The 141,951-nt window shown below is 49.3% G+C and overlaps 4 protein-coding genes, 1 long non-coding RNA gene and 2 other non-coding genes across 13 annotated transcripts in view; 4 read left to right on the plus strand and 3 right to left on the minus strand.

Moving 5' to 3' along the window:
* The window catches only part of BRPF3 (bromodomain and PHD finger containing 3), a 23,579-nt gene extending 14,257 nt beyond the window's left edge, over positions 1–9,322 (plus strand). For both annotated transcript variants that reach the window (XM_029069094.1, XM_029069095.1), the window contains exons 9-13: positions 535–628; positions 2,436–2,533; positions 5,840–5,937; positions 6,498–6,652; positions 7,246–9,322. In XM_029069094.1, coding sequence (XP_028924927.1) covers positions 535–628; positions 2,436–2,533; positions 5,840–5,937; positions 6,498–6,652; positions 7,246–7,429 — 629 coding nt within the window. In that variant the 3' untranslated portion in view covers positions 7,430–9,322. The remainder of the gene's footprint in view (positions 1–534; positions 629–2,435; positions 2,534–5,839; positions 5,938–6,497; positions 6,653–7,245) is intronic.
* Positions 9,323–15,554: 6,232 nt separating this feature from the next.
* Positions 15,555–65,566, minus strand: TBC1D22B (TBC1 domain family member 22B). Of its 4 annotated transcripts, none has more exons than XM_029069399.1 (14): positions 65,517–65,566; positions 40,113–40,169; positions 38,229–38,536; positions 34,399–34,578; positions 33,805–33,875; positions 33,335–33,463; positions 32,871–32,936; positions 29,669–29,783; positions 22,681–22,787; positions 19,977–20,052; positions 19,494–19,621; positions 18,618–18,713; positions 17,303–17,427; positions 15,555–15,987 (listed from the first exon to the last, which is right to left on the minus strand). In XM_029069399.1, exons 1-14 carry the CDS (start codon positions 65,549–65,551, stop codon positions 15,756–15,758), a joined length of 1,725 nt encoding a protein of 574 aa, XP_028925232.1. In that variant the 5' UTR covers positions 65,552–65,566; the 3' UTR covers positions 15,555–15,755. The 4 variants fall into 4 exon arrangements, with proteins under 4 accessions (XP_028925232.1, XP_028925231.1, XP_028925234.1 ...); XM_029069398.2 differs by lacking the exon at positions 65,517–65,566 and adding an exon at positions 53,156–53,294; XM_029069401.2 differs by lacking the exons at positions 15,555–15,987; positions 65,517–65,566 and adding an exon at positions 53,156–53,292 and having other exon boundaries at positions 17,181–17,427.
* Positions 36,145–38,834, plus strand: LOC120638495. Its single transcript, XR_005660188.1, has 2 exons — positions 36,145–36,265; positions 38,675–38,834. It is a non-coding gene; the product is annotated as an uncharacterized LOC120638495 (long non-coding RNA).
* On the plus strand, positions 65,440–78,322 carry TMEM217 (transmembrane protein 217). 3 transcript variants are annotated; one of them, XM_029069404.2, is made up of 3 exons: positions 65,440–65,528; positions 69,868–70,244; positions 77,320–78,322. In XM_029069404.2, the coding sequence occupies exons 2-3, from the start codon at positions 69,879–69,881 to the stop codon at positions 77,884–77,886; spliced, it is 933 nt and encodes a 310-aa protein (XP_028925237.1). In that variant the 5' UTR covers positions 65,440–65,528; positions 69,868–69,878; the 3' UTR covers positions 77,887–78,322. The 3 variants fall into 3 exon arrangements, with proteins under 3 accessions (XP_028925237.1, XP_039768489.1, XP_028925238.1); XM_039912555.1 differs by having other exon boundaries at positions 77,431–78,322; XM_029069405.2 differs by lacking the exon at positions 65,440–65,528 and adding an exon at positions 65,571–65,702.
* Positions 78,323–85,273: 6,951 nt separating this feature from the next.
* Positions 85,274–85,362, minus strand: TRNAY-GUA. The gene is given in 2 exon segments: positions 85,274–85,309; positions 85,326–85,362. It is a non-coding gene; the product is annotated as a tRNA-Tyr (tRNA).
* Positions 85,363–85,459: 97 nt separating this feature from the next.
* On the plus strand, positions 85,460–85,597 carry LOC114813403. Its single transcript, XR_003761124.1, has one exon. It is a non-coding gene; the product is annotated as a small nucleolar RNA SNORA7 (small nucleolar RNA).
* Positions 85,598–106,284: 20,687 nt separating this feature from the next.
* Positions 106,285–111,775, minus strand: PIM1 (Pim-1 proto-oncogene, serine/threonine kinase). Its single transcript, XM_029069847.2, has 6 exons — positions 111,489–111,775; positions 111,191–111,297; positions 110,987–111,037; positions 110,492–110,858; positions 108,583–108,759; positions 106,285–107,732 (listed from the first exon to the last, which is right to left on the minus strand). Exons 1-6 carry the CDS (start codon positions 111,568–111,570, stop codon positions 107,575–107,577), a joined length of 942 nt encoding a protein of 313 aa, XP_028925680.1. The 5' UTR covers positions 111,571–111,775; the 3' UTR covers positions 106,285–107,574.
* Between the last annotated feature and the right edge of the window lie 30,176 nt (positions 111,776–141,951).

The raw sequence follows: 141,951 nt of genomic DNA on the forward strand, positions 1-141,951 counted from the left end.
TCCCCTTCTCCTCCACAGTACCTATCCAGGCCTTGTGAGATCCTGAATGGTCTCTGCTCAGTGCCTGACCCAGGGAGCGAAGGGATTTCCCCCATTCCCGGGGGCGCCCTGCAGATGTCTCGTCGCTTCAGAGGCAGTATGGCATAGTGGACAGAGCACGGGCTCGGGAGTCAGAAGGTCATGGGTTTTAATTCCAGCTCTGCCACTTGTCTGCTGTGACCTTGGGCAAGTCGCTTCATTTCTCTGGGCCTCATCTGTAAAATGGGGATCGAGACTGTGAGCCCCATGTGGGACAGGGACTGTATCCAACCCGATTTGCTTGTATCCACACCCCAGCACTTAGTACAGTGCCTGGCACATAGTAAGGGCTTAACAAATACCATCCTTATTATCACTGACCCCTGGCCAGGAGGTGGGTGAGACGTATGTATGAGGGTCCCGTGAGCGGGTGCCATAGTTTCGTTGGGAAGGGTGGTCCCCACCCCTGGGCTCAGTCCATGTCCATATGTGTGTGTATGTGTCTGTCTTTGGCAGGAGTGACCAACGGCTTTGGAAAGCACACAGAAAGTGGGTCCGACTCGGAGTGCAGTTCCGGCCTCAGCAGCGGTCTGGCGTTTGAAGCCTGCGGGTGAGACCCCCTTCCCTCCCAGAGAAGACGACCCTCGGTCTCCTCTGCCTACTCTCACTCCCCTCAGCTCCAACCGCGCTTCTCCACTTTCCTTTCTCACTGGGCCTGAGTGTGAGTCGGGCTTCTCAAGCATCTCAGGGGTCTCCAGCAACCTGTTTGGCCAGTGGGCCTGGGGCAGGACAGAGTTGAAAGAGAAGGCCTCCAGAGCATGAGGAGCGGGGAGGGGGGCTGAGAGCAGAGGAGCAGCTCTCGTTCGAATGCTGAAAACCAGAGTCAGTGATGGGTGTGGGTCTCCTCCTCCTCCTTCCCTCTGTCATCCACCTCCTCCTCTTCCTTCTGTATCTCCTCTTCCTTCTCCTCCTCCTCTTCCTTCTCCTCCTCCTCTTCTTTTTCCTCCTCCTCTTCTTTTTCCTCCTCCTCTTCTTTTTCCTCCTCCTCTTCTTTTTCCTCCTCTTCTTTTTCCTCCTCCTCTTCTTTTTCCTCCTCTTCTTTTTCCTCCTCCTCCTTTTTCCTCCTCCTCCTCTTCTCCCCGTCTTCTTTTCCCCCTCCCTCTCCTCCTCCTTTTGTCCACTGCCCTGCCATTTCCTTCTGTCCCTCCTAACCCCAGGAAGAGGGAATATTCTCTGTTTTACAGAGGAGGGATCTGAGGCCCAATGAGACGAGAGGGAATCTGGTGGGATTTAAAGGACACCTGACCACCTGTCGGGCAGGCCTTGAGCCCAGAGTCGAGGGTAGAGCCAAGCATATTCCACCCCTGAGCAGAGCCAAGTGTCCTGGATGGTCTCCTAGGACCCTGGGTATAGCGAGGCGGCCACCCCCTGGATTTTGGCCCAGCTTGGCCGGGTCCCCCAGCCCCACTGGCCAACCGTGGGTTTGGGTCCTGGGCCTTCTCCTGACACATCTCCGGGGAATTTGGTGGATCGGGAGGGGGCAGGATAGCGGGACAGCCCTCTGGGGTTCCTGCTCGTGCCTTGATGGGCTGTGGTGGGCATGGGGATCCTCCCCCCCACAGAGCTGAAAGTACAGTGGTAGGTGGCACAGTGAGATTTGTCCATCAGAGTAACTGGCTCCTAGAAGTGTAAAAGCACCCCATTCTCACTGCAGGCTGGTTCCCGGGCAGCTGGGAGGGGTCTAGTGTCAGCAGTGAGCCCTGGCAGGGTCTGCTGGGGTCTAACGGGGATCTGAGAAGGGAAGGGTGGCTTGAGCAGGGACCCTCTGGGTCTGTAGTGGTCTGGTTGAGCAGATCTAAGCATCTCCCTCAGAGCTGCTTGCTGGGGAGGCAACCCTGCCTTCCAGTCTTGGGGCTGGGGGCTGCCTTCCTTCCCACCTTCGCAGCCCCCACCATTCCCCTTTCCCAGATGTATACCCCCCTTCCTTCCCACCAGATCCGCTTTCCCGCCGGTGTCCAGTGTGGTTTAAGGCAAAGGGCTGAAGCTGGGACTGGGGCGGGGTGGACCGAGGTTCCAAGGGAGGCTCAGGAGGCTGCAGTCCTGGAAGCTGCTGACCTTAGGACCATTCTCTAAATGAGAGACTCTTAGCTGTGTAGCCTGGGCGAAGCCAGGCCTTGCACGCAGAATGGCAGTGGCAGGGACAAGCTCACCCCTCAAGGTCCCTTCCAGGCCGAGGATACCAGGAGGACGGCTAAGGCCATCCTGAAGGTAGGTTTCCCGGGGTCCCCGTGAATTGCTGGGCTTGGGGCCCTGGACACGGTTGGCTTCTCTGCCAGTTCCAGCGACGGAGTGGAGTTCTCTGAGTTGTTTTGGAAGTGCCATCTGACCCCCTTCTCCCCTTCTCTCTCTGTCCCCAGTGACCTGGTGCCCCCCAAGCGCAGCCGGGGGAAGCCGGCCCTCTCTCGAGTCCCCTTCCTGGAGGGGGTGAATGGAGACTCTGACTTTGGAAGCTCAGGTGAGGCGGGCTGACTGGCACAGAGGTGTCCGTCACGGGGCCGCTGAGCAACGGGGTTTGGGCGGCTCAGGGTCCCGCGGCTGCCACGGGGGAAGGGGTTTCTCTCTGGCCCTTCCCCCTGTGGGTGGCAGCTACCCAAGCCCCGCTCCCAGTTTGCGCTGAGTCCGGCCAGCTTCCCTCTTGGGCCTGGGGGGTAGGAAATCAATTAAATCAACCAATGAAGCACCTACTGTGAAAGAGCTTCACTAAGCACTTGGGTCAGGGCAAGGGCAATAGAAGATACAATGCCTGCCCTCAGGGAGCTTACCATTTTGGCCAGCAGTTTTTCCACCTCCCTTCAACAAGGAGGTAGGTGGCCCAATTAGACTTTCCCAACAAGGAGGTAGGTGGCCCAATTAGACTTTCCCATCAATCAGTGAGTTCAGGGCACTATACTAAGCACTTGGGAGAGGACAATACTACATAGTTGATAATGATAATGATTATGATATTTGTTAAACAACTTGCTGTGTTCCGGGCACTCTATTAAGCACTGGGATGGGTACAAGCAAATTGGGTTGGACACAGTCCCTGTCCCACGTGGAGCTCACAGTCTCAGCCCCCATTTTACAGATGAGGTAACTGAGACCCAGAGAAGTGAAGTGACTTGCCCAAGGTTACACAACAGACAAGTGGCAGAGCCTAGTCCTCCTGGTAGACACATCAATTATTTATATAAATTATTTGTTTTTATTGATGTCCGTCTTCCCCGCCAGACTGTAACTTCTTGTGGGCAGGGAACATGTCTGCCAACTTGGTTGTTCGTATTATTTTTCCAAGCAGTTAGTACAGTGCTCTGCACGTAGTAAGTGCTCAGTAAATACCATTGATGATGATGGTGATTGCATGCCAACAAGGAGCTTACAGTCTACAGGGAGAGACAATAGAATAAATTTGAGACATGTACATTAAGTGCTGTGGGACTGAGGGTGGAGTGAAAAGCAAGTGCTTAAAGGGTGCAGATCCAAGGGCATAGGTGAAGCAGAAGGGAGAAGAAATAGGGGAAATAAGGACTTAGGAAAGGCCTCTTGAAGGAGATGTGATTTTAGTAGGACTTTGAAATGGGGAGAATCGAAGGGGTCTGCCAGAGAAGAAGGGGGGAGGGAGTTCCAGGCCAGAGGGTGGTCGTGGGCAAGGGGGCGAGAGATGTGAGACCCAAGTGCAGTGAGTAAGTCGGCAGCAGAGGAGCAAAATGCACGAGCTGGTAGTGGGAAATTAGCAAGGTAAGATAGGAAGGGGGTGAGCTGATTGAGTGCTTAAAGCCACCAGTAAAAAGGAGTTTCTGTTCGATGAAGAAGTTGATGAGCATCCACTGGAGGTTCTTGAGGATGGGGAAATATGGATGGAATAGTTTTGTAGAAGAATGATCTGGGCAGCAGAGAGAAGCATGGACTGGAGTAGGGAGTAACAGGAGGAAGGGAAGTCAGCAAGGCGGGATGTGGATCAGCATAGTAGCAGTTTGGGCAGAGACCCTCAAATTCTTCATCAGCGTCATCTATCGAGCACCTGTTGAGGCTGGGCCCTCCAAGGACAGACCAAAGAGGTTATCTCTGCCCTCCAGGGGCTTAGTACCAAGGGGGAGGGTCCTCCACAGGCCAAAAATCCCACCGGACACAATGAGCGAGCGTTGACCTTGTCTGGCCTCGGTCCGGCCCACCTGCTCGAGGAACTCCTCTATCCCTTCCTTCCCCTTTGAATAATAAAAATGACTGTAGTATCTGTCAAGTGCCCACTATATGCCAAGCACAGTACTGAGTGCTGGGGTAGATAAAGATGATCAGGTCAGACACAGTCGCCATCCCAAGTGGGCCTCACAATCTAAGGGGGAGGGAGAACAGGTATTGAATCCCTATTTTCCAGATAAGGAAACTGAGGCTCAGAGAAGGGAAATGGCTTAATAATAATAATGATGGTATTTGTTAAGCGCTTACTATTTGTGGCACCATACTAAGTGCTGGGGTAGACAAGCTAATCAGGTCGGACCCAGTGCTAAGCTGATATTTTTTAAAAAGTGCTCAGTAAGTGGTGTTGACTGATTGATTGTTTAATGATTGAATAGTTCCCTCCTTCAGGCATTCCAGAATGGGATATGAGCGGCGGCCGGGGGAGGAAAAGTGGTCCCTCCCCACTCATACCCTGTAACCCGGATCAAGGAGTGGGGCTGGTGGATTGGGTGAACCAGACACCAAACCTGCCCTAAGCGAGGATCGTCCCCCCTCCCCAATTCCTGGAAGGGAGACCCTGGCCCATTCGGACCTGGGTGCTTTGATTCCCAGGGCACACTGGGCCTGGAGGTGGGGGGAGGTGGCTACTGCTGGGCTCTCCTGGGCTCCCAGGCAATGACACTCTCCCTCCCCGCTAGCCCTTGCAGACTGATGCGCCCCGATGGTCTTAAGTACTGACCGTGGAGTCCTCATTGGAAGGGAAGCAGTATGGCCTGGGATCAGAAGGTCATGGGTTCTAATCCTGGTTCCATCACTTGTGTGCTGGGTGACCTTGGGCAAGTCACTTCACTTCTCTGTGCCTCAGTAGTGGAAGAAGCCAGGGCTTGGGAGTCAGAAGTCGCGGGTTCTAATTCCCACTCCGCCACTTGTCAGCTGTGTGACTTTGGGCAAGTCACTTAACTTTTCTCTTTGCCTCAGTTACCTCATCTGTAAAATGGGGATTAAGACTGTGAGCCTCATGTGGGACAACTTAATTACCCTGTATCTACTCCAGTGCTTAGAACAGTGCTTGGCACAGAGTAAACACTTAACAAAGACCAGAATTATTACTATTATTATTAAAATGGGGTTGGAGACTGCGAGTCCCACAGTACAGGGATTGTGTCCAACCTGATTTGCTTGTATCCACCCCAGCGCTTAGTACAGTGCCTGGCACATAGTAAGCACTTAACAAATACCATTATCATTATTATTATTATTGATTGATCAATTTGTTAGGTGGAGAGAACAGGGAGGGGAGGGGTCAGGGTTTGCTTGGAGCCACCTGACTGGAGAACTAAACTGGGCCTCCCTCACGGCCCTGAGATTGCCCTGCCCTTCCCCATCCCACCCTGCTGTGCCCGGTCACCGCCGGGACCACACCAGTCCAGCTCTGCCCTAGCTACCCGTCACGTTGGGATGAGAGGACCAGATGGCCGACCGGCGCTTGTGTTTTCCCCACCTCCCACCTCTTCCTGGCCCCCTGGGGTCACCTGAGGCTCCAGGCTGCCCCTCAGCCTCGCGTCAAATCTGCCGACTCCGTGTCCCCCACCACCCACCTCAGGTAGAAGCCTCCTGATGCCTTTTGAGGACCTCGCCGAACTAGAACCTTTGGAGCTGGTGTGGGCCAAGTGCCGCGGCTACCCCTCCTACCCTGCCCTGGTGAGTGTCCGCTCCTTCCCCGGGGAGTGGGGAGCATAACCTCTGCGGCCCCACCCTGGTCAGGGTCTGTCTGTACCAGGTGATTCCTGCCTGTGGAAGTTTTTCTAATCAGGGCCAGGGGGAGGGGGGGATGCAGGGAGAACAATAAGGGCGGTTCCTTGGAGGGGACCCACCCTCCGTCTTCGGTTCTGTGCCTTTCCTGGGGGAGGCAGAGGCTTTTCTAGTGGCCAGAAGCTAGAGGGAGAAACTGTGAAGAAGAGGGTGGTCAGGGCTCAGTGGCCCAATAGGCTGAGTATTCACCTGCTGCGCGACACAAGAAATGGGCTCAAGTCCCGGCGGATTAGTGTGGTGGCCATGTTTAAACCCAGGGAAAAGGCGACCCATTGGTTTCTCCACCCGTTGCTCCTCTACACCCTTCCCCCTTCCCCAGAGCAGCCAGGGGCTTGAGGGGTGGCGGGGGCTAAGGCTGGCCAGGGGCTGGCTGGAGTCGAGCTCTATCGGGTTATGTGTACGTGACATACACATACGTACACGTCTGAGGCGGCCTCATGCCCCCTCAGATCATTGACCCCAAGATGCCCCGAGAAGGCCTCCTGCACAACGGTGTCCCCATCCCCGTGCCACCCCTGGATGTGCTGAAGCTGGGCGAGCAGAGGCAGGCCGAGGCGGGAGAGAAGCTCTTCCTCGTCCTGTTCTTCGACAACAAGAGGACGTGGTGAGTAGGCGGATCGGGGCCAGGCAGCTCGGGGCCGGCCTTTCTCCACGGAGCCGGTCCCTTTAGAGTCGAAGCAAGGCGGGAGGGGCTGGTGTGATAGGCAGACTGCGGCTCGCTAGGGGGTCAGAAAGACCGAGTTTGGGGTGTGCGAGGCCGGAGTCCAGCCCTAACAGGCCGGGGAGAAACCGTCAGCTTGCTTGGCGTCACTGGGCCTTCACCCCCCCGTTGGGCGGCAGGGGCCTGGGATCCTGGCATTTTCCGGCCTTCTGTCTGACTGATGGCTTTCCCACCCCTGAGGCCTCCCTAGAGGCCAGTGGGAGGAGTGGGCTCAATCAGTCCATCACTCGTATTTATTGAGCGCTTACTGGGTGCAGAGCACTGTCATAAGCGCTCGGGAGAGTATAGTACAACAGAGTTGGTAGACATGTTCCCTACCCACAGCGAGCTCACAGTCTAGACGGGGAGAGCCCGGAGGACGAAAAAGCTCGGCCCACACAGCGTCCCAGGGAGCCGGAAGCCACCCCGGCGCCCCCTCCCCGCCCCCATGGCGGCCACCCCGTGGTCAGTGGGGCTGGTCCTCCCTCGGCTTGCAGGCAGTGGCTGCCCCGAGACAAGGTGCTCCCTCTGGGCGTGGATGACACGGTGGACAAGCTGAAGATGATGGAGGGCCGCAAGACCAGCATCCGCAAGTCCGTGCAGGTGGCCTACGACCGTGCCATGATCCACCTGAGCCGGGTCCGGGGGGACCACCCTTTCGTCACCTCCAACTACCTGTAACCCCCTCCCCTGCCCGACCGTAGAGCCAGCGGGCCCCCCGCCAGGAGCGGACACCCCTGCCGCCGGCCCCCGAGCTGCCAGAAGCCGCCCGGCCAGCATCTCTCCCAGAGCGGGGCGGGGAGGAGCCGGGGAGAGCGGAGGGTCTGGCGGGGATGGGGGTGCTGGACCTAGGTCAGGGCAGGGGGCCCAGCCCATCCCCTCGGAGCTGAGGTCCCTCCCCCTCAGCAAGAGCCTCCAGCCCTCATCACCCTGATGCCTGACAGCTGGCCACCTGCCAGGGCTCCTAGGGGCCCTCAGGCAGCATTTCCTGCCATCTCCTCGCCCAGTTGGGGCATGTGGGCAGCTGCCCTCTCCCCACTCTGCCCCTTCCGTGCTCCGTCTCTCTTGCTCTTGTGCCAAATTTATAGAAACCAACCCTCGCTTCCCCCCCACCATTTGCTGTAAATCTGGGGTGGGGCAGAAGGGGTGGAGGCCTCTACTGTACTCTTGTTGGGTACACCACCGCCCCCTCTCCTTCTCCTCCTTCCTACCTGCCGACAGTCAGGGTCTCGCAGGCTCATGTCATTGCTTTGGACCCGGTGCCTGGATGGGGATTCGGATGGGTCCCTTAGGCAGGGGCACGGCGTGGGTGGCGGGTGGCCAGCAGACAGCCCGATCCCAGCCACTGGCAAAGGGGAACCAGTGAGGTGGGGAGCAGCTCCTTGTCCTCTCCCAGGGGCCAGAAGGCTTGGCTTCTGTTCTTCTATGTCACACCCTGCTGCCTTCAAGCCTCCTTCTGGGCAGGGAGCCTGGGGTTCCAGGCTGGCACTCCTCCTCCTCACCCCCACCAGGCCCTGCCCAACCTAGCTCGGGCTTGCTGGTGCCAGAAGTGGGAAAACCGCCGCAGGATCGCTCACCCCTTGCCCCTGGGGTGACCCCGTATCCCAGCCCCGCTGGCACGGGGAGGCCGGCAGCCATCCGTCCGTCCCTCGGTCCCATCCTTCCAGCTGCAGGGCCCATCTAGTTCCCAATTTCTCCTTGACTCTTCGCACCAAAGCCGCAGAGCGCCTGACGATCACCATGACGCTTTTTAAACTTTTTTTTTTTTAAATTGCTTTAAAATTTTCACGGGGATGACGTAGGGGAGAATTTTTTTTTCCCCCCGCCCTGGGAAAACTACTGCCATTTTTACTTGGTTGACTTTTTAAAAAAAACAAAAAACAAACCACCAAGCAGGACATGAGCCAGAGTTTAAGGAGAAAACAAACCTGTAGCATAAGGACGTTTTGGATTTTGTATTTAAAAATAGAAAAGAAAAAAAAAAGGTTCAGCGTGGGGCTAGGGAAGGACAGACGTGATGTACATAGTTGTAAAATACCGTTTTAAATTATTCAGGTCTCTTGTCCCGTCTTGACGTCCTCCATTGTGGGTCTGGGTATTTTGTACGCACACGATGCCATTTGGCGGACAGAGCTGCTCCCCTGCCCAGGTAGCAGCTTAGCCGTGGACTGCGTGGCCTCTGCCTAACCTGTGTTTAAAGAGCTGGGGCAGGGGGATGGGCGGTGGGGGGGAGGAGGGTCCCGTTCCCTCCTCCCCGCCCCTTCCCCTTGGTTTGTCCGTTGGTTTTTCCCAAATGGCCCACGGAGAAGGCGGAAAGGAGAGGTGGGAGAGGTGGGCTCCGGCGGCTCTCACGCACCGTCGCGTCTGCCGTGAAGCACACACACAGCGCTCTATTTATTGTAGAAAGTGACTGTTTGCTTTCTAGAATTGTTTATATCAGATGGTATAAGAGAGGTAATAAAGAAGAACAATCTATGCTTGTAAAGTGGAAAGAAGTTAATTTTACCTACTAGCGTCTGACTGTCTGAAACTATTTTCCTTCCGAGAAATAAACGTTCTGAAGGACAACAGGAACGGTGCGGTGTGGTGCTTGGTGCAGGACTGAGGTCTGTGACGCCCCCGTCAGCTTGGCCCAAGAAGTGGGCCCTACCACGAGGGCCTGGGCACCTTCACCCTCTCTCCTTGCCAGGGTGGGGTACAGCCTAGGGGAGTGAAGGGGGGCACGGGCCTGGCTCCCCCCACCCAGGGAGTCTGGCTTTGGCCCAGAGAAAGAGCTGGGTTCTGATTCCCTCCACTCCTTTGTCTACTGATTTTCCCCTGGCCCAGAGCTACGCTTCGTAGCCGGCAGGAGCCATGGCCCAGAGGGCCCGACCCCTGGGGCGGAGCAGCATGGCTTAGAGATGCAGCGTGGCTTAGTGGTAAGAGCCCGGGCTTGGGAGTCAGAGGTCATGGGTTCTGATCCCAGCTCCCTCACGTCAGCTGTGTGACTTTGGGCAAGTCACTTCACTTCTCTGTGCCTCAGTTATCTCATCTGTAAAATGGGGATTAAGATTGTGAGCCCCACACGGGACAACCTGATTATCTTGCTATCTACCCCAGTGCTTAGAACAGTGCTCGGCACATAGTAAGCACTTAACAAATACCAACATTATTATTATTGGGGAATCGAACCCCGGTCTCCAGTGCCCCCGTTCCCATTTTCCCCTCTGCTTCTGTACCTTGGGCCCGGTTGGACTCCCTGAGAGGAAACAAGCATCTGGAACTTGACTTCTCTGTTCTCAGGAGCCCCTACTCAGTCCAGCGAGGAAGCAGGCCTAGGCCATCTACTCCAGCTTCCAGGGGAGGTGGAAGTCGAGCCATCGGTGGGGCTGGATTAGTCAATCAATGTTTATTGAGAGCTTACTATGTGCAGAGCACTGCAGTGCTTGGGAGAGCACAGTATAATGATTTAAGGGCTGGTAGACAGAGGCCCTGCCCACAAGCTTATAGTCTAGGGAGGTGGGAGGGATGCCAACGATGCCAACTCTCACCTCCTGATGCTGAATGCCCTGGCCAGGGGCTCTCCCAAGGGTGCCCACTAACGAGGCCCCCAAGACCCGGCACACGTGACAAGCAGGGTGCCACCCTCCTGGCAGTCGCCCGGGGTGGAGAGAAGAGCGGAGTCATAATAATAATAATAATAATAATGTTGGTATTTGTTAAGCGCTTACTATGTGCCGAGCACTGTTCTAAGCGCTGGGGTAGACATAGGGGAATCAGGTTGTCCCACGTGGGGCTCACAGTCTTAATTCCCATTTTACAGATGAGGGAACTGAGGCACAGAGAAGTTAAGTGACTTGCCCACAGTCACACAGCCGACAAGTGGCAGAGCTGGGATTCGAACTCATGAGCCCTGACTCCAAAGCCCATGCTCTTTCCACTGAGCCACGTTGCTTCTCGTGACAAACCGCACCTCACTCCCACTGGAGACTCCTCCTTCTGACAGTCTGGTACTGACCCCAGGGCCTACTACAGTGCTTGGTGCCTAGGAAGCCTTGAATGAACACCATTATTGGTATTTTCTCTTTGATGAGTGGGTAGATGGTCAATTCCCCCATCAGAGAGGGTGCAGGGGTGGGAGAAAGGACATATGTAGGGGTGAGGGGTGCTAGGGGGGAGAAGAGGGTCTGAGCCAGAGTTCTCATTCTTTCTGCTTTTTAAGGGGCTGCCTGGCTCAGAAAACTCCTGAAGCTCCCCATTAATAATAATAATTGAATTTGTTAAGTGCTTACTGTGTGTCAAATACTGTTCTAAGAACTGACGTAGATACAAACTAATCAGGTTGGACAGTCCCTATCCCACATGGGGTTTTCAGTCAATCTCCATTTTAGAGGAGGTTACTGAGGCCCAGAGAAGTTAAGTGACTTCTCCAAAGTCACACAGCAGACAAGTGGCGGAGTTGGGATTAGAACCCAGGTCCTTCTGGCTCCCAGGCCTGTGCTCTATCCACTAAGTCATACTGGTTCCCTAGGATTCCCCTCCTCCCAGTCAACGTGGCTGGTGCAGGGGAGGGTCTGGGGCCTCGGAATGGCTGAGGGAGAGGTTGCAGACATGCCACCCCTCTCCCACTCCCGCAGTTGAGCCTCCTGCCATAGGGCAACCAGCCGAAACTGTGGCTCCTCAGCTAGGCTGAAGGTCCATTCATTTAACTGTATTTATTGAGTGCTTATGGCGTGCAAAGCACTGTACTAAGCGCTTGAGAGAGTACGATATTAAAAAAAAACACATTCCTGCCCACAACAAGCTCACAGTAGAGGGGGAGGCAGACATCAGATAAATAGAAAAGAAAAACAAATAAATTACAGATATATAGAGAGAAGAGGCTCAAGTAACCTTGGGTCGGGGCCAGCCACCCATCCCGGCCCTGCTGGGGCCCCGCAACCCACGGGGGCCGAGGCCCGCCGGGAGCCCTGTGGGTCCCACCTGATTATCTTGTATCTACTCCAGTGCCTAGTACAGTGCTTGGCACATATCAGTGCTCGACAAATACCACAATTATTACTGGAATGGAAGCCCGAGGTAGGGGTTGACAGCTCCCTCCCCTGACTTCTGCAGGACCTAATGAGATTCCAAAAGCAGCATGGGCTTAACTTTTGTGAAGACAGCCCCTCCCCAACTCGCCGGGGCCAACAACTCCTCTAGTCTGGCGGCGTGAGGAGTGAGGGACCCTTACTTAGTTCCTTTTCTCTGTAACCCCCGGGCTGAGTTTTTGGATGGATATTCAAGGCTGCTGTAGCCCACCCCGACTATCCCACCTCTCAGTCCTAGCCTCCTATCCTTCCCCCTCCTCCCTGCCCAGCCCCCAACTCGGGAGGCAAAGCCGAGCCGGGAGTGGGCTTCAAAGCCCACCCTCTCACAGAGACTTGGGTGCCAGCCTTTAAGGGAAACAGAGCAGTGTCCTTGTGGGGTAGACAGGCAAGCTCCACTCTTGTTCCTTGGCTTAGCCTTACAGAGTCCAGTAAAAAAATAAATTGTATTTGTTAAGCGCTTACTATGTACAAAGCACTGTTCTAAGCGCCGGGGGATACAAGGTGATCAGGTTGTCCCACGTGGGGCTCACAGTTTTAATCCCCATTTGACAGATGAGGTAACTGAGGCACAGAGAAGTTAAGTGACTTGTCTAAGTTCACACAGCTGGCTAGCGGCAGAGCCGCAGTGTGACAAAGTGTAAAGAGCCGGATTTGGATTCTTGTCCAACCTCAGCCACTGTGCGGCCTTGGGTAAGTCCCTTAATGTCTTGGTTCCTCGATTTCCTCTTCTGTAAAATGGGATAAGACATTTACACTACCTTTCTCTTAAGACTATGGGACGGAGACTGTGCCAGATCTGTTTATTTTGTATCTACCCTAGGGCTTAGCAACAAGTATGCACTTAATACCAATACTGATCAATCAATACCTGTTTTCCCTCCCCCTTGGGCTCTGAGCCCTAGGTGGACAGGAACTGTGTCCAGCCTGATTGACTTGTATATACCTTAATGCTTAGAACAGTGCTTGACACATAGTAAGCTCTTAACAAATACTATTATTACCACACATACATTTCCCCTGAAAACGCCAGACATCTAGCCTCTCTATCTCCAAACCTCATTTCTTTCTTCCGAAGACCTTCAGATGAATAGCCTTCTTTCAGTTGGCCATTCAGGACAACATTAAACTCCTTGGGATGGAGGGATTTCCTTAAGTCATCTAGTACATCCCTTGTCTCCAGGGAGAAGTGCTCCAATTCTTGTCGAGGAAGAGATTTGTCTCTTTTGGGTTTAAAAAAAAAATGGGCAGGAGACGCCCCCACACATGCAACTTCCTGAAAAACATACTTCAGTGCCTCCTTCGTTCATTCGATCGCATTTATTAAGCACATGGAAAGAGCCCGGGCTTAGGAGTCAGAGGTCATGGGTTCGAATCCCGGCTCTGCCGCTTGTCAGCTGTATGACTGTGGGCAAGTCACTTAACTTCTCTGTGCCTCAGTTACCTCATCTGTAAAATGGGGATTAACTGTGAGCCTCATGTGGGACAACCTGATTACCCTGTATCTACCCCAGTGCTTAGAACAGTGTTCTGCACATAGTAAGCGCTTAACAAATACCAACATTATTATACTGTGTGCAGAGCACTGTACTAAGCCCTTGGGAAAGTACAATACAACCCTCTCAAGCCCTCGCCAAGAGAAAGAGCTTGGAGATCCCTTCAGGACTGAGGGGATCCACTTACAACCCACTGGACAGTATGCGCCTTGAAGGCAGTGATTTTGTTTACCATCTCTATTGTTTTGTAGTTTCCCCAGTGCTTAGCGCACAACTCTACACAAAGCAAGGGCTCAATCAATGGTGCTTATTGACCACTTACTATGTGCAGAGCACGCTACCAAGTGCTTGGGAGAGTACAATATAACAGAGTTGATAGACACGCTCAATAAATACCATTGATTGACTGATGGTCAAGGGACTCCACACCAGGCATGGGACTTCCTGGAGAAGCTTTGGGGCCAGGGGGCATTCCCACTGGTTGAAAAGGCCACCCAGGGGTCAAAATCCGGAGTCCTGACAGCATTCCTGAAACCTGGCCTGTCATCAGCAGGGCGCATGAAAGCCTGCCCCGGGATTGTGCTTCAGCCAAGATCAAGCGTGGGGGAGGCTCATTCAGTTCAATCGACAGTATTTACTAGGCACTTACTGTGTGCAGAGTACATAGCTAAGTGCTTCGTAAATTACAGTTCACAGGGTAGACATGATCTCTGCCCCAAGGAGCTTACAGTCTAGAGGGGGAAACAAATTCCATCCCCTTCACTTCAAAAACCAGCCTCTCAAAGGTCACCGATCTCCTCCTCGCCAAATCCAACGACCTCTACTCCATCCTAATCCTCCTCGACCACTCAGCTGCCTTTGACACTGTCGACCATTCTCTTCTCCTGGAAACATTTTCCAACCTCGGCTTCAATGACACTCCTCTACTGGTTCTCCTATCTCCTTGGTGGCTCAGTCTCTTTCGCGGGCTCCTCCTCTGTGTCCCACTCCTCTAACTGTGGGGGTCCCTCAAGATTCATTTCTGGATCCCATTTTCTCTATCTACACCCATTCCCTTGGAAAACTCATTCACTTACACAACTTCAACTATCACCTCAATGCTAATGACACCCATATCCACATCTCTAGCCACTCTCTCCCCCTTTCTGCAGTCTCGCATTTCCTCCGCCTTCAAGATAGCTCTACTTGAATGTCCTCCAGTCACCTCAAACTTCTTATGGATAAAACTGAACTTATTTTCCCACCCAAACGCTGTCCTCCCGCTCACTCTCCCATCTCTGTTGATGGTATCACCATCCTTCCTGTCTCACGAGCCCGGAACTTTGGCATTATCCTTGACTCCTCTCTCTCATTCCACCCACATATTCAAGCCATCACTAAATCCTGTCAGTTCTACCTTCACACATCGCCAAAATCTCCATCCAAACTACCACACTAATGCAAGCACTTATCCTATCCCGTCTTGATTATTGTATCAGCCTCCCTGACCTCCCTGCCTCCTGTCTCTCCTCACTCTGATCCATACTCCATTCTACTGCCTGAATCATTTTCCTTCAAAAACAATCAGACGTTTCCCCACTCCTCAAGAAACTCCAGTGGTTGCCCATCCAACTACGCATCAATCAAAAACTCCTCGCCGTCGGCTTTAAAGCACTTAATCACCTTGCCCTCTCCTACCTCACACCTTGCTATTCTCCCACTACAACCCAGCCCGCACATCTCATTCCAGATTCCTGATTGCATTAGATCTATCCCAGCATTTTGCACAGTGCTTGATGCACAGTTAATGCTTAATAAACACCAACATTAATTAATAGATGCAGTTACAGTCTATGCCATTTGAAACACTTTACGAAGGAATGGCCATGTACTTACCTGAAGAAGAGGAGCGAAAATAGGTTTTGCTCTGCGTTGAGCTGGGGTTTTTTTTGAATGGTTTGAGATCCTGGATAATCTTGGTTCTCCAGGCTCCCGTAAGCCGCCTGGTGAGTCCGTATGGAGGCGGTGGGAGTCCGGGAGGGGGACCCATTTCCCCCAGAAATGAGCCCCCACTCCCATCCTCCCTCTCTCCCCGATCTCTTGCCTATGCAAAGTGCTGGATGATTTCTCCGTGACTCGGACGGTCCCCGATCGGGGATCGCTCCCGCAAGATCGCCGTCCCCACCAGCCTAGAAGAGAAGCACCACCCCCAACCCCACCCTCTAACCCTCCACAGTCCCAGAGCCATGGAAGGCCGAGCCAGGCGGTGGAGGAGGAAACGGTTTATTCACAGCGCTACCACTTTGTTTGGAGTTCACACTTGCCCGTACAAACATAAAAACCAAAAAAATAAAGCCACCGTTTGGGAACGTGAAGTGTCTTTAATCAGGCAGGAGGAGCCGGGCCACCTGCCCCCTTGCTTTCCGAAGGAAACTGCCAAGGCACGGCGAGAGGGGAAGGACAGAGTCAGGGGGTGCCTGAGAAACGACTCCAGACGGGCAACGCGACACGCCAGACAGTGGGTGGGGTCACTGGGGGACGGCGCCTGGGGTCCCGCGCCACGGGCCGGGGCCGCGGCTGCCGTCCTGCGAGTCGGGCCGACGCCGCCGACGATGGGAAGACCACAAAAAACTCCACCAGGTGGCTTGTGATGTGACCTTGGGGGAGGGGCGCGGCGAGCGGGGGAGGGACGCTATCCCTGAAACAAGGAAGAGGCCGGAAACCGGGGGCCAAGTCACCCCCGGGGGGCAAACCGCTCACTCACCTTGGCACTACCACGCTGTGGTTCCCACCGGGAATAAAACACATTCAAATGTAAAAACACAGCCTCGTCCCCGGCCCCCTCTTCCAAGGGGGAGGCAGGACATCAGCAGCAAAGACAGGGTTTCCTCCACCCTCCTCTCCAGGAAGTCGTCCCCAGGAGGGTGGCGAGAGGCACATTTCCGCGGGAGGAGGGGGCCGGGGACTGCAGGGGCGGGTCGGTGCTGCGGCTGTCTGCGGGCCGGGGTTCGCGGGAAGGGACCCTGAGCCCACAGCTAGCTCGGGGACCCGCACCCGCAAACCCCTCCGAACTCGGCCGCTGGCTCCCCTCGGCCGCTGGCTCCGGGAAGCGTCTCCGTAAGAGCTAATACCTGCGCACCAACTGTTTGGGCCAGCGGGGCTCCGTCCCGGAGGCTGGCGGCACGGCCCCCGGACTGGCCCGGCGCCCCTCCCGACACGGGTGCCCCTTAGAAACATAAAATCACGTCCGCTACCAACAGAGAACACGTATTGTACGTCGGCAGCCGGATACACAAGGACACACTACACACAGGATGCCTTGGAGTGTCTCGGTGGGGGTGAGGGGGTGTCTAGAGGCTCCTTCCTTCCCTCTCCGTTCCAGGTCCTGCTGCAGGGCCTAGAGCCCGAGCCGGGGCTCCCCTCTCACCTGGTTAGGTGACGAGCGATCACTCCCGCACGGACTCTGTGGGGGCCGCCCGAATCGGGGGTCGGGGGAAGAGGAGGCTTCCGACTTCTGCCTCGGCCCGGGCTCGGCAGGGAGTGGGCCTGATCCTTCTTCCCCTCCCCTGGCCGCTCCAGATTCGGGGAGGGGTCTCGGCGGGGGTGGGGGAGGGGGTCAGGGAGCGGGACGTCAGAATAAGGCATTTCCACTCGTGACCAGATCAGACTTGGGACCGTAGAGTGGCCAAGACCGCATCGGGGCCGGGAGTTGCCCTCTGGACCGTTTCCCTCTCGGCAGCGAATGATCCAGAACCCCTTCTCTCCCGTCTCCTCTCCCGTCTCCACCCCGTCCGCGCTCCCAACCTCGAACCGGCCTTCCCGCCCTTCGGGCGCCGCGGACGGGGAGCGGTGGGCAGGAGGGCGGGCACCCCAAGGAGTTAAGACAGAGGCTGATGGGAGCTTTTTTACAGCAGGTCGAGCTCCTGGCCCGGGGTGTCGGGACGATTGCCACAGTGATTGGATTGCCGTCGGCGATGTGGGGAGGCGGGTCCCGGGCCGGGGGCAACCCCTACCGGCGGTAATGGTTGGGGGCGTCTGCAAACATGTACTTCAGTCTGTACGCTTCCGCCAACAGGAGCCCGATCTCCTCGTTGCCCCAGTGTATCGTGGGGAGGTTTTGCAACAACATGAGGAGGCCCTGAAAAAAACAGGGGAAGGGGCTTTCACGGGAAGCTCCAGGCCTTGGTGGGGGTAAGGAGAGGTGGGGCAGGAGAAGCAGAGCGGCCAACGGACCCTTGGCTATAGCTTGGCCATTTCCGAGCCTTTGCCTGGGCTTGGGGCAAGAAGCCACCTCCCCTCCTTCTGCCCATTCCCCCTCCCCGCCTCCATCCATCCCTCACCCCCACATTCATTCAACTGTATTTATTGAGTACTTAGTGCGTACAAAGCACTGTACTAAGCACTTGGGACAGTACACTATAAAAGACACATTTCCTGCCCGCAATGAGCTGAAACTGGCCCGTTCCCTCCTGTGCCTACATTTCCTAACGCATGGAATTACGGTGAGGCTCACGGGCCGGACTAGAGAGGATCCTACCCCGTGGCTCTAAGCCACGTGACTCCCTGGTAGCCTGGAGGCGACAAGGCGGGCCGGAGGGGCCGGGGCCCCTGAGAAGGAAGGAGCCGAGCCCACTGAACCTTGAAACTGGCAGCACCTGGGGGAAAGCGAGTTCTGGGCGCCCGAGAGTGGGATCCAACAGGCCCCAACTGTCCAAGGCATGAGAGAAAACCAGAGGTCCCACTCCAGACTGTGGTCCTCGGTCCACAGCTGCACACCTCTGAGAGGTGCGCCCTTCACGACCGGCAACCGGTCAGTCTTGACGAATCGGCCCCCTCGCTGCACCCACCGGCCCGGTTCCCTCTTGGAAGCCGGGAGGACAGGTGAACCAGAAGAAGGGCAGATGGGCTGAGATGTGGATGTGGGGGCTGATTTTCCTACCCCAGGTCCCCAGCTCTCCCCACTCCCCTCTGAAGCCCTGTCATTTTGCGTTGCCTCCCACCCCCACGGGGACATTCGTGGGACAAAGAGAGGAAGCTCAAATGCGCCGTTTTGCTGCTGGCCCCCAGCTCTAGTCAAAGGCTGGTTGGCAAAAAGTCGAAACCTAAAATAGGAATTCTGGATTATCTGTGGATTTTAATTATCTCTGCCGGCCCGACCCCCCATGCCCCGGACCTCTTGGGCGTTAGCCGAATATGATATTGCCTTTCCGCCCACCCTCTGGCCCTCAGGCCCTGGTGCTACAGCAGGGCGGGTGTGCCAGGACCTCCGCGGATGGCAGCGACTCACCCCAACAGGGCCACTGCCGCCCGGGGCCGGCAGGCTCTCACCTGAAAGTCCTCCTCGTCCAAGATCTCCTTCCGCCATTTGATTAAGAAGGCTGCACACACATAGAGGTGGAAGTGGGAGAATCCTTCTGGCTCAGACTGCAAGAGACCAACCCCTCATGAGCAAAGCCTGGGCCGGGTGGATCGGGTCCCCTGGCTATCTGACTTCAGACACTCCTGGAAGGGACGGGGGAGGGTCCAGCAGGAGGTAAAGGGTAGAAGCAAGGTATAGGGGAAAGACCTGGGGAAGGGGTCACGAAACCTGACTTCTCCTCCAGCAGGAGGCATGTCGTAGTGGGTAGAGCCCGGGCCTGGGAGTCAGAAGGACCTGGGTTCTAATCCTGGCTCCCCGACTTGTCTGCTGTGACCTTGAGCAAATCACTTCGCTTTTCTGTGCCTCAGTGACCTCATCTGTAAAATGGGGATTGAAACTGTGAGCCCCACATGGGACAGGGACTGTGTTCCAACTCCACTTGCCTGTCTCCACCCCAGTGCTTAGTACAGTGCCTGGCACATAGTAAGCACTTAACAAACACCACAATCATTATTATTCTTACTAGCCTGCTGAGTGACCACAGGACAAGTCACCTAGCCTCTCTAGGCTTCAGTCTCCACATCCGTAAAATGGGGATAAGATCTCCCACTCTCTCCACTTGAAGGCCTGGAGCTTCACGTGGGAACTGGGACTGTGGCCGATCTGATGATATCGGGCCCACCCCAGCGCCTAGCAGAGTGGTTGGCACCTAGCAAGCTTTTGCCACATATGCTGTCACTAAAGTAGGCAGGGAATTTCCCCAAGGGTCTCAGGGGCAGGGGAGGAGGGAGGTTGGGGTATCGGGCGGCCCAGACTCCGGAGAGCCCCAGGGTGCGGCTCGGTACCTGGTAGGTGTCCCACAGCCGTATGGTGCAGCGGAGGGGCAGTTCCCTCATCAGCAGATTGTTCATCCAGCGAAAAGCAAACTGCAGGTATTCCACCTCGTACCTCCTGAAGTGATTGTGTACCTGCTCTGGAACGGGAAACGCCATGGGCCCGGCCGGACCGCCCGCGGGCGTCTCTCTCCGCCCGGGAAAAAGCTCCCACACCCCACTCCCGTCCCAGAAGTCAGAGAGGGACAACCTGCTCCCAAGCCTTTGAACCTCCCTGCCCTCCCTCCCACCAGCCGTCCTCTAGAGCCTCCTGACACGGTCGCCAGATAACTGCCCGGAACACTCGCGGGGGAGGAGCTCGGCTGGCATAGGGCGGGCAGACGGTTGGATTCCTGGTGCCCAAAGTGACTCGCCCCATCGGCCACCCCACTATCTGAGGACCCCATAGCCCCTGTCACTGCTCGGCGGTTGGGGGGCGGCCCGCACCCCACCTACCGTCAATCCGGCTGACGAGCTCTTCCAGTGCTTTGACTTTCTTCTGGATGCCGGGCTGCGCAAAGGTATAGTTGTCCTGCAGGGGAGAGCCAGGTTGCGATTAAAGGGGACCGGGGGATGGTGATGCTACGAGAGCTGTACCAGGGTCACCCGCCCGCTTGGCCCCACCAGAGCAGCATCCAGATGACTAATTGCAGTGCGGCGCTCAGTACAGTGCTCTGCCCCTGGAAAACGCTAAGTACTACTGACCGATTGATTGTGCAGAGCCCTGAGAAGGAGGATGACCTAGTGAGAAGCAGGATGGCCTAGTGAGAAGCAGTGTGGACTAGTGAGAAGCAGTGTGGCCTATTAGAAAGAATATGGGCCTGAGAGTCAGAGGACCTGGGTTCTAATGCTGGTTTCCCATTTGTCTGCTTGTAGGACCCTTGGGAAATCACTTCTCTTTGCCTCAGTTACCTCATCTGTAAAGTGAAGATTCAGTACCTGTTCTCCCTTCATTTTAGACTGTGAGAGGCACATGGGACAGGGCCTGTGTCCAACCTGATTATCTTGAATCTACCCCAGTACTTAGTACAATGTCTGGCTTATAGGAAATCCTTAACTAATACCATTTAAAAAGAGAAAAAAACTAGGCACTTAGGGACCAGATGGGAGATTGATTCCTGCCCTCTAGGGAGCATATGATCTCGTGGTGAAGGGAAACAGCTATCCATGACAAGAACACATCTGTGAAAAGGGGGGAGGGTACACACAATACAGGTGGACAAATAAACCGAAGTAGCACAGCGCAGTGGATCAAGTGTGGGCCAGGGAGTCAGAAAGACCTGGGTTAATAATAATGTTGGTATTTGTTAAGCGCTTACTATGTGCCAAGCACTGTTCTAAGCGCTGGGGTAGACACAGGGGAATCAGGTTGTCCCACGTGGGGCTCACAGTCTTAATCCCCATTTTACAGATGAGGGAACTGAGGCACCGAGAAGTTAAGTGACTTGCCCAAAGTCACACAGCTGGCAAGTGGCAGAGCTGGGGTTCGAACCCATGACCTCTGACTCCAAAGCCCGTGCTCTTTCCAGTGAGCCACGAAGGCGCACCATTCTAATCCTGACTCTGCCACTTGTTTGCTGGGTGACCTTGGGCAAGTCACTTCACTTCTCTGTACCTCAGTTACCTCATCTGTAAAACGGGGATTAAGACTGTGAGCCCCATGTGGGACAGGGACTGTGTCCAACCTGATTAACTTCTATCTAGCCCAGTGCTTAGGACAGTGCTCGACGCAGAGTAAGCGCTTAACAAATACCATCATTATTATTATAAAATGGGCCAATTGTGAGGAGGACGATGATGGAGCCTCCAGTCCTAAACAACAGACAAGGTTCGGTCCAGTCCCGGAGACCTGGGCACCAAGAGCCCACGCCAAGGAACAGACTCTATTGGGAGCACCTTACACTCTCTCATCCCCATCAGTTGGGTTCCCGCTGGGGTGGCAAGCAAACACCCAATCAGTCAGTCAAATGTATTTATTAAGCACTGTATTAAGCACCTGGGAGAGCACAATATAACATTCACAACCCTTGTCCAGACTTTTAAACTGTGAGCCTGCTGTTGGGTAGGGATTATCTCTATTTGTTGCCAAACTGCACTTTCCAAGCACTTAGTACAGTGCTCTGCACACAGTAAGCGCTCAATAAATACGACTGAATGAACTGAATGTGCACAACGAGCTTACAATCTAGAGGGGGAAATCAGGAATCAGACAGGTTATAGTGTTGGGTTGTACTCTCCCAAGTGTTTAGTACTTCACTTCTCTGTGCCTCAGTTACCTCAAGTCTAAAACGGGATTAAGACCACGAGCCCCATATAGGACAGGGACTGCGTCCAACCTGATTCACTTGTAATAATAATAATGGTGGTATTTGTTAGGCATTTACTATGTGCAAAGCACTGTTCTAAGCGCTGGGGGATACAAGGTGATCAGGTTGTCCCGCGTGGGGCTCACTGTTTTTAATCCCCATTTGACAGATGAAGTAACTGAGTCACAAAGTTAAGTGACTTGCCCAAAGTCACACAGCTGGCAAGCGGCAGGGCATAATTTTGGTATATGTCAAGCGCTTACTATGTGCCAGGCACTGTACTAAGCCCTGGAGTGGATACAAGCAAATCAGTGCCTGGCATATAGTAAGCGCTTAACAAATACCATTAAAAAAAAAGAAAAAGGGCTCAGCGACGTAGGGAAAAGCGTACTGACAAAGCAGTCATCTCCCCTGCCCAGGGCCTGTTTCCATTATTCTTGGGTCACCCTCACCCCATCCCTGAAGCGGTGGGAAGCCGGGGCGGGGGCAGTGATTACGTGGCCACTTTACATCTGGGGAACCAGGTCCAAAGAGACTCATTCCCAAAAGTCACCCAAGTAGCCCATGTTGGAGGCAGGACTTGAAACCAAGCCCCCCGACCAGCTACCCTCTTGCGTCTGCTAATGTCAGAGCTGGGTCAAGGGCTACCTAGGGGTCAGATTTCTAGGCTCTAAAAAGGACGGCTAGGGATGAAAGGTAGGGTAGGCTACCTCTCTTTCCCAGCAGCCAATTCAGGTGAAGAGGTAAGACGGAGTGTGGGCTGGGTAAAGGGAGAATAGAAGGGGCAGCAGCAAGGAAGGCAGAAGACGGGAAGGGGACCACCAGCACTGGACTGGCCCGGGCCACGGGCTCACCTGGATCCCATCCAGCAGCTTGCTCATGCACCAGAAGCTGTCTGCTTCGATGCTCCGCAGCACATCCTGAGACAAGTTTGTCACGTCGAAGTTCTCCACGTCCTCTTCTGAAACACAAAATGCCAAGATGGTCTGGGAGACTTTGCCCAGAAGGCGAGAGTCAGGCACCTCCCAAGGAATCCTCTCGGAGGCAGGGGGTTACTGCTGTTTCTGAGATGAGCCATCCCCCATTTTTCCTGCCATGTCGCTCAGTTCCCCGACTGCAGCTGAGCCTGGGGAACCCTGAACAGATCCAAGACAAAGCAGGTGATCTGCACCTCCCCTGGCTCTTCTCTGGGAGAGAAACATTTGATTTCCGTTTGTGGCTACTCTATTTTGGAAGAGGCCACTCCCAGCCCTATGCTAATGGAGTGCAAGACATCCTGGGAGTCTGGCTAACTTAACTCCCTGTGTCCCTAGTTCCTGTCCAAGTCTGAAGAGGAGAGGCTTCCAAATTAGTGGATCTCCAAGGCGGATCTGCCAAAGTGACAACGATGCTTTTCGTTCCGCATGGGCTAAGCATTATGCTAAGTGCTGGGGTAGAGACAAGATAATTGGTTTGGATTCAGTCCCTCTCCTGCATGAAGTTCAGCATCTAAGATAGAACTCGTAGTGCATTCCCATTTTACAGATGAGGAAACTGAGGCACGGAGAAGTGGAGTGACTCACCCAAGGTCACACAGGAGGCAAGTGGTGGAGCCGGGAGTAGAACCTGTGTCTCTGGACTCCCAGTTCTGTTCTCTTTTCATTAGGCCACAGTGACAGGTTAAATTGCCTTGCTCTTCCCAGAGTGCTCTATTCCCTCAGCTCTCTACTTCCTGGCCCACCCTCTCCATTTCCTTGGGCTCATTCAAACCCAGATAACAAGGCCACAGGCAACCCTGGATTGACTGATCAAGGCCCTGGGCCAGCCATCCTATAAAGCTGCTCCCAGGTGCCTTAGAGTATTCTCCTGCACCCATCTGATGCCAGGATGCGGCAGTGAGAAAGAAGTGGCGGGTCGGAAAATTTGAACAGGGAGGCTCCTCCATCCAATTCCCCCTGTGGGAGTGACAGACAGACATGATTCACACTTCCCAAAGCCCCCTGGGAGAGACCGGCGCAATCACGTCAATGTCAACCGCATTTATTGAGCACTGACTGAGCACTCACTGTACTAAGTGCTTGGAAGGGTACAATATGATACAATCTCTGCCCACAACAAGCTTACAGTCTAGACGGCAAGACAGACATTAATATAAATAAATTACATATGCGTACATAAGCACTGTAGGGCTGGGAGGCAAGATGAATAAAGGGAGCAGGTCACGTAGAAGGGAGTGGGGGAAGAGGAAAAGAGGGCTCAGGAAGGGAAGACCTCTTGGAGATGTGCCTTCAAAATCTGTCACAGTCAACAGAAACTCCCTCTCTCCAGGGGCTTTTCCTTGCTTGGGAAGCTGAGGGGGCTCACTCTCCTCTGAGGGAGAAGGAGGGCTAAGCTTCCAGGTAGCAAGACTGTCTTTTTCGGGCCAAATGCTGATGCCCAGGAAGGATGCCCCCACCAGGGATAGCATTTAACAGGGAGCTGGGGAGAAGCTGGGACATGCGCTGACTTCAGGTTCTGAGGCAGATTCTCCTCAGAGACAATAGGAGAAGCCTCAGGCGATGGACTTGCATGGGGTGCGGAGAGGATCGAGCCAACCCCGCAAATGGAGTAGATCAAGCACTGGCCTGGGAGCCAGAGGACCTGGGTTCTCATCCCAGAACCACCACTTGCCTGCCGTGTGACCTTGGGCAAGTCACTTCACTTCTCTGTGCCTCAGTTCCCTCAAATGCAAAATGGGGATTCAATACCTGTTCTCCTGCCTACTTAGACCGTGTGGGGCGGGGACTGTGTCCAACCTGATTAATCTGTATCCACCCCAGTGCTTAGAGCAGCGCTTGACATATAGTAAGCGCTTAACAAATACCATTAAAAAAAAAAGACAGCCATCTTGGATGATCCAGGACACTCTAATGTGGATTCAAAGCTACCCACCAAACGCACCCTGCCCCACCAGGCTCAGAGAATAGATCCTTCTGCACCTTTGTCATGAATTCCACAGTAGGAGAGAACACGAGGGAAGCAGACAGCAAAACACTCCCCTCAGTTTTCCCTACAAGTGAAACGACAACGCCAGGAAACCGATGCCCACTCAGGGTCATGACAACCGGGAGCATCCATGCAAGAGGAAGTAGACTGCTCTCTGGATCACGCATCCTGCTTCTCACTGTCCCGGTCGGCCGACAAGCCCAATCAATCAACCGATGGGATTTACCGAGCTCTTACTGCATGCTGAGTTCTGTACTAAGAGCTTGGGAGAGTACAACAGAGTTGGTAGACAGGTTCCCTGCCCCCAAGGAGCTTACATTCTAGAAGGGTAACCAAGAGTGGCCTGTGGTTGAAATAATGCTTCTGGAGGGGAGAGGTAGAGTTGTGCCGCCCAATGTCTGCTCTCTCCTTTCCCCTCCTGAAAAGGACACAGCAGGGAGAGGAAAGAAGTCTTCCTCTTTCCTGGAATTCCCTCCCTTTCACATCCACCAGACTCAAGTCTCCCCATCTCCAAGGTCCTTCCAAAATCCCACCTCCTCCAGGAGGCTTGCCCCATTTTTCTCCTCCCCGGGTCCTATCTGCTCAACAATCTTCTCAGGACATTTTTTAAAAAATGATATCTGCAAACACTTACTTTGTGTCAAATACTATTTTGGGCACTGGGTAGATACAAATTGATTAGGTTGGACACAATCCCTGTCTCATGTGGGGCTCACAGTCCAAGTATGAGGAGAACAGGAGAAGTGAGGCACAGAGAAGTTTAATGATTTGCCCAAAGTCAAACAGCCAGCAATCAGCAGAGCCAAAATTAGAACCCAGGTCCTCTGACTCCCAGGTCCATGGTCTTTCCACTAGACCAAGCTGCTTCCGCATTTTTGCACCCCTTCGGCATGAATGCACTTGCCATCACCTGTAGCACTTTGGTAACATTGATTTTCACCTTCTCCTACTGAGAAGCCTGGTCTAGTGGACAGAGCACCGGCCTGGAAGTCAGAAGGACCTGGGTTCTAATGCCGCCTCCCCCACTTGTCAGCTTTGTGACCTTGGGCAAATCACTTCACTTTCAATCTCATTTACTGAACGCGTACTGTGGGAAAATACTGTACTAAGCACTTGCTTAGCTTCACTTCTCTGTGCCTCAGTTACCTCATCTGTAAAATGGGGATTAAGACTGTGAGATCCACGAGGGTCAGTGACTATGTCCAGTTCAATTTGCTTATATCCACCCCAGTGCTTCATACAGTGCCTGGCACAGAGTAAGCACTTAAATACCACAAGTATTATTATTATTATATTATTAAGCACTTCTTCCTCTTATCTATAAATGATGATGAGTCTGTCTCCTCCATTAGACTATAAACTTCTTGAGGACAGGGATTGCGTCTTCTACCTCTGTACTCTCCCAAGAGCTACGTACAGTACTACTCTGCCCACAGAAGGAACTCGATTAACTTGTACCTACCCCAGCGTTTAGCAGAGGTCTTGGCACATAGCTAACACTTAACAAATACCACAATCATTACTATTATTAGGACTGATCGATGGAGGAGTTAGAGGGATTAGAAAACCAGAACGGAGGCTCTTCCGTTGGGAAGACCAGACATGCATCTGATATCCCACCTCCCATTCCTCCGCACCCCAGCAAGGTTGCTCTCTCTGCCAGCCTTCACCCACGCTCCCGGGAAGACAGTCTTAGCATTTTCCTGGCACCGTGCCCTGGGGTAAACGGGCAGAGAAGAGAGGAGGGAAAAGAATCTGCAAAGCAAGAGTCAAAACAATGTGGGGAGCCCACGTCCTGCGAGAGGGACTGGAGGAAGAAGACAAATAGGGAGTGAAGATTGGGCGGGGAAGCGGCGTCTGCCGTGACACACAGCTGCAAGCCGGGCAAGCTCGTGGATAGGGAGATGCTTCATCAAAGGGCAATGTGTGTACATGTGCATTTAGCCCTTGGAGTCACGGCAGTCACGGGCACTTGTAAGGCTGGGGCTCTCTGGATTCCTCTCAGGGCCGTGACAACCTGGGCAGTTGCCCCTATCTTCTCATACCACCTTTGTAGGTCTCCTTAAAGTACTCTCCCCAGGACAGGACTATCTTCTTGCCCCTATCCCCAGGCACCCCCTAGAGTCAGCAGAAACCACAAGAACGAGATGGCGATGGGAGGGCAAGACCAAGCATCTTTGTCCCTTCCACTGGGACTTCCTTTGGGCGAACGAGAAGCTGAGTGCCTCCACGGGGCCCCGGGGGCGCGGCCACTAAGAGACTTCATCCAGACAGCCCAGGAAAGGCTTCAAGGAAGCCAAATGGCTTCTGATGACACCAGCCCTCAGCCAGGGTGCTTTCCTTGTCCATATTCAGGTGCCTACCACGAGTGGGTTGAGGAGCCCGGAAGCTGTGCCCTGGTGACAGGGACTCCCCTAGCTGTTTTACTCATTAATGAACTTCTGCCTGTATCATAAAGAGCATCAGCCCTCATCAGGGAGCGGTTCTGTTTGGTTCAATAGTATTTATTGAGTGCTTACTATGTGCAGAGCACTGTACTAAGCGTTTGGAATGTACAATTCGGAAAAAGATAGAGACAATCCCTGCCCAACGACGGGTTCACAGCCTAAATGGGGGAGACAGACGGCAAAGCGAAACAGAACAAGACAACATCATCAAGATAAATAGAATCAAGGAGATATACATCTCATTAACAAAATAAATATGGAAATAAATAATATATACAGATAAGCACAGTGCCGAAGGGAGGGGAAGGGGGAAGAGCAGAGGGTGGGGGGGAGGGGGAGAAGAAGGAAAGGGGGGCTCAGTCTGGGAAGGCCTCCTGGAGGAGGTGAGCTTTCAGCAGGGCTTTGAAGAGGGGAAGAGTCACCAACTCCCTTAATTTACTGGGGGGAAGAGGTGCTGTGCAGGGAAGGGGAGCACCAGTCTTTCAAATATTTTTGTGCTGAGTGATATCACCCCGGAATTATGGGTCCCCTGACTCCAAGCTGCCGAAGCAGCATGGTGTAGTGGATAGAGCACGGGCCTAGGAGTCAGAAGGTCATGAGTTCTAATCCCGGCCCCGCCACTTGTCTGCTGTGTGGTCTTGGGCAAGTGGCTTAACTTCTCTCATTGCCTCAGTTCCCTCATCTGTAAAATGGGGATAAAGACAGGGACCGTGTCTAACCTCATTTGCCTGCATCCACCCCAGCGCTTAGTACAATGCCTGGCACATAGTAAGCACTTAAACACCACAATTGCTATCATTATTATTATTATTGTTAAAAGGCCTGGCTCACCCTGACTCTGGTTGGATTGGGGCTCTGTGGTGCTGAAGTTGTGGGAACGGAGACACTACAAGCCCAATTTTCTGGGTCCTGGCCCATGCCAAGCTTAGGAGCACAGGATCAAGGTCTGAAATAACTTGCAGGGAGATGGCATTAAGCATGCCCGAGGAACTGGAAGGGTCTAATAGGCACACTCTGGGCATGATTGTAGCCACACTATGACACCACCAGTCGGTCAGTCAATCATATTTATTGAGCACTTACTTTGTGCAGAGCACTGTACTGAGCATTTGGAAGAGTACAATATGAGAGAGACATTCCCTGCCCCAAAAAAGATTACAGTCTAGAGGGAGAGACAGATGTTAATATAAATAATAAATGACAGATATGTACATAAATGTTGTGGGGCTGGGATGGGGGGAGATGAATAAAGGGAGCAAGTCAGAATGAAGCAGAAGGAAGTGGGAGAAGAGGAGAGGAGGGCTTAGTCAGGGAGGAGATGTGGCTTCAATAAGGCTTTGAAGTGAGAAGAGTAATTGTCTGTCAGGTATGAGGAGGGAGGGTGTTAACCAAAGCTGCTGTAGTGGTGAGGACCATGGTTCCCCCGACAGCCCAGTCTGCCAATGGGAAGCCCACAGAGGTGAAAGAGGGGAACAGGGGATACAGGCACCCCACTCACCAGGGCCCAGTCTACTTTCCCCAGCCTGGCCCGGGCCCCAGATCTCCACTCATGCAGGAGTTCTATTGCCCAGGCCGGGAGCAGTCTTGCCCACTTTTGCAGTTCTCTCATTCCACAACTCCAAAATCAAAGCCCCGCACCCCAAGGCTTCCCGTCTCCTGATCACATTGACCTGGCCTGAAAGAGGTGATCGGCCAGAGCTAACAACTGTATAAGTGGTGGTGTCTGGTCCTCAGTAGAGAATTGCTACTTCTTGCCATTACTAGAGGTCGCACTGGATTTATTTGGGGCTTGTATATGTGGAGCACAGGTCCCCTACAAATGATATATCAGTAGCCAGATATTATTTGAATGTTATTGCTAAAAATGAAGCAGAGAGGGTTGAGTTGACACTCAAGGGGCCCTGCTTGTTTTTGGGGGGTTGCCTGAGTGGACCACTGCTCCGATTAACCCCTTGTGGTCAGGGTTTGGCCTCTGTCTCCCACCACAACTCCAGCAGCTCTTTGCCCTTCCTGGGGGGAGGGGACGGGGGCACGCGGTGGGCCTTAGGCCTGGAGAAGGATGACCAGGGTGAGGCCTGGAAGCTCTAGGGCCTGCCCACTGGCTGGGTACAAGATTTCCCCTCTCGCTTTGGGCAGGGAACGTGTCTACCAACTCTGTTATACTGTACTCCCCCAAGCGCTTATTACAATGCTCTGCACATAGTAAGCACTCAATAAATCAATAAATTGGCCCTGTGGCCAATCAATCTGCTTACTATATGCAGAGCACTGTTTTAAGTGCTTGGGAGAGTACAAAAGAACTAGCAGACACGTTCCCTGCCTGGATGCTAAGCCGCTCTCCCCTCCAGCCAGTAGCCCCATGGCCACCACTGGCCCCCAAACCCCAGACAGATCAGAGAGAAGAAAGGGCTACAGCCTTTAAGCCTCTTACCAACATATTCTGAGAGGAAGACGACGAAGAAGGGGGTGACCAGGTCATTGATTCCCTGGACGTAGCCACTGGCAGGGTGTCGGATGGCCCAGATGAAGAGGATTCTTTCAAAGATCTAAGGGAAGGGGAAAGGGCAATGTATCAGCATCATTAGTATTTACTGAGTGTCTACTATGTACGGATTACTGTACTAAGTGCTTGGGAGAGTACAATACACTAAAGTTGGCAGACATATTCCCTGCCCACAGGATATAAGCCACAGAGAAATTTCCTTATCTCACAGGAAGAGATAGGTTTGCTGCAAGAATATTAAAGAAAGGTTTGGAAAGGGACCAACTTTCACAAAGTTTCTAAAGTGTTGAGAAGCAGTGTGGCCTAATGGATACAGTAAGGGCCTGGAAGTCAAAAGGACCTGGGTTCTAATCCTGGCTTCGCCACTAGTCTGCTGTGTGACCATGGGCAAGTCATTTCAATTCCCCATGTCTCAGTTACCCCATACGTAAAATGGGGAAAGACTGTTAGCTCCATGTGGAAAATGGATTGGGTCCAACCTGATTAACTTGTATCTACCCCAGCATTGAGTACAGTGCCGAGCACATAGTAAGCACTTAAATACCATTAAAAAAAGTAATTAACCAGAAGCTGATTCTTAGTGGTTCTTGACTTCCCTTTCTCCCTATGTGGCCTTTGGCTATTTTATCAGGGAGCGCTTACTGCTCTGGAGCCAAAGGCTTTTCGGCCAGGAGTACTCAAAGGTTTGTCCAACTTGTTCATCGACTTTTCACCCTGTCGGATCAATTTTAACTGTGGGGGTTTCTGTTAAAGGGTGATCTGATACATTCAGTGGTGTTTGGAAAATGCTTAAAATCTTTAGAGTACTTCCGTATTTTTGCTTCCAACGTGCTTTTGCATCAATTCCCATTCTATCCTTCCGACAGCCCCATGAGGCAGGCGCCTCAACCCATTTTTACAGATGGAGACACTGAGGTCCAGAGTGGCGAAGTGACTCACCCCCGGTCACCCACAGCAGGCCAGTGGCAGGACTGGGACTAGAATCTGGATCTCCTGTCTCCCAAATCCAGGCTGTTTTTCATGCTGCCAGCCTTTCTCCAATCCAGATCAATCATTGATTGGGTTTTCCCCCCTGGAACTACTGAAATGGGCTAAGGGATTCCCAGAAATAGAAGTTGAGAAGTCCATTTCCAGGGAATGGAAATGGCCCAGGGAAAGAGACGAAGTTCCAGTCTGCTCAAGCTGCTTCCTGTTCACACCTCAACCCAGAAGCTGGGTAGGAAGGGACAGGGGCACACCAATGGCTAAAATGAGGCCCATGGATCGCCTTAACTTGGTCCCTGAACTCCAGCTTCACTGACATTGACAGTTGATTATCCCAAGATTTTAGATCTAGTGAGAATGGCTTTTTTCATTATAATTATTGTATTTGTTAATCATTTACTATGTGCCAAGCCCTCTATTAAGCACCGGCATAGATAAGATACCCAGATCGGAACACAGTCCCTGTCCCACACGAGGCTCAGTCTAGGCTGTAGAACATTGGAAGCAGCGTGGCCTAGTAGATATAGCATGGGCCTGGGAGTCAGAATGACCTGGGTTCTAATCCCGTTTCCACCACGAGTCTGCTGTGTATCCTTAGGCAAGTCTCTTCACTTCTCTGTGCCTCAGTTACCTCATCTGCAAAATGGGGATTAAGACTGTGAGCCCCATGTGGGTCAGGGACAGTGTCTGACCTGATTACCTTGTATCTACCCCATTGCTTAGAACAGTGCTTGGCACAAAGTAAGCACTTAACAAGTACCATGATTATTACTATTATTTAATCCCCATTTTACAGGTAAGGAAACTGAGGCCCATAAAGTTAAGTGACTTGCCCAAGTCACAGAACAGGCAAGGGACAGAGTCGAAATTAGAACCCAGATCCTCTGACTTCCAAGCCCTTGCTCTTTCACAAGGCCATGCTTCATAAGCCCTTTATATCGCTGGGGGCCCAGAGGGTGGTCTGAGAAACATCCCTTCAACGGTTGAAGGGGTCTATGTGTTAGAACGGCATGTTATAGCTCTGTTAGGCAGCTGTCCAGTTGACAAACAGAAACCAGTTTTCCTCACACCCGAGACAAAGAACCGGTCATCTACAAGATCGTTTGGGTCAAGGAGCCAAGTTACACCACACAGAATGAGGGACTGGGGTTAGACAGAGAGCCACCTGCCTGAGTGGAATTTAGCCAGGGGCATCTCTCCTCTGGAGGGAGATGGGAGGCATGGAGCAGGGCCTCTGGGCACCTTGTCCACCTCAGGGCTTCAGAGCATGCTCTCATGCAGAAGGAAGGGCACCATCCTTCCCGTAACCACGTGCGAGGTCGGATGGCCAAACATCCCTGGATCAGTCGGAACTTGATAAACTGTAGCCTCATCCATGGGAATAAGTGTGGTATTTGTTAAACGCTTACTGTGTGCCAGGAACTGTACTAAGTGCTGGGGTGGATACAAGCAAATCGGGTTAGACACAGTCCCTGTCCCACATGGGGCTCACAGCCTATATCCCCATTTTCCAGATAGGTAAATGAGGCACAGAGAAGTGAAATGACTTGCCCAAGGTCACACAGCACACAAGTGGCAGAGCTGGGATTAGAACCCATTTCCTTCTGACTTCCAGGCCCGGGCTCTATCCGCTATGCCATGCTGCTTCCCCATTGCTCTAATAACTATTAACTGTGGTATTTGTTAAGTGCTTACTTTGTGCAAAGCGCTGTACGAAGCTCTGGGGTAAATACAAGGTAATCAGGTCCCACGTGGGGTTCGCAGTCTTAAGTAGGAGGAAGTACACTGAATCCCCATTTGGCAGATTAGGGAAATGAGGCATAAAGAAATGACATGATTTGCCCAAGGTCAAAGAGCAGACAAGTGGCAGAGCCGGGATTAGATGCCAGTTCCTCTGACTCCTAGTCCCGTGCTCTTTCCGCTATGCTACGTTGCTTCGCCAGACCAGGCTCTGGTTTCAGAGAGCCAGGGGTGCCTCTGCCTGTCTGCCTCCCCTCCTCCTCCTTGGCCTCGGGGCATCCCCAAGCCCCTCACCCTTACTGGAGGAGGTGGTCTTTAGGGTGACCCAGGGCAACCAGGCAATCAGGCTATCACGGGGCCACAGAGGAAAGGGCCATAAAGTTAAGAGAGAGAGAGCCACCCTCACCTCCTGAACGAGCGGCTGCTGGAACAGCGGGATGAGGGGATTCGTCCTCGGAATGTCGATGTGTATCTGGAAGACAAGGGCCGGCCGACTCAGTTCTACTCGCCCCATCACCATGGAGAGATGACTGAGGGCTGGGGTGGACAGAAAGGAACCCACCTGAAGAGGGAACCCATTGGAATTTGGCGAGGGAAGGTAGGGGGTGGGGGGGGGGGCAGAGAACTCAGGTTCCACCATCCAGCAGGGACAAAAACTCTATCCTATTCCCGTCTGATGACTCCTCTCAGCTACGGGAACCAGCAAGGCCAGATGGGAGAGGAGGGGCAGGGCTGCACAGGATCCAGTATAGCAGCTCCTAGAGTCTGATGCCCATCCAGGGTCGGTTCCCAGGAGGGCCCCTCGGTGTCATGGGAAATAACGGAAGTGCTGTTAAACTGGGCAGTGGGGATGGAGGGTGCCCAACAGACCTGCCTGTAGGTATCTTGGTGATGCTCTTCATTTCTGGAATCGTAATACTGCTCAATGAAGCCAAAGTACTCTTCCCGCTTCCTCTGAAGTGTCATCTTCCTCCTCTCCGTGTTGGCTGGGAGGTATCCCTATGGAAAAGACAGCAAGACATCTGGCTCCAAGCCCGAACTGGGCCTGGACTTCACGTGAGCCCGGCCTGTGTCTTAGGAATCAGCAGGTCTGAGGGAAGGAAGGAAGGAAGGTTTCCAAATGGCAACATTTGCTCCCCTTGGGCATCTGAGCATTCCCACCCTGCCCCCACTGGCCATATTCCACTTGCATTGTGACTCACTAGGACTGGCCTCCCCAAGGGATGGATTTTTTTTAAAAGGTATTTCTTACTATGTACACTGTATTAAGCGCTGGGGCAGAAACAGGCTAATCTGGTTGGACACAGTCCGCGGCCGTCCCCGGGACCGGCGGTACTCACCGACAGAAGTCTCCACGTCACGGGGCGGACCTCCCGGGGCACTCCCGGCCAGCTGCACTTCCTCAGTTCATCTGCAAACGGACCGTGGCCTCGCTGGACAGCCCTCCCCACGAGCACCTCAGACACCCCGGAAACGTGGACCACCCAGAGTTTGGGAAAGACCCTGGGCTCCCTCCAAGCCTGGAAGGCACAGCACCGATCACTCTCGGGTACCCTCCCTCCCCACTGCACTCAGGCTTCGAGGAGGCCAACTGTTCTACTTCAAGGGAAAAACCAGGCAGAGCCGACAGCGACACTCAGCTCTGGGGTGGGCTTAAGCCCCGTGACCCAGAATCTGCCTCCCTGTGGCTCCCCTAATCCTCACAGTGTGGAGCCTTGATCACGGGAACTGGTAACCCCATCTCACCAGCAGCATCCCGTCACCACTGCCAGGTTGGCCCGGCAACACTTACTCATGAGTGTGCTGGAGAAATCAAATGACCGGGGCTAAAAAGTAACAGCTCACTCTTTCAGACTACTCACCAGGGAGCGCCCTGGCCTCGAAGGCCCCCGCCCCCAGGCCCCCGGCTTAATCTGCCCTAGCCCCGGACTCACCCAAGTCCGTGTTGGGGCTGGAGAGGAGCTGCCGGAATTTCTCTAGCCGCGTCTTCTCCCGGACGGTCATGGGGGGTGCCCCGGAGGCATTTTGGTCCGAAATCCGGGCAACGAGGGGAATGATGGGCCGGAGGGGGAGCGACTGCTGTTTGTGGAGAGGATTCCTCAGGCAGGTATCCCCTGGAAGAGACAGGAAACCACTCAACCCCCTGGGGAATCTCAGGTGACTCCAAGTAAAAACCCCAGAGGAAGGAGAGGGGAAGGAAGAACAGCTTCCCAACACAATCCTGACTCTGCCTCTTGTCTGCTGGGTGACCTTGGGCAAGTTACTTCATTTCTCTGGGCCTCAGTTCCCTCATCTGTAAAATGGGGATAAAGACTGTGAGTCCTATGTGGGACAGGGACTATGTCCAACCCGATTACCTTGTAACACTGCCTGGTACATAGTAAGCACTTAACAAATACCACAATCATTATGATTATTACTGACACTGGGACCCTACGGGAGGGCAAACACTGGCATCTAGTCCAGGAAAAACTCACCTCTCCTAGTCTCCCGTCGCCTTGGAGGTTTTGACCTGTGACCTTGGGGTTTGCCCAATGTGGGGCGCCACCAACGCCCATCTGTCAAGGACCCTCTTTCCCACTCATCTGGACATTTATGGCCCCCATCGTCCCCTTAAATTCCGGGCATCTCTCTGAGCTGAAACTGCAGTCGGGAAGGAAGCAGCTGCTTCAGCAGCACCAAGCTGAACTCCCCCTAGCCAAGGGTAATCTACCCAGCCTTCTCTCAGTAGGGCTTAGATTCATCACCGTCCCTTCCTTCCCAAGGGAAACCCTCGAGGGGCGGGAGGAGGGGGAACTGTAGTTCCCTTTCCTGGGTTATTCTGCCTGCCAAAGCACGTTGAGCACAGATCAGAGTTAGGTCAGCTTGCCACTCTGCACCACAAGCAGGCAACCCACAAACCTAAGAAATAAAGAGCAAATCCAGGAATCCCCAGCTGACGGTGTTTGGTTAAGAGGTCTGGTGTACACCCTCGGCGGTTAAGAGATTCTCTCCAAACAATCATACTGAAGCCGGCCCTGGCGGTGGCTGGGAGGACAAGGTATCCAGCAGATGCTTGTTGCTCTGAAGCCCTGAGCAAGGTGGGAGAGGATCACAGTGGTCCTAGCTCTATCATGGGCAGTGCCAGGACAACCGGGAAAGGCATCTTCTAGAAGAGGAGACTCCTTTGCTTCTGAGAGCCCCTTTCCACACCTTGGACCATCCATTCACGACAGTGCGCGTCAGCAGCTACGAGGCCGACTCCAATCTCGAGCCACCGTCACTTCTGGGATGGAATTCGGGACAATGTGCTGGGACCCACTGTAAGTTCAGTAAGGGAACGTGCCCACTAATTCTCCTGGATCATATTCTCCCAAGCGCTTTGTAACATTCTCTGCACATAGTAAGAGCTCAATAAATGCCACTGATTAATTGACCTGCACTCAACAACAGAAAGGTCCCTCTTGCAGATTGCCCTCCCTCGGTTTTCCCTGAGAGTTTCCAATGACTCTGAGATTAGCCAGAAGTTTTGGCCTAGAAGATTAAACTGCCTTCTTATTGTGCGAGCTGCTTCCCCGCTCTGTTTTCCTGCCTACCCGTTTCTCTGGTTAGGCTTCAACTGGCTCAGCCTCAGAAGCCCAATCTCTTTTCCTTCAAGGTGCCTTTTTTGTAACTCTTTCCCCAGATCTCTTCCCCGGGGCCCTGTCTCTCCCCACAACCCTACTGCCTCCTGTCATCACGACTCCCTGAAGGGCAACACTGAACACAAGGCCAGAAGTGACTGGGACGTGAGGAGAAGTCTGACATTCCGCAGCTCCCGGGGTTTGTGTCAACAAGGGATTGGGGTGGATTGGAGCAGGGTCCAGGCATGCAGGGCCCGGCTTGGGCTACCCCAGCCCCCGCAGGGCCCGGGCCCATTCGGGCCCCTTCTGTCCAGGCCTGGCTAATGGCCCCGGTGCCGCCAAACCAGAGGGAAGGAAAATTGCTCCCCTATGGGAAGCAGCAAGGCGTAGTGGCTAGAGAACAGGGCTGGGAGTCAGAAGACCACGGGTTCTAATCCCGGCTCTGCCACTTGTCTGCCGTGTGACCTTGGGAAAGTCACTTCACTTCTCTGTGCCTCACCTCATCTGTAAAATGGGGAGTGAGACTGTGAGCCCCGTGTGGGGCAGGGACTGTGTTCAACCTGATTTGCTGTATCCACTTCAGAACTTAAAACAGTGCCTGGCATAGTAAACGCTTAACAAATACTACAGTTATCATTATTATTACTGACGCTGGGACGAGCAGCTCATGGGGCGTCTTTTTTGTGGCCCTGAACACCACAGCCCCTAGCCTGACCCAGAAGCAACTGATTTCTCCTGCCAGATGTTGGGGAGGGAGAGGACAGACCTGCACAAATGGTGATCTCTGCAGAATAATAATAATGGTATTTGTTATGTGCTTACTATGTGCCAGGTACTATACTAACCCCTTGGGTGGATACAAGCAAATCAAATTGGACACACTCCCTGTCCCACTTAGGGCTCAGTCTCAATCCCCATTTTACAGATGAGGCACAGAAGTAAAATGACTTTGAGGTCACAAAGCAGACAAGTCGCAGAGTTGGGATTAGAATCCATGACCTTCGGACTCCCAGGCCCGTGCCTGATCCACTATGCCATTCCCGACCAGCCAGATCTCATCGGTGAAATTCACAGCCAATGCCTGTGCGACTTGGAGTGGGGGCGACTTGGCCAAAATAGTAAGCAAAGACAGGCCCTCCCTGCCAGGGTGAAGTCATCTGGGCCGAGTCGCGCCCACACAGGTGGTGTTGATATTGGCATGGGCACGGCCGCCCATAACACTACCCGGAGAAGCAAGGCTAAAGAGTCACAACAAAATGGCAGGGCAGTCACGCACTGAGGATGTCAATATGTCTGGTTTGGGGGATCCAATCAGCAGCTTTCTCCACAGCAAGCAGCAAGTAAGGACTCTTGGATTTAATGGGAAGAAGGGGACTGGGCAGTGCCAAGGGTTCTTTTTCTCCCTCCCCAGGGACAGGATCTCCTCCCTTGACCAGTGGCAGCTACCACCTACCTGCTCTGCAGGGCTGAATCCTTCGGTCAGTCAATCAGTGGTGTATATTAAGTGCTTACTATGTGCAGAGCACTGTATTAAGCATTTGGGAGAATACAAGGGAATAGAATTAGCAGACATATTCCTTGCACATAATCAGCTTACAGCCTAGAGGACGAGCTTACAGTCAGAGCTGCCCTTGCTTTACCAGGCAGAGAGTAAGGGACAGATTTATCTTGAATGAGGGCAAAGTAAAAGGAAGAGCAATTTGGTGGACTTGGGACTCGAAATAGAGGAAGGAAGATCAATGACGTGGCTGGGCTTTATGTTCTTCCCTTTAAATTGATCTTTGTGGCTTAGGGTCACTTTTTTTATGGTGACTGTTAAGAGCTTACTATGTGCCAGGTATTATAGGAAGCGCTGGGTTAGATATCAAGCTTGTCAAGTTGGACACAGTCCCTGACCCATGTGGGACTCACACTCTTACTCTCCATTTTTACAAATGAGGTAACTCAGGGTTAGAGAAGTGAAATGACTTGCCCAAGGTCACACAGCAGACAGGTGGCAGAGCAGGGATCAGAACCCAGGTCCTCCTGACTCCCAGGCCTCCAATGATTAGAAGAATCATACTAATGGCAACGGCTCTCTCGGCTTCCCCCATCACAGTCAGTCGATCCAGGAGGGCTGAGGTTTTGGGAATTTTGGTAGCAGAACCCGTCACCTCACTCACCAGAGTTTCTGGACAGCTGGGCATCGCTGCTGGACTTAATCACCTTGCAGTTGCCCGGCACGTCAACCACCGTGGGTGGAGAGCGCTCTGGTTTTCCCCGCAGTTTGCTGTGGTTCTCCAAGACCTGGGCAGCAGCTGCCAAAGCAACTTTAGAGTTCAGCGTCTGGAGCGAGGCTGAAGAAAAGTCCTCGTCCTCATCGTCTCCGATATCCCAGGCGTCACTAGTATCCCGGGCAAACTCGTGGAAACTGGAGGCCTTCTTATTCTTCAAGGGGAGGGTGTTGACTTTGGACCGTTCCTTAATGAAGCTGCAAGGCAAGCAGGAAGCTTTACAAGAACAAAATGGGGGGCGCTTATCAGTCCCCCACCAAACCCTCTTCCCTCCTTCCTCCTGCACAAGGCGGGACTTCTCCACAGAATCTTTCCTCTCCCTTCCTCCCCTTTAGGAGCCTCCAAAAGGTGGGTCAGCTTGAAGCAGCCTCCCTGACAGCGAACTGAATCCATGCCACTTTTAAGGAAGATCGAACTCGGGCATCCTAACTGGTGCATCCAGTAGGCCAAGGGAGAGGCTCAAAACAAGGTTCAACAAAAAGATCCAAAAATGAATGAGTTTCTGCCGGTCGATTTCCTAACGCTCTCAACTGTCCCATCTCCACTTATAGGCGGGTTGGACAAGCTCCCTGGATGGAAAGTCTGCTCACCAGGAGCCCTGGAGACCATTCCTGATGTTTGGTTTCTGTTCTAATTCACACCATCCCCTATTCAATCAGCACCAGTGCCAGCCTTGCATGGCAGCAGCTGGCAAACAGAGTTAGGCCAACCAGAGTCACTCCCGGGTGGTGTTGCCAGCGGTAGCCTGGCTCCTGAGGAGCCAACTTTCAGGCATGCAGTGCTCACAGAAAATGAACTTTCTGTCAGTTGGTCAGTCAATCGTATTTTCTGAGTGCCTACTGTGTGCAGAACACTGCACCAAGCACTTGGGAGAGTACAATAGAACAGACACATTCCCTGCCCACAACGAGCTACCAGTCTTCTGGCTCTTCTGGCGCTCAGCGGCTGCCCTCCAACCCAAAATGGGTCACCCTTGGAAACCGAAAGCCCATCTAAACTCTAGCCAAGCCAAGGCGGGTTGGCTCTGAGTCAATCTGACCTGTCAAAGGGGGTTCTGGGCCCTTAGGCTAAGCCTTATCCAGGGGTTCAGGCCAGAGAATGATTCAGTTCAACTCTTTTTGGGGGGTGCTGTCAGTTAATAATAATAATGATAGTGGTATTTAAGCACTTACTATGTGCCAGGCACTGTACTAAGAGCTGGGGTAGATACAAGATAATTGGGTTGGACACAATCCCTGGCCCACATTTGGTTCATCGTCTCAATACCCATTTAACAGAAGAGGTAACTGAGGCCCAAAGAAATGAAGTGACTTGCCCAAGGTCATACAGAAGACAAGGAGTGGAGCTGGGATTAGAACCCAGATCCTTCTGACTCCCAGACCTGGGCTCTATCCACTGCTTCCCCAGCTCTCAGGACACGATTCAACCACTCCAACAGGCCCTTCTGGACCGGCGGCCTTGAAAGCCAGATCCAACTTCCCAAGGTAGCCGGACCACCTGAACTTCCTACTCAATAAATGAATCCTCAAAGGCCAGAAGACGGCACCTTTTCTAGGCTATGGAGTGGGAAATGTGAGGGAAAAAACCAAATTTGAAGCTGACACAGTCTACTCATTCATTCATTCAATCATATTTATTGAGTGCATACTGTGTGCAGAGCACAGTACTAAGCGTTTGGGAGAGAACAATATAACACTAAAAAGACACATTCCCTGCCCACAACGGTCTGACCCCGAGGGTGAGGAGGGGAGAAACATACACAGAAAGGCTTACTTTTTGGTGAGTCGAGGATCCAGAGGAGGGTGCTGGGCTCCATACACAGGTTGGATACTGAGTGGGGGAAGAAAAGAAAACTCTAAGTCATCAAATAACTACTGAGTATCCTCTGCGATGTCCAAGGCTGGCCAGGACCCCTGCAGATCAGGTCACCTGGGGTACTGTTGAGCATAAGCTACCCTGACCACTCAGCCTAAAAAAAAAAAATCTCCCGAGGCAGGCCCACAACTTCTCTGGATGAAAGGTTCCATCTCTCATCTCCTCTCTTAGGGAGCTCTTCCTTACAGCGTGCTCAAATCCTTCTGGCTGCAATCAATCTCCTCAGAGGAGACAGAGCCCAGCTGCTCACTCTTTTTCAAACTCGCTCCCTTTCCTGACTTGAAGATTTAATGATCCCCCTGTTTTCCAGGGAATGTAAACCCACTTTCTTCCACTTTTCCTCCCAGGACCTGTTTCTCCAAACCTTAATCATTTTAGTTGCCCTCTTCTGGACTCAGAAGCTGGACAGGAAGAAGAGAGCCAGATTTGAGCAGGATTCCATGTTGTAAACAGAGAAGCAGTATGGCCTAGTGGATATAGCACGGGCTTAAGAGTCAAAAGGTCAGGGGTTGAAATCCCAGCTCTGCCACATGCCTGCTGTGTGGCCTTAGGCAAGTCACTTCACTTCTCTGGACCTCAGTTACCTCATCCGTAAAATGGGGATTCACTGTGAGCCTTATGTGAGACTGACTACCTTGTATCTACCCCAGCATTTAGAACAGTGCTTGACACATAGTAAGTACTTAATGAGTACCATAATTTTTATTATTAGAGCATAGGCCTGAGTCAGAAGGACCTGGGTTCTAATCACAGCTCTTCCACTTATCTGCTCTGTGACCTTGGGCAAATTACTTCACTTCCCTGTGTCTCTGTTACCTGATCTGTAAAATGAGGATGAAGACTCTGAGCCCCACATGAGACAGGGACTGTGTCCAACCTACCTTGTATCTACCCCAGAGCTTAGTACTGTGCTTGGTGCTAAACAAATCCTATTACTATTATTATAAACACAAAAGCTTTGGAGCTAGGAGCCAGGTTTTGTTGAAGTTTAACTTGGTGGGAGGGGGCAGGGGTCTACAATAATACTAATATTTGTTAGGCGCTTACTATGTGCTTACTGGTGCTCAGCCTCAGCTCCCACCCAAACATCACTGAAGCGGGGAGAAGGCGCAGGGCTGAAAACAGCCGTAGCAGCAACAGGAGTGTGGGTGGATTCAGAGAAGCGAATAGAAGAAAATGGACGAGCCTTTGGAGATTGTAAGCTCGTTGTGGGCTTGGAATGTCACTGTTTAGTGTTGCAATGTACCTTCCCAAGTGCTTAGTACAGTGCTCTGCACACAGTAAGAGCTCAATAAATACAACTGAGTGAATGAATGTGGTGCCAGGGACAGATTCCAGGGCAGCTCACTCAGAAGCAGACGCCAGCAGACAATGAAGCTGGGAGCCTTAGGGAAAGAGCCTGCAGCTGACTCCAAAGAGACAATAAGACAAAGAAGGGAGGAGAGTCTCCTTTGGGGAAGGTTTCAATGTCCATCAAGTGCCCTGAATAAGAGCTAAACCATATTCAACTGGGAAACAATTGTCTGTGAAGGAGACTGCTCAGTTATTAGGTTCTGGGAGTCAAGCCTGTCTTTTCACTGGGGTAGCCATGGAGGTAAATCCGACAGGCAGCTTAGGACATTCTACTAGATTGTAAGCTCCTTGAGGTCAGGGATGGTGTCTCTCAATTCTTCCCGAGTGCTCAGTACAGTTCTCGGCACACAGTCAGCACCACTGCTTGAGTGACAGCAACAGAAATCAATGGCAACTCTCTGGGAGGGAGAGAATGTGTACTGGGGAGAAGAGGAACTATGACAGGGATTTTCAAACCTCGTTTCTGGTCTGCTGGCTCCCTCTCTACTCTTCTCCTGTTCCTTGCTCTGAAGAGAACCTCTCAACTGGATCTCACTCCAGACACTCCAGTCCCCAGGTCAAGTTTTCACCCCGTTCCTCCTGCCTGGCATACTCCCCCTATTCAGCTTCGACATCCCCCACCTTCTTTCCAACATCCCTAAATAATAATAATGGTGGTATTTGTTAAGTGCTTACTATATGCAAAGCACTGTTCTAAGCGCTGGGGGGATACAGGGTAATCAGGCTATCCCACTTGGGGCTCACCGTTTTAATCTCCATTTTACAGATGAGGTAAATGAGGCGCAGAGAAGTGAAGTGACTTGCCCAAAGTCACAGAGCTGGCAAGCGGTGGAGTCAGGATTAGAACCCATGACCTCTGACTCCCAGGCCCGGGCTCTTTCCACTGAGCCACGCTGCTTCTCATGCCCCTCCTCTGGAAGTGGAGGGGCAGGGGGTCTAATACCAATAAAGTCCCCCCACTTTCCCTGTCAAGCCACCCCAAAACCCATGTATTTATTAGTTTGTGTTTGATGTATTTATTCCCTGGGTCTTATTTGTACTTATTCCTTTACTCAGCTTTGAAGCTCTTGTCATCTTACGTCTATTGCCTATTAGAAAAACAGCATGGCATAGTGGATTGAGCACAGGCCTGGGAGTCAGAAGGTCATGAGTTCTAATGCCCACTCTTCCACTTGTCTGCTGTGTGACCTTGGGCAAGTCACTTCACTTCTCTGTGCCTCAGTTACCTTATCTGAAAAAAGGAAATTGACACCATGAACCCCATGTGGGACAAGGGCTGTCAGCAACTCAATTTGCTTGTATCCACCCCAGCACTTAGTACAGTGTCTGGAACAAAGTAAGTGCTTAACCAGTAGCACCATTATTATTACTGCCTTCTTCTCCGGCCCCCATCATTAGATAGCAAACTCCTGGAAGGCAGAAATTACCTGTGCTCATTTTGAACGCTCCCCAAGAGCCAAGACAGTGTACTGTGCCCAGCAGGTACTCAAACTCATTGATTTATTTAATATCTCCCCATCTAGACTGTAAGCTCACTGTGGACAGGGAACATGTCTGTTTATTGTTATATTGTACTCTCCCAAGCGTTTACTACAGTGCTCTGTACACAGTAAGCACGCAATACATATTATTGAATGAAATGAATAGTACAGTGCTCTAGACACAATAAATACCACTGATGGCAGCTTAGCATTCATGTATTCAGATTTATTGAGTTTTTACTATGTGCAGAACACTCTACTAAGCCCTTGGACGAGTAATATAAGAATAAACAGACACATGCCCTTCCCTCAGTGAGCTTACAGTCTAGAGGGGGAAACAGACATTAATACATATAAATTACAGATATGAGTGCCTTTTCACTTATCTAAGCCTCCCACTTTATTCTACACCACCCCACCCCAAAACTGGCTGGGAGTACCATTCCCGGTTCAATAAGCAGTGTGGGCTAGTGGATAGCGCATGGGCCTAGGAGTCAGATGTTCGTGGGTTCTAATCCTGGTTCCGCCACTTCTCTGCTGTGTGACCTGGGGCAAGTCAAATCACTTCTCTGGGCCTCAATTCCCTCAGATGTAAAATGGGGATTAAGACTGTGAGCCTCACATGGGATTGTGCCCAACCTGATTACCTAGTATCTAACCCAGAGTTTAGAACAGTGGCTGGCACAGAGTAAGCGTGTAACAAATACGGTTGAAAAAATTTAAAAAAACACCCATAGGCACTTGGAGTTTCTACTTTTGTAATAATAATAATTATGGTATTTAAGCGCTTACCATGTGCCAGGCACTGTTCTAAGCGCTGGGACAGATACGAGATAATAGGGTTGGACACAGTCACTGTCTCACATACGGCTCACGGTCTTAATCCCACTTAACAGATGAGGGAACTGAGGCCTGGAGAAATCAAGTGATTTGCCCGAGGTCAGAGAGCAGACAAGTGCCAGGATTAGAACCTTCCGACTCCCAGGCCCTTGCTCTATCCACTAGACCATGCCGCTTCTCATGTAGAGGAGGGGTCGGGGGCCTTAGGCAGAGCCGAGCCTACTTTGACGCAAACGCTGCCCTCTGCCAACTGGCATCTCCCCTGAGTATCCTGGACACAACTGGGCTCCTTCGCTGGCCTAGGCCAACCCCCAGCTATGCAGGGATAAGTTTCAGCGGGGAGTCTTTCCTTAGTGAAGCAGCTTTCCAATCATTCTCGTCGCCAAATACGGTCGATAAAATGACTCTGTGATGGCTTGGCTCAACCTCCCCCTTCCCCCTAACAGGTCTGAACCACATCCAAATCGCAATTTTCCATGGTGTAAAAACATGAAACAATGGCTTTCATCTCCTCTTCTACTTTCTAACAAGTAGCTAACTAGATGGGTTGGCGTTTGCTTCTCCTCCTCTTCCCTTTCCTGTTCCCTCTCTGACAGGGTTGCCACGATAATAACAATAATTGTGGTATTTGTTAAGCACGTACTACGTCCTAAGCGATGCGGTAGGTCCAAGATAACCAGGTCCCACATGGGGCTCACAATCTAAGTAGGTAGGAGAACGGGTATTAAATCTCCATTTTTTCAGATGCGGTAACTGAGGCATAGAGAAGTTTAAGTGACTCGCCCAAGGTCCCACAGCAGGCAAGTGGCGGAATCAGGATTAGAACCCAGATCCTCTGACAGCCAGGGCCATGTTCTCTCCACTAGGCCACGCTGCAGGAGGTGGCCGAAAGGCAGGCAGCAGGAGGACAAGGGACCTGAATGATAATCAAGAGTTGACTACAGTGGCTAGAAACTGAAATTCCTGTCTTGGGAAGTAGGGGAGAGAGTTACAAGAATATATTTTCCATTTCCAACATTTTCCATTTTCCCTATCTGTATGTGATTTGAATGTCTGTCTTCCCCTCTAGACTATAAGCTCCTTTTTTGTAATAAAATGGTATTTGTTAAGTGCTTCCTATGTGTCAAGCACTGTTCTAAATGCTGGGGTAGACACAAGTTAATCAGGTCAGACACAGTCTCTGCCCCACGTGGGGCTCACAGCCTAAGTAAGAGGGAGAGCAGGTATTGGCATCCTCCTTTTACATTTGATGAAACTGAGTCCCAGAGAAGGTGACTTGCCCAAGGTCACACAGCAGGCAAGTGGCAGCCAGGATTAGAACCCAGGACTTCTGATTTCCAGGCCCATGCTTTTCCCAGTAGGCCAGCTGCTTGCTGACTCTGGGCAGGGATCGTGTCTACCAACTCTACTATGTTGTACTCTCTCTCGAGTTTAGTACAGTGCTCTGCACAGAGTAAGTGTACAATAAACATCAACCTTGATAGAACCTAGCAGTTGGAGGAGGTTTTGTGTTTGAAAGAGAGTCCCAAGACTTTATGTTTCTAGAGTTTAAGGGAGGAGGCAGCCAGGTCCTGCTAATAAATAGCTGTGGAGCCTAGTGGATAAAACACGGGCCTGGGAGTCAGAAGGACCTGAGTTCTAATCCCGGATCCACCACTTGTCTGCTGTTTGATCTTGGGCAAGTCATTTAACTTCTCTGGGCCTCATCTGTAAAATGGGGATTTAGACTGTGAGTCACATGAGACATGGATTGTGTCCAACCTTTTATCTCCTCCAGCACTTAGAACAGTGCCAGGTCCATAGTAAGCACTCAACAAATACGACAATAAAGTAAATAAAATAAACCCCATAGTAAGCACTCACAAATACGACAATAAATAAATAAGTAAATAAAATAAATAAACCCGTGCTTAACCCCTAGAGGCTGCTCGTCTGGATCCATCTTTTCCCTCTGCAGGTTCTTGGTGGTTTTCCACAGAAGCCAAAGCTGTTATCTCAAAAGGGAATCGGATGCTTCCAGCTCCCACTGGAGGGGGGAGAAAGACTTCTAAGAATCCACCTGCCGGCAGGCTTCCAAGGCCCTGAATCCGAGGCTCCTAGCGGGACCCAGCCCCCTTGCCCTAAGAAGCCCTGTCAAAGAAAGGCTTTAAATTCAAGGGAGAATTAGTATTAGCCGCTGCAGTCTCTCAGCACGGGCTCCCTCTCTCCAACATGACCCAGCATGTTCCGACGTTTGTACAACTCAAATCGACCAGCAATAATTCACACGCAGATGAAGGGAAGTCGCAGAGTGAGATGGGTATTAACCCCGCAACTGCTCTCCCCCTGAAAGATGATCTGAGACAGCTTATCCCTGCTTTCCCACTTACCATTCAAAGGAAGCTACTTCCTTCCCAATCCCGCCGACCCCATCTGTCTCTGATCTTGCTCAGCAGAGACAGATCATCTTGGCACCTGGAGTCCAAGAGAAGCTAAAGACTGCATGCTCCTTGAGGGCAGGGAAGAGTTTCTCCCCACTCTGTTGTATTGTACTCTCCCAAGTGCTTAAATACAGTGCTTTGTACACAGTCAACGTTCAATAAATCCCACTGATTGACTGCCCCTTCCCAAGCTCCAGGAGACTCAGAAATCAAACTCGCTCAACATGGAGCAGGGTTCGCCTAGTGGATAGAGCATGGGCCAGGGAGTCAGAAGGACTTGGGTTCTAGCTCCGGCTCTGCCACTTGTCTGCTTTGGGACCTGAGGTAGGTCGTTGAACTTCTCTGTGCCTCAGTTACTTCATCTGTAAAATGGGGATGAAGACTGTGAGCCCCAGGTGGGACATGGACTGTGTCCATCCTGATTACCTTGTATCTAGCCCAGCGCTTAGAATAATGCCTGGCACATTGTAAGTGTTTAACGAATACCATTAAAAATAAAAACAAAATGCCAAAAGCCAAATCAACAGGTTAGTGGAGGGGCCCCCACTTCCAGCTGACGCTTAGTAAATACTTGCTGATGCTGAGAGTTTCCTTTCCTGTAACCAGGAGAAAGCCGATCATCTGAACACTCAGTATCCTAGCTCTTTGGGTTGTTTTAGAAAAAGCTCGGAAAATGTCTCAAATCCAAACTTTTAATTACCTAACCGATCATTCCCACTTAGTTTGGACAATCCCGCTGCATCAGGAGAGGTGTAATTCTACTCAGGGAAGTTCCTCCATAACCTGAGGGATAGAACTGGACGTTTTAAGGGATGCTTTGTTTAGAACCTGAAGTGCTTAAAGTAAAGCCCTTTAAATGAAATTCCAGACCTGGGTAATTAAGATCACTTTGATCACAACCAAGTGGCCCAAGAGTAATCTGTCATCACATCTGCCTTCATTTGTTTTGGACCCTCTTGGCTGAGAGTACTGCTAAATTAGTTTCATTTCCTGGTTGTGGTGCCCTGCTATGGAGTGGTTTCTGCAATTCCCTATGAGGCAGGGGAAAGTTTTCTTTCTTCAGAATCGAAAGAGACAAATGCCAAAGGCCTAGACTTGGGGATGCAAGGCATTTATGTACATATCTTTATATCTTAGAAATTATTTATTCATTCATTTTAATATCTGTCTCCCCCTCTAGACTCTAAGCTCTTGTCAGCTGTGTGACTGTGGGCAAGTCACTTAACTTCTCTGTGCCTCAGTTACCTCATCTATAAAATGGGGATTAAGACTGTGAGTCTCATGTGGAACAACCTGATTACCCTGTAATCAGCGTTTAGAACAGTGCTCTGCACATAGTATGCACTGAACAAATACCAACATTATTTAAGCTCATTATGGGCAGGAAACGTGCCTAATTCTGTTGTGTTCTCCCAAGCGCTTAGTACAGTGCTCTGTGCCTTGTAAGCGCTCAATAAATCACCACTGATTGACGCCCTCCCCAGCTTTCCTAGACCCAAACAAATCTGGGGCCTCTGACCTTGAGTTTCTCCCCAGAGCCCCATACTCTGGAAGAAACTGCCTGAAGGGTGGGACGAGTTGACAGTAGGGCGGAGGAGCAAACAAAGAGCATGAATAACAGAAGAGTAGATGCTTCTTAACTGCTTCAGGGGACAACCACCAGGCAGGGAAAAAAAACCCAAGGAAGCATGCTAAATATCTTGGCTGTGTGTAAATATCTTCACACAGCCACTTAAAATTGCCACTGGCCCTAAAGTTACTCTCCCCCCATTCAAAGCCTTAGTGAAGGCACATCTCCTCCAAGAAGTCTTCCCTAAGCCCCCCTTTCCTCTTCTCCCACTCCCTTCTATGTCACCCTGACCTGCTCCCTTTATTCAACCCCCCTCCCGGCCCCACATCACTTTTGCACATATTCGTCATTTATTTATTTATTTATTTATATTAATGTCTGTCTCCCCTCCTCTAGACTTTAAGCTCGTTGTGGGCAAAAAATGTGTCTGTTTATTGTTGTACTGTACTCTCCCAAGCGCTTGGTAGAGTTCTCTGCACTCAGTAATCGCTCAATAAATATGACTGAATGAATGAAATTAGACTATGAGTAAAGGATCCGGGGGTTGAATGGAGATGCACTTCTCGAAGGAAGGTTGGAAAACTCTCTCTCCCACAGCCCCCAAGGTGAACAGAGGGGGGAAAATGAAAGGGAACAGAACCTCGAAGTATGCACAGGAGTCACTGGAGGGATGAATGGCTGGTTGAAATTCTGGGGCTTTCTGACCCAGAAGAAGGAGAGCTTGGTCTCCCGGAAAAGCAGCAAAACCTAAGCAGAGAGAGCTCGGGCCTGGGAATCAGAGGACCTGGGTTCAAATCCCGGCTCCACGGCTTGCCTGCTGTGTGACCTGGGGTAAGTCACTTCACTTCTCTGGGCCTTAGTCTCCTCAGCTGGAAGGTAGGGATTTATTAGATATTTATTGAGCATTTACTATGTGCAGAGCACTGTTCTAAGCACTTGGGATGGCACAATACAATACCATAATTATTATTACAAGAGAAGTAGCAGATACACTCCCTGCCCATAATGAGCTTACAGTCTAGAGGGGGAGACAGATGTGACTATGAATAATTTATAATAAATAATTTAAAGCTATATATATAAGTGCTGTGGGTCTGTGGCCATTACCAAATGATCCCTCTTAAGGCTGGGAGCCACCTGTGGGATGGGGAATGATTATCTTCTGTTTACCCCAACACTTAGTACAGTGCTTGGCACAGTGTAAGTACTTAAGAAATACCACTGTTATTATGAATCAGGCCCACTCCTGGCCAGGCCTGACTTGACTTCCGGGGAGAGTCTGAGGTTACGCGGTGACTGAGGGGAAACCCGAAAGGCCAACAGCTGACTGTAGGGGAGACCCCAGTGGACTACAAAGTTGTTAGAAAATGGCTTCCTCAAACTCCTTCAGAATCCAGTAAGAGTTTTACAATGAACTGCCCTTTTCAAGGACTTTACAATTACTTGAATTAGCTTAGTAACTAGAGATCCTGGAGGCTGATTTTCCTTAGCTCTTTCTCTCCACTGAGCTTCTTGGTTCTCGGACAGAATTACATTTTCCTAATTTGAAAAATAATGCAGTAGTACAGCTTCCCCTGACCTTTGTCACTGCTTTGCTGGAAAAATGTATGCTCACCTCCTCCCAGGTCAAACACAGGACCAAGTTCCCAGGCCTGGACCAAAGAGAAAGGAGAATGCTTATGTGAGTGAGTGAGAGAGAGGCCCTAAGCAGCCTGGAAGGATTTATGTTCGTGCTGAACTATGTGGAGTTTTGTGTATTTGCTCTCTGAAGGGGATTACAATGGCCAAAAAGGAGTTGGGCCAATCCTCAGTCTAAGCAAGACCTCTCTCCGAGTCACCCTCTAATATCTAGGCTTGGGGAAGGGAAGCTAGAGGAGGCACGGACAACTTTTCAATTCTTTTGCTGCTTCTTCCACCAAACAGGTGAGGTTCAGCCCAACAGGAGTCTGTACTGAGCAACTAGGGTGTACAGAGTACTATACTAAGTGATTGGGAGAGTTGAATAGATGGGGAATTGGAAAGGCTGTCTAAGGTGAGAAGCAGGGAAATCACATATGGGAGGGGGAGAGGAGTGCAACTATAAAATCTCGTGCCCTTCACTCTTCCTCTCAGTCCCTCCTGGCACGGTCCCCATCTCCCACTATATTTAATTTTACTAAAATGCACTTTACAAAAAAAAGTTTTAGGGAATTAAGGGAATGTTCTTCCAACAATGTGCACCTATCTGGATAGAAGAAGAGGCGATGTCAGAAAAAATGGCTGGGCGAAAGCTTCGAACAGGGTATAGGTGGGAACCCAAATTCTCCTTGATGTGGGGCTCATCATGAACATAATGCCACACTATAGGAGAACTGACTGTTTTACATCTCAGCCTATAGTTACCCAAGTGTCACTCCCCATAATTCCAACCTAGAAGTCTTCTCTTCTCCCCCCGCCACAACCCCCTGACCCACAGTACCAGTTCCCCTCTCCCCATTCCCCCAACCCAGCCTGGCAGCTCCCCTCTCTCCCAATCAATCCATCAATCATATTTACTGAGCACTTATTGTATGCAGAGCACTGTATTAAGTACTTGGGAGAGTAAAATATAAGAGATTCAGTCGACAGGTTCCCTGCCCACAACACCCTCCCCTTCCTATCCTGGCAGCTCCCCTCTAATAATAATAATAAGCCTGGCAGCCCCCCAATCCCCATCCCATCCCAGCCTGAAAGCTCCCCCCTCACCATCTCCACTCTAGTCCACACTCCATTCATGAATCATATTAATAATAATAATAGTGGTATTTCTAAGCGCTTATTATGTGCCAAGCACCGTACTAAGCACTGGTGGAGTGGACACAAGCAAGTCGGGTTGGACACAGTCCCTGACCCATATGGGGCTCACAATCTCAATCCCCATTTTACAGATGAGGCAAGTGGGGCCCAGAGAAGTTAAGTGACTTGCCCAAGGTGACGCAGCAGACAAGTGGCAGAGCCAGGATGAGAACCCATGACCTTCTGACTCCCAGGTCTGTGCTCTATCCATTACACCATGCTGCTGTCCTTCGAAAACATTCAGACCACGTTTCCCCACTCAAAAAATTCCAGTGGTTGCCCATCCAACTCCACATCAAACAAAAACTCCTCATTATTGGCTTTAGAGCATTTAATCACCTTGCCCCTTCCTACCCCACCTCTACTCTCCTACTACAAGCCAGCCCGCACACTTCACTCCTCTAATTCACACCTTCTCCCTGTACCTCCATCTCGTCTGTCTTAGCACCGACTTCTCACCCACATCCTACCTCTGGCCTGGAACGTCCTCCCTCATAGCAGACAGATAATTGCTCCCCTCTACTTTAAAATCTTATCAAAGGCATCTCCTCCAAGAAGACTTCCCTGACTAAGCCCTCCTCTCCTCTTCTCCCTCTCCCTTCTGAGCCGTTCTTCCTGGCTCTAGACTGTAAGCTCATTGTGGGCAGGAATGTGTCTATCTGTTGTTATACTGTATTCTTCCAAGCGCTTAGTTCAGTGCTTTGCACACAGGAAGCACTCAATAAATATGAATGAATGAATCCCTCCCCTCCCCCACACCCCGTCTCCCAGCCTGGCAGTTCCCCTCTCCCCACTGCCCCCATCCCAACCTGGCTGTTCCCCTCTCCCCGGCCTCCCCATCCCAGCTTGGCAACTCCTCTCTGCCAACACCCCCATGCCAACCTGGCAGCTTCCCTCTCCCCATCCCCCCTATCCCAGCCTAGTAGCTCTCCCCTCCCAATGCCAAGCCTGGCAGTTCCCCTCTCCCCATCCCCCACATCCCAACTTGGCAATCCCTCTCTCCCCCATCCCCCCCATCCCAGCCTAGCAGCTCTTCCCTCCTAATGCCAAGCCTGGCAGTTCCTTTCTCCCCATCCCCACTACCTCAGCCTGGCAGCTCCCCTCTCTCAAACCCCCCATCCTAGTCTGGCAGCTTCCCTCTTCCCACCCCCCACCCCAGCCTGGCACTCATTCAATCATTCAATCGTATTTACTGAGCGCTTACTGTGTGCAGAGCACTATACTAAGCACTAGGAAAGTGCAATTCAGCAATAAAGAGAGACAATCCCTGCCCACACCAGGCATACAGTCTAGAAGGGGGAGACAGACATCAAAACAAGTAAACAGGCCTCAACATAAATAAATAGAATTATACATATATACATAAGGGCCGTGGGGCGGGGGAAGAGCAAGGGGAACGAGTTGAGCTGACAGGGAAGGGAGAGGGAGCTGAGGAAAAGGGGGCATCTCCTGATACCTACCCTCTCCTTATTGCCACCCATCCTGACCTGGCAGCTCCCTTCTCCCCAACCCAGCCTGGCAGGTCCCCTTGCCCTACCAGCCAGCTCCCCTCTCTCCGTCCTAGCTTGGCAGGTCCCCTCTCCCCAGCCCAGCCCGGAATCCCCCCTCCTCTCTATCTCCCCCATTCCAGCCTGGGGGCTCCCTTCTCTCTCTATCTGGGCATCCCATCCCAACCTGGCAGTCCCCCTCCCCTCACTCTCTCCCATCCCAGCCTGGCAGCTCCCCTCTCCCTCTATATTCCCCATCCCAACCTGGTAGCCCCCCTCCCCTCTATCTCTCCCATCCCAGCCTAGCACCCCCCTCCCCTCTATCTCTCCCATCCCAGCCTGGCAGCTCCCCTCTCCCTCTGCCTGGGAATCCCATCCCAGTCTGGCAGTTCCCCTCCCCTCTCTCTCCCATCCCAGCCTAGCAGCTCCCCTCCCCCTCTCTCTCCCATCCCAGCCTAGCAGCTCCCCTCTTCCTCTACCTGGGAATCCCATCCCAGCCTGGCAGCTGCCCTCTCCCTCTCCCTGGGAATCCCATCCCAGCCTGGCAGTCCCCCTACCCTCTATTTCCCCAATCCCAGCCCGGCAACCCCCTCCCCTCTATCTCTCCCATCCCAGCCTGGCAGCCCCCCTCTCCCTCTCCCCGGGAATCCCATCCCAGCAGCCCCCTTCCCCTCCACCTCCCCCATCCCAACCTGGAAGCTTCCCTCTCCCTGGGAATCCTATCCCAGCCCAACAGCCCCCCTCCCCTTTCCCTCTCTCCCCTCCCAGCCTGGCAGGTCCCCCCTGCCCGGCCTCCCCACTCCCCCCACCCAGCCTGGCCCCCCGGCCCCCCACCCTCCAATTCCCGTCCCGGCTGCTTCCCCCTGCCCTCCGGCCCGCAGTCCCAGCCCTGCTGCCTCTCCCTCCTCCAGGCCCCAGATGACGCCAGGCCCCCCGGCTCCGGCGGATGGGCCCCCTCGGCCCGGCCCGGGCTCACCTCCCGGGCAGTTTGGCGCTCCTCCTCCAGAACTGCCTGTTGTTGTCCGAGGCCATGGCCGGGGCTTCCCGGGGGCGGCGGGGCGGGAGGTGTGCGGTGGGGGAACCCGCCCCGCCGGGGACCCTGCCGCCCGACGGCCAAGGCCGCTTCCCGCCCGCCCGCCCTCCCTCCGCTCACCCCCCCTCCGCTCACCCCCTGCCAGACGCCGGGGCCGCCATCTTGGAGGCGGGCAGCCCGCCTCTGCTGCCATTGGTCGACGGCGCCGGCCGACGCAGCGCGGGCCAATCAGAGGCCGGCGTCTCTCGGGCAGCTGAAGCCGGCGAGAGCGTCGGGAACCGGGCACACAGGTGGGCGGGGGGGGAGGGGGGGGAGGAGCCCAGCGGAACAGGTGACAGGACCGGTCAGGACGGGGCCGAAGCCACCTTGACCCCCCACCGGGCCCGGCCCATTTTATTACAGCGGGGCCATTAATAAGAATAATAACGATGGTATTTGTGAAGCGCTTCCTACGTACCAAGCACTGTTCTAAGCGCTGGGGTTGATGCAAGGTCAGCAGGTTGTCCCACGTGGGGGCTCACGGGCTTCGTCCCCACTTTACAGATGAGGGAAATGAGGCCCAGAGCATAAGAGGGATGGTATTTGTGAAACGTTTCCTCTGTGAAAAGCACTGTTCTAAGCGCTGGGGTTGATGCAAGGTCAGCAGGTTGTCCCACGTGGGGGCTCACAGGCTTCATCCCCAGTTTACGGATGAGGGAACTGAGGCCCAGAGCATAAGAATGATGATGATGGTATTTGTGAAGCGCTTCCTATGTACAAAGCACTGTTCTAAGCGCTGGGGTTGATGCAAGGTCAGCAGGTTGTCCCACTTGGGGGCTCACGGTCTTCATCCCCAGTTTACAGATGAGGGAACTGAGGCCCAGAGCACAAGAATGATGATGATGGTATTCGTGAAGCGCTTCCTATGTACCAAGCACTGTTCTAAGCGCTGGGGTTGATGCAGGGTCAGTACGTTTTCCCTTGTAGGGACGCACGGTCTTCATCCCCATTTTATGGATGAGGGAACTGAGGCACAGAGCATAAGAATGATGGTATTGGTGAAGCACTTCCTACGTACAAAACACCGTTCTAGCGCTGGGGTTGATGTCAGCAGGTTATCCCACGTGGGGGGCTCACGATCTTCATCCCCATTTTATAGATGAGGTAACTGAGGCACGGAGAATAATAATAATAATAATGCTGGTATTTGTTAAGCTCTTATTATGTGCAAAACACTGTTCTAAGCACTGGGGGGATACAAGGTAATCAAGTTGTCTCACGTGGGGCTCACAGTTTTAATCCCCATTTTCCAGATGAGGTAACTGAGGCACAGAGAAGTGAAGTGACTTGCCCAAAGTCACCCAGCTGGCAAGCGGCGGAGCCGGGATTAGAACCCATGACCTCTGACTCCCAAGCCCGGGCTCTTTCCACTGTGCCACACTGCTTCTCAGTAGAGAGGACCGAGGAGCAGTAAGGAGAACTGGAGGTTAGGACTCCAGACTCCTGGGAAGCAACATGGGCCAGTTACAATATAATAATAATGATGGCATTTGTTAAGCGCTTACTATGTGCCAAGCACTGTTCTAAGCGCTTGGGATAGACATAAGGTTATCAGATTGTCCCATGTAGGGTTTACAGTCTTAATCCCCATTTTACAGATGAGGTAACAGAGGCCCCAAGAAGTTAGGTGACTTGCCCAAAGTCACATAGCTGGTAGAGAGATCCTAGGCCTGGCAGTCCAGAGGACCTGAGTTCCCGCCCTCTGCTCTTCCCCCTTCCCCTCCCCACAGCACTGTGCATATTTGTATATATTATTTATTACTCTATTTATTTTGTTAATGAGGTGTCTATATGTATGATTCTATTAGTCTCGATGATATTGACACCAGACTACTTGTTGTGTTTTGTTGTTTGTCTCCCCCGTTTAGACTGTGAACCCGTCGTTGGGCAGGGATTGTCTCTATCTGTTGCCGAATTGTACATTGAAAGCGCTTAGTATAGTGCTGTGCACATAGAAAGCGCTCAATAAATACAATTGAATGAATGAATGAATAATAGAGAAGAGCTCTAATAGAGAAGCAGTGAGCCCAGTGGAAAGAGCCCAAGCTTGGGAGTCAGAGGTCATGGGCTCTAATTCTGGCTCCGCCGCTTGTCAGCTGTGTGACTTTGGGCAAGTCACTTAGCTCCTCTGTGCTTTAGTTACCTCATCTGTAAAATGGGGATGAAGACTGTGAGCCCCATGTGGGACAACCTGATCACTTGTATCCCCCCAGTGCTTAGAACAGTGCTTTGCACATAGTAAGTGCTTAACAAATAGCATCATTATTATTAATAGGAGTCAGAGGTCATGAGTTCTAACCCCAGCTCTGTCTGTCAGCTGTGTGACTTTGGGCAAGTCACTTAACTTCTCAGTGCCTCATGGGGATTAAGACTGTGAGCCTTACATGGGAAAACCTGATTACCCTGTATCTACCCCAGTGCTTAAAACAGTGCTCAGCACATAGTAAGCGCTTAACAGATACCAACATTATTATTAATATTATTATTATTAATCCCACCATCACCGCTTGTCTGCTGTGTGACATTGAGCAGGTCACTTCACTTCTCTGGACCTCAATTCCCTCATCTGTAAAATGAAGATTCATTCATTTGATCATATTTATTCATTCAATCATATTTATTAAGTGCTTACTGTGTGCAAAGCACTGTACTAAGCACTTGGAATGTACAATTCGGCAACCAAGATAGATAATCCCTGCCCCAAAACGGGCTCACAGTCTAAAAGGGGGAGACAGCAAAACAAAACAAGTACGCTTACTGTGTGAAGAGCACTTTACTAAGCACTTGGGAAGTACAATTCCAGGGATTTGGGGAATTAAGGGAATTAAGGGAAGCAGTATGGCTCAGTGGAAAAAGCATGGGTTTGGGATTCAGAGGTCAAGGGTTCTAATCCCAGCTCCGCCGCTTGCCAGCTGTGTGACTTTGGGCAAGTCACTTAACTTCTGGGTGCCTCAGTTCCCTCATCTGTAAAATGGGGATTAAGACTGTGAGCCGCACATGGGACAACCTGATAATAATAATAATAATGTTGGTATTTGTTAAGCGCTTACTATGTGCAGAGCACTGTTCTAAGTGCTGGGGAGATACAGGGTAATCAGGTTGTCCCACGTGAGCTCACAGTCTTAATTCCCATTTTACAGATGAGGCACAGAGAAGTTAAATGACTTGTCCACAGTCACACAGCTGACAAGTGGCGGAGCAGGGTTTCATTCATTCATTCATTCATTCATTCATTCAATAGTATTTATTGAGCACTTACTATGTGCAGAGCACTGTACTAAGCGCTTGGAATGTACAAATCAAAACAGATAGAGACAGTCCCTGCCCTTTGACGGGCTTACAGTCTAACTGGGGGAGACGGACAGACAAGAACAATAGCAATAAATAGAATCAAGATTCGAACCCATGACCTCTGACTCCCAAGCCCAGACTCTTTCCACTGAGCCACGCTGCTTCTCTGATCACCTTGTATCCCCCCCCAGTGCTTAGAACAGTGCTTTGCACAAAGTATGCGCTTAACAAATGCCATCATTATTATTATTACTGTTATTATTAATTTGGCAACCAAGAGAGACAATCCATGCCCACTTCGGGCTCTCAAGACCGTGAGTCCCATAGGAGACCGGGACTGCGTCCAACCTGATTAGCTTGTTAGATATCTACCCCACCACTTAGTACAGTGCCTGACACATAGTAAGCACTCAATAAATGCAACTGACTGACAGGAAATACCTTGGAAAAAAAGGACCTGGATACTAATCCCAGCTCCGCCACTTATCTGTTGTGTGACCTTGGACAAGTCACTTCACTTCTCTATGCCTCAGTTACCCCATCTGTAAAATGGTGATTAAGATTAGCTTGTATCTACCCCATGCTTTGAACAGTGCCTGGCCCATAGTAAGCAGCTAACAAATACTCTGAAAAAAAGCCAAAAAATTTCAAATTGTCTGGAAGCCTTGAAAGATTTCTTTTTCCTCTTTCTGCTTCTCGGATTCCTCATGTAGGAAGAAGATTTTCTAATTAAATCAAAGTTAAAATCCCTGCTATTACGCAGCTTCCCTCTTCCCACATCTTTTTACCTCAGCACTGACATCTGGTATAGGGCAGGGTCGGGGGGAGCCTTGCTGGCTGCTCATCGGTTCAGATCTGCTCCTCGTTCCCATGAACTTCAAATATTACTACTACTGACGATAATAATAATTATAACTGTGGTATTTGTTAAATGCTTACTATTTGCCAAGCACTGTACTAAGTGCTGGGATAGATAAGCAGATTCCACATGGGGCTTACAGTCCAAGTATAAGGGAGACAGGTGTTGAATCCCCATTTTACAGATGAGGGATCCGAGGCTCAGAGAAGTTAGGTGACTTGTCTAAGGTCACAGAGCAGACAAGTGACAGAGCCAGTATAAAAGGCTAGATACAGGCATCCCTTTAGTCACCAATACCCTGCAAGCAATTTTTTTTGCTTATTTTAACAAATAAGAACCACTTTCCCATTTATGAAACCAATTTTCACTCTAATGAAATGTCATTCAAATAGGAGGCAAACAAAATTGAATTTTAGGCCCTGAGAAGAGGCTGTGTATGGATGTTTCCGGCTGCTAATGTAGAAAAATCTCCTGAAGCGAGCTACTTCTCAGCTTGCTCCAGCCTTCTCAGCACACAGAGCCACTCTTGGCATTGAGGGGTGTGTCTTGAGTAAGCACTAAAACCACACTCTTGTCACTCCCTTCCTCGTGAAACCTAATCGCCTCTGACTTTTTTGGCTGCTTTCAACTGGTTGCCCACTATCTCCTAGAAACTCTGCCTGACCTCGGCTTTACTGATCCAGTGATCTGGTTTTCATCTTACCTCCCAGACTGCTCCTTCTCAATTTCTACTGCTAGCTCTTCTTCCTCCCTTCACCCTTGAAGAGGGGGTGTCTCTGGGATCTCTATGCTTCTCACTTTACACCCACTGACCAGGGAGTTCAACCACCTTCATGGTTTCAGTTCCCGCTTCGGTGCAGATGACTCCCAAATCTACATCTCCAGCTCTGACCTCTCCCTGGCTCTACAAACTTATATTTCCTCCTGCCTTTGAGAGTTTCCATCTGGACGACCCACGAGCTCCTTAAACTTACTAGAACCTAAATGGAATTCCTTATATTCCCTCCTGAACCTATTTCTTCTTCCTAACTTTCCCACATTACCCACTACAACACCATCTTCCCTATTCCATAGACTCACAGCATCCTCCGAACTTTCTTCGACTCCTCTCTGAGAAGCAGAGTGACCTGGGGAAAGAGCGCAGGTTTGGGAGTCAGAGGATCTGGGTTCTATTCCTGGCTCTGCCACTTGTCTGCTACGTGATCTTGGACAAGTCACTTAACTTCTCGATGCCTCAGTTCCTTCATCTATGAAATGGAGATTGAGACTGTGAGTCCCATATGAGACAAGGACTGGGTCCAGCCTGATTAGCTTCTATCTACCCCACTGCTTAGTACAGTGCCTGGTACATAGTAAGCATTTGCAAATACCATTAAAAAAATACCTCACACGTTCACTCTAATTGTTCCCTTATAGTATTTCACTAACCCTCTCTTTCCTCTCCACCTGTATTCTCCTCACCCTGCTACAAATCCTCAAGTCCCAACTCGATTACCGTAACAGCACCCTTACTCTTCTCCCTGTTTCTGCCCTTTCACCTGTTCAGTCAGTCCTACATACCAGCTGCATGTATCATCTTTCAAAACCGTTCATCAGAACGTATGACTCCCCTCCTCAAAAGTCCCCATTGTTTCCCCATTGCTACTAATAGAAAATAAAAGCTTCTGACCATCAACGTAAAAGCTCTCTACCAGCTAATTCATCATCAGTTTATTGAGTGCTTAAGCTGTGCAGAGCATTGTAATAAGTGTTTGGGAGGGTTCAGTAGAGTTAGTAGATGGGGTCCCTGCCCTCAAGGAACACTGTACTTTCCTCTCAGGCCACATACCCACTTGTGCTCTCTGCCCCTGCTAGCAGGCCAAACTGCACTTCCTCTCCGGTCTTCCTCCTTTTTATTTATGTATTTATGTATTTATTTTTAATGACATTTGTTAAGCCCTTACTATGTGCCAGGCACTGTATTAAAAACTGGGGTGGCTCAATCGATCATATTTATCAAGTGCTTACTGGGTGCAGAGCACTGTACTGATTGGGAGAATACAAAATAACAATTGGGAGACACAGTCCATGCCCATAGAGAGCCTAGAATGGGTGTGAACAAAACATGAACGTTCAAAGAAATTTAACTTGCTAATCAGGTTGTACACATTCCCTGTCCCGCATAGGGCTCAGAGTCTTAATCCCCATTTTACAGAAAAGTTCATCGAGGCCAAGAGAAGTTAAGTGACTTGTCCAAGGTCACACAGCACACAAATGGTGGAACTAGGATTTGAATCCTTTGTCTCCTAGGCTGGCGCTCTTTCCACTAGGCCACACTGCTTCTCTGCCCCTTTATTTATGCAAGCCTGGGAGCGAGCTCCAAGCAGAAAGTGGGTGGGCGGGAAGGAGGGAGAAAGAACAGAAGCCCTAGAACTTTCCGTGGGTGGGAAAGTGGAATGTAAGAAACCACTGAACCCAGGGAAAAGAGGAAGCAATGGGTGGCAGGAGGGATAATGATAAAAAACTTACAAAAGCTCCTTATGGTCTAAATAGGACCTTGCTCAGCTCCAGCACTCAGTGGTCAGAGCTGGTCTGGATAGATTGTACTTCAAAACAAATGAGGCGAAGGGAGTCTAAAGGAGATTTAGAAGAGATGAGGCGAGTGACGGAAAAGTTTAAGAACTTAGTGGTCATTGGTGAGTAACCTGCTAAAGAGAATATCTGAGGAGAACTGAATCACTTTCTTTGTAATAATAATAACAGTAAGGGCAATTTGGTAAGCTCTTACTGTGTGCCAAGCACTGTTCTAAATGCTGGGGTAGATATTCTTCATTCTTCAAATGCCATCGAGTCGTTTCCGACCTACAGCGACTCCACGGATACACCCTCTTCAGAATGTCCCATAATAATAATAATGATGGTATTTGTTAAGTGCTTACTATGTTCCAAGCACAATTCTAAGCGCTGAATAATAATAATAACTGTGGTATTTGTTTAAGTGCTTACTCTGTTAAGTGCCAGGCTCTGTACTAAGTACTGGGTGGATAGAAGCAAATTGAATTGGACACAGTCCCTGCCCCACATGGGGCGCACAGTCTTGATCCACATTTTACAGATGAGGTTCCTGAATCACAGAGAGGTCAAGTAACTTGCCCAAGGTCACAGAGCAGCCAAGTGGCAGAGCCGGGATTAGAACACGGGTCCTTCTGACTCCCAGGCCAGTGCTCTATCCACTAGGCCACACTGCTTCTCTGCATCTTCTGTTATAAAGTTATTCTGGTATGTATATCCGTAGAGATTTCTTGTTAAAGATACGAAAGTGATTTACCACTGCTTCCTCCGCGCACTATAAATCTGAGACTCTGCCATGGTCTTTGATCAATGTTTTGACCGCTTGATCATCCACCTTTGACTCTTTCCCACGCCACGGCTGCCCAGCATAGGTCACTTGACTTTGTCTGATGCTTTAGCTCAGATATTTCCATTATGGTTCATTCATTCATTCAATAGTATTTATTGAATGCTTACTTTGTGCAGAGCACTGTACTAAGTGCTTGGAAAGTATCATTCAGCAGCAAATAGAGACAATCCCTACCCTATAAAGGGCTCACAGTCTAGAAGGGGGGAGACAGGCATCAAAACAAGTAAAGAGGCATCAGTAGCATCAATATAAATAAATAGAATTATAGATAAGTACACATCATTAATAAGATAAATAGAATAATAAATATGTACATATATACACAAGTGCTGTGGGGCAGGTAGAGGGTAGAGCAGAGGGAGCTATATGGCATAGGTCTAAACTTCATCCACATTCGCAAACTCTCCTGCCATGATAAGGTGTCAATTCATTGGAGAAGGGGTAGATACTACCATTATTATTATTATTATCATCATCAACATCTTATTTGTTAAGCTCTTACTCTGTTTCAAGCCCCATTCCCAGCTCTAGGGTAAATGCAAGATAATCAGGTTGGACACAGTTCCTGTCCCATGATGGGTTCCCAGTTCAAGTAGGAGGGAGAACAGCACTTAATAGTTGTGTTATTTGTTAAGCGCTTACTAGGTGCCAGGCAGTATAGTAAGTGCTAGAATGGATACAAGCAAATCCACTGGCATAGTGGATAGAGCACGGGCCTGGAAGTCAGAAAGTCATGAGTTCTAATTCTGTGTCTGCCACTTGTCTGCTGTGCGACCTTGGCCAAGTCACCACTTCTCTGGACCTCAGTTACCTCATCTGTAAAATGGGGACTGAGACAGTGAGCCCCCTGTGGGGCAAGGGACTGTGTCCAACCCGATTTGCTTGAATCCATCCCAGTGCTTAGTAATGTCTGGCACATAGTAAGCTTTCATAATATCCCGACTGGATTATTGCATCAGTCTCCTCTCTCATCTCCCTTCCTCCTATCTCTCCCCACTCCATTCTATTCTTCATTCTGCTATCCAGATCACCTAAAAACCTCCAGTGGTTGCCTATCGACCTCCACACCAAACAAAAACTCCTCACTCTTGGCTTCAAAGCTCTCCATCACCTTACCCCCTCCTACCTCACCTCCCTTCTCTCTTTCTACTGCCCACGCCACACGCTCCGCTCCTCTGCCGCCCACCTCCTCACCATCCCGTTCTCGCCTATCCCGCCGTCGACCCCTGGCCCACGCCCTACTGCTGACCTGGAATGCCCTCCCTCCTCACAGCCACCAAACTAACTCTCTTCCCCTCTTCAAAACCCTACTGAGAGCTCACCTCCTCTAGGAGGCCTTCCCAGACTGAGCCACCCCCTTTCCCTCTGCTTCCCCTCCCCTCCTCTCCCTCTACACCCTCTGCTCTTCCCCCTTCCCCTTCCCTCAGCACTGTGCTCATTTGTATATATTTTTATTACCCTATTTATTTTGTTAATGAGGTGTACATCCCCTTGATTCTATTTATCATGATTAAGTTGTCTTGTTTCTGTCTGTTTGTCTCCCCCGATTAGACTGTAAGCCCATCAGTGGGCAGGGATTGACACTATCTGTTGCCGAATTATACATTCCAAGCGCTTAGTACAGTGCTCTGCACATAGTAAGCACTCAATAAATACTATTGAATGAATGAATGAATAGTAAGCAATTAACAAATACCACAATTATTATTATCATTATTATTATGTCTGACTGGCACCTCAAGTCGAACACCTCCAAAACTGAACTCCTCATCTTCCCTCCCAAACCTTGCGTTCCACACAATGTTTCCATCACTTTTGGCGATATCATCATCCTCACTGGCTTTATAGTTGACTCACCTCTCTCTCAACTAACATCTTCAGTCAGCCACCCAATCCTATTGGTTCTGTGTTCACAGCATTCCCAGTATCCACCCCTTCCTTTCTTCCAGACTACCAGTCCGAGCATTTGGCATATTCTAACGTGACTACTGCCTCAGCCTCCTTGCGGACCTCCCTGCCTCCAGCCTCTTTATACTCTGTTGCTTCCTCCTCCTCATAATTTATTTTAATGTTTGTCTCTCCCACTAGAATGTAAGCTCCTTGAGGCCAGGGCTCATGTCTACTAACTCTACTGAATTTTCCCAAGCATTTAATAAGGTGTTCTGCACAAAATAAACCCTACAAATATAACTAACTAAACCACTCAATCAACTGTATTTACTGAGGGCTTACTATTTCCGGAACGCTGCACTAACTGCTTGGGAGAGTACAATACAACAGAGAGTACAGTACACATGATCCCTCTCAGGGTTGTACCTGGAGACTTTCCAGTTCTCTACCAGTCTCGGCTAGGGGAGGGAGAGTCAGGCCTACCCACTTTATTCCTAGCTTGAGCAGTGGTTAGCGAGTGGAAGGAAATCCACTACAAGTCAAAACTCACCCATGCTGGATAGCAGCGGCATGGGCGAGAGTCTAGGGCTGAGACTCAAGTTTACTGCACAGCAGTGGTAAACCACTTCCAGATTTTTACCAAGAAAGCTCTATGGATCCACTACCAGAACGATTGTAGATGGAGAGCGGGGCGTTCTGGGAGAGAAGTGTCCGTGGTGTCGCTGTGGGTCGGAGATGACTCGACAGCATAAGACAAGGTATTCATAATCCCTCCCCTCAAAAAAGCATACAAACTAGCTGGGGAGACAGGCATTAAAACAAATTACAGATAGGGGAAGTAGGAAGATATGTCCATAAATGCAATGAGGATTGGGGTGAGAGAATAAAGTGCTTAAAGGATATAGACCCTGAGAAGGTCTATCCACTAGGCTACTGAGAAGCAGCATGGCCTATAATAATAATGACAATGATGGCATTTGTTAAGCTCTTACTATGTGCGAAGCACTGTTCTAAGCGCTGGGGGGATACAAGGTGATCAGGTTGTCCCACGTGGGCCTCACAGTCTTAATCCCCATTTTACAGATGAGGTAACTGAGGCACAGAGAAGTTAAGTAACTTGCCCAAAGTCACACAGCTGACAGGCGGCGGAGCTGGGATTAGAACCCATGACCTCTGACTCCCAAGCCCGAGCTCTTTCAACTGAGCCATGCTGCTTCCCAAGTATGGGCTTGGGAATCAGGAGGATCAGGGTTCTAATTCCAACTCCACCACTTGTCCTCTGCGTGACCTTGGGCAAGTCACTTCACTTCTCTGTGCCTCAACTATGAGCCCCATGTGGGACAGGAGCTGTGTCCAACCTGATTACCTAGTATCTACCCCAGTTCTTAGAAGAGCGGTTGACACATAGAAAGCACTTAACAAATACCATCCTCATTATTATTATCACTACCCAAGTGCATAGGTGATGCAGAAGAAAGAGTGAGTAGGGAGAGGAAATGAGGAGTTTGCCATGGAAGGCCTGTTGGAGTTTTTTTTTATGGTATTTGTTAAGCACTTACTATGTTCCAGGCCCTGTAATAAGCTCTGAGGTAGGTTCAAAATAATGAGGTTGGATGCAGTCCATGTCCCACATAGGGCTCATAGCATTAATCTCTATTTTATTATTATTATAAATGAGACCCAGGGTTTATCATCCATTTTTTCCTCATTTTAAAGATGAGGAAACTGAGGAATGGAGAGGTTTGGTAACTTTTCCAAGATCATATAGCATGTCCATGGTGGAGATAGGACTAGAACCCAGGTTTCCTAACTCCAAGTCTTATTCTCTTTCCAATAGACCACAGTGCCTTCTCAGGCTTAAGGGATGGGGAGAATTCAGAGCCACGGATTGGAAGGATTGATGTTTAAGAGGGGAGAGGTCCAAGGAAGGTGTTGGATCTTTGACTTTTGGAATTCACCCCACAGCACTGACACACGTATCTATAAATCATAGATTATAAAATACTTATTTCTATTAATGCTTGTCTCCCCCTCTAGGCTGTAAGCTCAGTGAAGGGCAAGGAGTGTGTCTACCAACTGATGTATCGTTCTCTTCCAAGAGTTTAGTACAGTGCTCTGCACACAGTAAACACCCAATAAATACCATTGATTGATTGATTTCTCTCCCATCCCCATCCTCCTTCCCATAAGTGCAAATGCACTGGAGGGGAGATGTCTCTCACAGCTGTTTAGATGCCCAGGCTTTGCCCATCCCAGATCTCTGGTAATAATAATAATAATTGTGTTTATTGAGCACTTACTGTGGGCCAGGCACTGTACTAAGTGGTTGGGTAAGTACAAGCAAATTGGGTTGGCCACAATGCCTGGCCCACGTGGGGCTCAAAGTCTCAATACCCATTTTACAGATGAGATAACTGAGGCACAGAGAAGTGAAGTGACTTGCCCAAGGTCACACAGCTGGCAAGCTGTGCAGCCAGGACCCATGGGCCTTCCGACTCCCAGCCCTATGCTCTATCCACTATGCCATGCTGACCCAAGGCTTTCCAGTTGGGGTCAAAACCTCCAGAATAGAAGCTCTCTGGCCTATTAGCTCTTTGAAATTTGAACCTTGACCATCCCCCCCACCCCATCCCCACTAAATTTCATGCTCCAAGTGCCACATTGGCCCCTATGTCCTTGTCTAGGAGAGAATTCAGGGATCAGTGAGCTTCAAGTGTTTGTATTCAAACCGGTTGCCGGGATGGAATGGTCTGATGTCATCAGCACCCTTAGGTGGCTGACCCAGATCCTGGGCTCCCCCAGCACCCTGGGATGGGCACACTGACCTGGTGAAGGAGGTGAGTTCGGGCCAGCTTTGCATGGCAATCAAGGGAGGCAGTTGCTTCAGATTGCTTCAGCAGGGCCATGGCTGTGGTGGGGGAGAGGTGGCAGTTAAGAATTGGAATGTGTCAAGGAAATGTAACTGGTTGGATATATCCATGACTGGAGCCAGGCGGAGGTGAAGAATCAAGGTACCCCCTGGGAGAAACGCTTTAAGTTTGGGGTTTCAAACAGACTTCCCTTCTAAATTATAAGCTCGTTGTGGGCAGGGAATGTGTCTGTTTATTGTTATATTGTACTCTCCCAAGCCCGTAGTACAGTGCTCTGTACATAGTAAGAACTCAGTAAATACCATCGAATGAATGAATGATTGAATGAATGAAGGCACACAGTGAAACGTCCTGATGTCTTACATAATGGGAAGGCGTAGAAAACTTTTTCTGACTTTAGACTAACCCAGTGTCTGAAGCCTTGGCATGATCCTTGGATTCATCTCTCTCATTCAACCCACATATTCTGTCTGTCAGCAAATCCTATCGGTTCTACCCTCACAACATCTCTAGAATTTGCTCTATTTATCCTCACCTGCTTTAATTACTTTAATTACTCAATTACTCTCCCCCCACTTCAAAGACTTATTGAGGACACATCTCCTCCAAGAGGCCTTCCCAGACTAAGACCTCTTTTCCTTTTCTTCCATTCCCTTCTGCCTCACCCTGACTCACACCTTAATTCATCCCCTCTCTCAGCCACATCGCTTGTGTACATATCTGTAAATTTATTTATAGTAATGTCTGTCGCCCTCTCTAGACTTTAAGCCCATTGTGGGCAGGGAATGTGTCTGTTATATTCTTATATTGTACTCTCCCAAGTGTTTAGTACAGTGCTGCGCACACAGTAAGTGCTCAATGAATATAACTGACTGAGTGACTGACTTTAATTCTGCTCTCTCTTTTGCCTGGCAACAATATTTCTCCGTCCTTACTGACCCCATGTTCACTGTCCTTGACAGCTGTTTCTGACTACCTGTTGAGGAGGGAGCTGTTCTCCCGAGCTGTTCTCCCTCCTCAACTCCCCCATCCTCCCCGTTCTTCTATCTCTTACACCTAATGACCTGGCCACTTACTTCCTCGATGAAGTTAGTAGCCATTAGGCAAAGTCTGCCTAAACTCCCTCCAACTCCTTCAGGCCGTTTGTCGGTCAGCTCCCTCTTCAACTCTTCCATCTATCTATCCATCCGTTCATTCATTCATTCAATTGTATATATTGAGCACTTACTGGGTTCAGAGCACTTGGGAGAGTATAATACAACAACAGACACATTCCCTGCCCACAACAAGCTTACAGTCTAGAGATGGGGAGACAGACATCAGTACAAATAAATAAATTACAGATATGTACAAAAGAGCTACAGGGCTGGGAGTGGGGAAGAACAAAGGGAGCAAGTCAGGGCGATGCAGAAGGGATGGGGACAAGAGGAAAGGGGCCACTAAGTCTGGGAAGGCCTCTTGGAGGTGATGTGCCTTCAAGAAGATTTGAAGGTGGGGAGAGGAATTGTCGGATTTGAGAAGGGAAGGAATTCCAGGCCAGAGACAGGATGTGAGCTAGGAGTCGGTGGTGGGATAGGTGAGATTGAGGCACAGTGAGAAGGTTAGCATTAGAGGAGCAGAGTGTAGGGGCTGGGTTGTAGAAGAATAGTGAGATGAGGTAGGAGGAGGCAAGGTGGTAGAGTGCTTTAAAGCCAACGGTGAGGAGTTTATGTCGGATATGGAGGTGGAAGGGCAACCACTGGAGATTTTTTGAGGACCAGGGAAACATATCCTGAACTTTTTTGTAGAAAAATGATCTGGACAGCAAAGTGAAGTATGGACTGGAGTGGGGAGAGACAGGAGGCTCGGAGGTCAGCAAGGAGGCTGGCTGATGGAGTAATCTAGATGGGATAGGATGAGGGACTGAATTAACATGGTAGCAGTTTGGTTGTAGTGGAAAGGGCAGATTTTAGTGATGTTGTGAAGGGACCGACAGGATTTAATGACAGAACGAACATGTGGGTAGAATGAGAGAGAGGAGTCAACGATAATGCCATGGGCGCAGGCTTGTGAGACAGGAAGGATGGTGGTGCCATCTACAGTGATGGGAAAGTCAGGGGGAGGATAGGGCTGGGGTGGGAAGATAACGAGTTCTGTTTTGGACATGTTAAGCTGGAGGTCATGGTAGGACATCCAAGAAGAGATGTCTTGAAGGCAAGAAGAAAAGCAAAACTGCAGAGAGGGAGAGAGATCAGGACCGGAGATGTAGATTTGGGCATCATCTGCATAGAGGTGGTAGTTGAAGCCATGGGAGCGAATGAATTCTTGAAGGGAGTGGTTGCAGGTGAATAGAAGGGGACCCAGAACTAAACCTTGAGTGACACCCACATTTAGGAGGTGGGAAGCAGAGGAGGAGCCTACGAAGAAGACTGAGAATGAATGGCCAGAGAGGTAAGAGGAGAACCAGGAGAAGACAGAGTCACTGAAGCCAAGCTTGGATAACGCTTGGGGAGATGGGGCAATAACTGGAGGGAACCGTGAGGTCAAGGGAAGGTTGTTTTAGGGTAGGGGAGACATGGGTATGTTTGAAAGCAGTGGGGAAGAAGCCATTGGAGAACAAACACTTGAAGATGGCTGTTAGGGAAGAAGAGAGGGGGTGAGAGTTTTGACAAGGTCAATCAGTGGTATTTATTGAGAGCTTACTGTCTGCCAAGCATTCGCCTCAGCATACAGCCGAGTTGTTAGACACATTTCCCGCCCACAAGGAGCTTACTGTCTTCAAAGGGAGACAGACCCTAAAATAAATTATAGACAAGAGAGATGGGTGAGTATAAGGCTATGGACATAAGTGTTGTGAGGCAAGGGGGACAGTTTTATGTGCATGTGTGGTTCAGAAAGCAGGACAAATGAGAGACATAAGGGTCTAGTCATGGAAGGCCTCTTGGAGGAGGTGTGATCACATGAGGGAACTGTTTTCCATGGAATGATTTCTGATACAACCAATTTTTGGATTGAGTGGAGCATGGAGGAACCAAGTTTTACAGGGAAATTGCCCATATTTCCAAGAGGGCATGAATCCACTGCTCAGTGTGATTGCTGGTTTAGAGGAAAGAGAACAGGCCTGGGAGTCAAAGTACCTGAGTTCTAAACCCACAGATGCCACTAATAACAATAATAATAATAATGGTGGTATGTGTTAAGCGCTTACTCTGTGCCAAGCACTGTATTAAGTGCTGAGGTAGATTCAGATAATCAGGTTGGACACAGCCTAGTCTGCTGTGTGTCCTTGGGCAAATCTTCCCTACCATCAGTTTTCTCATCAAGGGTGTTATGAAAGCAAAAATAAGACAAGTAATGTGAATGTGCTCTGGAAAACAAAAGTGCTATGTAAAATGCCAAGTATTATTGAGCTTTAGTTAAACAGGGAGGGCTTTTAAGAGGAGGAGAATTTTCATTCAGACACAAACTTGGTGGAGAAAAGGAGATAGAATAATAATAATTGTGATATTTGCTAGGTGCCAAGCTCCGGATAGATAGGTGCTAATCGGGTTGGACACAGTCCCGGTCCCACATGGGTCTCACAGTCTAAGAGTTTGCCCAGGATAGGGCCTTGACATAAGGAAGCAGCATGGCCCAGTGGAAAGAGCCTGGGCCTGGGAATCAGAGGACTAGATTCTAATTCCTGCTCCACCACTTGCTGTGTGAGGAGAAGGAGGAGGAGAATGAGTAGGAGGAGGAGGAGAAGAAGGAAGAGAAGGAAGAGAATGAGGAGAAGGAGGAGGAAGAGAAGAAGGACGAGGATGGGGAGAAGGAGGAAAAGGAAGAGAAGGAGGAGGAAGTGAAGGAGAAGGAAGATAAGAAGGAGGAGGAGATGGAGAAAGAGTAGGATAAGGAGGAAGAGGGGGAGGAGGAAGAGGAGGAGAAGAGAGAGGAGGAGACGACAAGGAAGAAAAGGAGGAGGAGGAGGAGAAGGAGGAGGAGGAGGAGAAGTAGAAGGAGGAGCAGGAAGAGGGAGAGAGAAGGAGAAGTAGGAGGAGCAGGAGAAAGGAGGAGGAGGAGAAGGAAGAGAATGAGGAGGAGAAGGAGAAGAAAGAAGAGGAGGAAAAAGAAGAGGAGGAGGAGGAGAAAGAGAAGGGGGAGGAGGAGAAAGAGAAGGGGGAGGAGGCAGAGAGAGAGGGGAAGGAGGAGGAGGAAGAGAAGTAGGAAGAAAAGAAGGAGGAGCTGGAGGAGGAGAAAGAGGAGGAGGAGAAGGTGAACGAGGAGGAGGAGGAAGAGAAGGATTTTGGCCACCCTGGGCACCAAGACCTGCGTTGGCAATGTTTTCCAGGAGGCCTCAGCATGAACCAGCGGCATTGGTGCGGGTTGACGGCCAAGTTGGGCACCTTCCTGGCGGGCATCTTCACCATCCTCGTCACGGACATGTTTCTCATCTTTGAGAAGAGGCACATGAAGGGGAGCACCAATTGCTCCCACATCCAAGAGGAAAGCCCCACTGTCAACCACTGGATGATCTGCCGGAGCTTCAGCTTCTCCATCTTCCTGGCCATCATCACCGTGTTCATCTGCTGCTTCCTCCTCTACTCGGTGTTTGCTCAGTTCTACATAGGCATGGTCACCTATGTCGTCTGGATCATCTTCTACGAGGCCTCCAACTTGCTGCTCCAGATCCTGACCAACAGGCCCGGGGACAACACGCTGATCGAGGTCCGAGTGATGCGCTGGTTCGGTCTGGTGTCCCGCGTCCTCATGCACAGCTTCTGGCTGTTCTTTGTGGTCACCTACGCCCAGGTGGTCTTCAAGAGCCAGAGCCAGGGCAGCGTGACCGCCCGTTCCCGGCGTATCTCCGTCAGCAACCAGGAGATCGCCCGGAAGCGGGGCACGCATAGCAGCCGCAGCCCCACCTTGGCCAGTTAGCTAGAGAGCCTCGTCGGAGAGAGTTTCGAGGTCTCCCGCAGAGTCCCGGTGAAACTGCGCTGGCAGTTTCAAATGGCTAGTGGGTCCCGGTAGACCGGATACAGGGAATGCCTTCCTCCTTCCTTCCTCTCTCCAGGCATGGAGGTGATGGGTGGGATGGGCTGATGTGATGCTGGCGTTATTTCGGCTCAGAGTTTCTCCCCGATTGATATTTGACTTGCCTTTCTTCATCTTTTTGGAACCACGGTTCTTTTTTTTTTCTCTCAAAACCAAAGCTGTTAAATAAAGCTGCGGAGTTTTAGCAAGTGAACTCCCTCCCTAAGTGCACTCCTTTCTATGAAGTCTCATTTCACCCTTCACCAGGAGAAACAGCATGGCCTAGTGGAAAGAGGACAAGGCTGGAGCCAGAGGTCCTGGTTACTAATGCCCTCTGCCAATTGCCAGCGCTCTGCCAATTGCTTGCTGGGGTCCTTGGGCAAGTCACTTAATTTCTCAGTGCCTCAGTTTTCTCAACTGTAAAATGGGGATCTGTTACCTGTTCTCTCTCTTTTTTTTATGGTATCTGTTAAGCACGGTTGTACGTGCTGAGGTAGATAAAAGATAATCAGGTTAGACACAGTACATATCCCACAGGAGGCTCACAGTAGGTGCTCAGTACAGAGCTCTATGTAGATTAGATGCCCAGTAAAATCCCCTATTTTACAGATGAAGGAACTGAGGCATAGAGAAGTGAAGTGATTTACCCAAGGTCACACACCAGACAGGTGGTGGAGCTGGGATTAGAACCCACGTCCTCTGACTTTCAGGCCCGTGCTCTATCTACTAGGCAACACTACTCCTAGTCTCTTATTTAGACTGTGAGCCTCATAGAAAAGCAGCGTGGCTCAGTGGAAAGAGCATGGGCTTGGGAGTCAGAGGTCTTGGGTTCAAATCCCTGCTCTGCCACTTGTCAGCTATGTAACTGTGGGCAAGTCACTTAACTTCTCTGTGCCTCAGTTACCTCATCTGTAAAATGGGAATTAAGACTGTGAGCCTCACGTGGGACAACCTGATTGCACTGTATCTACCCCAGGGCTTAGAACAGTGCTCTGCACATAGTAAGTGCTTAACAAATAACAACATTGTTATAATTATGTGGGACAGGGACTGTGTCCTACCTAATTAGCTTCTATCTACCCCAGTGCTTAGAACAGCGTCTGACACTTAGTAAGCGCTTAACAAGTACCATAAAAAAATGGGGCAGGACTGCTTCCTACCTCTCCAGCCCACACTGCTTCTAGGACATTTTACTGGTGCTCAGGAGGGGTTCCTGAGATTGTGGGGGACCCCGTGAAGACATACAGTGGCAGCGTGATGTACTGGAAAGAGCACGGGCTTGGGAGTCAGAGGTCGTGGGTTCTAATGCCGCCTCCGCCACTTCTCAGCTGTGTGACTTTGGGCAAGTCACTTCACTTCTCCTTGCCTCAGTTACCTCATCTGTAAAATGGGGATTAAGACTGTGAGCCCCACGTGGGGCAACCTGATCACCTTGTATCTACCCCAGTGCTTAGAACAGTGCTTGGCACATAGTAAGAGCTTATCAAATACCAGCATCATTATATCTGCCAGGGGAGGAAATGGGAGAACACTCTTCAGTTACTCTGGGCTCGAGTTAGAGGCTCAAGTTGAGAAGCAGCGTGGCGCAGTGGAAAGAGCACGGGCTTTGGAGTCAGGGCTCATGAGTTCGAATCCCAGCTCTGCCACTTGTCGGCTGTGTGACTGTGGGCAAGTCACTTAACTTCTCCGTGCCTCAGTTCCCTCATCTGTAAAAAGGGGATTAAGACTGTGAGCCCCACGTGGGACAACCTGATTCCCCTGTGTCTACCCCAGCGCTTAGAACAGTGCTCGGCACATAGTAAGCGCTTAACAAATACCAACATTATTATTATTAAGTTCCAAGAGCAGAATTTATTTCAGATTGGGCCCATTTCATCCAGCAAGAGACAAGGGATACTGAGATCAGGGATTGTGATTCCCATCTCTATTGTATGTTCCTGAGCATCTAGTTCGGTGGAGAGGGAATTATACTGGGCATCTACTCTGCAGAGGGAGCTCTACTGGACATCTACTCTGCTTAGAGCATGGTTTTGGGTATCTAGCCTGCATAGTGGCATTCACTCTGCACAGGACACTGTACTGGGCACCTACTCTGCATAGAGCTCTGTACTGAGCATCAACTCTGCATAAGGATTTGTACTAGGCATCTACTCTGCAAGCCGGGGCCTAGAGTCAAAGGGCCTGGGTTCTGATCCCTGCTCCACCACTTGTCGGCTGTGGGACCGTGGCCAAGGAACTTAACTTCTCTGTTAAGTGCCTCAGTTCCCTCATCTACAAAATAGGGGTTCAGTACCTGTTCTTCCTCCTACTTAGACTGTGAGCCCCTTGTAAGACCATATTAACTTGTATCTATCCCATTCTGCTGTCCGCTTTCTATCACTCTTCAACTCCGCTGATCTTCTGCCTCCACCCCACCCCACCTCCTCACCAACTTGGACACACATTCGCTCTCATCATCTCTAGCCGCTGCACAATCTCTACCCTCACCAACTATGAAATCCTTCTATCAGACCACAACCTTCTTGCCTGCCTTCTCTCCCACACCCCCCCTCCCTACAATGGTGTGTTGTTCCCACCCAGAGACCTCTGATCCTTTGACCCCATCCAATTTTCTCAAGTCATCATGCCCCATTTAGCCTCCATACCCAAACTACCTGCCCAGTTGTTACCAGATTGACACTCTCAACACCACCCTCTCTACTGAAATCAACTCGCTCCCTCTCCTATCCTTTCTTTGATCTTGGCCCACCAATGCACAGCCCTAGATCTCATCCACAATCTGCCTCCTTTGCTCTCATGCATGAGCTGCAGATAGTTGCTGGTGGAAATCTAGATATCAGGCTGACTTCATCCACTTTAAGTTTATCCTTGTGGGAACTCTGACCTCTCCTCTGCCTGGCAAAATTATTTCTCCATCCTCGTTGACACCCATGTCTATTGCCCTCGTCAGTTGTTCCACATGTTTAACTCCCTCCTCAAGCCCCCAGCCTCCCCCATCTCTTGCCCCTAATGACCTGGCCACCTCATTTATTGGGAAAATTGACACTATCAGGTGTGCCCCTCCCCAGTTCCTCCCTCCTTCTGCCCCTTCTTCAACTCTCCCATCTTTCCCAGCAGTACCTCTAAAGGAGGTCTGCTGCCTTCTCTCAAAATCCAACTCCTCCACCTGCTCATCTTTCCCCGTTCTTTCACACCTTAACAGAACACTGGCTCTCTTCCTCCTTCCCTCCCTAACAGCCATCTTCAACTGTTCACTCTCCAACGGCTTCTTCCCACTGCTTTCAAACATGCCCATGTCTCCCCTAAACTAAAAATACCCGTCCCTTGACCCCATAGCTCTCTCTAGTTATCTCCACATCTCCTCCTACCACTCCTCTCCAAACTCCTTGAACAAGTTGTCTATACCGACTGTCTCAAGTTACTCTCCTCCAGTTCTCTCCTTGACCCCCTCCAATCTGGCTTCCGTCCCCTTCCCACCACAGCAACTGCCTACTCAAAGGTCACCGATGATCTCCTTCTTGCCTAATCTAGCCTCTACTCCATCCTAATCTTCCTCTCCCTCTCAGATGCCTTTGACAACATCGATCACCCCCTTCTGGAAAAATTATTCAACCTCAGCTTCACTGACTCTGTCCTTTCCTGGCTCTCCTCCCATCTCTCTGGCCCCTCATTCTCAGTCTCTTTCACAGGCTCCTCCTCTGCCTCCCGCCCCCTATCTGTGGGTGTCTCTCAAGGTTCAATTCTGGATCTCTTCTCTATCTGCACCAACTCACTTGGTGAATTCATTCACTCCCATGGTTTCAACTACCACCTCTACGTGGATCATATCCAAATCTACATCTCCAGCCCTGATCTCTCTCCCTTTCTGCAATCTCACATTTCCTCCTGACTTCAAGACATTTCTACCTTGGTGTCCTCCTGTCATCTCAAACTTGACATGTCTAAAACAGAACTTATCTTCCCACACAAACCATGTCCTCCCCTGACTTTCCCATCACTGTAGACAGCATCACCATCTTTTCAGTCTCACAGGCTCTTAACCTTGGCTTTATCTTTGACTCTTCTGACTCATTCAACCCACATATTCAATCCATCACTAAATCCTGTCGGTTCAACCTTCGCAACACTATTTTCTTCTCCATCCAAATTGTTACCACGGTAATTCAGTCACTTATTCTACTCCTCCTTGATCACTGAATCAGCCTCCTGGCTGACCTCCTAGCCTCCTGTCTCTCCCCACTCCAGTCCATACTTCACTCCACTGCTAGGATCATCTTTCTACAAAAACATTCAGGCCGTGTTTCTCCAGTCCTCAAAAATTTCAAGTGGTTGTCTATCCACCTCCATATCAAACAAAAACTCCTCATAATTAGCCCTTCATCACCTTGCCCCCTCCTACCTCCTCTCCTTCTACAACCCAGACCACATACTTTGGTCCTCTAGTACTAACCTTCTCACTGTGCCCCAAATCTCCCCTGTCTCCCCACCGACCTCTGGCACATGTCCTGCTATTGGCCTTGAGTATCCTCCCTCCTCATATCCAACAGACAATGATTCTCCCCTATTTCAAAGCCTTACTGAAGGTACATCTTCTCCAGGAGGCCTTCCCTGACTGATCTCTCTTTTCCTTTTCCTTCAACTCCCTTCTGTGTCACCCTAACTTGTTCCCTCTGTTCTTCCCCTATCCCAGCCCCACAGCACTTATGTCCATATCCTTAATGAATTTATTTCTATTACTGTTTGTCTTCCCACCTAGACTGTAAGCTCATTGTGGGCAGGGAATGAGTCTGTTATATTGTTATATTGTACTCTCCCAAGTGCTTAGTACATGCTCTGCACACAGTAAGTGCTCAATAAATACGATTGATTAGGATTAATCCCCATTCTACAGATGAGGTAAGTGATGAACAAAGACGTTAAGTGAGTTCCCAAGGTCACATGGCAGACAAGAGGCAGAATTGGGACTGGAACTCAGTTCCTCTGACTCCCAGGCCTGTGCTCTTTCCACTAGGCCATGTTGATTCCATGTACAAGCCTGGCTTCCTCTGGTCAATAAGACAGATCATAAGTCCATTACCCCCTCCACTGGCTGCTTGGTTCTTGGTGCTTCTAGGCCAGTCACCCTTCCTTCCCCTGGGTTAAAGTGAAAGCTCTCTCTTTGAGTGTTAGACAGTAGACCTCCTAACTTGAAAGGTTTTTCTGGCCAAGAGGTCTTTCTGCCTAAGAAAGGTCCCTGACTAAGCCTTCATTCCTCTTCTCCCATTCCCTGCTGCATCACTCTTGCACTTGGATGTTGCCCCCTTTATTCACCCCTCCCTCAGCCCCACAGCCCCACGTATGTCCATATCCATAATTTATTTATTTATTTATTTATATTAATGTCTGTCTTTCTCTCTAGACGGTAAGCTCATTGTGGACAGGGAACATATCTACCAACTCTGTTAAAGTGCACTCTCCAAAGCACTTAACACAGTGCTCTGCCCACAGTGAGTGCTCAATAAATACGATTGATTGGTTGATTGACTGATGATTGATTCTGCTCTGGGGAATCGAATACTGGCTGCCCACCTGTTTCGTGTTCTTCCCTCCCCTCTCCTGTTCCCTTCTTCTCCTTCCTTGCTTTACTTCCTGCCTATGTTCACCTCCTCAAAAGCCCTCCCCATCTTCCCCGTGGGCCTGCTCACCTCACTCCCCCTCACTCCATAACAATGATCAATCAGTCAATCAATTATTATATTTATTGACCACTTAATCTGTGTGGGGCACTGTACTAAGCATTTGGGCGAGTACAATACAGCAACAGATACAGCATGAGAAGCAGCATGGCTTATGAGAAGCAGCGTCGCTTAGTGGCAAGAGTATGGACTTGGAAGTCAGAGGATGTGGGTTCCAATCCCGGCTCCACTGGCTCCACCACTTGTCTGTTGTGTGACCTTGGGCAAGCTACTTAACTTCTCTGTTCCTCAGTTACCTCATCTGAAAATGGGGGTAAAGACTGTAAGCCCCACATGGGACAACTCAATTATGGTATATCTACCCCAGCACTTAGAACAGTGGTTGGCACATAGTAAGTGCTTAACAAATGCCATAATAATAATAATTATTGTTTAAAGAGAGACAATCCCCACCCACAATGAGTTCACAGTCTAGAGGAGGAGACAGACATTCATATAAATAAATAAATAAACAAACGAATAAATAAATAAATAAATAAACAAATAAATTACAGATATGTACATTAGGGCTGTGGGACTGGGTGTGGGGGGTATTGAGTAAAGGGAGCAGATCAGGGTGAAGTAGAAGAGAGTGGGAAAAGAGGAAATGAGGGCTTAGTCATGGAAGGCCACTTGGAGGAGTTGTGCCTTCAATAAGGCAATAATAATGGTAATAATTAACTGTGGCATTTGTTTAATACTTACTACATGCCAAGCGCTGGGGTAGCTACCATATAAAAGACTGGATGTGGTCTTTGTCCCACATGGAGGTCACAGTCTAAAGCAGAGGGAGAACAGATATCAAATCCCCATTTTCTGGATGAAGAAACTGAGGCCCGGAGAAGTGAAGTGACTCACCCAAGGTCACCCAGTAGGCAAGTGGCAGGGCCTGGCCCATGTTCTTTTCCCTAGTCCACACTGCTTCTCAGCTTGGGCCTGTTACATTGTTATATCGTACTCTCCCAAGTGTTCAGTACAGTGCTCTGCCTACAGTTAGCGCTCAAAAATACCACTGACCCACTGACTCGGACCCCCCCGGACCCTCGCCCCGGCAGGAGATGGTGTGGGCCCGCTGGTGCGGGCTGAGCCCCAAGAAAGGCTCCATCCTGGCGAGCATCTTCACCAACCTCATCACCATCGAATTTCTCATCCTGGACCTGAGCCAGGTCACCGAGTTCGGCGAGATCCACCTCTACAAGAAGGCTTCCAAGATCGCCATGTGGGCCATCAATCACCGGAACAGCATCATCATCTTCCTCTCCATCATCACCATCCTCGCCAGCTGCTTCCTCTTCTACTCGGTGCACACGCAGTTCTACCTGGGCCTGGCCAGCTACACCATCTGGATCATCCTCTACGAGTTGGTCAGCTTCCTCTTCCTGCTGCTCACCAGCAGGTTCGTCCTCGAGCCTTTCCAGCAAATGCAGCACGTGCGCTGGGTCCACCTGATCTCCCGGGTCTGCTTTCACGCCTTCTGGCTATCCTTCGTCATTACCCACAGCTACAGCCTCTACAAGGGGCAGGTCGTCGGGGTCTCCAGCCAGTCCCCCCACTCCAGGCGATTGTCCAGCTGCTCCAATGAGTCCTCCCGCCTAGGCACCCTGGGGCGGAAGCTCTTTTGAGCAGATGGGATGGAGGGAGGAGGTCGGCGGGAAGAGGCAGGAGGCGAGTGGCGACGAGAGGGGGAGGAGCGGACGTCTACCCTGTGAAAATTATTAGAAAATAGTATTGGATCTTCGGAGACAATTCACATACTGAATTAAATGTATTTAGTACACGTAATTCTTACGAAAACTGGGATTAAGAAAATCTTGCCTCGTAGTACTTACTAGGTCCACCATTCACATGTGGGCAAACTGTTCCAGTACAATGGTAAACTGTACCCAAACAGGCTCACAATATCAGATGAGTGTGTTCTAATTGTTCTTCAAAGTTTATAAGTGAAATGAGTAGCAATTATTTTAAGAGGTCAGTATTATTGGCATTGAGTTGTTGAAATATATTTTGTCTTCACCTATTTTACTCATGCTTCCAATAAAATTCATTCCTATAATTTAAGCTCTTTGTGGGCAGGGAAGGTGTCTGTCCTATTGTTATACTGTACTCTCCCACGCTCTCAGGGCAGTGTTTTGCACACAGTAAGTGCACAATAAATACGACTGATTGATTGATTGAGCCACCCCTCCTCTGACTTGGCCTGTTCTGGGAGGGGGTTCTTGGTTTCTGGCCACTCTGAGGGTCGTCTGTTTCGAGGGGGCGTTGGAGGTGGATAGTGATGCCCAGCTTAGGGGGAGCGGTGCTGCTCTGCAGATGAAGACAGCAGCAAATAGACGCATCACTCCTCTGGCTCGCTTCCTCCGGTTTGAAATCTTCTCCTCCCTGCTGACCAGAAACCTGTGCAAAACCCTCAGAGCCCACCCACAGCCCGCTCCTGGTTGTGTCTCTCCCCATTTCTCTCTCCTACTGCTCCATCTCCTAACCGGTCCTCTCCTTTGGGTTGGGGCAGAGGCCCAGGGGACTAGCTCTTCCCCTAGCCTCCTAAGAGACGAAGGCAGTCCACAAGCCTTGTGGGAAGCTTGGAGGAGAGACAGAGCTGTGTGGTTGAGGTGAGCGGAGGGTGTCTGGGAGCCAGCACCCCTGGATCCCATTTATAGCTGGCCCTGAAACATGCCTATCTCTCTTCTGGGCCTTGGATTCCCTGCCATTTCCATTGCGATGGGGATTCCTGCTTCCTCTCTCCTTGGGTTACCATGTGAGGGGATAGAACTGATGGGTGGGACACCCTGGAGTGATGCTATTATTTGGGGATCTAGTTACCACTGGGTTGATGCAAGGTGTTCTTTCCTTTTCCTGTTGGAACCAGTTTCTTTGGAGGAAGGAGGTGTCAAATAAAGCTGAAGTGCCCAAGGGCCAGCTCCCTCTAGGGTACCGTTCAGCTAGTAAAGGTGACTCCAACCCTTGGTCCTTCTCTGAAGTCTCATTTCAACCTCTTGCAGCAAGGAGTTGGGGTTAGGGTGGCCATGCCTTCCGTCCGTCAGTCCTTTATCCCTTCCTTCCTCCTTCTTTCCTTCATTCATGAGGAGCAGCGTGGCCTAGTGGAAAGAGCATGGGCCTGAGAGTCAAATGGACCTGAGTTCTAATCCTGGTTCCACCACTTGTCTGTTGTGTTACCTTGGGCAAGTCACTTCTCTCATATTTACTGAGCCCTTCCTGTGGGCAAAGCACTGTACTAAACGCTTGAGAGAGTACAATATAATAGATAATTTCTCTCCCCCGCCAACCATTCAAAGCCTTATTGAAGGCACATCTCCTACCAGAAGCCTTCCCTGACTAAGCCTTCCTCTCCTCTTCTCCCACTCGCTTCTGCATCGCCCTGTCTTGCTCCCTTCATTCATCCCCCCTCCCAGCCCCATGGCATATATATATATATGTAATGTACTTATTTATGTCAATGTCTGTCTCATCCTCTAGTCTGTGAGCTCATTGTGGGTGGGAATGTATCTATTTATCATTATAAATTACTCTCCCAAGCACTTAGTACCATGGTTTGCACACAGTAAGTGCTCAATAAATACGATCAAATGAATAAACACATCCCCTGCCCACAACGAGTTTACAGTCTAGAGGTTGAAACAGATATCAGTATAAGCCCAAAATCACACAACAAACAAGTGGTAGAGCTGGCATTAGATTATTATTATTATACTTATTAAGCACATTAGGTGCCAAGCACTGTACTAAGCCCTGGGATAGACACAAGATAATCAGATTGGACACAGTTCCTGTCCCAGGGCTCAGAACTCAGAGTCTTAGTATGAGAAAATAAAATTTAAACCCGACGAGAGAACTGAGTTGCAGAGAAATTAAGTAACTTACCCAAAGTCACACAGCAGACCAGTAGTGGAGCCAGTAAATGGAACTCAGGTCTTCTGACTCCTAGGCCCGTGCTCTATCCACTAGGACATGCTTCTTCCCTAGAACCACCTTCACCCATCAGTCCAGCCTCCACTGACGCAGAAAGGGTCGTCGTCGTTATCAAGGCTAAGCTTGACTAAAACCCCCCCAAAAAGCAGAGAGAAGTGCTTGATGTCCATACTAGATAGGGGACCTATTTATTCCCTGCTCTTGGGGAGCTGCCCATTCTGATAGGGGAGATTGAAGAGATGCACAGACAGTTTACACCCATATGAACTCCAACCCAGAAATGCCTGGAGAGTTGAGAGGATGAGTTGTTCACAGACTGATTTAGTTCAGTGGTACTCATCACAGAATGCTTTGTGTCTGTAGTTGAGGCGGCCAAAGTGAAAGGAGGATGGCTCAGTGGAAAGAGCACAGCCTTGGGGCTCAGAGGACCATCGGGTTCATTCCTGGCTCCACTGCTTGCCTGCTGTATGACCCTGGGCAAGCCATTTATCGTCTCAGTACTTCAGTTTCCTCATCTGTAAAATAGGGATTCGGTAATAATAATAAGGATTGGCTCAGTGGAAAGAGCACGGACTTTGGAGTCAGAGGTCATGGGTTCGAATCCCGGCTCTGCCACTTGTCAGCTGTGTGACTGTGGGCAAGTCATTTAACTTCTCTGTGCCTCAGTTACCTCATCTGTAAAATGGGGATTAAGACTGTGAGCCCCACGTGGGACAACCTGATTCCCCTGTGTCTACCCCAGCGCTTAGAACAGTGCTTTGCACATAGTAAGGGCTTAACAAATACCAACATTATTATTATTATTATTAGTGATGGCATTTAAGTGCTTTCTATGCACCAGGCACTATACTTAGCGCTGGGATGGATACAAGCAAATCAAGTTGAGCACAGTCCCTGTCCCATGTGGGAGTCATATTCTCAATCTTTATTTTATAGATGAGGTAACTGAGGCCCAGAGAAGTAAAGTGACTTGTCCAAGGTCACACAGCGGACAAGTGGCAGAGCTGGGATTAGAACCTATGACCTTCTAATATCCAGGCTCATGCTCTATCTTTCTCAGTGACCTACTTTAGAATGAAAGCTCATTAGGGGCAGGGAGCGTATCTCCTAATTATACTCTCCCAAACCCTTAGTACGGTGCTCTGCCCATAGTAAATGCTCAATGAACATCATTGATTGATTGAATGATTGATAAGCAGTGTGGCTTAGTGGAAAGAGCACGAGCTTGGGAGTCAGAGGTCGTGGGTTCTAATTCCGGCTCTGCCACTCGTCAACTCTATGACTTTGGGCAATCCACTTAACTTCTCAGTGCCTCGGTTACCTCATCTGTAAAAATGGGGATTAAGGTTGTGAGCCTCAAGTGGGACAATCTGATGACCTTGTAACTATCCCAGCCCTTAGAACAGAGCTTGGTACATAGTAAGTGCTTAACAGATTCCATTATTATTATTACTTAATTGATTCCCCTCTTACTTAGACTTTGAGTCCCATGTGAAACGGGGACTGGGTCCCACCTGATTATCTTGTATCTACCTCAGGACTTAGTTCTGTCCTTGGGTGTTTAGTTAAGCACTTAATAAGTGCCACAGAAAGTCTTCTTCAAAGAAGAGGGACACCGTGTTCTATGACTAAGGGTTTATTTATTACCCTATTTATTTTGTTAATGAGGTGTATATCTCCTTGATTCTATTTATCTTGATGATGTAGTCTTGTTTTGTTTTGTTCTGTTTTGCTTTGATGTCTGTCTCCCCTGTTTCGACTGTGATCCCATTATTGGGCAGGGATTGTCTCTATCTGTTGCCGAATTGTACATTCCAAGCGCTTAGTACAGTGCTCTGCACATAGTAAGCGCTCAATAAATATGATTAAATGAATGAATGAATGCACCCAGAGAGTCTATTCCCCAAATGACCACAGGGTGGCAGTCCTGCTCTAAAGTTTGGTTTGCACGGGGCCAGTTCCCCGAAGTAATAATAATAATAATAGTAATAATATTTGTTAAGCGCTTACAAGGTGTCAATCACTATTCTAAGCGCTGGAGTGGATACAGAGAAATCAGGTTGGACACAGTTCCCGTCCCACATGGGGCTCACAGTCTTACCGCCCATTTTATAGAAGGGGGTACTGAGGTACAGAGAAGCGAAATGACTTGCCCAAGGTCACACAGCAGACAAGTGGCAGAGCAGGGATTAGAACCCATGACCTTCTGACTCCCAGGCCTGTGCTCTTTCCACTACACCATGTTGCTTTCCCATTGAGCCTGGGAGATTTGGGGTTTAGGGGAAGAGCACGGAAGGCAACAGGAAGCTGAGAGAGCATCAGAGAAAGGTATACTGCAGAAGCAGCATGGTAGAGTGGATGTTTATTTATTTACTTATTTAGCTACATTAATAATGTTGGTATTTGTTAAGCGCTTACTATGTGCCAAGCACCATTCTAAGCACTGGGCTAGATACAAGCAGCATGGCTCAGTGGAAAAAGCACGGATTTAGGAGTCAGAGGTAGTGGGTTCTAATCCTGGCTCCGCCACCTGTCAGCTGTGTGACTTTGGGCACGTCACTTAACTTCTTGGTACCTCGGTTATCTCATCTGTATAATGGGGATTAAGAGTGGGAGCCTCACATGGGACAACCTGATTACCCTGTAACTAACCCAGCGCTCAGAACAGTGCTTGGCACATAGTAAGTGCTTAACAAAAACCGACGTTATTATTACAAGGTAATCAGGTTGTCCCACGTAGGGCTCACAGTCTTCATTCCCATTTTACAGATGAGGTAACTGAGGCACAGAGAAGTTAAGTGATTTGCCTATGGTCACAGAGCTGACAAGCGGCAGAGCCGGGATTAGAACCCATGACCGCTGATTCCCAAGCCCGGACTCTTTCCAATAAGCCACACTGCTTCTCTAATGTCTATCTCCTTGTCTAGACTGTGAGCTTGGGTGGGCAGGGAATCTGTTGTATTGTACTCTCCCAAGTGCTTTACATACAGTAAGCACTCAATAAATACAATTCAATGAATGAATGAATGGATAAGGCAGGGGCCTGAGAGTCAGAAAGTCGTGGGTTCTAATCCCTGCTCTGCCACTTGTCTGCTGTGTGACCTTGAGCAAGTCACTTCATTTCTCAGTGCCTCAGTTACCTCATCTGTAAAATGGGAATTGAGACTGGGAACCCCACATGGGACAGGGACTGTGTCCAACTTGATTTGTTTGTAACCACCTCAGTGCTTAAAACAGTGTCTGGCACATAGTAAACACTCAACAAATACCATCATTATTATTTTGGGACCTTTTCCTTAAGTACAGCATAAGAAGCAGTGTGGCCTAATGGAAATAGCATGGGCCTGAGTGTCTGTTGTATTGTGTTCTCCCAAGCGTCTAGCACAGTGCTCTGCACACAGTAAGCACTTAATAAATACGATTGACTGACATAGGTTCTAAACCAGCTCCGTCACTTGTCTGCTGTGTGACCTTGGGCAAATCACTTAACTTTCCTATGCTTCAGTTACCTCATATATAAAATGGGGATGAAAATTATAAGCCTTGTCTGGGACAAGGACTTTGTCCAACCCTGCTAGTTTCTTTCTACAGTGCCTGGCACATAACAAGCACTGGGCAATACCATTTTTTTAAAAAAGGTACTGCACATTTCTTCTAAGGTTCACTGGGTTGCGATTGAAAGGCTCCGTCCTCCCTAAACACTGGAGTTGGGCTACTCCAAGTGGGATCCAGCAGTTCACCTGATAAGAGAAAAAATACCAATAGCTAGTGTAGATCTCAGAGAACAGTATGGCCTAGTGGAAAGAGCACAGGCCTGGGAGTCAAGGGACCTGGGTTCTAATCCCCACTCTGCCCCTTGTCTGCTGGGTGACCTTGGGCAAATCATTTAACTTCTCTTGGCCTCAGTTACCTCATCGGTAAAATGGGCATTAAAACTAGGAGTCCCATATGGGACAGGGACTATGTCCACCCTGATTATCTACCCCAGCATTGGGTATAATGCCTGGCACACAGTAAGTGCTTCACAAATACAATTTTTTTTAAAAAAAAAGGGTGGCCAGCAAGTATTTAATCCCCATTTTAGAGATCAGAGTACTGAGGCCAAGAGAAGTTAAACAATTTGCCCAAGGTCATCTTGCAGACAAGTGGCAGAGTGAGGATTAAAAACCCAGGTCCCCTGACTCCCAGACCTGTGCTCTTTCCACAAAGCCACATTAACTTTCTGGTGGTTGTTGGGGATGGTCCACCAGACTGGGTCATGTCTACTGCCCTGGAGTAAAGTTGAGACAGTAAAGGGCTCTCCAGCATCAGCACTAGGGTTCCTGGGTGGCTCCATGCCTCCCTCTGGCTTCTGCTCCACTTGAGGATTCCCAGGCCCCTAATGAGCCAAAGTAATAATAATTACCATATTTGTTAAGCATTTACTAAGAGGCAGGTACTGTTCTAAGCGCTGGGGTGGACACAAGTCCCTGTCCCACGTGGGGCTCAGAGTCTCAATCCTCATTTTACAGATAAGGGAACTGAGGCACAGAGAACTGAAGCGACTTGGCCAAGGTCACACGGCAGACAAGTAGCGGTGTTGAGATTAGAACCCATGACTCCCAGACCCAAGCTCGAATATCAATCAATTAATCAATCAGTCGATCAGTCAGCATTAACTGTGTTCAGACTACTGTAGTAAGCTCTTGGGAGAGGACAACAGAGTGAATGACTCGTTCCTTGAAGAATCTGCAGGGAAGTGGAACGAAGTATGAGGTATGTACTGCCAACTCCTCATCTGGAAAATGGGCATTCTTATAGTTCTCCCTTTGCTTTGGGCTGCTAATAATAAATAATAATAATGATGGCACTTGGAAAGCACTTACTGTGTGCAAAGCACTGTTCTAAGTCCTGGGGAGGATACAAGGTGATCAGGTTGTCCCACGTGGGGCTCACAGTCTTAATCCCCATTTTACAGATGAGGTAACTGAGGCGCAGAGAAGTGAAGTGACTTGCCCAGAGTCACACAGCTGACAAGTGGCGGAGACAGGATTTGAACCCATGACCTCTGACCTCTTTCCACTGAGCCACGCTGCTTCTCTAAGGTCCTTCGAGCCGGAATCGAACCAGTGACTTGAGGATGACCGAGAGGCAACCATTACAGTCCTCCACTCTACCAGCTGAGCTATCGAAGGCTTGTGCTGAACTATCGAAGGCTGTTAATCCCACATGGGGCAGGGACTGATTATTTTGTATCTACCCTGGCATTTAGTGGTCAGCCAATTACATCTGCCCCTCTCAGGGTGGAACCTGGAGAGTTTCCAGTACTCTACCAGTCTCAGCTAGGGGAGGGAGAGCCAAGCAGAGGCCTACCCATTCCATTCCTAGCTTGACCAGTGGCTAACGAGTGGAAGGCAACCTGCTACAAGTCAAAACTCACCCGTGCTGGTCAGCAGCGGCACAGGAGAGAGTCGAGGGCGGAGACTCGAGTTTATTGCGCAGAAGGCAACAATGGTAAACCATTTCCGGATTTTTACCAAGAAAACTCTATGGACCCACTACCAGAATGATTGAAGATGGAGAGCGGAGCCTTCTGGGAGAGATGCCTCTGTGGTGTCTCTATGGGTCGGAAATGACTCGACGGCAAAAGATAAGACAAGCCAATTGTATTTACTGAGTGCTTACTGTGTGCTGAACACTTTACCAAGCACTTGGGAGAGTTCCATGAAACCTTCAGTGTGGCCTAGCAGCTAGACCATGGGCCTGGGAGTCAGAGGGTCATGGGTTCTAATCCCAGCTCCACCACTTGTCTGCTGTGTGACCTTGGGTAAATCACTTCACTTCTCTGGGCCTCAGTTTCCCCATCTGTAAAATGGAGATTAAGACTGTGAGCCCCTTGTGGGACAGGGATTGTGTCCAACCTGATTAACTTGTATCCACCCCAGTGCTTAGAAGAGTGCACCACACATAGTAAGCGCTTAACAAATACCATCATCATCATCATCAACAAATACCATACAACCACAACAGAATCACCAACTTTGCCTTTGACTGAAGGGCAACTGAGGGCATTCCTCTGAGACTGCCCATTAATTGCCCAGTGGAAAGAGCACAGGCCTGAGAGTCAGAAGGACCTGGATTCTAATCCCAGCTCTGCAACTTGTCTGCTCTGTGACCTTGGGCAAGTCACTTCACTTCTCTGTGCCTTAGTTACCTCATCTGTAAAATGGGAATTAAGACTGGGAGCCCAAAGTGGGACCGTGCCCAACCTGATTAGTTTGAATCTACCCCAGTACTTAGTACAGTAGTACAGTGCCTGACACTTAGTAAGCACTTAACAAGTACTATTTTTAAAAAAAGTCTTTAAAGCTGTTAATTGAGAACCTACTTGGTGCAAACCACTGACTTTGGGTACTGAGGGGAATTACAAAAGAAGATTAAGATAAAATCTACCCCCTCCAGGAGTTTACAGGACAAGACAAAGACCTTACCCACATCCTATTTCTGGTCTGTTACCAGGCATTATCTTGCAAACATCTTAAATCATCAAATCTTTCTTCTCGCTATTATCGTCACTGTGATCATCAACAATATTAAGCATCTACTTAGCACAAAGTGTTGTGGGAATTACAAAACATTAAGACATGATCTTGGCCTAATTGGCTAAAAGCATCAATCAATCATATTTAGTGAGCACTGTACTAAGCGCTTGAGAGAGTACAATATAACAAAGATGAGAGGCACATTCCCTGCCCACAACGAGCTCACAGTCAAAAGGGTATAAATGTTGGAAGTATAGACCAGAGTTTACAGAGGCATCCATCTGGTCTGAGGTATTTGGGGTGAAAAGCATCCGGGACTTCATGGAGGAGGTGTGTTTTAAGAAGAGGTCAGAAGAAGGGATGTGATTTGGCTGGGGAGTGAGGGGGAGGATGGAGACAATGATTTGCAGGTGGGTGATTTGTTTCAAATGTGTCATCCCCCTCTAAACCATTGTGGGCAGAGAACATGTCTGCCAACTCTGTTGTATAGTGCTCTGCGCTTTATACAGAGCCCTGCACACGGTAAGCGCTCAATAAATACTACTGATGACATGCAGATCCCTCTCCCTTCCCTTTTGCTACAACCTGTATTACAAGCCTTCGTGGACACAGCCTGGCTCTCTTGGCATCTCTGTGCCCTCTGCTAGTTGACTCTGAGAAGACTCTGCTATTGAGCTTCCACCAGCTGGTGTCCTTGAGCTGGTTTACCAGTTCCACGAGAGCCCTAGTACGTGCTCTGTCCCCCACCCCTCAAAAGACCCCTCATTCTGGATTTCCTTTGGCTAATAGAGATCTCCAATGGGCCAACCACATCACATCTCTGTTTCCCTTCCCAGTTTGTGTTCTTAAAATTCCTCAGTCTTTATTGCATCTTTCCCCCCAAACTCCACTTTTCAGGGCATTCTTTCCTCTTGGGCTTTCTCTAGACATCCCTCTTCCCCATCCGGTCACCCTCACCCCTCCCCTCCCACCCCCGCCCCCCACACCACCACCACCATGGCACCTCCTTCTTGCTTCATCCCTCCGTACACCTGCAACTCCACTCCAGCCCCTCCTCTAGCTTCCATTCTCCCACTTTCAAACATCCTGTATCACCAGATCAGGGAGGGTCGACTCTCCACAGACCTCCCCGAACTCTCCCTTTCTTTAAATCCTTTCAAACCAAGAAGTCAACATTCCCCACTCACCCTCCCCACCTCCTTCTCTGGAGCTTCTAAGGTTCTGAGGTCTTCAAACCATATTAGTCCTGTTATGCCAGGTGCAAAAAAGCCCTGGAGGAATCCCACTAGAGCCAGGGCTAATTTGAGTCTAAAAAACCTGGCATTGCTGAAGGACGCCAACTCTATGTTCCTATTTGTCCACTTATGACTCCCATTAGCGAGTTGCTTGAGGGCAAAGGTGACCCCCTTCAACTTCTTTTGTATGTTTCCCAAGTCCCTAGTACGGTGCCCTGCCTACAGTAAGCACTGGAGTAATTCAGCCCTGTTGATGGGACAGATAAGACAACCTCCTTATTTTCCATGATGTTATCTTTTTCCCACCTTGCTCCATACTGCTGCATATTTTTCTCCTCAAGGGTGGGGGGAGAGTCAATCGCCAATGCACACTGCACTCCCCATGACCTCTAGACTGTAACTTTGTTGTGGGCAGGGTTTGTGACCGCTTATTGTTGTATTGTACTCTCCCAAATGCTTAGTACAGTGCTCTGCTCACAGTAAGTGCTCACTAAATAGGTTTGAATGAATGACTGACCTTTAGCTTTATACAATTATATTATATATCGTAGTCATTATTTACATTATATTATGCATTGTTTATTAATATATTTATATTATATTATCATGTTATTTATATTAAAGTCTGTCTCCCCCCCCAGACTGTAAGTTCATTGTGGACAGGGAATGTGTCTGCTTATTGTTAAATTGTACTCTCCCAAGCACTTAGAACAGTGTTTCACACACAGTAAGCACTCAATAAATACAATTGCCTGATTGACTGGTTGACTGTCTTCAGCTCTCTCCAACCCCTTTCTGAGCTCCTAATCATCAGGAGAAGACTGACCTTTGGGTGCATAGTACAAACCTTGATGGAAATCTGTGCAAATAATAATAATAGTAATAACAACGGTAATAATAATAATGGCTTTTGCTAAGTGCTTACTAAGTGCCAAGCACTGCACTAAGTACAGGGGCTGATACAAGATACTATGGGGTACATACTTGTCTGTTGTGTGACTTTAGGCAAGTCACTTCATTTTTCTGTGCCTCAATTACCTCAACTGTAAAATGGGGATTAAGTCCTAGAGCCCTATGTGGGACAGGAACTGTGTCCAGTCTGATTAACTTGGATCTACCCCAGCACTTCATACAGTGCCTGGTACAAAGTAAGCGCTTAACAAATACTATAAAATTTTAAAAAAGAGATAGGCTGGGCACAGTCCCTGTCCCACATGGGGCTCAGAGTCAAGCTTGAGGGAGTAGGACTTAATCTCCATTTTACAGATGAAGAAACTGAGGCCCAGAGAAATGAAGCAACTCTCCCAAGGTCACACAGCAGACAAGTGGCCAAGCCGAAATTAGAACCCAGGTCCTCTGTCTCCCAGGCTCATGCTCTTTCCATTAGGCCATGCTGCTTCCCCAACTTGTGTTCCTGCAAAGAGAAACCCGGGCCCTGACTTATAGGGTTCCCCCAGGGTCCCCCAGGTAAACCTGCCAGTTTCTAGGGAGGCAAGCAAACCTAGCAAAGAGTCTGTTCAATTCTTTCCTTTTATGGCTCAGTTTTGGAGCATGCTTATCACCCTGCCAGCTGTCTCTGCTCATCTTTGCCATTAGCTTCCCCACAAATATTTTAGCACTTAGCCAAGAGAAGGGAGGGTCTCCAGTTTTAGAGTGGGGTACTTGGTGGGAAGGGCCTTGTCCCCTTTTCTTAATGGACCAATCAGTGGTATTCATCAAGTGCTTACTGGGTGCAGAGCACTGAACTAAGCGCTTGGGAGAGTACAATATCACAGAATTTGTAGACACGTTCCCTGCCCACTACTTAAACCAGATAGTCATATTTATTGAGCACTTTACTATGTGCAGAGCACTGTACTAAGCACTTGGGAGAGTACAATATAACAATATAACAGACACATTCCCTCCCCACAATGATCTTACAGTTTATAGAGGGGAAGATAGACATTAATATAAATAAATAAAGTGTGGATATGTACATAAGGGCTGTGAGACTTGAGGGTGGGGATGAGATAGTCAACAGTCCTTGATCCCTGGACTTCCCCACACCTCAACAATGCCAGGCAAACCCTCAGCTAACAGGATCCCTGGATCAAGGAAATTTTTTATAAATCCAGAGATATTTACCTTCCCTTTCCTCGTGGTCTTTATTGAGTTTTCTTCCTCTGGGGCAGTTACTATGGCTCCTAAACCCACGACTTCTCCCTCTGTCTCCCTAGGGAGAATTCCAGAATCTCCCCCAGGCCCTCGCCCACTTCCCTTTTCTCTCTGGACGATTCCCTCACTTCTCTTTCCTTTGGGTTTGGTCCACCCTGTTTTTGTCCTCTGAGAGTCATGGCATTTCTCCCCTTCCCATTAGCCCTTGGTATCTTCCAGTCTGTCTGTAGGCAAAGCCTGCCCCCCTCCTTGATCTCTTTAAACATGCCTTCATCTGTTAGCGTGTCTTTAGTCCCTTATCCTCCATTCCCCCTGGCAGATAAGAGTTCTCTCTGGTCTCCGCTGATTCCGTCCCCACCAATTACATTGCCTGGCAATATCTCCTTTAGGTCTTTTTTCAGCCTTTCCCACTATTTCCAGGTATTCCTCCCTTTCATTTACCTGCTAAACCTTGCCTTGCTCTCTTCCTGGAATTGGTTAAGTGAACTCAGCCTCCTTACCCCATTCTCAAACACCCTCGCGGCTCCAAATCGATCAATCAGTCAATGTTATTTATCAAGTGCGTACGGAGTGCAGAGCACTGTACTAAGTGCTTGAGAGAGGACGATCATAAATGGGGGAGCACTGAGTATTGTGTGATCTGGAAAATCCACTTCCCTTACTCTGTGTTTCATAATGCCGTATCCATGTGCTCTCTTGAATGGAGTTGATCGATTTCTCATAAGGGAACTGAAGATATATATTGGGAGGTAGAAGTCTGCAAGGCTCCTGGGCTCTATATGCCTTCTCTGCTGTGAACGCTATTCACCTGGGAGTGGGCAGGATGACTTTTCCGGTAATAATGATAAGAAGAATTATGGTGTTTGCTAAGCGCTTACAATTTGCCAATTTGCTAGGTACACTACAATCAGCTCAAACACAGAGGTCCGGACAGAGCACGGGCCTGGGAGTCAGAAGGACTTGGGTTCTAATATCGGCTCTGCCACATGTCTGCTGCGTGACCGTGGGCAACTCACTTCACTTCTCTGTGTCTTAGTTACCTCATCTATAAAATAGGGATTAAGACTGTGAGTCCCATGAGGAACATGGACTGTATAAAACCTAATTATCTTGTATCCACCCCAGGACTTAGTACGGTGCCTGGCACATAAGAAGCACTTAAATGCCACAATTATTATTATTATTAGGACTCACAGTTTAATGGGGAGAACAAGTATTTTATTCCCATTTTCCAGATGAAGAAACTGAGTCCCAGAGAAGTAAAGTGACTTGCCCAAAGTCACACAGAAAACAAGTGGCAGAGCCAGGATTAGAATAATAATAATAATGATAATAATTGTGGTATTAGTTAAGTGCTCACTATTTGCCAGGCACTGTTCTATGAGCTGGGGTAGGTACAAATTTATCGGGTTGGACATGGTCCCTGTCCCACATATGGCTCGCAGCCTTAATCCCCATTTTATACAAGAGGTAACTGAGGCACAGAAAAGTAAAATGACTTGCTCAAGGTTACACAGCAGAATAGCAGTAAATTCAGGATTGGAACCCAGATCTTCTGACTCCAAGGTCGGGACTCTTTCCACTAGACCACGTTACTCCTCCCTGGTACAGATGTCCACTAATTCCATGTCCCTCATCTCATTAGGTGTCCAGCTACCGTTGCAGTTCATGTCAAAAAAGAAAAGATCAATCAGGGGCCTTCTCCTTTCTTGCTCCCAAGATGGCTCTTCCACAGTTCTCGTCCATTTAGGTCCAAGAGCCAACTCTATCCCCAGCTTCCAGAACTCAGGATTTGAGACTTACTGATAGCCTGGTCTAGTAGATAGAGTATGGGCTTGAAAGTCAGAAGGACCTGAGTTCTAATCCCTGCTCTGCCACTTATGTGCTGAATGACCTTGGGCAAGTCACTTAGCTTCTCTGTGCCTCAGTTCCCTCATCTCTAAAATGGGGTTTAAGACTGTGAGCCCCATGTGGGACAGGGACTGCATCCAATCTGCTTTGCTGGTTTCTACTCCAGAACTGAGTACAGTGCCTGAGACAGAGTAAGCACTTAACAAATACCACTACTTAGTGAGTGCCTCTAACAGATTCCAAGCCCTAGGGGTAGATGGAAGATAATCAGACCAAATGAGGTTGATGTCCCACCTGGGGCTCACAGCCCAAGACAGAGGAATAACAGATATCTTTTCCCCATTTAACAGATAAGGAAACTGAGGCTCCTAGAGGTAAAATGACTTGCTTCATTATGGGCAAGGGACGTGTCTGTTCATTCTGTTGTAGCGTACTCCCCCAAGTGTTTAGCACAAAGTAAGCACTCAATAAATACCACTGATTGATTGACTGATTGCTCAAGGTCACACAACAGTCCAGGAGCAAAACAGATTAAAACCTGGGTGTCACAGTCCCATGTGCTGTCCATTATAGTGGGCCTTGAGGAAAGAGCATGGGCCTGGGAGTCAGAGGACTTGGATTCTAATGCCTGCTCTGCTGTTGCCTGCTGTGTGATCTTGGGTGAGTCGCTTCACGTCTCTGTGCCTGTTTCCTCACCTGTAAAACAGGAATTAAATACCTGTTCCCCCTCCTACTTAGACCATATGAAGCAGGGACTGTGTCTGACCTGATTATCTATCGCAGAGCTTAGTACAGTGCTTGGCATGTAACAAGAGCTCAACGAATACTGCCATGAGTATTATTGTAAGGCTATGTTGCAAAGGTGGTTTCCAAAGACTCCTCTTTCTGGTTGGCTTTTACATCCTCTTTCCCAGACTACTCCTTAGTGTTTCCTCATTTCTCCTGCCCCTTGGTGTTGGAGTGGATAAGAGACCCTCGTTGGCTCTTCATTCGCCTTTTCGGGCTTCTTCGAACCCTTCTTTCTATATCTCTGCTCCCAATCCTCAGACTCCAACAAAGCTTTCCCCTACCCCTGGTTTAATCCCTACTGCTCCTTTCTTGAGATGGGTCACGGCACAGTTTGTTTCTCCTTCCTTTCCTCCTCGTAATAAAAATAATAGAATAATAATTGTTGTATTGTTAAGCACTTTCTTTATACCAGGCACTGTACTAACCGCTGGGGTAGATACAAATTAATTGGGTGGGACAGGGTCCCTGTCCCACCTGAGGCTCACAGCCTTGATCCCCATTTTACAGATGAGGAAACTGAGGCTCAGAGGAAGCAAAGTGACTTGCCCAAGGACATACAGCAGACAAGCAGTGGAGGTGGGATTAGAATCCAGGTCCTTCTTACTCCCAGGCCTGGGCTCTACTCATTAGGCAACACTGCGTCTCTAGCAAATATATTTCCCAAGTGCTAACTATGTGCCAAGCTCTATTTTGTTAATGAGGTGTACATCCTCTTGATTCTATTTATCATGATTATGTTCGATTAGACTGTAAGCCCGTCACTGGGCAGGGATTGTCTCTATCTGTTGCTGAATTGTACATTCCAAGCACTTAGTACAGTGCTCTGCACATAGTAAGCACTCAGTAAATACTATTGAATGAATGAAGTGGGTACAAGATAATCAGGTCGGACACAATCCCTGTCCCACAGAAGGTAGGTGGATCTGCTACACTTTAAGCTCCTCGAGGGCAGGGATCTGTTCTTCCAACTCTATTGTCCCTTCCCAAATGTTGAGTACAGTGCTCTATACACAGTAAGTGCTCAATAAATACCATTGGTTGAGAATAGACTTTGAATTCCCATTTTGCAGATGAGGAAACTGAGGTGGGGAAAAGTTAAGTGATTCTCCCAAGGACACACATCAGGCAAGTGTCAGACCTGGGTTTAGAATCCAGGTCCTTGCTCTTACCACTTAGTCACACTGCTCAAGCAAAGGATTCGGGGCCCGTGTCAGTGTTCCTTCAAGTCATAGTCCCTTGCTGTCCCCAGACTTGACCAGTGTCTTCCTCGAATGGCTTGCAACATTTCAGGGTCTCTAACCATACAAGGATATTGTCTAAATCAACCATTTCATTTCTCCATAGTGTCACTAGACTAGTTAATGGGGTGATTGCAAAATCCCAGCAGAATTTCTTCTTTCTCTTTTTCTTCTAATATTTTCTTTTCAAAAAAAATGAAAGGTAGCCCCAATTTGATGCTTAACCCCTGACTCTTTGTATGCCTGAACAAGGGGCATTCCCAGGTATTTACTCACCATGCAATCCCTGTGTTGAGACCTCTCCCTTAAATCTTATCCAGGGGGAAGCTCAATCCTATGAGTGGTTCCGTCCTTTTTTTTTTTAATGGCATTTAAGCACTTACTATGTGCCAGGCCCTGTACTAAGTACTGAAATAGATACAAACTAACCAGGTTGGACACAGTCCACATGCCCCATGGGGCTCACCGTCTTAATCCCCATTTTACAAATGAGGTAACTGAGGCCCAGAGAAATGAAGTGACTTGCCCAAGGTCACACAGCAAGCAAGTGGCAGAGCCAGGATTAGAACCCAGATACTTCTGACTCCCAGGCACTTGCTCAACTTCCCACTAGGTCACATTCTCTGCTCCCGCTCCTCTTCTGGGGCTCCTCAGGGGGTCTACCCTGACATGAGCCTCTTTGCTTTCTTTCCTTCCTCTGGGACCTTACACACCACCCGCAATACACCAAGGCCAGCCAGTCAGGCAGTTGTATTTATTGAGTGCTTACCATGTGCAGAACACTGTACTAAGCGCTGGGGAAAATACATTATAACAGACCCATTGCCTGTTATTTTTTTTAGTAGTAAAGAAGTATTTATGAAGCACTTAGTGTGAGCAGATCACTTTGCTAAGCGCTGGGAAAGATTACACAGGTGGGAATTCAATATGGTCCCTATCCCCTCCTGTGAATGTAATGCCTCAGTTATTCTTCCTGAACCTCTTGGGTCTGGAGTCAGAACCAGATCAGCTCTGGAAATCGCATTGGAGAGCCCCGCTAGAGGCCCAGGCAGGGTCAGAGGGACTTCAGAAGAACCCAGGCATCCTTGTTGGTTAAATGATAATAATAATAATAATAACCGATTACTCCTATGTCAACCACTGTACTAAGCCCTGGGGTCGATACAAAATAATCAGGTCCCACATGAGGCTCACAGTCTAAGCAGGAGAGAGAACAGGTATTGAAGGAAGTCAGACCCGGAGAAGTGAAGAGACTTGCCCAAGGTCACACAGCGAACAAGTGGCAGAGCTGGGATTAGAATTCAAACTTAACATTCAAACAGAACTCCTTATATTCCCACACAAACCCTGTCCTTCCCCTGACTTTCCCGTCACTTTAGGCGGCACCACCATCCTTCCTGTCTCACAAGCCCGTAACCTTGGCATTATCCTGGAGTCCTCTCTCTCATTCAACCCACATATTCAATCCATAACTAAATTAGGTCGGTTCGACCTTCACATCCCTAAAATCTGTCCTTTCCTCCTCTCCAAATTGCTACCACATTAGTCCAAGCATTTATCCCATCCCGCCTTGATTATACTGCATTGGTCTTCTTGCTGACCCACCTGCCTCCTGTCTCTCCCTACTCCAGTACATACTTCACTCTGCTGCCTGGATCATTTTCCTACAGAAAAGTACAGGCCGTGTTTCCCCACTTTTCAAGAACCTCCAGTGATTGCCCATCCATCTCCACATCACACAGAAAGTCCTTAAGACTGACTTCAAAGCACTCAATCACCTTGCCCCCTCCTATCTCACCTCCCTACTCTCCTACTACAATCCAGCCCACCCACTTCACTCTTCTAATGCCAACCTTCTCACTGTACCTCGATCTCGTCTACCTTGCTGCCGACCTCTCGCCCACGTCCTGCCTCTGTCCTAGAATGCCCTCCCTCTTCATATCTGACAGACAATTACTCTGCCCCACTTAATAATGTTGGTATTTGTTAAGCGCTTACTATGTGCCGAGCACTGTTCTAAGCGCTGGCACTTCAAAGCCTTATTGAAGGCCCATCTCCTCCAAGGGGCCTTCTCCGACTTGTCTCTCTTTTCCTTTTCTTCCACTCCCTTATGCACTGCTCCCTTTATTCATGTGCCCTCCCAGCTCCACAGCACTTTTGTACAGATCTGTAATTTTATTAATTGATATTAATATCTCTCTCTCTCTCTAGACTGTAAGCTTGTTGTGGGCAGGGAAGTGTCTGTTATATTGTTATACTCTCCTAAACACTTAGTACAGTGCTCTGCACACAGTAAACACTCAATAAATACAATTGGCTGACTGACCGAGATCCTCTGATTCCCAGGCCCAGGAATCACTAAGCCATGATGCTTTCCACTAAGCCATGATGCTTCTCATTTTCATCATCATCAGTATTGGGCAAAATCCCTAATGCTAAAATCAATTTCTGTATGCAATCCATCAATCTATCATATTTATTGAGCACTTATCGTGTGCAGAGCAGTGTACTAAGTGTCTGGGAGAGTACAATATAGCAAAGTGGTAGATGCATTCTCTGCACACACGAAACAATCTCAAGACCTGAAGTCTGCTGTTTTTGACAGGACATTCCATCTAAATTGATTGAACTCCTACTGTGTGGAGATCATCTGAGCATCTGTTATGTTCAGAGCTGAATAAGAGTACCTGCCATGTTCAGGGCACTGTACTGAACTCCTACAGTTTGCACAGCACTATATTGAGGGCCTACTATGTTCAGAGCTCTGTAATAATAATAACTGTGGTATCCATTAAGTGCTTACTATGTGTCAGGCACTATACTGAGGGCTGAAGTAGATACAAGAGAATCGGGTTGGACACAGCCCCTGTCCCGCACAAGGCTCACAGTCTTAATCCCCATTTTACAGATGATGGAACTGAGGCACAGAGGAAGTGAAATGACTTGCCCAAGGTCACAGAGCAGACAAGTGGCAGAGCTGGGATTAGAACCCAGGTCCTTCTGACAAGCAGGCCCCTGTTTTGTCCACTAAGCCACACTGCTTCTGTATTGAGTGCTTTGTGTGAAGCAGCGTGGCTCAGTGGAAAGAGCCCGGGCTTGGGAGTCAGAGATCATGGGTTTGAATCCCAGCTCTGCCACTTGTCAGCTGTGTGACTGTGGGCAAGTCACTTCACTTCTCTGTGCCTCAGTTCCCTCATCTGGAAAATAGGGATTAACTGTGAGCCTCACGTGGGACAACCTGATGACCCTGTATCTCCCCCAGTGCTTAGAACAGTGCTCTGCACATAGTAAGTGCTGAACAAATACCAACATTATTATTATTATAAAGAATCCTAAACTGAGCTTCTGCTAAGTGAAAAAGCCCCTTACTAATAATAATAATTTCAGTATTTGTTAAGTCCTTCCTATGTGCCAGGCACTGTACTAAGCACTGGGGTAGACACAGGTAAGTCAGGTTGGACACAGTCCCTATCACACATGGCTCACGGTCTCAATCTCCATATTACAGATGAAGTAACTGAGGCCCAGAGAAGTAAAGTGACTTGTCCAAGGCCACACAACAGACGAGTGGCTGAGGCGGGATTAGAACCCATGGCCTTCTGTCTCCCAGGCCCGTCCACTCTATCCACTATGCCATGCTGTTCCTCTATGTGCAGAGCACTGAGCTAGGTATCTAGGGAACCTATGCCAAAGAAGTCAAAGACCCTGTCACCATCTCAAGAAGCTTTCAATGTTCAAGTTGCTGTTCCTCATTTCTTCTCTCTTCTTCATGCATTAATATCTCCACTGCCAGCCCTTCTATCTGTTTTCCTCCCTCTGCTTTCCTGCCCAATGTTTGTGCCTGCCACTCATTATTAGACTCCTAGCTTCCTCAGGAGGAAACAGTCCTAGTTCTATTCCTTCCCTCTCGGATTTCTCCCCCCTCCTCTGCCGCTTCTTCACTTTTTTTTATGGTATTTGTTAAGTGCTTACTATGTGCCAAGCACTGTTCTATGCGCTGGGGTAGATACAGGGTAATCAAGTTGTCCCACTAGGGGCTTACACTTTTAATCCCCATTTTATAGATGCGGTAACTGAGGCACAGGAAAGTTAAGTGACTTGCCCAAGGTCACATAGCAGACCAGTGGTGCAGCTGGGATTAGATCCACGTCCTCTGACTCCCAAGCCCAGTCTCTTTTCACTAAGCCACGCTGCTTCCCTTGGCTCTCCCCTTCTTCCGTCACTCCTCCCTCCTCTCCTCCCTTAGTCCTCACACTTTCGTTCATTCATTCGTATTTGTTGAATGCTTACTGTGAGGAGAGCACTGTCCTGGCACTGTGCCTGGGAGAGTACAATATTACAATATATTAATTCATTCATTCAATCATCTTTAATAAGCACTTACTGTGCACTGAGCACTGTACTCAGAGCTTGGGAAAGTATAACAATAAACAGTGACATTCCCTGCCCACATGGAGTTCACAATCTAGAAGATGAGCTTACTCATTCCCCACCAGTGATTTTTCCAACTCCACACCCTTCCAGCCTTCAATCAATCCATGAGTGGCATTTACCGAGTGCTTACTGTGTGCAGAGCACCGTCCTAAGCACTTGCGAGAGTATGATGAAACTGAGTTGGTAGACATGTTCCCTGCCCACACGAGTTTACAACTTTCACTCCTCTTCCTTCCTTCCTTCATTTTTTCAATCAAATTTATTGAACAGACACATTACCTGCCCGTGATGAGTTTACAGTCATTCATTCATTCATTTAACCGTATTTATTGAAATCTTACTAGCACCGTACTAAGCACTTGGGAGAGTACGCTATAACAATAAACAGACCTATTCCTTGCTCACAATGATCTTACAGTCTAGATGGAGAAACAGATATTAATATAAATAAACAAATTACGGATACGTACATAAGTGCTGTGGGGCTGGGAGGGGGCGATGAATGAAGGGAGCAAGTCAGAGCCATGCAGAAGGGAGAGGGGGAAGAGGACGGGGGGCTTAGTCAAGGGAGGCCTCTGCTTGGGCTGGAGGGGCGGGTGGGGGAACCACTGGTCCCGAGTGGCAGGATTGGACAGAAGTACGGAAACCGAGGCTGTCAGGGGAAGGGACTTGCCCAAGGCTGCCCAGTGGAAGGGGCCGGAGCAGAATTCCAGTGTTCGCCTAACCGAGCACCTGAGGAAGGGGATAGGAAAGGCAAAGGAAAGGGGTTCTAGACTCAAAACAGGGTTAAAACGGAAAGGTGTGGGAGGGGAGCACTGAGATTGGCGTAGGTGGGCCGCATTCCTTTCCGATCTGTTTCTCAGCTTCCGAAAATAAAGTCCTTTGATGTGCCGACCTAGATTAGTCAACAATTCATCTGGCGGCTGGGTTTGACTTGAATGCTAGTCTCATTGACAATTTGGCTTGAGTTGATTTGGTATTCTGTGAAATGGATAGAGCATGGGCCTGGGAGTCAGAAGGTCATTGGTTCTAATCCTGGCTCTGCCACTTGTCTGCTGTGTGATCTCAGGCAGTCGTTTTACTTCTCTGCACCTCAGTTACCTCATGTGTAAAATAGGGATTGAGACTGGTGAGCACCACGAGGGACAGGACTGTGTCCAACCTGATTTGCTTGTATCCACCCCAGCGCTTAGTACATTGCCTGGCACGTAGTGAGCACTAAACAAATACCGCAAATATTATTACTATTATTATTGTTCAGCTGGGGCCCAGCTGATCCTGATCATGGCTTTATGCCTTGGGCCTAGCCCAGGGTCTCATGACCCAGTGTCCGAGCGGCCCAAGACTTGGGCATGTTGCCCGAAAATATAATTCACACAGATGCCCCACGACCAGGGTCTTCAGGGGACTCTGGTGATCAGATCCCCCGGAGAAGGCGGGGAGGGGGAAGGAGATTAGACTGTGAGCCCGTCATTGGGCAGGGATTGTCTCTATCTGTTGCCGAGTTGTCCATTCCAAGTGCTTAGTACAGTGCTCTGCACATAGTAAGTGCTCAATAAATACTATTGAATGAATGAAAATGCTTGATCTAAACTGTGAACCTGTTGTGAGCAGGGATTGTCTCTATCTGTTGCTGAACTGTACTTTCCAAGCACTTAATACAGTGCTCTGCACACAGTAAGAGCTCAATAAATATGATTGAATGAATGAATGTTGGTTGAAGAGGAGGTAATTGAGGGCACATCTCCTCCAAGAGGTCTTCCCAGTCAAACCCCATCCTTTCCTCTTCTTCCATTCCCTTCTGCATCACCCTGACTTGCTCCCTTTGTTCTCCTGCCTTCCAGCCCCAAAGCACTTATCTTCAATGTATTTATTTGTATTGATGTCTGTCTCCCCATCTCTAGACTGTAAGCTCCTTGTGGGCAGGGAATTTGTCTGTTTATTGTTGTATTATATTCTCCCAAGCTCTTAGTACAGTGTCTGCACACAAGAAACGCTAGATAAATACAACTGAATGAATGAATGAAAGAGGAACTGGAACAGAAGAGCCAAGTTCCTAATTCCTTCTTCCTGCCCGACTGCTTTGCGCATGGAAAGCGCTCAATAAATACGACTGAATGAATAACTGAATGCAAGACTGGGCCCTTCCAAATAGAGGGCTTCAGTTAGTCAGTTATATTTATTGAGTGCTTATTGTGTGCAGAGCACTGTACTAAGTGTTTGGGTGAGTACAATATAACATAACTGACACATTGCCTGCCCACAACAAGCTTGAGAACTAGAGGGGAAGACAGATATTAATATAAATAAATAAATGACAGATATGTACATAAGTACTGTGGGGCTGGGAGCAGGAATGAATAATGGGAGCAAGTCAGGGAGAAGAAAAAGGGAGTGGGAGAAAAGGAAAGGAGGGCTTAAATCAGGGAAGGCCTTTCGGAGGAGATGTGCCTTCAATAAGGCTTTGAAAGCGGGGAGAGTAATTGTCTGTCGGATATGAGGAGGGAGAGCGTTCCAGGCCAGAGGCAGAACGTGGGTGAGAAGTTGGCAGCGAGATAGATGACTTCTCTCTCGCTCCCTCTCTTTCTCTCTTTCTGGTATTTGTTAAGTGTTTACTCTGTGCCAGGCACTGTACTAAGCGCTGGGGCAGATATAAGAAAATCAGATTGGACACAGTTCATGTCCCCAGTGGAGCTCATAGTCTCAATCCCCATTTCTCAGATGAGGTAACTGAGGCACAGAACTGAGGCCCGAGGTCGCACAGCAGATAAGTGGCATAGCTGGGATTAGAACCCAGGTTCCTTCTGACTCTTAGACCCGTAATCTATCCACTAGGCAAAGCTGCTTTGTTTCTCAATCAATCAATGGTAGTTATTGAATGCAGAACACTGTACTAAGCGCTTGGGAACGTGCAATGCAAGAGACGGTAGGCGTGTGATCCCTGACCTCAAGAAGCTGCCGCCATGGAATAGCAGGACGAGGGAGGCAGGAGAAATTGAAAAAAAGCTTGAGGACTGGAGAGGGCCAATACTGTCCATGTTTCTGCTTGGGGTTGGAGGTAGTAGAATGGACTGGTGGAAAGAGCGTGGGCCCAGGAGTCAGAGGATCTGGTTTCTAATTCTGGTTCTGTCACTGCTCTCTCTGTTCACCCTCCTATTTAAAGTGGGAATCCCATGTGGGACAATCGATCAATCAGAATATGAAGCAGCATGGTGTAGTGGATAGAGCATGGGCCTGGGAATCAGAAGGTCCTAATCCTGACTCTGCCACTTGTCTGTTGCGTGACCTTGGGCCTGTCACTTCGCTTCTCTGTACCTCAGTTACCTCATCTGTAAAATGGGGATTGAGGCAGTAAGTCCCACATGGGACAGGGAACTGTGTCCAACCCAATTTGCTCGTATCTATCCCGTTGCCTAGTGCATGTGCCAGTCATATAGTAAGCACTTAACAAATACTACAGTTATTATTAGTAGTAGTAGTAGTATTTATTGAGCCCATATTCTGCAGAGCTCTATACTAAGCACTTGGGAGAGTCCAATACAACAGAATTGATAGGCACATTTGCTGCCCACAAGGAGCTTAAATGGTGGTATTTGTTAAGTGCTTTCTATGTGCAAAGCACTGTTCTAAGCGCTGGGGGATACAAGATGATCAGGTTGTCCCACATGGGGCTCACAGTTTTAATCCCCATTTTACAGATGAGGTAACTGAGACACAGAGAAGTTAAGTGACTTGCCCAAAGTCACACAGCTGGCAAGCTGCGGAGTCGGGATTACAGTCTAGAGGAGGCAACAGACTTCAGTAAAAATAAATAGGACTGGAACTGTGCCCAATCTGATTATCTTGTACCTACCCCAGCGCTTAGTACAGTGCTTGGCACAGAGGAAGTGCTTAGCAAGTCCCAAAATTGCAGGGAATGTGTCTCTTTATTGTTACATCGTACTTGCTTTGTACATAATAAGCACTTAACAAATGCCATCACTTTTTTTCCCTCCAAGTGCTTAGTACAGTGCTCTGCACTCAGCAAGCACTCAATAAATATGATTGGATGAAAGAATGAATGAACATTATCATCATTATTATTATTATTATTATTAAAGGCGGAGCTGAGGTTGCTTCCTCTTTCCGTGGGAGCTGGGGTTCCCCCCAAGGGGGCTCGTTCAGTCCGATACCGAGCCAGGACCCTCCCCCAGTCCAGTCTGCTGGAGGGGCCTCCAGCAGGTCAAGCAGCGGAGGGTTTGTTGCAGCATTTGCTGCCTGCAACTGGGGTTAAAGGCGCAAGGCCAGAGCAGGAAGTGAGCTGAGGGGCCTAGGTCCTATCTGCCTCAACACTCTGGTCTCCCTCTGCACTCTGTGGTGGGGTTTCCAAGAACTGGAGGAGCAGTTGAGTAGTGTTTACAAGAAATAGGTCTCCCCACCCCGGCCCCCTCCCCCCACCCATGGACCCAGAGCCGGGGGGCAGTTCCCTCTCAGGCCTCCTAGGGTTGGGGAAGGACCCTGGGGGGCCGAGGAAAGACTCCACCTCCCTTCCTGTCCTCCTCCCCACTGTCCTTGGCCCTTCCGGGAGGGGGATTACCACAGCTGGGTCCCGGAAGCTGCCCCTTTTTTCCCCCCTTTGACTCTGCAACAGTACCCCCCTCTCCGGAAGTAGGACGGCTGCCGGGAAAAGACCTAGACGACAGGGCTCCGGATAACCCGGCGAGCCCGGCCTAGTGAGCCCGGCCTAATCCCCTCCATCGTCTCCCGTAGGAGGGCCGGAGAGCCCAGAGACCCCCACGGCTCAGAGGAACCAAGGTCAGCGATGCCGTAGTAATAACAATAATGATGAAGGTATTTGTTAAGCGCTTACTCTGTGTCAGGCACTGTTCTGAGCCTCGCGGTAGATGGAGATAATCAAGTTGGACACAGTCCCTGTCCCACACAGGACTCTCAGTCTTCATCCCCATTTTACAGATTGCCGACCTGAGGCACACAGGACTGAAGTGACTTGCCCAAGGTCACGCAGCAGACAAGCGGCAGGCAAAGGAAGTCAGTCAGTCAATTGTATTTACTGAGCGCTTACTGTGTGCAGACCACTGTACCTTATAAGCACTTGGGAGAGGACACTAACGGATATATTCTCTACCCAAGAAGCACTATCAGGGTCAAGGCTGACCCGTTCCCAATTCAAATCCCTCTCTCCCTTCTGAGCCTGAAACTCCAAGGAAGATGTTGGCTCCCGCTCCAGCCTGTTGGGCTGGATCTTGGGAATCAAGGTAGCTTATTGGAAAGAGCCTGGGCTGGGAGTCGAAGGAGCTGGGTTCTAATCACTTCTGCTGTGTGGCCCCTAGTAAGTCACTTCGCTTCTCTGTGCCTCAGTTTTCTCATCTGTAAAAATGGGGATTAAATGCTACTCCCTCCTACCTAGACTGTGAGCCCCATGTGGGAGCCAACCGATAACTTTGTATCTGCTCCAGCACCCAGAACAGTGCTCGGCCCATAGTAAGTGCTTCACAACTACATGTTGAGAAGCAGCACGGTCTAATGAGAAGCAGCGTGGCCTAGTAGATAATGCACAGGCCTGGAAGTCAGTAGGACCTGGCTTCTAAGCCCAGCTCTGCCACTTGTCTGCTGCGTGATCTTGGGAAAGTCACAGTAATAATTATGGTACTTGTTAAGTGCTTACTATGTGCCAAGCACTGGGGATGATACAAGAAAATCAGGTTGGAAACAGTCCCTTGTCCCACACGGAACTCACACTCTTATCCCCATTTTACAGATAATTATAATAATGATGGTATTTGTTAAGCGCTTACTATGTGCCAAGCACTGTTCTAAGCGCTGGAGTAGATACAAGGTAATCGGGTTGTCCCACATGGGCTCACAGTCTTAATCCCCAATTTACAGGTGAGGGAACTGAGGCACAGATAAGTTAAGTGATTTGCCCAAAGTCACCCAGCTGACAAATGGCAGAGTCGGGATTAGAAACCATGACCTCTGACTCCCAAACCTAGGCTTTTTCCACTAAGCCACGCTGCTTCTGAGGTAACTGAAGCAGAGAAGCGAAGTGACTTGTCCAAGGTCACACAGCAGACATGTGATGGGAGGACTCAGCTCCCACCCACGAATGCTTTCCCCTCAAGAGGAATTCACTTACGTTACTGGCACGTGGTGAAACACCCAGCTCCCACCCACGAACTCTTCCCGCTTGGGAGGAATACACTAATGCGTTACACACACGTGGCGAAGCGCCCTTATCGCTTCTCTGTGCCACAGTTACCTCAGCTGTAAAATGGGGATTAAGACTGTGAGCCCCACGGAGGGCATGATTCACCTTTATCTACCCCAGCGCTTAGTACAGTGCCTGGACCATAGTAAGCACTGACAAATGCCATTAAAAAAAAATGCTGGGATTACCTGAGCCTCTCTTGGAGGCAATGGAAGATGTAGTCCGTCTAGATGAAGAGAGTAGGGGAAGCCCCAGGAGGGATCAAGAAGGCTTTCTTTTGGCAACAGGACTAAAGACCAACAGGTGTTTACAAGTGTGAAACAGAGTGGGGCAGGGAGGGAGAGCAAACTATCCGGAGGCGGTCCGTCACCTCACCTGACCTGACCCTTTCCACCCTCCCTACTGGAGGATAAGGTGGTTACAAGCGAGACGTCTGCAGTCGAGGAGGCTCTCTGGGCTTCGTCCAAGAAAGAAAATGAAGCATCCTCCCTGCAGACACTGAATGTTCGCCGTTACAGGGAGAGCGACTGCCACATCCAACTGGGTCCCTCAACCCGCTTAAGAGCTTTCTAGGTAGGTGTCAGGCACTAAGCCCTGAGGTAGATACAAGCAGTGTGGCGTAGAGGATAAAGTACAGGCCTAAGGGTCAGAAGGTCATGGGTTCTAATCCCAGGTCGGCCACTTGGCCTCGGACAAGTCACTTCACTTCTCTGTGCCTCATGGGGATTGAAACCGTGAGCCCCACATGGGACAGGGATCGTGTCCTATTTGCTTGTATCCATCCCAGCGCTTAGTACAGTGCCTAGCACACAGTAAGCACTTAACAAATATCACAATTATTATGCGTCAGGTATTGTTCTAAGCACTGGGGTAGGCACAAGACCCTGTCCCTTATGGGGTTCACACTCTTAATCTCCATTTATAGATGAGGGAACTGAGGCAGAGAAATGAAGTGACTTGGCCATGGTCTTACTGTTTTGGTTACAGATTTTCAAAGAGAACTCCCTGTCCACTACCCTTCTATCTACCAGGCCGTACTTCCCTCCGGCTTCAATTATGAACCCAGTCCTTCCACCCGTAAGAACGTTCAGGTCAGGTACACAGTGTGGTAGAAAGTACAGTGTTTTCAACCTATGCCCTCTGAAATCCCCCACTGAATGCTTCGAAACTGTGGGAAAGTTGAACTCAAACCTTTCTGGCTGGACACTGATTTCCCCCCAAGGTCCGTGCTCCAAGAGGGAATTGGGGGTTCAAGGATCAGCCCACCTGCAGCCGGCTGCTGGGGCCCAGAAAGAGCACTCTGACTACGTCCGTTCATGGACAGAGCACGGGCCTGGGACTCAGAAGGTCATGGGTTCTAATCCTGAGCACTGCCACTTGTCTGCTGTGTGATCTGGGGCAAGTCGCTTCACTTCTCTGGGCCTCAATTACCTCATCTGAGGTAATTAAAACTGTGAGGCCCCCATGGGACAACCCGATTTGCTTCTATCCCCCTCCTCGGAGTGTACAGTGTCTGGCCCAGAGTAAGCGCTTAATACCGCAATCACCAATGAAATCCCAATGATTTTCAGGCTGGGCTTGGCTTCGGGCCTTGCGTGTCTGGGGTCGGATCTGGGCCGTGTTATTTAGAAGATCTTCTGAAAGGAAACTCATGAGTCCCAACTTAAAACAAAAAGGTTTTTATTTAAAACAGCATGTATAAAAAAAATAGGATCTTCTGAATTCCCCTGTACAGTAAGTATTACAGTCGAGAAAAGCAGTGGGCTGCGCGCCGCTCCCATGCAGCTGAACATTGGGGGAACCTGAAATGCGCCCAAAACCCTTCGACGGTTAAGCGACAGCCCTCTCCGGTCAGAGGAGTTGGACAGGTGCGGGCAGGTACGAGCCGAGACACACAAACAACACGGAGCACGTGCAGCCCTGCATGGAGTCCTGAGGTTGTGGGTGATGGGGAGAGGAAGAAAAACCAGGGCCACAGCTGTGGAAGCATGGAGCAGGCCAGAAACCCAAATAAATAAATAAATACAAACACTAACCTCCAGGTTAGGATGCTTTAAAAAAAAAAAAGTAATAACTTAAAGCAAATCCAAAAAAAAAAAAAAAAAAAACCAGAACATTTGATGACTACCCTTTGTACACTACTTTGCCGCTGTACACAAATTTACAGTTTTGAGTTGCATTGTTTTGTGCATTTGTGAGGAGGTCTTGGCTTTGAAACAGTAAGCAACAACCAAAGAGGAAGCACAAGTTCACGCTACGGTTTTACTTAAGGAGGCAAATACGGGCAGGTGGTCCGCAGCCTGGCCCCTCGGCCTTTTCCACGACGCCTTCCTTTCGGAGAATGAAAAACCAAACAAAACGAACCCAGGCGACCCAGGGAGAAAGCAGCAGAGACGAGAGTTCAAGTTTTTCTCCCAGCCCGGCCTGAGTCACCCCAGAAGGCACTCAAGAGTTGAAAGAAGTGAGTGAATAAATACACAGCTATTGAAGTCAGTTTCCACGACTCGCGGTTCCCTCCGCCCTCCCTAACCCCTTTCCGTAGCGCTCGGCTCCAGGGCGATCAGTGTTCACATCATGGCTCTGGTCCCCTGGAAGTCGGTGCTTCAGGATTCAGCAGGTCAGGGACAATGGGGGTTGAGGGGGGCGGTGGGGGAGGAGGGATGAGGAAGTGGAGGAGGTGAGGGCGTCAGGCAACGCTGGCCACCCCCAGGAAGAAGGTTCACAGGGTTGAGGTCCAGGGTCCTGATGGATTCCCTCCACAGAGCCTGGGCTTGGAATGGCGGAACCTTCCCTGCTTGGGAAGTGTTGGTTTTTATTGGGGGGTTTTTGGGGGGGTGGGGCGGGGAGTGGGAGAGGCTTGGCAGGCAGGGTCCGGGGAGATAACCCCCTCCCCTCAGTGCAGCCATTTAGACGGGATGGGGGCTGAGGGAGGGAGGATGGAGAAAGGGAGCTGCTATTTGCTGGACATGGGAACCAGGCTGTGCAGGTGAATCTCAGCTGTTTCTTGGGGCAGGAGGGCGTCTCGCATCCACGAATGGCTCAGGATGTCTTCGAAGGAGGGCCGGTCTGATGGTCTCAGTGACAAACACCACTTTATGAGATCCTGACACTCTGCACAAGGCAAAGGAGGGATAGGATTAGCTTCGGAGCTGGGCCTGGAGGAACCCAATGCAGCTCTGACCTTTCACTCCAAGCCAGGCCACAGTTGTGGTGGGCCCGGTGGGGGCTCACAGCTGGGTGGGGCTCCGATTTGAGGCACTCCCTGACATTCCGCTCCTTCCAGAAGGTTTGGTCTCACTAACCAAGTTGGAAGAGAGCACCCCGATTCCTTCATGGGGCGGGGGTTGGGGGGGAGAGGGGGAGGAAAGGAGCCTTACAAGATTGACTCCGACAGTATTTCATCGGAAATCAGAGCTCACGGCAGAGAAAGGCCCATTCTAGGCAGGTCTAAAACCTCCTCAAGAAGATTGGGATGGCTTTTTGAAAGACCTCTGCGGCTCCAACACCCTAAAACCAGTTGAAATCTGGCCCGAGGTATCTGCAGCAAAGGAAATCTAGTGGCAAGAGCACGGGCTCGAGTTTGAGGATGTGGGTTCTAATCCCGGCTAAGCCATTTGTCTGCTGTGTGGCCTTGAGCAAGTCACTTCAGTGTGCCTCAGTTATCTCATCTGTAAAATGGGGATTAAGACTGCGAGCCCCACATAGGACAACCTGATTACCTGGTATCCACTCCAATGCTTAGAACAGTGCTTGCCTCCTAGTAAGCACTTTACAAATACTATCATTATTACTCTTATTAAAGGGAGTACAGTGCTTTGCACACAGAAAGCACTCAATAAACACAAGTAAATAAATAAATAGGCGCATGTTATGGGACGGAGGACAATCCTCCACCATAGCCTAAACCCCACCCTCAGGAAGGAAGGGAGGTTGCCCAGGTACCCCGAGAAGCAGCCCTTACCCGGAGAGATCCTCTGCCGGAAGCACACCTGGGCCCGGACGATTTCTTCATCTCGCTCAAAGGGAATGTCGCCGCAGACCATGTCGTACAGCAAGACGCCCAGCGACCAGACGGCAGCCGACCGGCCATGGTACCGGTGGTACCGGATCCACTCGGGGGGGCTGTACACCCGGGTCCCTGCGGAGATCGAGAAGGAGAGCGGGCTATCGCCACAGTCGAGTATAGGCGGACGGCGCTGGAAACATCGGACCGAATTAAGGAGCCCCGAGACGCCGGATCTCGGCCCTGGGCTCATGGACCGCGGGCCCTGGGATGTTCAAGGTTAGGGGGAGGATGAAGAGCTCACGAGACTTATAAAAATCCCAGCGAGCGCTTTGAGGAGATGGAATATCTCCAGGGCATCGACCTCTGCGCCCCCAAAACCTCTCCCCCGATCACAACGAAGGTGGCCACAGCACACCCCGAAGTCTGCCAGCCCTCGGCCGGGGGACGCGCGTAGTCCGACGGCTGCGGGTCCGGGAAATCGAGCCAGCGAAAAAGCCAGGTCTATTCTTACACGAGACAGAAGGTTGCACAACCGGCCGGGGAGCGGTTCTCGCCTTGGGCACCATCCCAGTTGGCACAAGGGGGCAGGGGATCGTTACATCAGACACCCGCTTGGGCCTCTGCAGAGGCAATCCCCCCGCCCTCCACCCCGCCACCGAGACAGACAGACAGACAGACACCCACACCCCCCGCCTTTGTTGTCCCGAAGTATCCGCTCTCCCCCTGGGGCAGGAAGAGGAGAGGCTGAGGTCAGAGCTGCTGGGCGGCTTTCAGGCCATGTGACTCTTGTTTACAAACTTTGGGTTGTAAAAAAATCCCTTTTCGCTCGCCAGGGGGCAGCAGGCCCTCGGAAATCCCTGCCAGCGGGGCGCGGTGGAGGTTGACAGGGGAGGCCTCCGGCCCCACTCATTAACCGTTGAAATTAGATAGGAAAAATAAATGTGGCCCTTCCCCAATCCTCCCCCAAAGAAAGGCCAGACGGAAAGCCAAGAGGCGGATCAGAAGGCAGGGCAGGGGTTGGAGGAGTTTCCGGCTTGCCCGTGTGGGAAAAACCACCTCCCCCCGCCAAACCTTGCCCCCCTCGGCCCCCAAGCTTTCTTTGATCAGAAGCAAATCATTCCTCCCTCTGCAGCAAGACCGGTTGCAAACCCCGCCCTGGTCTGTGCGAAAGCAATGTTCAGGAGAGACCTCGCTAGCCGTTAAGGAGGGCTCCTCCTGCAGATCCCATTTCACAACATTCATTCCGTGACGAAAAACAACTTTCCAGCGAAATGAATAATTTAGTGAAAGGCTAGGGACGACGGTTTCTCCTCCTGACCCTCCCCTCCTCTCTGCCGAGCACCGTCAGCACCATTTTCCTCTGCTCTCCCCCCCTCCAAAACAAGATCTGCCCCCGACCTCTCCCCCGGCCGGGCAAAATAAAAACCGGCGTTGCGGCAGACGCGTTGAAACCGAGCCCATTCCTCTTGCGTGGAAAGGAGGGCGGCCCGGCTCAACTAGGCCGGGGGCGGGGGTCTTCGACTCCTACCGGAAAGCCTCTCGGTTGGCTTAGGTTCGAAAATCGCCATCCTCAACCGACCTCGGAGGCCCAGAGGGGAGAGACCCTTGCTCAATCGATCCATCGATCGGTGGTGTTTATTGACGGCTTAAATGTGTGCAGAGGGGAGCTCGGAGGCTCCTCTGCTATCTTCCTCCCGGGGGCCCCTCCCTCGCACGAAAACACAAAAACAACACACCAACAACTCTCCTAACCCCCAAACACCCCCCGCCCCCACGCCGCCCACCCGCCACCGGTCGGGGCAAAGGGCAGGGCGAATGCCCGGCCCCGGGGGGCGGAGAGGCCGGCCCTAACCTTTGGACTCACCATCAAAGTCAGTGTACACAGTGTCCTTGAGCAGGGCCCCGGAACCAAAGTCAATCAGCTTGAGCTCCCCGCTCTGGAGGTCGATGAGGATATTCTCATCCTTGATGTCCCGGTGGAGGACCCCGCAGCTATGGCAGTGCCGCACGGCCTCCAGCACTTGGCAGAAAAAGCTCCGCGCCAACTCCTCGGGCAGGGCCCCCCGCTCGGTGATGAAGTCGAAGAGATCCTGCACGGGGTCCGGGCGCTCCAGGATGAGGATGAAACTGTCCGATCGCTCGAACCAGTCCAGCAGCCGGATCACGCCCTGGAAGCCCGAGCCCACCTTCTTCAGGAGGATGATTTCCATGGGCACTCGGCTCCCGTTGGGCTGCGGGCAAGAGGAAGCGGGGGTGGCCGTGAACGGGGTGGCAAAGGGAAGGGGCAATAGAGGGGAGGGGCGGGGGGGGGGGCGGGGGGCATCTCTCCGCGACCCCCAGGCCTCCACCCTCGACTTACCAGTTCGCCCCAGTCGGAGATCCGGGACCGGCCCACATGCTTGATGGCAACCTGCAAACCGAGCAGAAGCGGGTCAGGCTCCGGGGCCCAACGGGGGTCGCGGCACCGACCCCGCCCCGGAGGAGCCCCCCTCTTCTCCCCGGGGGATGCGGCCCCGTTGCCCCCCGGAGGAGCCGCATCGGCGGCGGGGAGGGGGCCACTTACCGGAGCACCGTCCGTCAACCGGGTGCCGGAGTAGACGGAGCCGAAGCCGCCGCTGCCGAGCAGCGGGCCCACCTGGTAGAGCTTCTCCAGAGGTTCCTTCTCCTTCCCTGCAGGGTGGGCACGGAGAAGGTCAAGGGCGGCTCGGACACCCAAGACCCGTGAGGACCGGAGGGGGTGGAAGAAGGGGAAGGGGGTGGAAGAAGGGGAAGGGGGTGGAAGAAGGGGAAGGGGGTGGAAGAAGGGGAAGGGGGTGGGATGGGCCCGGCTCCCGCCCCCCACCCCCGGCCCCCGGGCTCACCGGGGGGCATCTTGGCGGGGTGCAGCTCCCCGCCGGTGCCGGAACACAGGTGCGCCAGGGAGTTGATCTTCGACAGCAGCATCGTCCCGACCTGCCGGGCCGGGCCGGGCCGGGCCGGGCCGCACCTCCGCCGCGGAACCGGGGGGGGCGCCGGGCCTGGACGGCCGGTCCTGGGGCTGGTGGTGGGGCTGGTGGTGGTGACAGCGGCGGGGACGGCGGCGCGGCGGGCAGGCGGCCAGGCGGAGCTGCGAGCCCCGCGACCCGCGCCCCTCCGCCTCCACCGGCCCAGTGGCGCCGCGGCCGCGCCGGCCCCGCCGCCTGGAGGACAGGGGGCGGGGCTCCAGCGAGGGGGCGGGGCTTCGGTCGGAGCCCGGGGGGGCGGGGGGCGGGGCCGGCGGCGCCGGGGAGCCGCGGGGGGCGCGCGCGCCGGGGCGGGGGGGCGACGCCCCTCCCCCCGCCGGCCGGCGCGCGCCGTCACGTGGCGGCCAGCCAATCGGCGGCCGGCGACGCCGCGCGGACTCCCCCGCCGCCGCCTCCGTCAGAATGGGCCTCGCGCCGCCTCGACGTGGCGGGAAGGAAAAGGCGCCAAAACCGAGGGGGAGGGGCCGAGGCCGGAGGATGAGGCGGGGCCTCCGCCTTCAAACCCAAACAATAACAAAGCTGCCATCAAAGGCCGCGCCGCGCTCGGCTCCATCTTCCCCCCCCCCCCCGACCGCCGGCCCCACTCCGCCTTCTGGGGAGAATTGACAAACCTGCCCCTTTTTTCCCAGTCATAATGGTGGCGCGTGTTAAGCGCTTCTGGGGAGAATGGACAAACCTACCACTATCGATTACTAAGAGTAATGGTGGCGTTTGGTAAGCGCTTCTGGGGAGAAGTGACAAACCTACCACCTTTTAATAATAATAATGGTGGCATTGGTTAAGCGCTTCTGGGGAGAATGGACAAGCCTACCACTTTTAACACTAATAGTAATAATGGTGGCATTGGTTAAGCGCTTCTGTGGAGAATGGACAAGCCTACCACTTTTTAACACTAACAGTAATAATGGTGGCCCTTGTTAAGCGCTTCTGTGGAGAATGGACAAACCTACCACCTTTTAATAATAATAATAATAGCAGCATTTGTTAAGCGCTTCTGTGGAGAATTGACAAACTTACCACTTTTTATTACTAATAGTAATAATGGTGGCACTTGATAAGCGCTTCTGTGGAGAATTGACAAACCTACCACTTTTTAACACTAATAGTAATAATGGTGGCAATTGTTAAGCGCTTCTGTGGAGAATTGACAAGCCTACTATTTTTTAATAATAATAATAAATAGTGGCATTTGTTAAGCGCTTCTGTGGGGCATTGACAAACCTACCACTACTGATTACTAATAGGAATGGTGGCGTTTGTTAAGCGCTTCTGTGGAGAATTGACAAACCTACCACTTTTTATTACTAATAGTAATAATGGTGGTGTTTGTTAAGCACTTCTGAGGAGAATTGACAAACCTACCACTTTTTATTACTAATAGTAATAATGGTGGCGTTTGTTAAGCACTTCTGTGGAGAATTGACAAAAAGGGGGAGACAGACAGCAAAGCAAGACAAAACAAAACAAAAACAAGACAACATCATCAAGATAAATAGAATCAAGGAGATGTACACTTCATTAACTAAATAGGATAATAAATAATATATACAAATGAGGACAGTGCTGAGGGGAGGGGAAGGGGGAAGAGCAGAGGGTCGGGGGAGGGCAGGGGAATAGTAATAGTAGTAATAATGTTGGCATTTGTTAAGCGCTTCTGTGGAGAATTGACAAGCCTACCACTTTTTATTACTACTAGTAATAATGGTGGCATTTGTTAAGCGCTTCTGAGGAGAACTGACAAACCTACCACTTTTTAATACTCATAGTAATAACGGTGGCATTTGTTAAGCACTTCTGTGGAGAATTGACAAAAAGGGGAAGACAGCAAAGCAAGACAAAACAAAACAAAAACAAGACAACATCATCAAGATAAATAGAATCAAGGGGATGTACACTTCATTAACTAAATAGGGTAATAAATAATATATACAAATGAGCACAGTGCTGAGGGGAGGGGAAGGGGGAAGAGCAGAGGGTGGGGGAGGGCAGGGGAATACTAATAGTAGTAATAATGTTGGCATTTGTTAAGCACCTCTGTGGAGAATTGACAAACCTACCACTTTTTATTATCAATAATAATGTTGGCATTTCTCAAGCGCTTACTATATGCCGAGCACTGTTCTAAGCACTGGGGTAGAAACAGTAATCAGGTTGTCCCACGTGGGGCTCATACTTTTAATCCCCATTTTACAGATGCGGTCACTGAGGCATTGAGGAAGTGAAGTGACTTGCCCAAAGTCACCCATCTGACAGGTGGCAGAGCGGGGATTAGAACCCATGACCTCTGATTCCTAAGCCCGAGCTCTTTCCACTGAGCCACGCTGCTTCTTTTACCTACCTAGCAGAGTGGAAACAATAATAATAATAATGATCGCATTTGTTAAGCACTTACTATAAGCCAAGCACTGTTCTAAACACTGGGCGGGGGGGTGTGGTTACAAGCTCATCAGGTTGTCCCACGTGGGCTCACAGTCTTAATTTTATTAATGATGTGTATTGATCTATGATTCTATTTACCTTGATGATATCTACACCAGACTGCTTGTTTTGTTTTGTTCTGTTTTGCTTTGCTGTCTCCCCAATCACAGCTCCCACACTGAGCCCATTTTTGGACAGGGATTGTTTCTATCTAATAATAATAATAATGTTGGTGTTTGTTAAGCGCTTACTATGTGCCGAGCACTGTTCTAAGCGCTGGGGTAGACACAAGGGAATCAGGTTGTCCCAAGAGAGGCTCACAGTCTTAATCCCCATTTTACAGATGAGGTAACTGAGGCACCCAGAAGTTAAGTGACTTGCCCAAAGTCACACAGCTGACAAATGGCCGAGCCGGGTTTTGAACCCATGACCTGTGACTCCAAAGCCCGTGCTCTTTCCACTGAGCCACGCTGCTTCTCTATCTGTTGCTGAACTGTATATTCCAAACGCTTAGTACAGTGCTCTGCACATAGTAAGCGCTCAAAAATACTGTTGAATGAATGATTGAACACTATCGATTGCTGATAGGAGTAGGACACTCCCTTTCTCAAAAAACAACAACAATCTGCCAATGCTCCTCACAGCTTACCTCATAAAACAAAACTCCAAACCACTGGCTTCATGGCAACCTGGCCTCTTCAGTAATGGCCTAGTAAAGGTGTGAGACCTAAGGCCACCATTTGCTTACTGTGTAAACCGTGCCTCAGTTTCCTCATCTTTAAAATGGGGGAGCAATCGCTATTTTTTTCTCCCTCTAAGACTGTTGAGCTTCATGAGGGATGGGGAATAAATTCTTAATCAATGTCAGAATTATTATTTTCATTCCCACAGCACCTATGTACATATCTTTAAATTATATGTCATAAATAATTCATATTAATGACTATCTCCCTCAAGACTGTAAAGTTGTTACGGGCAGAGAGTGTGTCTGCTAAGTACTCTCCCAAGTGCTTAGTACAGTGTTCTGCACATCGTAAGCACAACTGATTGATTGATCTACTCCAGTGCTGAGTACAGTGCTTGGCACATAGTAAGCATTCAATCAGTGGTATGTATTGAGCACTTACCATGTCAGTGTGCAGAGAGGTTGGGAGAGTACAACAGAGCAGAATAAGAATAATAAATAAACTCTTGATTTAGGCACCTCCGACCAATTGCTTGGGCCATTCTCAGGCCTGGACCATCTTGCCAAATCTCATCTCCTCCCCTACTTCAGAGCCCCTATAAAAGCCCATTTTATGTACTTATTATTTGTTTGTTTATTCCCCGTTCTTGTTTCTAGTTCTCTTAACTCCTATATGTTATGCTAAGCATCTGAAGAGTCCTTCCCTGTTGATTGCAAATTTTTCTGAAGCAGAGACTGCATCTTATTAGATCTTCTATACAGTCCCTTCTGCTGTCAGGGAAGTGCTCGCTCCTGGTTTGGCTTTGTAATAATCGCTGGGGATGCTGTTTCTGCCTCGCTCCCTTAAGACTTCTCAGGCAGGCCACCCAAATCTGTACCCCTCCGTTTATCAGTTTCTCACTGCTGCTTAAGGCCGACCCCCTCCCAGTTGGGATTTGAACTGGTGGGAGCAGCGTACAATTTGGATCTTCTAGAAGGTTAAAATTAGAGGCAGAAAAAGCACTGGGTTAGGGGCACAAAAGGAAGTCATCCTGCCTCCGATGGTATGTCTGAGTTGTCCGTGGGTATGGGAGACGAGGGTGCATGGCAAGCGTATTATCCCGAAACCTAATTTTAGCCACTTCTTTCGTCACTCCTCCCTCTCTTCCTCTCTGAAACCTCTTAACACAGCTGGCTAACAAACTACAAAATGGGCCTATTTAAGTTTCGTTTTCCCCGCTTTTCCCTGACTGCCCTCAAATAAAGATGCTAACGAGCTGTAAAATGGCCGAGCTAAGGGTATGGAAAATCCACAAATTAGATAATCACTTGGCTGTACAGTATTCCATTTAAATTTCCTCATGGATTTGGGTGGTTGCTGCCACTTGCGAGAGATGGGGATACCTTGGAAGGGAAAAGGGGGAAAGATATTTGGGGTCATGCATCCCTGTTCAATTGCAGTCAGCTTACAAAAGTTATCAGTGATAGAATGCAAAGGATTTCAAAGGCATACCTGAGTGTATTCGTTAGTCTATTTCATCTTTATGGTATTTGTTAAGTCCTTACTGTGTGTCAAGCACTCTTCTAAGTGCTGGGGTAGATGCTAGTTAATCAGGTAAGACACAGTTCCTGAGCCACTTGGGGCTCACAGTCCAAGTAGGAGAGACAACAGGTATTTTTTATGGTATTTGTTAAGTGCTTACCATGCGCCTGGCACTGTACTAAGCGATGAAGTAGATTCTGGCTAATCAGGTTGGACACACTGCATGATTACCAATACCATAATAGTAATTATTATTGTTATTAATGTCCTACGTGGGGCTCAATTTTAATCCCCATTTTACAGTTGAGGAAACTGAGGCACAGAGTAATTAAGTGACTTGCCCAAGGTTACACAGCAAGGAACTGGCATAGCTGGCATTAGAATCTTACTCTTCCCCCTTGTTTTTATATATGTGTGTTCAGGCACTCCCCTCTGAAGTAAAGGACAAGTATTACCATTCTACAGATGGGAAAAGTGAGGCACAGGCTAATCTGGCTTTAGCGGTACCATCGGCCAGAACCCAGAATGGATGATAAATAATAATAATAATGGTATTTATTGTATTAAGCAATGGGGTGGATACAAGCAGATACAAAATAATTTAGGGAAGGTCTTTAGGGGAAAAAAAACAAGGTGCCATCAGACCAGCAGTGTGGGCTAGTGGAAAGAGTGCAGGCTTGAGAGTCAGAGGACCTGAGTTCTAATTCTGGCTGTGCCACGTGCTTGCGGTGTGACCTAGGGTAAACCACTTAACTTCTCTATGCCTCAGTTACCTCATATGTAAAATGGGGATTCAATGCCCTTTCTCCCTCCTACTTATACTGTGAGCCCCATGTGGGACAAGGATTGGGTCCAACTTGATTGAGCGGTAGCTACCCCAGTGCTTAGAACAATGGTCAACACACAGTAAATGCTTAATGAATAACATAATTCTGTGTGTTGTGGATTAGAAAAGACTGCAGTAGAGGTGAATTAAGGAGATCCCATTGGCATCGAAGAGCTTCCTGAAAGGTCTGCAGTCCATTTATGGAGGAATCTTGTGAAGGATGGAATTCCCTATTTACAGAACCTTTCTAAAATCCCACTTCTGCCAGGAGACATTCCTTGTTTTACTTTCTTCTCCCCAGGTCAGTCCTTCCAAATACCGTTTCAGCACTTTTTGCCCAACCAACCACCCCAGAAACTTTTGTATACATTGATGTACACGGTCATTTAGAGTCCTTTTTTTCCCCACCTATCCACGTATCCATCTAATCCCGGCTCTGCCACTTAATAATAATAATAATGTTGGTATTTGTTAAGCGCTTACTATGTGCCGAGCACTGTTCTAAGCGCTGGGGTAGACCCAAGGGAATCAGGTTGTCCCACGTGGGGCTCACAGTCTTAATCCCCATTTTACAGATGAGGTAACTGAGGCACCGAGAAGTTAAGTGACTTGCCCAAAGTCACACAGCTGACAAGTGGCCGAGCCGGGATTCGAACCCATGACCTCTGACTCCAAAGCCCGTGCTCTTTCCACTGAGCCATGCTGCTTCTACTTGTCTGCTGTGTGACCTTGGGTAAGCCACTTAGCTTCTCTGTACCTCAGTTACCTCATCTGGAAAATGGGGATTAAAACTGTGAGCCCCACCTGGGACAGCCCGATTACCCTGTATCTACCCCAGCGTTTAGAACAATGCTTGGCACATAGTAAGTGCTTAACAAATACCATAATAATAATTTAGTCCTTCTCTGTAAATTGTTTTGCATCCGTACACCTTAAATTATAAGATCCTCGAGGTCAGGGATTGTGCCTTTTGCTTCATTGTGCCTTTTGCTTCTATCCCCAGTTCTTAATATCGGGGCCTAGACACACTAATCGCTCAATAAGTACAAGTGATTGGGACACAAATAAAGAGGTCTCCAGCTTCCCCTTTTCCCATCTCAAATGGGCTGCTTTAGAAAGACATACTATTGAATCAGTTCAAATGAAATTAAATATTAAATGTGTGCTAAGCTTTGGATAGTACCCTACTTGGCAAATAATTTCTATTTTTCCTAAAATTGCTTTTAAGGAACAAAGGTTAGATACTCAGAGGTGATGGAAATAGTCTTTGAATGTGGGAAGCATGTGATAATAAAAATAATGTGATAATAAAAATGCTGGTGTTTTGAGTTCAGTTAAAGAATTTTAAAATCATCCGTAAATACCCTTAATGACCATTAATTAGCAAGTGCTTAGGTGATCTGATGGCCTTTTAACTTGAAAGGAGAATGTTAACTGCTACCTATTCTTTCAAAAGTGAAGTCTTTGGGCATGGTAAAGAGTGAGAACAGAGTAGTAAATTAATCAGTCAATCAAGTATCTCCACCATCTCCATGCCTGAGGGGCTAAAGGAAGAGAATGTGATTTTGCCCCATCCCATTGTTAAAGGAAGACTAATCAAGGATACCTTGATTCATGGTCATTTAGAACCAAAATGAGAAGTATAAGGGTAAAAGCCTGTCCTGGGAACTATTTCACAACTTTTGGAAAAAAAACAAATTCCCATTCCAAATCTGGGCAGAAAGCATAACTGGCTACAGTTTTCAGGTTCTGAAGCCTGGACATGTAGTTTGGACCATGTTTTTATTCTCTTTAGAAACCCGGGCCAGCACCTTTTCTCCTTTAAATAGTCCAAGGGACCTAAACTGAATTCATTCATCCTGAATCAGTCTTCCTTCTTTGCTCTTTCAGAAATGAAATATTTCATTTTCGAGCTGCATTTTTCAGATTGCTCAACTACAGCCCTTCACCAGCTAGAGTAAAAAGAAAGAGGAAAACGAACCCAATCTAATAAGACCAGATGTGAAACTTATTGTCAATATCCACTCGTTTGTTTTTCAGTTCCCCTTGCACAGTAGAGAGAAAAAGGGTTTCTCGCAAATTATATTTGTATCAGTGTTTTTGGCTCACGAGTGGGGTTTTTTTAATGCAGCAAATTGTTATGGATGAGATTTTACTCATATGGCATTTTCCGCAGAAATTGTTATTGATTGAATACACTTTAAACCGTTTTTCCATCTAGAAACTTCCGTTCAAAGGGCCTACCACTCGTCTCCTTCCAGGCAACAAAAAGTGCATTCACCTCATCAGTGACCATATCTGAAAGGTTTCAGATTCCATGATCTCTCTCCCCTTGAGTTCTAAATACTCCCCTCCTCTTTATTGTCCTGTGAGTCCCTGCCCTAGTACAGTGCTTTGCACATAGTAAGTGCTCAATAAATACAACTGAATGAATGACCCCAGCCTTCCTCCTGGCCAAGGAGACGTCAGCCAAAACAATAGGCTTTTTTTTCCTTCAGTCGTCTTCTGAGTTAAGAAAATAAATGCCCCCACAGTCTTGAGTCACAGGATGAGAAGGGGTTTGAGATGTGAGGAAAGGAATACAGGAAGACAACGAGGTGAAAAAGGACACCAGCGGCAAATTCTTGGGGAATGTTATTGTTGTCTTAGCCTGGTGGAGGAAGATGCAGAAGCTCAGTGTGGGAATTGGACTCTGCAAATTACACTAAACCACTGGCTCTTCTGGAAAGAGCATTTAGGGTAACAGAGAGCCGAATTCGATATTTATTTCATGGTATTTGTTAAGTGCTTACTATACGTCCAGCCCTCTTTTAAGAGCTGGGGTAGATATAAGTTAGATCAGACACAGTTTTCTCCCATTTGGGGTTCACCGTCTTAACTAAGGCGGCGAACTTGGGGGAGAACTGTCAGAGTGGCCTAGTGGAAAGAGTAAGAGTCTGGAGGTTAGAGGAGCTGGGTTCTAATCCCACCTCCACCACTTGCCTGCTGTGTGACCTTGGGCAAGTCACTTCACTTCTCGGATCTCAGTTCCCTCACCTGTAAATGGGGATTAAGACCGTGAGCCCCATGTGGGACATGGCTTTGTCCAACCTGATTATCTTGTAATGCTTCTACTTGCTCTCTTCTACTCTCTCTCCCCCTCCAACCTGCCTACTCCCCTGAGACCTGGAAAAAAAACCCAAAACTCTTTGGGCTTCCCTCTACCCCTGCAAGATGAAATGGGGAACATTGGTGGTCTTTGGGAAAAACTGTTAGACTACAATTTCCTGCGGCCCCAAACTGAAGATTGTGATATCTGTAAATGCTTATGCTGTGCCCTGCTCCATAATTGTGCTAGGAAAGGTAAAATACAAACAGATCAGGCACTCTTCCTGTCTCAAACTAGGCTCGCAGTCCAAGGAAGAGGGAGTACTGGTATTGAACCCCCATTTCACAGATAAGGAAGCTGAGGCCCAGAAAAGTTAGGTGACTTACCCAAGGTCACGCAACAGTTCTGTTCTCTTTAGACTGTGAACCTCATGTAGGACTTGATTATCTTATATCTACCCCAGTGCTCAGGAAAGTGCTTGGCACAATGCCAATGAATTTTTTGTTATTATCTTTACTGTTGTTGTTAAGTGGTGGGGCCGGAAGTAGAACCCAGGCCTCCTGACTAAAATCCTCTGCTCCTTCCACTGGGTCACACTCTTAATACGCACACACAGCTGCACAGACACATACACAAACACACACACACACATAAACACATACACTTCTGTTTTTCCCGGAAAGGGGAGCTGAAACCTCGAGCTGCACAGGAAGAGTGTGTCATGGAATGTGGGTTTCTCAAGAAGCGGAGTGATGACCGAAGAATAATAAGGCAGTGCGGTCCAAATCCAGGCAGCGTGAAATTCCATTTCTCTTATGTTCAATATTGCTTCCTCCTCCATGTCTAGCCATTGGCCTGGCCTGAAAAAGAGGTGGCTTCTGGGAAAGTGTGGTTATTCTGTTTTCTGTCTTCCCAGCTAAGGTGGTAGACAATGTGGGTATCCCCATGAGCTCATGTGTGGGGTATACTGGAGGTTTTATATTCCTTTTTTTTTTCCGCCACTCTTGGGCTATTTACAGCTAACATCTTCACATCTTAGCCCTCCTGAACTACAAGCACCAGGCTCTTAGTGAAGAACTAAATGTTTCAAACAGCAGATTTGTGCGTCTCTCTTGACGGTGGTGCATAAACTGACCTCGATCTCATCTATTTCGCCCCTGATCCTTGCCCATGTCCTCCCTCAGGCCTGAAACTCCCTCTCCTTTTGTATCTGACCGACCACAGCTCTCTCCACCTTCAAAACCGTATTAAAATCACATCTCTAAGAGGCCTTTCCCCACTAAGCCCTCATTTCCCCCTTCTCCCTTTCCCTCTGTGTTTCCTATGCACTTGTATCCTTTGAGCACTTGATATTCACCCCACCCTCACTACCACGGCACTTTTATGTGCCTGTCCACAATTTATTTTGATGTTGGTCTCCCCTGTCAGACTGTAAGATCCTTTTTTTTAAAAAAAAAAAATGGCATTTGTTAAGCACTTACCATATGCTAAGCACTGTACTAAACACTGGGGTAGATACAAGATAATCAGGTTGGACACAGGCCCTGTCCCACGGCAATTTAGGCACAGAGAATCTAAGTGATTTGCCCAAGGTCACATCACAGACAAGGGGCAGAGCTGGGATTAGAACCAGGTTTTTTGACTCCCTTGCCCGTGCTCGTCCCACTAGGCAATGCCGCTTCCTTTTTTGAAGGAGTGTACCAACAATTTTGCATTGTACTCTTCCAGTCGTTCAGTACAGTGCTCTGCACAGAGTATGCACTCAATAAATACCATTTATTGAATGATCAACTGCTGAAGGAACACAGAGAGTCTGTTCCCAAGTCGGATTGTTCTTCTGGACTGTAACGTCGCGGTGGGCAGGGAATGTGTCTGTTTATTGCTATGTTGTACTTTCCCAAATGCACACAGTAAGCACTCAACAAAGACGACTGACAGACTGACTTTATCCCAACTGTCCTGCAAGTCGGGCTGGGAGTCCCAGGGGGCCAGGCGAGAAAATGTGGATGGCTCAGCACACCCCCTCACCACTACTGGAAAAACAACTTAAGCACTTGGTGGGATACCCCAAGCAAAAACAGATGTTGCAAACAACAGATGCTGCAAACAACCCATAGTACAACACAATAAAGGACAATCTTTGTGTCTGCATGAAGTGGAAGAGTCTGGTGATCCTGCATTGACCACTTCAGCTACTATGGCGTAGGCTTCTTGAGGGCAGGCATTTTGTCTAATAACAATAATAATAATAATCATGGTATTTGTTAAGCACTTACTATGTGCCAAGCACTGTTGTAAGCACAGGGGTAGATACAAGGAAATCAGGTTGTCCCATGTGGGGCTCACAATGTTAATCCCCATTTTACAGATGAGGTACCTGAGGCACAGAGAAGTGAAGTGACTTGCCCAAAGTCACACAGCTGACAAATGGCGGAGCGGGGATTAGAACTCATGACCTCTGACTTCCAAGCCCGGGCTCTTTCCACTGAGCCACGCTGCTTCATTAACCTTACTGCACCCTCCCAAGTTCTCAGTATAGTGCACTGCACAGAGTAAGTGCTCAGTAAATTCATTCATTCAGAGCACTGTCCTAAGCACTTGGGAGAGTACAATACAACAACAAACAGACACATTCACATTCCCTAGCCTGATTGATTGATTCCGCTACACACATGCACCCAAGAGTCACCATCACTAAAAGAGGGATGATCAGCAAATGTAAACAAACATCAAAATTTTGGGGAACTGCAACATGTTGCACTTCACAAAAATCAAAATTTTGGGGAACTTGAATTTCTGTTATTTCAGTTCAGAGCTAAATGTGTTTAATCGTTAAACAATTGTGGTATTTGCTAAGTGTTTATTATGTGCCAAGCATCATACTAAGCTCTGGGGTTGATACAAGATCATAATGACCCACATGGGGCTCACACTCTAAGTAGGAGGGAGAACAGAAATTGAATCCCCATTTTACAGATGAGGTCACAGAGGACCAGAGAAGTGAAGGGACTTGACTAAGGTCACACGGCAGGTAACAGGCAGAGCTGCGAATAAAACCCAGGTCCTCTGAACCCTAGGCCCATGCTCTTTCCACTAGGCCATGCTGTTTCCTGTGTTTATTACTGTGAACTCGTCATGGGCAGGGATTGTTACTCTTTATTGTTGTATTGTACTTTCCCAAGCGCTCAGTAATAATAATAATATTAATGTTGGTATTTGTTAAGCACTTACTATGTGCACAGCACTGTTCTAAGTGCTGACGTAGATACAGGGTAATCAGGTTGTCCCATTTGAGGCTCACAGTTAATCCTCATTTTTCAGATGAGGTAACTGAGGCACAGAGAAGTTAAGTGACTTGCCCATGGTCACACAGCTGACGAGTGGCAGAGCTGGGATTCGAACCCATTACCTCTGGCTCCCAAGCCCGGGCTCTTTCCACTGAGTCACGCTGCTTCCCCAACACGGTAAGCACTTAATAAGTACAATTGAATGAATGAATTGCCATTTTCCACATGGAAAATTTCACTACACAATATACTCCAGAAAAAAACCCAGCAATCTGCCAATCACAGAGAAAATGTCTTGTTTTAACTAACCCTTTTTTTTAATGATGCGGATGATGGTATTTGTTAAAGCTTACTAGGTGCCAAGCACTGTTCTAAGCACTGGGGTAGATACAAGGTAATTCGGTTGTCCCACGTGGGGCTCACAGTCTTCATCCCCATTTGACAGATGAGGAAACTGAGGCACAGAGAATGGAAGTGTCAGCTGTGTGACCTTGGGCAAGTCACATCACTTCTCTGTGCCTCAATCCCCGGATTGAGACTGTGAGCCCCACGTGGGACCAGGACTATGTCCAACCTGAGTTGCTTGTATCAACCCCAGCGCTTAGCACAGTGCTTGGCATATAGTAAGAACTTAAATGCCATAATTATTATAATTATTATTATTACAGTCCAACAGAGTTGGTAGACACATTCCTTGCCCACATCGAGCTGATAATAATAGTAATAATAATAACTCAATCGATCATATTTATTGAGCACTTACTATGTAATAATAATAATAATAATGTTGGTATTTGTTAAGCACTTACTATGTGCCGAGCACTGTTCTAAGCGCTGGGGTAGACACAGGGGAATCAGGTTGTCCCACGTGGGGCTCACAGTCTTCATCCCCATTTTACAGATGAGGGAACTGAGGCACCGAGAAGTTAAGTGACTTGCCCAAAGTCACACAGCCGCCAAGTGGCCGAGCTGGGATTCGAACCCATGACCTCTAACTCCAAAGCCCGTGCTCTTTCCACTGAGCCATGCTGCTTCTCTAATAATGTTGGTATTTGTTAAGCGCTTACTATGTGCCGAGCACTGTTCTAAGCGCTGGGGTAGACATAGGGGAAGCAGGTTGTCCCACGTGGGGCTCACAGTCTTAATCCCCATTTTACAGATGAGGGAACTGAGGCACAGAGAAGTTAAGTGACTTGCCCACAGTCACACAGCCGACAAGTGGCAGAGCTGGGATTCGAACTCATGAGCCCTGATTCTAGGGCCCGTGCCCTTTCCACTGAGCCATGTGCAGAGTGTACTAAGTGTTTACCAACTCTGTTGTATTATACTCTCCCAAGCACTTAGTACAGTGTTCTGCACACAGTAAGCACTCAATAAATACCATTGATTGATTAATTGATGGGAGAGTGCAATATAACAAAGATGGTAGACATTCCCTGCCCTCAAGAAATTTACAGACTAGAAGGGGAGATGAACATTAATATATTTAAAATTACAGCTATGTGCATAAGTTCTGTGGGTCTGAGGGAGGGGGGAATAACTGGTATTTGTGAAGCGCGTACTCTGTGGTAAGCTTCTTGTGGGTAGGGAACAAACATGTCATTCATTTAATCGTATTTATTAAGCACTTACTGTGTGCAGAGCACTGTACTAAATGCTTGGAAAATACAATTCAGCAACAAAGAGAAACAGGCATCCACCAACTCTTGTTTGGAACTCTCCCAAGCACTTAGTACAGTGCTCTGCACACAGTAAATGCTCAATAAATAGCACTGATGATAATGATGATGATGTATCCATCAATCAATCAAAGGTATTTATTGAGCACTTACTATGTGCAGAGCACTGTACGAAGTGCTTAGGAGAGAATATTGCAACAGAATTAGCAGACACTTTCCCTGCCCATATCGAGCTTATAGTCTAAAGGAAAGGCAGACATTAATATGACTAAATACTTAATAAAATGTAATTTAAAGATAGGTACACCAGTGCCACGGGGTTGTGGGTGGACTGAATATCAAATGTAATAAATATGATTGATTGATTGATTGATTGATTGATTGGGAGCTACGGTGTATGCTGATGGGACACAGTATCGTGTGAGGCTAACATTCCAAATAGGAGCTGCTTGGGAGTCTCTTCTAGGGCAGGCTTCCGTTTTCGCCATTCATTCATGTCCGTTGATGGAGATTTCCATTTTGGTGTCCCTTTATAACATGGCAGCCCTTGTGTGTGGGGTGGGGAGGGAAAGAGGGGGACGCAACGGTCGCCCACCCCTAAGGGAGGCTCTAGGCCCCAGGGATGGCGACCGCCACTTTGCAGATTTGGGTGTGGACAGGGCGAGAGCAAGAGGCTGCATAGCACTGGCTCAGAGGTTTAGAGCAGAGAAACCAGGTTCCCCTCTGCATTACACTGGGGTCTCAGAAACCACTTCTCTACCGATCTATTGTCCGGGGAAATGAAATATTCTGTTAAGAGAAGTCAATGAGGTGTTCGAATCCAATGACCCAGAATAATTGAAGAGCCAGGGAGAACCAAGACAGAAAGGGAGGACGTGGGAGGGGATGAGGCCCCCCACCCGGACGATTGAATCATTTCAACCAGATTAGGATTTCATGTTGGAGGCAGGTGATGTGCCTGGACCGAATTCTAATTAAAAGGGTCACCTTATAGCAGGGTCACTACTGGGGAGCCCGAGACTCAGCCTGGGCTCTGAGGGGCCCTCCTTTGTGACGTTAGCGGCCGTATCTACCGCACTCGGTAGCAAGCGGGAAAGGAATAAGGGCCAGGTCCAATGCAGGTGATGTCACTGGCTTTGTGCCAGCCGGAATGCAGTGACATCATATGATCTGTTTTGCATTCATTCGCTCATTCAATCGTAAAAGTAATAATAATGATAATTGTGGTATTTGTTAAGCACTCACTATGTTCATTCATTCATTCAATAGTATTTATTGAGCGCTTACTATGTGCAGAGCACTGTACTAAGCGCTTGGAATGAACAAGTCGGCAACAGATAGAGACAGTCCCTGCTGTTTGATGGGCTTACGGTCTAATCGGGGGAGACGGACAGACGAGAACAATGGCAATAAATAGAGTCAAGGGGAAGAACATCTCGTAAAAGCAATGGCAACTAAATAGAATCAAGGCAATGTACAATTCATTAACAAAATAAATAGGGTAATGGAAATATATACAGTTGAGCGGACGAGTACAGTGCTGTGGGGATGGGAAGGGAGAGATGGAGGAGCAGAGGGAAAGGGGGAAAGGAGGGTTTAGCTGCGGAGAGGTGAAGGGGGGGTGGTAGAGGGAGTAGAGGGAGAAGAGGAGCTCAGTCTGGGAAGGCCTCTTGGAGGAGGTGAGTTTTAAGTAGGGTTTTGAAGAGGGGAAGAGAATCAGTTTGGCGGAGGTGAGGAGGGAGGGCGTTCCGGGACCGCGGGAGGACGTGGCCTGGGGGTTGACGGCGGGATAGGCGAGACCGAGGGACGGTGAGGAGGTGGGCGGCAGAGGAACGGAGCGTGGGGGTGGGCGGTAAAAAGAGAGAAGGGAGGAGAGGTAGGAAGGGGCAAGGTGATGTAGAGCCTCGAAGCCTAGAGTGAGGAGTTTTTGTTTGGAGTGGAGGTCGATAGGCAACCACTGGAGGTGTTTAAGAAGGGGAGTGACATGCCCAGATCGTTTCTGCAGGAAGATGAGCCGGGCAGCAGAGTGAAGAATAGACTGGAGCGGGGCGAGAGAGGAGGAAGGGAGGTCAGAGAGAAGGCCGACACAGTAGACACAGTTAAGTTTTAGGTGGCGGGCCGACATCCAGGTGGAGATGTCCCAGAGGCAGGAGGAGATGCGAGCCTGAAGGGAGGGGGAGAGGACAGGGGCGGAGATGTAGATCTGCGTGTCATCTGCGTAGAGATGGTAGTCAAAGCCGTGAGAGCGAATGAGTTCACCGAGGGAGTGAGTGTAAATGGAGAACAGAAGAGGGCCAAGAACTGACCCTTGAGGAACTCCAACAGTTAAAGGATGGGAGGGGGAGGAGGCGCCAGTGAAGGAGACCGAGAATGACCAGCCAGAGAGGTAAGAGGAGAACCAGGAGAGGACGGAGTCTGTGAAGCCAAGGTGAGATAAGGTATGGAGGAGGAGGGCATGGTCGACAGTGTCAAAGGCAGCAGAGAGGTCAAGGAGGATTAGAATGGAGTAGGAGCCATTGGATTTGGCAAGAAGGAGGTCACGGGTGACCTTAGAAAGAGCAGTCTCGGTAGAGTGGAGGGGACGGAAGCCAGATTGGAGGGGATCTAGGAGAGAATGGGAGTTAAGGATTTAAGGAAGTTAAGGAAGTTATGTGCCAGGTACTCTACTAAGCGCTGGGGTAGATACAAGTAAATCGGGTTGACACAGTCCCTCTCCCACATGGGGCTCGCAGTCTTCATCTCCATTTTACAGCTGAGGTAACTGAGACATAGGGAAGTGAAGTGACTTGCCCACGGTCCCGCAGCTGACACATGGTAGAGCCGATGTTAGCCCGGATCATATATACTGAGCGCTTACTGTGTGCAGAGCACTGAACTAAATGCTTGGGTGAGTACAATGCAACAATAAACAGATTCCCTGCCCACAATGAGTTTAGATGAGGTGAGGGGTGAAGGGGACAGGACAGACATCAACACAAATAAATGACAACTATGTACTCAAGTGCTATGGGGCTGGGAGGGAGGAAAAACAAAAGGAACAAGTCAGGGTGATGCAGAAGGGAATGGGAGAAGAGGAAATGGGGGAGTTAGTCTGGGAAGGCCTCTTGGAGGAGTTGTGCCCTCAATAAGGCTTTGAAGCAGAAGAAGAGTAATTGTCTGTTGGATTTGAGGAGAGAGGGTGTTTCAGGCCAGAGACAGGACGTGGGCTAAGGTCCGTGGTGAGATAGTTGAGATCCGAATGCAATGACGATGATGATGAATGAATCAATCGATCGATCGATGGCATTTATTGAGTGCTTACTCTGTAGAGACCACTGTACTAAGCACTTAGGAGAGTACAATACAACAGAATCAGCAGACGCTTTCCCTACCCATAATGAGCTTACAGTCTAGAGGGAGAGGCAGATGTTAATATGAATAAATCATATATTTAAAGATATGAATACAAGTGCTGTAGGTTTGGGGTGGGGTGGATATCGAATGTAATAAATACGATTTAAATGATCTATTGGTTGAGAGCTGTGGTATGCGGAACTCAGTGGTAGGGGCCGAGGTGGAGGAAGATGGGTGTCCGAAATTTAAAATGTCGGATATGAAGGTGTTTGGTATGGTATCTGTACTGAATGCAGGGACAGACTAGCTGAAAAAAATGGACTGTCGGTACAATAATAATAATAATGATGGTGACATTTGTTAAGTGCTTACTGTGTGCCAACCAGTGTTCTAAGCACTAGAGTAGATATAAGTTAATCAGGTTGGACACAGCCCCTGTCCACATGGGGCTCACACTCTTAATCCCCATTTTACAGATAAGGTAAATGAGGGCCAGAGACGTTGTGACTTCTCTCCTCACCTGGCCGCCCTGTCCTCACTTCCCACTCTCGATGATCAGGTTTCCGCTCTCAACTCCACCCTCTCTACTCATCTCAACTCTCTCGCTCCCCTTTCCCTCCGCCGCTCTCGCTCCACTAACCTACAGCCCTGGATCACCTCCTCTGTCCGCCTCCTACGCTCCTATGCTCGAGCTGCTGAGTGCTGCTGGTGAGAGTCCAAGCACCAAGCCGATCTCACACACTTTAAATTTATCCTTTCCTGCCCTAACTCTGCTTTCTTCTCCTCCAGGCAAAACTTCTTCTCCTCCCTCATCGACACCCATGTCCGTCACCCCCGCCAATTGTTCCGGACCTTTAACTCTCTCCTTAGGCCCCCTGTTCCTCCCCCTCCCCCATCTCTCACCCCCAATGATCTGGCCACCTATTTCATCACAAAAATCAACACAATCAGGTCTGAGATCCCCAAAGTCACCCCTCCGCCTCTCCCCTCCCCCCCACCAACCCTCTCCCCTACTTTTCCATCCTTCCCTGCAGTATCCTCAGAGGAGATCTCCTCCCTCCTCGCAAGTGCCACCCCCTCCACCTGCGCCTCAGACCCCATTCTCTCTCACCTTATTAAAACCGTCGCCCCTGCCCTCCTCCCTTCCTTAACTTCTATTTTTAACCACTCAATCTCCAATGGCTCCTTCCCCTCTGCCTTCAAACATGCCCATGTCTCCCCCATCCTAAAAAAACCCGCTCTTGACCCCACTTCCCCTTCCAGTTATCACCCTATCTCCCTACTACCCTTCCTTTCCAAAATCCTAGAATGAGTAGTCTACAATCGCTGCTTAGAATTCCTTAACTCCTATTCTCTCCTGGACCCCCTCCGATCTGGCTTCCGTCCCCTCCACTCTACTGAGACTGCTCTCTCTAAGGTCACCCATGACCTCCTTCTTGCCAAATCCAATGGCTCCTACTCCATTCTAATCCTCCTTGACCTCTCTGCTGCCTTTGACACTGTCGACCATCCCCTCCTCCTCCATACCTTATCTCACCTTGGCTTCATGGACTCTGTCCTCTCCTGGTTCTCCTCTTATGTCTCTGGCCGGTCATTCTCGGTCTCCTTCACTGGCGCCTCCTCCCCCTCCCATCTTTTAACTGTTGGAGTTCCTCAAGGGTCAGTTCTTGGCCCTCTTCTGTTCTCCATTTACACTCACTCCCTCGGTGAACTCATTCGCTCTCATGGCTTTGACTATCATCTCTACACAGATGACACGCAGATCTACATCTCTGCCCCTGTCCTCTCCCCCTCCCTTCAGGCTCGCATCTCCTCCTGCCTCCGGGATGTCTCCACCTGGATGTCGGTCCGCCACCTAAAACTCAACGTGAGCAAGACTGAGCTCCTCATCTTCCCTCCCAAACCCGGTCCTCTCCCAGACTTCCCTGTCACCGTGGATGGCACGACCGTCCTTCCCGTCTCTCGGGCCCGTGATCTCGGTGTCATCCTTGACTCGTCTCTCTCGTTCACCCCACACATCCTATCTGTTACCGAGACCTGCCGGTTTCACCTCTACAATATCGCCAAGATCCGCCCTTTCCTCTCCACCCAAACGGCTACCTTACTGCTATGGGCTCTCGTTATATACCGGCTAGACTACCGTGTCAACCTTCTCTCTGATCTCCCTTCCTCCTCTCTCGCCCCGCTCCGGTCTATTCTTCACTCCGCTGCCCGGCTCATCTTCCTGCAGAAATGATCTGGGCATGTCACTCCCCTTCTTAAACAACTCCAGTGGTTGCCTATCGACCTCCGCTCCAAACAAAAACTCCTCACTCTAGGCTTCGAGGCTCTCCATCACCTTGCCCCTTCCTTCCTCTCCTCCCTTCTCTCTTTTTACCGCCCACCCCCACGCTCCGTTCCTCTGCCGCCCACCTCCTCACCGTCCCTCGGTCTCGCCTATCCCGCCGTCAACCCCCAGGCCACGTCCTCCCGCGGTCCTGGAACGCCCTCCCTCCTCACCTCCGCCAAACTGATTCTCTTCCCCTCTTCAAAACCCTACTTAAAACTCACCTCCTCCAAGAGGCCTTCCCAGACTGAGCTCCCCTAGGCCTTCCCAGACTGAGCTCCCCTTCTCCCTCTACTCCCTCTACCGCCCCCCCCTTCACCTCTCCGCAGCTTAACCCTCTTTTTCCCCCATTTCCCTCTGCTCCTCCCCCTCTCCCTTCCCATCCCCTCAGCACTGTACTCGTCTGCTCAACTGTATATATTTTCATCACCCTATTTATTTTGTTAATGAAATGTACATTGCCTCGATTCTATTTAGTTGCCATCGTTTTTACGAGATGTTCTTCCCCTTGACTCTATTTATTGCCATTGTTCTCGTCTGTCCGTCTCCCCCGATTAGACCGTAAGCCCGTCAAATGGCAGGGACCGTCTCTATCTGTTGCCGACTTGTTCATTCCAAGCGCTTAGTACAGTGCTCTGCACATAGTAAGTGCTCAATAAATACTATTGAATGAATGAATACATGACTTGCCCAAGGTCACACAACACACAGGTGGCAGAGCTGGGATTAGAACCCAGGTCCTTCTGACTCCCAGGCCATTGCGCTATCCACTAAATCATGCTGCTTCTCTCAAAATGGACTGTCCAGTATAAGATTGGCCACCCTAAAGAGAGGGGGCCTCTTCTGGCCTGTTCGTTTTTTCTTTTTCTTTATGGCATTTGTTAAGTGCTTACTATGAGCCAGGCACCCTACTAAGCACTGGGGTAGATACAAGCTAATAAGTTGGACACAGTCCACATCTCACAAGAAGCTCACATTCTTCATCCCCATTTTACAGATGAGGTAACTGAGGAGCCGAGAAGTGAAGTGACTTGCCCCAGGTCACACAGCAGACAAGTGGCGGAGCTGGGATTAGAACCCAGTTCCTTCCACTAGGCCACGCTGCCTCTGAAAAGAGGGACCAGCTCTGAAGCCCCCTTTGTGTCTACACCTCAGTGCCCAAAGTAGCATACAACCCAACCTGCTCCTCACTTTATCAACATAAAGACCTTGGGCAACTCACTTACCTTCTCTGTGCCTCAGTTCCTTTATGTGTGAAATGGGGATTCAATACCTGTTCTCCCTCTTACTTAGACTGTGAGCCCCAAGTGGGACCTGTTTATCTTACATCTACCCCAGTTCTTAGAACAGTGCTTGGCACCTAGTAAGCACTTAGCAGATACCATAAAAAGCACTCAGTAATGATAATAATAATGGTATTTGTTAAGTGCTGACTATGTCACAGGCACTGTACTAAGCGTTGGGGTGGATATAAGTAACTTGGGTTGGATACAGCCCATGTCCCAGATGGTGTTCATAGTCTTAATCCCCATTTTACAGATGAGATAACTGAGGCACAGAAGTGAAGGGACTTGCCTAAGGCCACACAGCAGACAAATGGTGGAGCCGGGATTAGAACTCATGACCTGACTCCCAGGCCCGTGCTCTAACCACTACACCATGCTGCTTCTTTTGTACTGTGCTTGTATGTATTATTTATTACCCTATTTATTTTGTTAATTAGGTGTACCTCTTCCATGATTCTATTTATCTTGATGTTTTGTTTTGTTTTCTTCTGTTTTGCTTTGCTGTCTTGTCTCCCCCGTTTAGACTGTGAGCCCGTAGTGGGCAGAGATTGTCTCTGTTGCCGAATTGTACATTCCAAGCACTTAGTACAGTGCTAAGCACATAGTAAGCGCTCAATAAATACTATTGAATGAATGAATGAATGCTTCCCAGTGCTCTGTACGAAGTATGCGCTCATTGTTGGATTGATTAATGTGGAGGTATTGCTAACCTTCTCAATGTACCTTCAACTCATCTATCTCACCACCGACCTCTCGTCATATAATAATAATAATGTTGGTATTTGTTAAGCGCTTACTATGTGCAGAGCACTGTTCTAAGTGTTGGGGGAGATACAGGGTAATCAGGTTGTCCCATGTGAGGCTCACAGTTAATCCCCATTTTACAGATGAGGTAACTGAGGCACAGAGAAGTTAAGTGACTTGCCCACAGTCACATAGCTGACAAGTGGCAGAGCTGGGAGTCGAACCCATGACCTCTGACTCTGAAGCCCAGGCTCTTTCCACTGAGCCACGCTATCTTACCTCTGTCCTGGAACGCCCTCGCTCCTCATATCGGACAGATAATTGCTCTCCCCCTCTTCAAAACTATCAGACAGAAAATTGTTCTCCCTGACTTCAAAAGCTTATTGAAGGCACATCTCCTCCAAGAAGCCTTCCCTGACTAAGCCCTCCTCTCCTCTTCTCCCGCTCCCTTCAGCGCCTCTCTTACTTGCTCCTTCGTTCATTCCCCTCCCATCCGCACAGCACACATGTATATACCTGTAATTTATCTATTTATATTAATGTCTGTCTTCCCCTCTAGACTGTGAGCTCATTGTGGACAGGAATGTGTCTGTTTGTTGTTATATTGTACTCTCCCAAGCGCTTAATACAGTGCTTTGCACACAGCAAGCACTCAATAAATGCAACTGTATACATTTGCAACTCATCTCTCATTGCCCCCATTGTTGGCCAATGCAGTTGTGGGGGAACAGGAAAGAAAATTGTGAGAAGCGGCATGGCTTAGTGAAAAGAGCCCGAGTCTGGAAGTCAGAGGAGCTGGGTGTTTATCCTACCTCTGCCACTTAGCTGCTGTGTGACATTAAACAAGTTGATTCACTTCTCTGTGTCTCAGTTCCTTCAACTGTAAAATGGGATTCAATACCTGTTTCCCCTCCTACTTAGACTGTGAGCCCAAAGTGGGACAGGGACTGTGTTGGACCTGATCATCTTGAATCTGCCCCAGGGCTTAGTTTAGGGCTTGGCACATAGTATGTGTTTGATGAATAGCATAATTATCAGTAGAATTATTAGATGCAAAACCGACCCCTCCCTGGGCCTCAGAGAAAACACTGTCATTTGCCCCTTTCCCAAAGAAGGAGCTAACTCTGGGTCTGGGGTACTCTCTGCAGAAGATAAGTAGCATGGCCTAGTGGAAAGAGCAGGGACCCAGGAGGACCTGGGTTCAAATCCTGACTCCACAACTCGCCTGCTGTGTGACCGTGGGCGTCACTTCCCTTCCTTGTGCCTCAGTTACCTCATCTGTGAAATGAGGATTCAATACCTGTTCTCCCTCCTTCTTAGACTGAGAGCTTCAGGTGAAACAGGGACTGCAACCGTCCAGACTGATCTAGACCGGCACTTAAAACAGTGTTTGACACATAGTAAGTGCTTAATAAATACCATAAAAGAAAAGAAGGGTGAGGGGATGAGGTAATGGGCCCAAATAATTTGTGGAAGTTCCTGGTATGAGTTAATTATGCCACGGCCTTGTATATCCCCAACTTCAAGACCATTAGTCAACCTCGGCGGCGTTAACGCAAGCCAGAGCAGTTCCCCAGAACTGTGAAGTCAGCTTTCCTTGGCTTGGCTTTTGGTGTTTTTGATCGTCGCTCCTTGTAGCAGATGGGCAGCTCCAGCGTCTGAACTTTTCCCTTTTCTAGTAAATGTGTAAATTCTAGCCGGAGTTCTCCACCAACAGTATCTTTCTACCAAAGTTGCTGTCTGAGATGCTTGGCTGAGTTGGAGAGATAAGATAAATTATTTACTGGATGGAGGTTTCTGATTACTCACTGTATTAGCATTTAGAGCTAAGAGCCCCAACCGCTGGGAGCTTGATCAGTTCAGATGCAGCCCATCTGTTTTGTGTGTGTGGGTCTGTCTGTGTGTGTGCGTCTGTGTGTGTGTTTTCTTGCCTGGGCAGACCAGGGAGCTCTCAGCATCCCACACATACTTTAGGAATGAATTGCCTAAATCCTATGGGTTTTACTGGAAATTCTAGTGAACCACTGTTTTCTTTTATTATTTAAAAAATGCACAGCTGTTAGGGCTTCTCTGAGTACAAACAAAATTCCGAGATTGATTTTCAAAGACGACCCAGAATAATCTAGTTGAAAGAGCAGTTTTCAATCTCGCGCGCCGTAGTAGTCCCGAATTTAAGCTTCACACTCCAGGAGTAATTTCAAGGGAATGTTATAAGTAAAACGAAGAATGTTTTTTTCTTCCCCTAAGTCAAGGGAGTCTGTTTACAGGAAGAAGTAAGTGGAACACATTCATCACACACCATTTCGGCAAGTCTACTAACAACATTAATAATTACGAATGTAACAAAAGGTTTGCATCTGGGGCCACTCCACACATTTCTTCCTTTGTAGCTCATGAATATCATTATTAGTTTATATAGGTCCCTAAATGGGCACCAGACAATAGAAGAAATCATCCACCCAAACCAAGCCTTTGCCCTTCTCAGCTTGCAGCCTAAAGGCACAAGTGATACCTTGCATGGGGAATAAAGCAACCCAATTACCGAGTGAAAAGTAGAGAGTAACAGAGAGTATGATGTGATGCAGGGGTGGGGGGTGGGGGGGCAAAAAAAATTGCTTCTGTTTCCTTATGGTCCTGAGTAATCCACTCAATTCACCCCACCACTGACTTCAAAAATACATTTTAAAAGCGTGCCAAGGACACTGAAGCAAAGTGAAGAGCGTGAGTGTGTGTGTGTGATTTCTTTGATGGTGTTATTGTTGTTATAATAATAATAATAACCGTGATATTTGTTAAGTGCTTACTATGTGCCAGACACTGTACTAAGCACTGGAGTAACTACAAGCTAATCAGGTTGGACACGGTCCTGATCCCTCAGGGGGCTCATAATCCAAGTAGGAAGAAATGGAATTGAATCCCCATTTTACAGTGGAGGAAACTGAGGCACAGAGAAGTGAAGTGATTTGCCCAAGGTCCCCCACACACGATAAAACTACATGTACCGGCTCACGGGTGATTCAATAATGTTTTGTGAACTAATGCAACGTTGAGCACCTCCCTCTATATTATGTACATTACCCTGTGTGCTCTGTGTATGGGCATGCATGTGTGTGAGTACCACGCACACACACATACACATATACATACACATAATCACATAATGATAGCATTTGTTAATCCTTAAACTATTTCCCCCCGGGTGTTTCAGTGGAAAGAGCGCCCAGATTTACCATGGAAAATAAAAGTTGCTGTCTGGCTGTGTGGGTTTTTGGACTATCTAGTTCCCTGTGCTTCACCGCTCCCAGCTAGAAGCAATTAAAACGTGTAAAAGTAAAAATGCCACTTGCTACCTGTTCTGTGCTTGTCTGGTAGATTAACCTACTTTTCGGTCGGATTTTTCTCCTCATCCTACATCAGTTGGAACAAGAGCTGAGGCGGCCTGTCAGCCTCCTGACCCCCTCGGCATCTGTTATTGCAGTTCAGGGCCTCCCATGGGCTTTCAGGGCAATTTACTGTCCATTTCTTCAGCTCTCTCCTCGCAGCAGGTAGGAGAGCCTTCCCTGGGCTCTGAATCACTCAATTGCTAGTGGGGCTCTCCTAAATCAAGGGTGGTCCATCGGTGTCTGCCTGCTTCCTCTCTCCTTCTCTGTCTGCGGCCTGCTCACATTTCCAGCAGGCCAGACTGGGGTGTAAATCTCAGGAAAACGGGCATACACAAACACACCTCAAACTCATACTCACACACAGAGAACTGTCTCTTATTTCCAACGTTGCATTTTACACCCCCCCCGCCCCCCCAAGCCTCTGGTGCCAAGTCTTCCCCTCCCATTTGCAATACGCTGCATTTCACAGGGCTTCCCAGAGCATCTGTAGCATTTTCGGGGGTGGCTTCTCTGGCCGAATGAAGCACAACCTTCCTTGCAGACATCAAAGGATCGGGCTCCAGCCCAGCAAACTCCAGCCATCCAGCCTGCAGTCTCTCCGGATGCATTCCAATCTAACCGGGGCTGCCTTGCATGATAATCAGGACTAATTACTGCTTTATCCCCCGATTGTTGTGCTGGGTCTTTGCAACTGCAGTGTCCCTTTCTCAGCTTTAATTTTTTTTCTCCCTCTTATTCTTTAGATCCTTCAATCTCCTGAGATTTTTGTCATTATAATTAGCAAATAGGTGAAAACGGTTGGTATCTGCCTTTGTGGTTTCAGCTCTCAGCACACAAATAGCCGCAATGCCTGTCACAAGATCTTATAATGCACATAGAGGTTCTGAAAGCACTAGATTGATCACTAGGTTCAAGAGTAAGACAAAGGCCATAAGATGATACAAAAAATTTATCTCCCTCTTGCTGTGAAACACATTGGAGACCTATTTAGCCTGGGAGGGAACACTTCTGGAGTAATAGAATGAAGACAGAGTTTCTGAATTCTGTTCCCAACTCTGCCTCTTGGGCTCTTACCCTTCAAGGGCCTCAGATTCTCCACCAATAGACTGAGGGCAAGGACACTGTCTTCTATTTTATTCTCTCCAGGATTTAGCACAATGCTTTGCACAATGTGGGAAATACCATCACTAGTTTCGAGCACTCAGTAAATGCTAATTATTATTTTTATGGTACCAGTTAAGTACTTACTATGTGCCAAGCACTATACTAGGCGCTGGGGTAGATACAAGATAATCAGGTTGGACTCAATCCCTGACTCACACAGGGTTCACATTCTAAGTAGGAGGGAGTAGGATTGAATCCTCATTTTACAGATGAAGAAACTGAGGCCAGAGAAATGAAATGATTTAGCCAAGGTCATACAGAGTGGTGGACCCAGAATTAGAACCCAGGTCCTCTGACTCCTAGGCCTGAGCTCTTTCCACTAGGCTAGACTGCTTCCCATTGATTGACTGAAAGGGAATCTGTAGGCCTGGAAGAGATCTCAAGAGATCATCTAGCCCAGTCCACTCCTTCCAGACATCCCAAATAGATTAGAAAGCACCTTCGATTTTAAAAAACCACCACAGTAGGAGATTTTACTCCCATGTCAAAGCCTAATGACTACTCGGAGGGAAATACTACTTACTCTCTAGCTGTTGGAGAACAATCAATGGTATTTATTGCGCGCTTAGTGGGTGTGAAACCCTTTACTAAACACTTGGGAGAGTACCATACAATAGAGTAGATAGACAGGATCCTTTCCCAGGAGGAGTTTACAGGCTAGAGAGAACTGTGAGATGAAGTGTGGCCTAAGGAAAAGAGCACTGGCCAGGGAATCAGAGAATCTGGGTTCTAATCCTGACTCTGCCACTTGCCTACTGTGTGACATTGGGTCAATTACTTAACTTCCCGGTGCTTCAGTTTCTTCATCCTATTTGGCCTGAGACTCCCATGCAGCAGAGAGTCTCTGTCTGACCCACTTATTGTGTACCTATCCCACCACTTAGCAGGAGTTTAACAAATGCCATAATTTTTAGTATTATGTGAGAATCGTTGAATTCATGCTTGATGGGGTTTGGTTTCAGTATCTTCAGAATCATCAGCTCAATCAATATTTAAAACTCTAAGCTCGTTGTGGGCAGGGAACGTGTCTACCAACTCTGTTATTTTGCACTCTCCCAAGTGCTTTGTAGGGTGCTCTGCACACAGTAAGCGCTCAGTAAGTACAGTGGATTGATTAGTCATGTTGTAGGAACTAAAACATGCCAGTACCTTTATAATGAGGGAAGCAACATGGCCTAGCTGATAGAGCACTGTCCTGGGAGTCAGAAGGTCCTGGGTTCTAATCCCAGCTCTGCCACTCGTCTGCTGTGTGACTTTGGGCAAGTCGCTTCACTTCACTATGCCTCTGTTACCTCAACTGTAAAATGGGGATTAACACTGTGAGCCCCATGTGAGACGGGGACTGTGCCCAACCTGATAAGCTTGCATCTCCCCCAGTGCTTTGACATACAGTAAGCACTTAACAAATACCATTATTATTATTATCTTATCGTGGTAGTAGGGATAGAAAGGGCAGGGTTCATTAGCACGGGAGTCAGAAGTAACTTTTTAAATCGGCGCCATGACATCACCTTCTTCTTCACCATCATCATCATCATCATCATCATCCACAGCTTATATTGAGGACCATCCTTAGGCAGAGTACTGGAATCGATACTTACAACCTGGAAGCCTCATTCTCACTGATGGCCCCTGAGATGATGTCTTTGGCCATATGGCACAATAACAACAACATCAAAAAGAACAACAGCAACAACAACAATAATAATAAAATTTTTAAGGGCTTACTCAGTGCCAAAAATTGTATTAGGTGCTGGGGTAGGTACAAGACAGCCAGATCAGACCCTGTCCCTGTTCCACATGGGGCTCACAGTCTAAATAGTAGAGAAAACAGGTATTGAATTCCCATTTTACAGATGAGGAAACTGAGGCCCAGAGAAGTTGACTGACTTGCCACTGTGTTCAAGCAGTGGGGTCATGGTTAGAACCCAGGTCCTTTGACTCCCAGGCATGTGCTTTTTCCGCTAGGCCATGCTGCTGTACCTTATGGCTGCCCCATCCTCTAATGCGGAGAAAACATTGGGCAATCGGAGAAAACATTGGGCAATCATGCGTGAACAAGTTGCAGTGTCTTTTTTTAATGTGTCTAGAACATTTTTATATTTCTGGGATCTAGAGGTTAGAAAAGAGTCGTTTTGCTCAGATCGGGAAGCGGAGAAGCCTGTGAGGGAAAAGGCCTCATGGGGGAACAATGTAGTCTTACCCTCTGTTTGAAAGGTGCATTACGTTGATGAATGGTTCTCCAGATCCAATGACATTATCTTCCCCATCTTGTAATATTGGGAAAAGAGAGTGAGCAGTTCGAAGGATGTTCTGGCCACTGTGGCTGGTTGAGAAGAGGGTTGCCTCAGCATGACCTAGAGGATCCAGCAAGGGCCTGGGAGTCAGAAGTACCTGGGTTCTAATGCTGGGTCTGCCACTAATCTGCCATGTGACTTTGGGCAAGTCACTTAGAGTCTCCGTGCCGCAGTTACCTCATCTGCAGAATGGGGATTCATTCATTCATTCATTCATTCATCTAATTCCAATCATATTTATTGAGCACTTACTGTGTGCAGAGCACTGTACTGAGCCCTGGGGAGAATACAATATAACAATAAACAGACACATTCCCTGCACATTTAAGATTGTGAGCCCCATGTGGGACTGGGACTGTGTGCAACCCGATTATCTTCCCCCTCTAGACTGTGAACTCGTTGTGGGCAGGGAACATGCCTGCCAACTCTGTTGTAGCATACTTTCCCAAGCACTCAGTATAGTGCTCTGCACACAGTAAGCGCTCAATAAATACAACCGATTGATTGACTTGTTTTCTTGAGTCTGGAGCCCACAGGGAAAGTTAATCCCCTGGTTCCTGCTGAGGGCCAAGGGTACATATATATGAGTGAGTAAAGAGCCGGCTCTTTGGAGGAGGAGAGTGGGAGAAGGGACAGAGCCTCCCAGGAGTCTCGGGCCATTTCTAATCTGCTTTGTGAATGGAGCTGGAGGGGGAGGGGGTACACATGCCTGAAATTCCTTTATCTGGGTGGGCTCTTTCTCTCCAGACTTTCAGGATGTGGGAAATGGAAGATGAAAGAAGCTGCATTTCCAGCCTATCGGGTTACAATGTATAAAACAGAGAGGGAAGGGGTGGGGGGTGGGGATGGTGTGCAGAGAGGGGCCAGAGCTGGGTTTTGGAAGGGGGAGGGAAGACAGAGAAAGAGAGGGGGAGAGAGAATGAGAGCCAATGAGAGGGAGAGAATGAGAAAGAGAGAATGAGAGAGAAAGAAAGAGGTTTCTGGGGGTTGTAGATCGTGTTGCACATCACATCAGAGCTGTGGAATTTCCTCTATTCTTGGGGGAGGTGGAAAGGGGAGGGCTTGTGGAGATGAATTTGGTTTTAAGGGTAGTCGGCGATGAAGAATAGCCCCGAGGCAACTGATTAAGAGTGTTACTAAGTGACTGCTGTTTACAAGCAAACCCTACTGCAGGGGGGTTGAGAGTGGGAGGTGGGATATCCATCTCCACGCTCAGATTTGTACATGAAATCCTGTGACCCATGAGTTGCACTTAAGCAGGAATTTTAGCGTGGCCTAGTGGACGGAGCACGGACCTGGGATTTCAGAGGACCTGAGTTCCAAATCCGGCTCCTCCACTCGCCTGCTGTGGGATCTTGGGCCAGTCGCTTCACTTCTCTGGGCTACAGTTACCTCATCTGTAAAATGGGGATTGAGACTGTGAACCCCATTTGGGAGAGGGACTGTATCCAACCTGATTAGCTTGTATCTTCCCCAGCGCTTAGTACAAGGCCTGGTACATAGTAAGCGCTTAACAAGTACCATAAAAACTAAATAAATACATCCTTGGGGCCTGCAGAGCCAGCGGACCAGCCGGTAGAAGGTTTGTTTTAAGGGAATCGACTGAAAGAGTGGGGAGATGGGAGGTGTGAGAGGGTCACAAAGATGGGGGGTGAGTTGGATCTTGGGTGGCTATATCAGGATTCTGTCTTGTGCCTCAAGTGTCTCATGGGGTTGAGGGAAGTATGTGTGAACTGAAGAATTTGTTTCTATTTTTAAAGAGCGTATAGCAGAGTTCAGAGAGGAACTAAGCTGTCCCTTCTGGCACAGGTAATAATGATAATAATAATGACAATAATATAATTTGTGAAGCACTTACTCTGTGTCAAGCGCCTTATTAAGCTCTGGGATAGATACCGGGTAATTAGGTCCCACATGGGGCTCACAGTCTAAGTAGGAAGGAGATCAGGTACTGAACCCCCATTTTGCCCATGAGGGAACTGAGGAACAGAGAAGTGAAATGACTTGCTCAAGGTCACATAGCAGACAAGTGACAGAGCCCAGATTAGAACTTGGGTTCTCTGACTTCCAGGCCTGGGCTCTTTCCATTAGGCCACCCTGCTTTTAATTCTGCTTGCCCAGTTCCGAGTCCTGCCTGAGTTACTCTGGGTTGCCTTCAGTTTCTAATTTCTACATCAAAATTTTTTTTTTAATGATCATTTAGTTGTAAGATAGATTTATTCCACCCAGCCTGATGGAGCTGGGCCTAAGGCACAATGGTAATAATAATAATCCTTATGGTATT

Source organism: Ornithorhynchus anatinus, chromosome 7 (assembly GCF_004115215.2).
Source record: "Ornithorhynchus anatinus isolate Pmale09 chromosome 7, mOrnAna1.pri.v4, whole genome shotgun sequence".
NCBI lineage: Eukaryota > Metazoa > Chordata > Mammalia > Monotremata > Ornithorhynchidae > Ornithorhynchus > Ornithorhynchus anatinus.

What these genes read in the sequence shown, in the direction of transcription:
- TBC1D22B (XM_029069398.2), bottom strand. Translation starts at nt 53,211, where the DNA reads ATGGCCTCGGACAACAACAGGCAGTTCTGGAGGAGGAGCGCCAAACTG. An exon ending in GGCTGTGGGACACCTACCAG is followed by an intron (nt 18,714 to 19,493) that starts GTACCGAGCCGC and finishes GGTCTCTTGCAG; the next exon opens with TCTGAGCCAGAAGGATTCTC. An exon ending in TGGACGAGGAGGACTTTCAG is followed by an intron (nt 17,428 to 18,617) that starts GTGAGAGCCTGC and finishes TGTTTTTTTCAG; the next exon opens with GGCCTCCTCATGTTGTTGCA.
- TMEM217 (XM_029069404.2), top strand. Translation starts at nt 69,879, where the DNA reads ATGAACCAGCGGCATTGGTGCGGGTTGACGGCCAAGTTGGGCACCTTC. An exon ending in GGGACAACACGCTGATCGAG is followed by an intron (nt 70,245 to 77,319) that starts GTCCGAGTGATG and finishes TCGCCCCGGCAG; the next exon opens with GAGATGGTGTGGGCCCGCTG.
- PIM1 (XM_029069847.2), bottom strand. Translation starts at nt 111,570, where the DNA reads ATGCTGCTGTCGAAGATCAACTCCCTGGCGCACCTGTGTTCCGGCACC. An exon ending in CCCCGCCAAGATGCCCCCCG is followed by an intron (nt 111,298 to 111,488) that starts GTGAGCCCGGGG and finishes CCCACCCTGCAG; the next exon opens with GGAAGGAGAAGGAACCTCTG. An exon ending in GGTTGACGGACGGTGCTCCG is followed by an intron (nt 111,038 to 111,190) that starts GTAAGTGGCCCC and finishes CTCGGTTTGCAG; the next exon opens with GTTGCCATCAAGCATGTGGG.